Below are 144,179 nucleotides of genomic sequence, written 5' to 3'. Positions count from 1 at the left end.
AAGAACCAATTCGAATAGTAGATAGGAAAGTCACCGAGTTAAGAAAGAAGTAGATTCCAATGGTATTAATAGAGTGGCGACACAGTTTAGGTTCTAACATGACGTGGGAAACCGAGGAGTTAATAAGGGCGCGCTATCCCCAGTTGTTTGACCTTGACCAGATTCCGAGGACGGAATCTTCTTAAGGGGGTAGATTTGTAACATCCTCAATCGGGCCTAGTTGTAAGATTACTAAATTGTCCTTAAGTTAGTATTGTGTTACTACATGCTTTTTTTTATTTAATATTTATTATTATTTAATGATGTGGTTAGGACCAGTTTGTGACAAGGGTCACAAAACAGGTTTGTTTATTTATTTTGGACTTCGTTTGGGCTGCCAAATGATGTACGAAAGATATCAGATAACTGATAAATACCCGTGTGTTGCACAGTGTGGGAATTTAACCCAATTAAGTGACTAGTGTGCTGGTTCCTTTCTCATTTTCCAGACTCTTCCACACACACCCGTTCTTCATCTCCCTCACCTACCAAACCCTAATCCTTGATTCTTGTTTTAGAGCTCAAATCATTTACATTTTCGTGTTCCTTTTGATTTAATAATTCTAACAAGGTAAGATTCATAGCTTTTCATGCTTTAATCATTGAGAAAATTGAGTTTTTGTGTTAGTTTTTACAAAGTGAGTAATTTGGGTCTAAGTGGTTAAATTTGATGTTGTTTGAGTTCAAATCTTGTGGGTTTACGTTTCTTAATGTATGGTGTCTTCGATTTGGTAAGTTTTGAGGTTAAAAACGAGCTCTAGATCGAGAATTGGTGAGTTTGGTGAGAAACCCGTCACTTTGGTAGCTGCTGCTGCAGATGAACTACCATCGACCGATGGTCTCTGACCACCGACCGATGGTGTGTGACGATCGGTCGATGGACTAGAATATCGACTGATGGTGGAAGTCCTTCGACCAACGGTTGTAATTTTAACGATCGGCCGATAGTGTGGTCGATCGGCCGATGGTGTAGTGACGATCGGCCGACCGTCCCTGACGATCGACCGATGGTTTATGCAGTAGAAATTTTTACTAAGTATTGAGTTTTGGCCGTTATGTTGCCCGTTTGTATTTTGATGATATTGATGTAATTTTTGAAAGTGCATAAGTGTTAAGCAAAAAATTTTAGCGGATACTTTTTCTGACAAAAATTTATATATTGTGTTATTTGATGTTAATAGACAATAACTAACTTGATTTTCCTTATGTTCAGGTGAAAAAGATAAGGAAGCCGCTCAGTAGTAAATTATCTGAGCTGGTTGCTAGTATTTGGTGAGTGGGACTAACTGGAGAATATAGTATATAGAAGCATGTTATATTATGATTGCCATGCTTGTTAGATATACTTATTGTTGTGGTTAGTTAGTTCTTGTGATGACTGCATGTTAGTTGATGCTTGTCTGCTGGAGCCCAGTGCGTCCCTATTGTGTGGTAGCCTCGGTAGGAGAGATCAACCTGCGGGTTGGGTTCCTCTGTGGTAGCCTAGACAGCCGTGGTGTATATATATGTGAATGACGTGTCCGTCGCGTGTGGATTATGTATATACATACGGTGGTGGAGGAACTTCTGGTAAGCCCCAGTCCGATCAGCTGGTGGTTAATGGTTTGGCCGAGCCGCCAGAGTCTCTGTAGACGGCACTTGGGTGATGTTTGTGTGTTAGACTATTGTGACATGATTAGTATAACACTTATGTATGCTATGGCCTGTAGTTAGTCGTACTCACTTAGCTTCGTGCTAATTCCCCTCTATCTCCTCCCTGCAGGTTGTTAGCTTTTGTAGATAGTGCTTTTGGGAGAAGACGGGCATGATGATGTTATGTTTGACATGGTTAACTCTGATGTGGTCTTTTAGAATATGAACCATGTACTTTTGAAAATAGAATGTATTTACGTCTCTTCCTGTTAATATGTAAATTGTTTTAATGACACGTGACTTCGGTTTGTACAAATGTCGATATCGTATTTAATTAATATTATGCTTCCGCCACGTATTTATTATAAAAAAAAATTAGCGGTGTCACAGCCACCATTAACAAGGACCGAAACCATTGATTTCGTGGTAGTCCGAGCAAACTTCCCACATAACATTCTGCTTGGGAGGGTAGCTATGAAAAAGATGGGTATAATCGTATCCACAGTACATCAAATGGTCAAATTCCATACCCATGAAGGAATCGGAACCCTCGCATCAACATATCACAGGAATAAGGTGATCTTGGCCATAAAAGAAACAATGAAAGAACCAACTGAGTGCATCCTAGAAGCTTCGAAGGAAGATCCAACGTAGAAAAGATATCAGTGAATCCGATGTTTCAGGATCAGGAGATCAGCATAGGAAAGAACTTGCCAGCATCCACCAAACAAAAGCTCTGGAAGTTACTACAAGCCAATGTGGATGTATTTGCTTGGGAAAACAGCGATATGACTGGGATACCACAAACCATCAATATAGAGGGGTCACCCTTCGTAACGGAGCATCGACTCAATGAGCACAAGCACCTTGAACCAGTGCATCAGAAAAAATGGAAATTGGCACCGAAAAGAGACGAAGCGGCCTGTAAGGAAATAGAAGATCTGCTAAAAGCATGAATAATTCGCGAAGCTAAATATCCTTCGTGGGCCGCTAATCCAGTAATGGTAAAGAAATCAGACGGAGAGTGGAGAATGTGCGTCGATTTCACTGACATCAACAAAGCTTGTCCCAAAGATTGTTACCCCCTACCCGAAATCGATTGGAAAGTCGAATCCCTAAACGGGTATCGATACAAAAGCTTCTTGGATGCTTACAAAGGGTATCATCAGATCAAAATGGCTAAGGAGGATGAAGAAAAAACATCTTTCTTCACCAGCAAGGGAATTTATTGCTATCAAAAGATGCCCTTCGGTTTAAAAAATGCAGGGGCAACTTATCAAAGGCTCGTCGACAAACCCTTTCATAATCAGCTAGGAAGAAATCTGGAAGCCTATGTGGATGACATGGTAATCAAAAGTCGAAAAGAAGAAAATTTAATAGAGGACGTCCAGGAAACTTTCGACAGGCTTTGGGCAATAAACATGAAGTTGACCCGAAGAAATTTTCTTTTGGAGTCGAAGAAGGAAAATTTCTTGGGTATTATATCACTAGAAAGGGAATCCAGGTGAATCTAGAAAAAATAGACAGGCTAAAACAACTCCAAACCTCCACAACCATAAAGGACATTGAGACGTCCCATTCATATCGATTATAAACATCACGTACTTATTGGTGTTATTGCGAGGTATTGACCTCTATATGTGACATTTTTCAAAATCTGCATTCGTTTTTATAATACAAACCATAACCTTTATTATAATCAAAGGTTCAAACAGCATAATAATGATTACCGTTTAGCGATAATCTTAGTTTTACAAACTTTACATTTGATAATAACAATACGATTTCCAACATATTTCACATTACAAATCTTCCGATATGCAGTTTTATTTTTGACACAAATATGCATACTCCAAATCCTGCTTAAATTCGGCATAATGCAGCGGAAGCTTTTATTTATCACCTCAGAATAAACATGCCTAAAATGTCAACATAAAGTTGGTGAGATATAGGTTTAATGCTAGCAGCGTTATAAATATAGACCACAAGATTTAATATACATAAACGTTTTAATAAAAATATTCTAAGTGGTTGAGTACTTGATAACCATACTTAACATTTAAATCAACGTCGCATATTCCCTTTATTATGAAATCTCACTACACCGTACAAGTGTAGTTACCAAAACGAAGTACTATGCAACCGTTGAATACTGGTCGTCCAGTCCGGTTGGGGTTGTCAGGCCCGATAGATCTATCAACAGGATTCGCGTTTACAATACCTCATGTAAATAGTAGTTACCAAGTTACAGGGAAGTATGCCAGTGGTACAACTCAACGTAGAATATATATTTTTAATCACTTGTGTCCATAACGTAAATCATAAAATGCATGTATTCTCATCCCAAAATATTTAGAGTTTAAAAGTGGGACTATATACTCACTTTTTCCTTGAAGATATATAACCCGACCTGGTCTCTGATAGATATCACGAACCTAACCATATATAATATATCAACATATTTTCTTTTCAAATAATCATTACATGTATACTTATAATACTTTTAATATCTAATAGTCCGTAGTTGGCAGTCCGATGTTAGTAGTCCACAATTAGTTGTTCAATAAAATAAATAAAGACCCCATCATATTCGTATTGATCGGAATTAATCTAGACCCATGGTACCGTATTGTCAAATGACGTGTTGCGTACATAAAGTACCGTGTTGTCAAATGACGTGTTGCGTACAATCATGAGGTCTTATAATTAATTTTCTCGTGTTGTTTACGGGTGGTCCTGAAATATGTAAAATCAAATCATGAGTAAATATATATAAAATATCATATTAATTAGCCAAGATATGATTAGTTTGGTTTTAGTCAAAATATTTTCCTAGCTAAACTAGCTTCGGATACCCGATTTTGTTTTAGTCGTAGTTTCTTCAATACACCTCCGTTTTTGTTGGTTCAACTTGACACTTCCTTGGATCGAGCCATTATTTATGAATATGAACTGTAAATACCTTAGTTTGCATTGAAAATCATAGGTTATAGGTCAAACTTGGGTGAATCTTATAAAATTGATCATTTCCATCATAAAAACAACATCTAGATGATCATTTTTATAAAAATACTTACACTTTGAGTTATAGCATGAGATTTTTATATATTAACATATTCATAAGAAATATCATTTTTCCAGAATATAAACTTCTAATTCATAGTTTAAGATGGTTTTTAATTATCCAACCCAAAACAGCCCCCGGTTGCACTCCGACTACGTAGATTCAGTTTTAAGGTGTTCTTTGTAAAAACAAGTTGTATCTTGTTAAGTTAGCATATCATTATGATATATTATAGGTCTTGAAGTGTTTTAAAAGTCAAGTTAGAAGGATCTATTTAGTGTGCGAACAAGTTTGAAATCATTCAAACTATGTTCTTGTTGTTATATATTCGTAGTAAGATAGTTATATATGAATTGAACAAGATGATGAACCAAGGTTATACCTCAAGTATGATGAAGAAAGTTACTGAATAAACAAGATATGAACTTGTTCTTGATGACTTGGAACATTAAGAAGTGAAATCATGAAAAGAAACAAAGGTTGTAAGTAAGTTTATATCTTGATTTAAGATAATTAACTTACATGAATTGAATCAAAGTTTAAACATAGTTTTACCTTGATTATGAAGCTAGAAACTTATGAAGACCTTGAAGAACACTTGAAGGATGAAGATGAGAGAGTTTATAAGATCATTTAGCTTGAAAGAAAGTTGTTATGAAAGTGTATGTATGTGTATGTAAAATGTGTATATGCATGTATATATAAGGATTTTTGTTTTGTTTTTTAGCTCATAAGTCTTCCTAGATGTTAACACTTGATCCCACATGTTGTTGACTAACAAAGGCTGCCAAGAACATATAATTGAGGTCTAATAATTGGTATTTATCAATAGTAAATACATCTAGAAGTTGCGTATAATACGGGTACATATACCCTAGGTATACGTGTAGAAATCTTGAGGAAACGGAACGAGCATTCAAATATAACTATCTTTTGTGAATATACTTATATTTTTTTATGTATTTAAGCCCTTTAAAAGTGATTAAATACGTATTTATATGATACTTGTATAAGCATTATAGGTTATAGGTATATATGTCAAAGAACGTTACATATAGTTACCGTTTTGAAAACTTAAGTTAGTAGTCTCAAAGTATACTTATAAATCATTGTTATTAGTACACAATGAGATGTTAAACCATCCTTAGATCATGTCAAATATGTATAAATACGTATATGTACACAATCGTATAATTATCTCATGTTATATAGTTCGTGATATCATCGGTCAAATTGGACGGTCAAACGTTGTGTAAAACTCTTTTCAAAAACACAAGACTCAACAATTTGGATTGCTTATCATGTTGGTAATGTTTAATTTATGTAAATATTAATCTCATATGTATAAAACGATCAGAAAAATCTGGGTCATTACAGTACCTACCCGTTAAATAAATTTCATCCCGAAATTTTAAAGTTGTACCTATTTTGCGTTCTCGGGAAACAAATGTGGGTACTTTTATTTCATCTGATCCTCTCATTCCCAAGTAAACTCGGGAACCCTTCGAGCATTCCAACGAACCTTAATGATTGGTATGTTGCTCTGCTTGAGCTGTTTAACTTCATGGTCCATGATTTCGACTGGTTCTTCTATGAATTGTAGTTTCTCGTCGACTTGGATTTCTTCAAGATGAATGGTGAGGTCTTCCTTTGCAAGACACTTCTTAAGGTTTGAAACGTGAAACGTATTATGTACTTCGGCGAGTTGTTGTGGTAACTCAAGTCGATAAGCTACCGGTCCAATGCGTTCGATGATCTTGAACGGGCCTACATACCTTGGGTTCAGTTTACCCCTTTTGCCAAAACGTATTACACCTTTCCAAGGTGACACCTTTAGCATAACCATGTCACCGATCTGAAACTCTAATGGTTTCCTTCGGACATCGGCGTATCTCTTTTGGTGACTACGGGCTGTTTTCAATCTCTCCTTGATTTGTACTATCTTCTCAGTAGTTTTGTGTATGATCTCGGGACCAGTTAATCGTCGATCTCCTAATTCATTCCAACAGATACGGGATCTACACTTCCTTCCATACAGTGCTTCAAATGGTGCAGCTTTAATGCTTGCATGATAACTATTATTATACGAGAATTCTGCTAATGGTAGATATTTATCCCATCCATTTCCAAAATCGATCACACATGCCCTGAGCATGTCTTTAAGAGTCTGAATTGTTCTTTCACTCTGCCCATCAGATTGCAGATGATATGCGGTGCTCATATCCAAACGAGTTCCCAGGGCCTCCTGTAGTGATTGCCAGAACTTTGATGTAAATCTACTATCACGATCGGATATAATGGAAATAGGTATTCCATGCCTTGAAACAATTTCCTTTATGTATAATCGTAATAGTTTCTCCATTCTATTCGTTTCTTTTATAGGAAAGAAATGTGCAGATTTGGTGAGACGATCAACTATTACCCAAATGGTGTCATAACCCCATGCAGTCTTGGGTAACTTCATGATAAAATCCATGGTAATACCATCCTACTTCCATTCTGAGATTTCTGGTTGTTGAAGTAACCCTGACGGCTTCTGGTGTTCTGCTTTGACTTTAGAACAAGTTAAACATTCCCCGACATATGTTGCAACGTCTGTCTTTAAATTAGGCCACCAATAATGTGTCTTAAGATCTTGATACATCTTTCCAACTCCAGGATGTATCGAGTATCTTGTCTTATGTGCCTCGGTCAATATCAACTTCCTTAATCCACCCAACTTTGGTACCCAAATATGTTTTGCAAAATATCGAATTCCATCTTCCCTTATAACGAGTTGCTTCTCATACTTCTTCATTATTTCATTTCCTAGGTTTTCTTTAGTAAGAGCTTCTCGTTGAGCCTCTTTGATTTGTGAGTTGAGATTCATGCGAATTTTTATGTTCATCGCTCGTACTCGAATTGGCTCTCGTTCCTTTCTACTTAGAGCGTCAGCCACTACATTCGCTTTCCCGGGATGATAGCGAATCTCACAATCATAGTCGTTTATCAGCTCAACCCACCTACGTTGCCTTATGTTCAGCTGTTTTTGATCAAAAATATGTTGAAGGCTTTTATGATCGGTAAACACAGTGCATTTAACCCCATATAAGTAGTGTCTCCATATCTTCAATGCAAACACTACTGCTCCCAGTTCTAGATCATGCATCGTATAATTTCGCTCGTGAATCTTCAATTGTCGGGATGCGTACGCAATAACTTTCTTTCGTTGCATAAGGACGCAACCAAAACCTTGTCGCGAAGCGTCACAATATATCTCAAAATCATCGTTCCCTTCAGGTAACGATAAAATAGGCGCCGTAGTCAACTTCTTCTTCAGTAATTGAAATGCACTCTCCTGCTCAGAAGTCCATTCGTACTTCTTCCCCTTTTGCGTTAACACTGTTAATAGTTTAACTATTCGGGAAAAATCTTGAATAAACCTTCTATAATAACCGGCTAAACCCAAAAATTGACGTATTTGTGTTGGTGTCTTAGGAGTCTCCCATTTTTCAATGGCCTCAATTTTAGCTGGATCAACCTGAATTCCTTTGCTACTAACAACGTGGCCAAGAAATTGCACTTCTTTCAACCAAAATGCACACTTAGAAAATTTGGCGTATAACTGTTCTTTTCTTAACAATTGTAATACCAACCTTAAATGCTGCTCATGCTCTTGCTTATTTTTGGAATAGATAAGAATATCGTCAATGAAAATGATAACAAACTTATCTAGATACAGACTACAAACTCGATTCATGAGGTCCATGAATACAGCTGGCGAATTCGTCAATCCAAACGGCATGACCAAAAATTCGTAATGACCGTAGCGTGTCTGAAAAGTAGTTTTTGGAATATCTTCTTCTTTGACATGTAGTTGATGATAGCCCGATCTTAGGTCGATTTTCGAGTAAACACATGATCCTTGCATTTGATCAAATAAGTCGTCTATTCTCGGTAGTGGATACCGATTCTTGATAGTTAACTTATTTAATTCACGATAATCTATACACATTCGGAAGGATCCATCTTTCTTCTTGACGAATAAAATCGGAGCTCCCCACGGTGAAGTGCTCGGTCGAATGAAACCACGGTCCAGTAATTCTTGTAACTGGCTTTGTAACTCTTTCATCTCAGATGGTGCAAGTCTGTATGGAGCACGAGCCACTGGTGCAGCTCCTAGTACTAGATCTATTTGAAATTCTACAGATCTAAATAGAGGTAATCCCGACAACTCTTCCGGAAAGACTTCAGGAAAATCTCTTGCCACAGGCACGTCGTTAATGCACTTCTCTTTTTCTTTCATTTTGACTTTATTAACATGTGCTAGGATAGCATAGCACCCTTTCTTCAAGCACTTTTGAGCTTTCAAACAGCTAATGAGTTTTAACTTTGAGTTACCCTTCTCTCCATAAATCATTACTGGCATTTTATCTTTACGAGGAATGCAAATTGCCTTCTTGGCACACACAACTTCAGCTCCTATTTTGGACATCCAGTCCATACCGACTATTACGTCAAAACTTCCTAATTCTACGGGTATCAAATCAATTTTAAACGTTTCTCCGACTAAATTTATTTTACAATCACGACAAATTTTATCGGATTTTGTAACGACCCTGGATTTTCCAACGTTTATTTATTAATAATTATTATTATTAATACTTGTGATTTAACGAATGTATGTTATTACATTTACTTGTTACCATGATTGCCCGTACTTGACTTTAAATGCCCGAAACGTCTTTGTGACACACGAAACTTACACGAATAATATTTTCAAGTATTATTTACGTTCATGATTGATTTTATTAATCATTTTAATTAACTAAGGTTATTGGTTAATAACTTGGGCTTTACTTGGATTAACTTGGGAATTACTTGAACTTGGGCTTTCATTAGTGTTAGTGGACTTAAGAAGCCTACCCTACTTCTTTAGTGGACTTATTAGCCCAATACTTCATGTAAGTATTACATTTGGAACTTAACTAGTTTGATTAAGGTATTTAGAATCTTGTTACTTGTTCATTCCCATAAAAATACACCTAATAACCAACTTTTATGACCTTTACATGCATGAGACTAGTGGTTCTTTCCCTTCCCCCTCTTGATCCCAATACCGTCGGCCATAGTGGCCTTTAGGGGAGTTTTGGTTCATTTATTTTGTTAACTTAGCTACTAGTTTCTCTCATTTTCAAACACACACTTCAACTTGCAACTTTCTTTTCTCTCATTTGCTCTCTACCTTGTAAGTAACTTGAGTTTTCTCCTCTCCTTTTCCTCCCTCAAAACCGTGACATACATACATAATCATCATCATCTTTTGTTCTTTGATGTTGTTTAATTACTTATATTTGTTAGTTGTAGTTGTTTACTTACTTGTTGTTGCTTACTTACTAGTTACAAGAATCAAACTACCTAGTTTAATTCTTCATTTTATCTTGTATTTACAAGAACAAACAAGAACAAAACTTCCTAGTTTATGTTCTACACTTATTGTTTTTAAAAGATTAAAGTTCATGTGTTGAAAGCATACTTGTGTTCATGAAGCAAACTTAAAGTTTACTTCCTTAAAGATCAAGACTTAGGCTTGAATCTTTAAAAGTATGAAACCCATGAACTTATTAACTTGTTTATTTAAGTTTATTACTTCATATTATGCACTTTAATTTCATGTTTATTGGTTTAAATGGTCAAGTATTACAAGTTAGTATTGATCTCATACTTCTTGAAACTAAAAGTTAACTTTAAGATTTCAAGAACATGGAAGTGTAACTCTTTAGTTATAACTTCATACACTTGTGTTAGATTTAACTTAATAACTTTAGATCTAGACTTTTGGGTCTTGGATCTTCAAGATCTATCTAAGAACTATGTTCTACATCTTAAGATCTTGATTAGTTAGTTTACTTTCAAGTTTGTAGTTCAATATTACTTTTATAGTTCATGTATGTGTTAAATCTAAGACTTTGATGTAACTTTGGTTCATCAAAACACTTGCAACACTTAATTAAGTTGTGCTACATATCTTAGACTTACACTTGGGTTATGATAGTCAAAACTTGGTTAAGATAATGCAAACACATCAACGAGTTGTACACTTGAAGCTACATGCATCAAGGATGAGAACCGTGATAAGCATCGAGCACCAAAAACACACCGGATCCTACTGTTTTACTGTTTCTGTGTCTGACCTGTACGACCTGGGCTACTGTAAAGATGATTTTCAGATAACTCTGTTCGAGTAGATAACTTTTCATTTAGGACTCGTCTTAATCCGAGTTACGGTTTAGGATTTATGGCCATCCGAGTGTCACTATGTCTTTTAACGTTGTGCTGAAAATTCTGACCTACTCGCACTTAAACCGTCGCCACGGTCAATCGAAGACGAGTTTGCTTCTGGAATTTTTACCACAACTAAAGGACTCATATATGGAGCCATGGCCACTGGTCTCACCTTATTTCAGTAGGTATTGAGGTCGTGGCGACTGACCGTAATCAGCCTTTGTTTTAAACTCCTTTCATAAACGAAACTTACTTTGCACCTTTTGTTTGATGATGATTGATGATGACCTTTAAGACCTTATTTACATACTTTTAAACCTATTGAGACGATTTACTGACTTAGTACTATTTGACTTAGGTTTAGGACTTTTCGGACCTACGTACTTGCTTATTTCCCGAGTCATACTTTACCGCTACTTTATCATTGTGAGTTATAGCATTCCCATTTTACTTTAACTATTTTGGGAACTGAGAATACATGTGCATTTTATGTTTTACATACTAGGCACGAGTACTTAAACTTATATATGTGTGGGTTATACAACGGCATAAACATTTCCTTTAGCTCGGTAACGTTTAGTCATTGGTTTTTGAACCGGTGAACGCGAATCTTAGATATGGATCCATAGGGTTTGACATCCCCACTCGGGCTAGTAGCGCTAGCATTTAACGGGTGTTTAATACTTCGTATACATACGCACTTGTCAAGTGTACTTTTAGGGGGTATAAACGTTAAGTTAGTTACCAAGTGCCCACGGTTAACATATACTTTATCATACTGTTTTGAAACGCTCTTCTTAGCACTAAAATCTCGTGGCCTACCTTACATAGTGTTATACTTAAACTATAGCTCACCAACCTTTGTGTCGACGTTTTTAAGCATGTTTTTCTCAAGTGCTTAAGGTTGCTTCCGCTGTGTACTAGTCTTGCTGTAGACACCCGCTGCTCTACAGTTATCACCGCATGAACTGTTTATCTGCATTCATAACTTTAATACTTTTGAACAATGATTTGTAACGACCTAAGGGTCACGTACTACTATTATTTGCTTCTGTTCATTGAGGCACACTTTTGATTGTAAAATATTTGACGTTAGTTATGACGTCACCTTTTATCTTGAATGCAAACCTGTTTTGAAAACGCATATAGTGTTTGACCTTGTAATGATCCTGTTGTTGATGATTCGTACACGATGGTTTTGTACGGGGCATCACATTTGGTATCAGAGCATTGGTTGTAGGGAATTAGGTTGCATTAGTGAGTCTAAGACTGACCCGAGTAGGATTCACTAATAGGACTAATCTACAACTTGCTAGTTTACTTGTTTCCGCTGAACTTACTGCATGCTGCTGCTTACTTTTACTGCTATATGTCGTATGCTATTACATGATTTCACTACTGCATGCTATTATCTACTTTCGATTGCATGATACTTGTCATTATTGCCATGCTACTTACTGTTACACATGATTTAGACTGTTGTAGTTACTTTGCCTAATACGTGCTTGCATTATGACTTACTGACATGGAAAATTTATTTTTCCTTGTTCAGATGTCAGATATTCCACCTGCTATCATTTTGGGCAGTTCAGACACTTCAGCCACTTCACCTGCTACTGTTGCCGATCCACCAATCCCGTTGGCGACATCCTCCAGTGACCCCAGTGCTTCGTTTTCCAGAGCTAGCAGCCATGTACCTGCCCCAGTGGTTACTACTGACAGAGCCCAGGACCCCCTGGAGATTCCAGCTCCATCTGTCCCAGGACCCTCGGGGTCACAGCCTCGCTCCGGTGATGTTGTGATTCCTGCAGAATTTGGGGAGGGTCCATTCCGTAACCAGTATCGCCATTGGTGCCGACGCGCTCCTGATGGACGTCTCGTGCCTATTCCACCCTTCAGATACCGACAGATGATGGCCGCCCGAGAGGAGCCAGTACAGCCACCTTTGCAGCCACCTCCACACGATTCAGATGATCCTTCATCCGACGACTCATCTACAGACGACTCTAGTGACGATGACTCCGACGAGGAGGACCCCGATGATGCACCTGTTCAGCCACCCTCCACCCCGCCGAAGAAGCGGTATCGCTTCGACGGTACCATTATTCCGGGGATCAACGGAGGTCGAGCTTTCACTGACGCATATGGTCGGCGTGGTAGGGTTACTGCCCGTAAGCGGCTTGTGCCGTATCCTGCTGATCCCTTCATCCGTAAGCCTTACCGCCTCGCAGCTTCTACTTCTAGAGCTGGACCGTCAGCACCGCCAGCTCCACCAGCACCACCCGTACCGACTGCACCGCCTGCCCTACCCACTCCCTCTGTCGAGGAACTGACGAGGGAGGTGGAGATCCTCCGTGCTCGGGTAACTGAGCTCGAGGACCAGATGTCTCATGTATTGGACATCCTACATCCACCATCACCGTAGGACTTTTGTATTTAGATTTCATTATGTAATCTAGTTGTAGTTTTATGTTTCACTTATGTATTGTACGAACATACGCTGATGTATGCAACTTATTATTATTAATGAATGGAACTTTGCGTTATTTAATTCTTGTACGATGTTCTATTTACATTACTATATGATTCTGTGGTATTTGTACATGGATTGCATTACTTAATAAACATGTGATGTGTTGATTCCATGTTGGTTACCATATACTGTATTATTACTATTTACATACTGAATTTTGACTTGACTCACATTTTTGTTTAGAACACCATGGCTAATGGACGATCAACATCAACACCTACCGCAGCCCAAATCGAGGAGATGATTGCCGAAAGGGTAGCCGCAGCCATTGACGAAATGCAACCCCAAGCTCCACCGCCACCTCCATCGGTTATTCAACCCATTCGTAATGGGTATACGTACAAAGAGTTACAATGCTGCAAACCCCACAACTTTAGTGGAACAGAGGGGCCGGTTGGTCTCACTAGATGGTTCGAGAAATTAGAATCTATGTTTCGAGTTAGTAACTGCTCGAAAGCGAATAAAACCAAGTTTGCTTCATGCACGCTGTCTGATGGTGCACTAACGTGGTGAAACACATTAGCTCAAGCAAAAGGTATTGATGAGGCGTTTGCTACCCCATGGGAGGAATTCAAAGGGGCCCTGATTGAGGAATATTGCCCTAGGACCGAGATCCAGAAGATGGAAATGGTATTTATGCAGTTAAAGGTCGTTGGGAACGACCTTGATAGCTACAACCGGAGATTTTTGGAACTAGCCCTGATGTGTCATACCATGGTTACACCGGAGTTCAAACGAATGGAAAGGTACTTCTGGGGACTTCCTAAGAGCATTAAGGGAAACGTCACCTCGTCCAAACCACCCAATGTCCCGAAAGCGATGCGCATGGCACATACTTTAATGAATCAAGTTATCATCGATGAACCGGAGAAGGCTAAGTCTGAAGCGGGTAGTAGTGAGAAGCGAAAATGGGATAACAACAGGGGAAGGACCTATGATCAAAACCCGGCGAAATGACATGAGGGTTTTAGAGGAAAAAACAACGGTGGAAACCCCAATCCGAACACCAACTCAAACCTGAACTACAAAGGAACCTTACCACAATGCAAGCGGTGCTACAAGCACCATACTGGGTATTGTAATGTTGTTTGCGAAAAGTGTCAACGGACTAGACATATCGGTAAAGACTGCAAGGTCACCACTTTGAATGGGAAGCCGAGCACCAATGGACCGAAAAAGTGCTACGAATGCGGACAAAAGGGCCATTTCAGAAATGCGTGCCCCAACAAAAGAAAAGATGACGGACCACCCCGTGGTAGAGCTTTCAACATTAATGCAAGGGATGCACGCGAGAATCCCGACTTGGTGACAGGTATATTCACTATCAACAATCTATTAGCTTCTGTCTTATTTGATACGGGTGCCGATAGAAGTTATGTATGTAGACACTTTTGCGATAAGATTAATTGGTCATTAGTCCCGTTAAAAGAAAGTATGCTTGTCGAGGTCGCCAATGGAAAACTTGATAAAGTTGACCATATTAGTCGAGGAGCTATTATCAACATAGCTGGTGTAGATTTCAAGATTGACTTGATACCCATTAAGTTGGGAAGCTTTGAAGTTATTATCGGTATGGACTGGTTAACCAAGATAAGGGCCGATATTATCTGTGGAGATAAAGCTCTTCGTATACTGCAAGGAGATGGTGAGCCACTAATCATTTACGGAGAGAGATGTACCTCCAAGCTGAACCTCATTAGTTGCGTGAAAGAGCAAAAGATCATGAAGAAGGGACGTCTTGCCGTGCTAGCGCATGTGAAAACGGTAGAAACTGAGGTGAAGAGTGTGAACGATGTTCGAATTGTGAACGAATTTTCCGATGTCTTCCCGGAAGAATTACCTGGATTACTGCCGCCGAGAGCAGTAGAGTTTCAAATCGATTTAGTACCAGGAGCTGCACCTGTAGCTTGCGCCCCTTATAGACTCGCACCTTCCGAGATGCAAGAATTACAGAGTCAACTACAAGAGCTGTTGGACCGTGGATTTATCCAACCAAGTTTCTCACCTTGGGGCGCACCTGTGTTGTTTGTGAAGAAGAAGGATGGATCCTTCCGTATGTGTATCGAGTACCGTGAACTCAACAAATTGACAATAAAGAATCGGTATCCTCTTCCCCGCATTGACGACCTTTTTGATCAACTTCAAGGATCGAGTGTTTACTCTAAGATCGATTTGCGGTCCGGTTATCACCAGTTGAGGGTGAAGGAAAGTGATGTGATGAAAACTGCATTCAGAACTCGTTATGGTCATTATGAGTTTCTCGTGATGCCATTCGGATTAACCAATGCACCTGCCGTGTTCATGGACCTTATGAATTGTGTCTTCAAGCTGTACCTGGATAAGTTTGTTATCGTCTTCCTAGATGATATCCTCATCTACTCTAAGAGCGAAGAAGAGCATGACCAACAACTCCGACTAGTACTTGAACTCTTGAGACAAGAGCAGCTTTATGCCAAATTCTCCAAGTGTGAATTTTGGTTGAAGGAAGTCCAATTTCTGGGTCATGTTGTGAGCGACCAGGGTATCAAAGTTGATCCCGCCAAGATTGAAGCTATCAGCAAGTGGGAGACCCCTACTACTCCAACTCATATTTGCTAATTCCTAGGTCTCACCGGTTATTACCGAAGATTTATTGAAGGTTTCTCTCTAATTGCGCATCCTTTGACCGCGCTGACTCACAAGGGGAAGAAGTTCATTTGGGAACCCGCACACGAATCAGCATTTCAAACTTTGAAGAAGAAGTTAACCACCGCACCTATCCTATCACTTCCTGAGGGCAGTGATGACTTTGTTATTTATTGTGATGCATCGAAGAGTGGTTTTGGTTGTGTACTGATGCAACGATCAAAGGTTATTGCCTATGCTTCCCGTCAACTGAAGATTTACGAATGGAACTACACTACTCACGATCTCGAAATGGGAGCCGTCGTCTTTGCGCTCAAATTATGGAGACATTATTTGTATGGGACTAAGAGCACTATCTTCACCGACCACAAGAGCCTCCAGCACATCTTCGATCAGAAGCAACTGAATATGAGACAGCGTCGATGGATCGAGATGCTGAACGACTACGATTGTAAACTTCGTTATCATCCTGGCAAGGCCAATGTTGTAGCTGACGTTTTAAGCCGAAAGGAGAGGACGGCACCTCTTCGTGTTAGGGCTCTGAACATCACCATTCATTCGAACCTCAACAGCCAGATCAGAGTAGCCCAAGATGAGGCTCTCAAGGAGGAGAATATATCTCATGAATATTTGAACATTCTTGTCTCTCAATTCGAGGTTAGGGACTTTGGACTCTGATGTTATGCCGGAAGAATTTAGGTACCTCTTTATGGAGATCTGCGGAACCTTATACTTGATGAAGCACACAAATCAAGATATTCGATTCATCTTGGAGCGGGCAAAATGTACTACGACCTTAAGGAACAGTATTGGTGGCCGAATCTTAAAAAGGACGTTGCTACATACGTTGGTAAGTGTTTGACTTGTTCGAAAGTAAAGGCCGAACATCAAAGACCTTCTGGGTTACTTCAACAACCGGAAATCCCGCAATGGAAGTGGGAAAGGATCATAATGGATTTCATCACCAAGCTACCAAAGACGGTGGGCGGATACGATACTATCTGGGTTATCGTTGACCGTCATACCAAATCTGCACACTTTTTGGCCATGAAGGAAACAGATACGATGGAAAGACTTGCTCAACTATACATCAAAGAGGTTGTATCTCGTCATGGTGTACCTTTATCGATCATCTCAGATCACGATCCCCGTTTTGCTTCTAGATTTTGGCGTTCCTTGCAAGAAGCCATGGGAACCCATCTCAATATGAGTACTGCATATCATCCACAGACCGACGGGCAAAGTGAACGAACGATTTAGACCTTGGAAGACATGTTGCGTGCATGTGTTATCGATTTCGGAAAGGCCTGGGAAAGGCATTTTCCACTTGCCGAATTTTCTTACAACAACAATTATCACTCGAGTATTAATGACGCACCTTTTGAAGCGTTGTATGGCCGCAAGTGCCGATCTCCTATTTACTGGGACGAGGTAGGCGAAAAGCAAATCACCGGACCCGAGGTAGTACACGAAACAACGGAGAAGATTGCTCAGATTCAAGCTAGACTTAAGACTGCCCGCGATCGTCAAAATAGTTATGCCGATCTTAAACGTAAAGACTTTGAATTCAACATTGGTGACCGCGTAATGTTGAAGGTTTCACCTTAGAAAGGTGTGATCCATTTTGGAAAACGTGGAAAGTTAAACCCACGATACATTGGTCCTTTTAAAATCTTAGAACGTGTTGGACCCGTTGCTTACCGTTTGGATCTTTCAGCTCAATTGAGCTCAGTTCATCCTACCGTCCACGTGTCAAACTTGAAGAAGTGTCTTGCTGCACCCGAACTTATCATACCACTTGAGGAACTTACAATTGATGACAAACTCCACTTCGTGGAAGAGCCTGTTGAAATTATGGATCGTGAGATCAAAACTTTGAAACGCAACAAGATTCCGATCATCCGAGTACGATGGAATGCCAAACGAGGACCTGAGTTTACATGGGAACGAGAGGATCAAATGATGCAGAAGTATCCTCACCTTTTCCCAGCTCCTCCATCTCCCTCAGCTTAAAATTTCGGGACAAAAATTTCTTTAACAGGTGGGTAATGTAACGACCCTGGATTTTCCAACGTTTATTTATTAATAATTGTTATTATTAATATTTGTGATTTAACTAATGTATGTTATTACATTTACTTGTTACCATGATTGCCCGTACTTAACTTTAAATACCCGAAACGTCTTTGTGACATACGAAACTTACACGAATAATATTTTCAAGTATTATTTACGTTCATGATTGACTTTATTAATCATTTTAATTAACTAAGGTTATTGGTTAATAACTTGGGCTTTACTTGGATTAACTTGGGAATTACTTGAACTTGGGCTTTCATTAGTGTTAGTGGACTTAAGAAGCCCACCCTACTTCTTTAGTGGACTTATTAGCCCAATACTTCATGTAAGTATTACATTTGGAACTTAACTAGTTTGATTAAGGTATTTAGAATCTTGTTACTTGTTCATTCCCATAAAAATACACCTAATAACCAACTTTTATGACCTTTACATGCATGAGACTAGTGGTTCTTTCCCTTCCCCCTCTTGATCCCAATACCGTCGGCCATAGTGGCCTTTAGGGGAGTTTTGGTTCATTTATTTTGTTAACTTAGCTACTAGTTTCTCTCATTTTCAAACACACACTTCAACTTGCAACTTTCTTTTCTCTCATTTGCTCTCTACCTTTTAAGTAACTTGAGTTTTCTCCTCTCCTTTTCCTCCCTCAAAACCGTGACATACATACATAATCATCAGCATCTTTTGTTCTTTGATGTTGTTTAATTATTTGTATTTGTTAGTTGTAGTTGTTTACTTACTTGTTGTTGCTTACTTACTAGTTACAAGAATCAAACTACCTAGTTTAATTCTTCATTTTATCTTGTATTTACAAGAACAAACAAGAACAAAACTTCCTAGTTTATGTTCTACACTTATTGTTTTTAAAAGATTAAAGTTCATGTGTTGAAAGCATACTTGTTTTCATGAAGCAAACTTAAAGTTTACTTCCTTAAAGATCAAGACTTAGGCTTGAATCTTTAAAAGTATGAAACCCATGAACTTATTAACTTGTTTATTTAAGTTTAATACTTCATATTATGCACTTTAATTTCATGTTTATTGGTTTCAATGGTCAAGTATTACAAGTTAGTCTTGATCTCATACTTCTTGAAACTAAAAGTTAACTTTAAGATTTCAAGAACATGGAAGTGTAACTCTTTAGTTATAACTTCATACACTTGTGTTAGATTTAACTTAATAACTTTAGATCTAGACTTTTGGGTCTTGGATCTTCAAGATCTAACTAAGAACTATGTTCTACATCTTAAGGTCTTGATTAGTTAGTTTACTTTCAAGTTTGTAGTTCAATATTACTTTTATAGTTCATGTATGTGTTAAATCTAAGACTTTGATGTAACTTTGGTTCATCAAAATACTTGCAACACTTAATTGAGTTGTGCTACATATCTTAGACTTACACTTGGGTTATGATAGTCAAAACTTGGTTAAGATAATGCAAACACATCAACGAGTTGTACACTTGAAGATACATGCATCAAGGATGAGAACCGTGATAAGCATCGAGCACCAAAAACACACCGGAACCTACTGTTTTACTGTTTCTGTGTCTTACCTGTATGACCTGGGCTACTGTAAAGATGATTTTCAGATAACTCTGTTCGATTAGATAACTTTTCATTTAGGACTCGTCTTAATCCGAGTTACGGTTTAGGATTTATGGCCCTCCGAGTTTCACTATGTCTTTTAACGTGGTGCTGAAAATTCTGACCTACTCGCACTTAAACCGTCGCCAGGGTCAATCGAAGACGATTTTGCTTCTGGAATTTTTACCACAACTAAAGGACTCATATACAGAGCCATTTCCACTGGTCTCACCTTATTTCAGTAGGTATTGAGGTCGTGACGACTGACCGAAGTCAGCCTTTGTTTTAAACTCCTTTCATAAACGAAACTTACTTTGCACCTTTTGTTTGATGATGATTGATGATGACCTTAAGACCTTATTTACATACTTTTAAACCTATTGAGACGATTTACTGACTTATTACTATTTGACTTAGGTTGAGGACATTCCGGACCTACGTACTTGCTTATTTCTCGAGTCATACTTTACCTCTACTTTATCATTGTGAGTTATAGCATTCCCTTTTTACTTTAACTATTTTGGGAAGTGAGAATACATGCGCATTTTATGTTTTACATACTAGGCACGAGTACTTAAACTTATATATGTGTGGGTTATACAACGGCATAAACATTCCCTTTAGCTCGGTAACGTTTAGTCATTGGTTTTTGAACCGGTAAACGCGAATCTTAGATATTGATCCATAGGGTTTGACATCCCCACTCGGGCTAGTAGCACTAGCATTTAACGGGTGTTTAATACTTTGTATACATACGCACTTGCCAAGTGTACTTTTAGGGGGTATAAACGTTAAGTTAGTTACCAAGTGCCCACGGTTAACATATACTTTATCATACTGTTTTGAAACGCTCTTTATAGCACTGAAATCTGGTGGCCTACCTTACATACTGTTATACTTAAACTATAGCTCACCAACCTTTGTGTTGATGTTTTTAAGCATGTTTTTCTCAGGTGCTTAAGGTTGCTTCCGTTGTGTACTAGTCTTGCTGTAGACACCCGCTGCTCTAGAGTTATCACCGCATGAACTGTTTATCTGCATTCATAACTTTAATACTTTTGAACAATGATTTGTAACAACCTAAGGGTCACGTACTACTATTATTTGCTTCTATTCATTGAAGCACACTTTTGATTGTAAAATATTTGACGTTAGTTATGACGTCACCTTTTATCTTGAATGCAAACCTGTTTTGAAAACGCATATAGTGTTTGACCTTGTAATGATCCTGTTGTTGATGATTCGTACACGATGGTTTTGTACAGGGCATCACAGCTTTAATTAGTTTACCATTAGCTAACTCAATCATGTACTTAGCATCTAGAGGTAATGATGAACAATTCAATTTAGCGTAAAAATGTCTACACACGTAACTTCTATCGGCACCAGTATCAAATATAATAGATGCTGATAAGTTATTAATGGTAAACGTACCTGTAACAAGCCCCGGGTCTTCACATGCCTCTCTAGCATTAATAATAAATGCTCTTCCACGTGCAGGTCCGTTATTCTTCTCTGGATTCGGGCACTGGCTCTTAATGTGACCCTGTTTCCCACATCCATAACAAGTAACAGTGGCCAGGGCAGTTCTATTTGCATTGGTGGCAGGATTCTTGGTGCCATTTGTATTTGTAACGGGAATCCTACAATCTTCAGCAAGATGACCCTTTCGATTACAATTATTGCACACCACATTACAATAACCAGAGTGATGTTTGTGGCATCTGTTACATAAAGGATTTCGTCCTTTGTAACCTGAGCTTGAACCACTACCCGCACCTTGCGTGGTTTCTTGTTTCTTGTTGGATTGTTGATGATTACCTTCCCACTTTCTTTTGTTTTCCGATGTCTTGACATCGGTGTTCTTATCCAGAATAATCTGGTCCATCAACTCGTTTGCCATGGTGATGGCTTCATGAATAGTCTTGGGTTTCGATGCTGTAACATTTGCCTTGACATTTTTAGGCAAACCATCTTTGTACAGTTCTATCTTCCATTCTTCGGTTGGTACCAATTCGGGACATAGCAAAGCTAATTCCATGAATCGCTTATTGTAGTTGGTGAGTTCAGTACCAACAACTTTCAGGCTTCATAATTCAGCTTCCAACTTCCTAACCTCGTTCCTTGGACGATACTCGTTGATTAGCATTGTTTTGAATTCTTCCCATGGAGTATCATAAGCTACATCTCCTCCTACGGCCTTCACATAGTTTTTCCACCACGTGAGTGCACTATCTTGTAAGGTGGACAATGCATACTTAGTCATGTCCTTCTCAATATAACCACTGATTTTAAACACAGTCTCAATCTTTTCGATCCACCGGGTTAAACCGATCGGTCCTTCTGTTCCACTGAATGATGAGGGCTTGCAACCTTGAAAAGTTTTGTAGGTGCATCCCACACAAGGATTTGGGTTAACTGCAGCACCTCTTGCAGCCTCGACCCATAACATTCTGTCGTTCACTCACTGATTGATGAGTTCCTCGATTTCTTGTTCCGTCATTCAGTTCAATCGCGCCATATTCTTCAATAAGAATGAAAAAAATAATTATTCACATAGAATATTATAGATGTAGTGTGTATTTATAGTACATCGTAGCTTATTAATAATATAAACCAGTTATTATTATAAAAGCCTTTTCTTCCTATTAGCATTTTATAATTATATCTAGGGTAGTACCTACCCGTTAAAGTTCATACTTAATAGCTTAGTACGGAAATTAGTTACTACCATCCAAATAATACTCCACCATGGAAAATTATTGCATTTCACACTTCACTATTTTACATATGCTTATCTTACATCAAACATTAAGCAAACTACACTAGTAATATTATACAAAACATTATATGATCCCATGGTTTAAAACAACAGCGCATCATTTAGCCTACATCCCAAAACGTTTATGTTCAGGGAATCGCTTAACGCTAATCCTAGCTGTCTCCCTACGTTTTGGCTGAGGGGCCGAAGAACTGGATGCCGGGATAGAACTAATAGGAATAGCGGGAATAGAGGTGGAAGTGTCTGGTAGAGTTGGTGCCACAACATCCTCACTAAACTCGGGATTTGGATTTTCCAATTCAGTAGCCTTTCGTTTCTTTTCTCGTTCGAACTTGTCTTTCGTAATTTCCTGTATTTCTTCCTCCTCAGGATCACTTTCCGGTTCCTCTTCAATTGATTTATCCGGAAATTGTGAGTCTTCCCCAAAGGTGTCATTTTCATCATCGGATAGGTTAATGACTGGAACACTATCTGAGGATTCTGGTTCGGAGTCGCTGAATGTGATAACAAGTTCTAAGCCAGACATCTATCACACAACAGCTAGCACATTAGTACCACATAATATTTACATATTAATTTTTAACCAACAAGGATAAGCAATAGTTTTTGAAATCAAACACGGTCAAAGTCCAGACTCATTAATGCATCCTAACAAACTCGATAAGACACACTAATGCAAATTTTCTGGTTCTCTAAGACCAACGCTCTGATACCACTTGAGACGTCCCGTTCATATCGATTATAAACGTCACGTACTTATTGGTGTCATTGCGAGGTATTGACCTCTATATGTGATATTTTTCAAAATCTGCATTCGTTTTTATAATACAAACCATAACCTTTATTATAATCAAAGGTTCAAACAGCATAATAATGATTATCGTTTAGCGATAATCTTAGTTTTACAAACTTTACATTTGATAATAACAATATGATTTCCAACATATTTCACATTACAAATCTTCCGATATGCAGTTTTATTTTTGACATAAATATGCATACTCCAAATCCTGCCTAAATTCGGCATAATGCAGCAGAAGCTTTTATTTATCACCTCAGAATAAACATGCCTAAAACGTCAACATAAAGCTGGTGAGATATAGGTTTAATGCTAGCAGCGTTATAAATATAGACCACAAGATTTAATATACATAAACGTTTTAATAAAAATATTCTAAGTGGTTGAGCACTTGATAACCATACTTAACATTTAAATCAACGTCGCATATTCCCTTTATTATGAAATCTCACTACACCGTACCAACTGTAGTTACCGAAATGAAGTACTGTGCAACCGTTGAATACTGGTCGTCCAGTCCGGTTAGGGTTGTCAAGCCCGATAGATCTATCAACAGGATTCACGTTTACAATACCTCATGTAAATAGTAGTTACCAAGTTACAGGGAAGTATGCCAGTGGTACAACTCAACGTAGAATATATATTTTTAATCACTTGTGTCCATAACGTAAATCATAAAATGCATGTTTTCTCATCCCAAAATATTTAGAGTTTAAAAGTGGGACTATATACTCAGTTTTGCCTTGAAGATATATAACCCGACCTGGTCTCTGATAGATATCACGAATCTAACCATATATAATATATCAACATATTTTCTTTTCAAATAATCGTTACATGTATACTTTTAATATCTAATAGTCCGTAGTTAGCAGTCCGATGTTAGTAGTCCACAATTAGTTGTTCAATAAAATAAATAAAGACCCCATCGTGTTCGTATTGATCGGAATTAATCTCGACCCATGGTATCGTGTTGTCAAATGACGTGTTGCGTACATAAAGTACCGTGTTGTCAAATGACGTGTTGCGTACAATCATGAGGTCTTATAATTAATCTTCTCGTGTTGTTTACGGGTGGTCCTGAAATATGTAAAATCAAATCATGAGTAAATATATATAAAATATCATGTTAATTAGCCAAGATATGATTAGTTTGGTTTTAGTCAAAATATTTTCGTAGCTAAACTAGCTTCGGATACCCGATTTTGTTTTAGTCGTAGTTTCTTCAATACAACTCCATTTGTGTTGGTTCAACTTGCCACTTCCTTGGATCGAGCCATTATTTATGAATATGAACTGTAAATACCTTAGTTTGCATTCAAAATCACAGGTTATAGGTCAAACTTGGGTGAATCTTATGAAAGTGATCATTTCCATCATAAAAACAACATCTAGATGATCATATTTATAAAAATACTTACACTTTGAGTTATACCATGAGATTTTTATATATTAAAATTTTCATAAGAAATATCATTTTTTCAGAATATAAACTTCCAATTCATAGTTTAAGATGGTTTTTAATTATCCAACCCAAAACAGCCCCCGGTTGCACTCCGACGACGTAGATTCAGTTTTAAGGTGTTCTTTGTAAAAACAAGTTGTATCTTGTTAAGTTAGCATATCATTATGATATATTACAGATCTTGAAGTGTTTTAAAAGTCAAGTTAGAAGGATCTATTTAGTTTGGGAACAAGTTTGAAATCATTCAAACTATGTTGTTGTTGTTATATATTCGTAGTAAGATAGTTATATATGAATTGAACAAGATGATGAACCAAGGTTATACCTCAAGTATGATGAAGAAAGTTACTAAATAAACAAGATATGAACTTTTTCTTGATGACTTGGAAGATTAAGAAGTGAAATCATGAAAAGAAACAAAGGTTGTAAGTAAGTTTATATCTTGATTTAAGATAATTAACTTACATGAATTGAATCAAAGTTTAAACATAGTTTTACCTTGATTATGAAGCTAGAAACTTATGAAGACCTTGAAGAACACTTAAAGGATGAAGATGAGAGAGTTTAGAAGATCATTTAGCTTGAAATAAAGTTGTTATGAAAGTGTATGTATGTGTATGTAAAACGTGTATATGCATGTATATATAAGGATTTTTGTTTTGATTTTTAGCTCATAAATCTTCCTAGATGTTAACACTTGATCCCACATGTTGTTGACTAACAAAGGCTGCCAAGAACATATAATTGAGGTCTAATAATTGGTATTTATCAATAGTAAATACATCTAGAAGTTGCGTACAATACGGGTACATATACACTAGGTATACGTGTAGAAATCTTGAGGAAATGGAACGAGCATTCATATATAACTATCTTTTGTGAATATACTTATATTGTTTTATGTATTTAAGCCCTTTAAAAGTGATTAAATACGTATTTATACGATACTTGTATAAGCATTATAGGTTATAGGTATATATGTCAAAGAACGTTACGTATAGTTACCGTTTTGAAAACTTAAGTTAGTAGTCTCAATGTATACTTATAACTCATTGTTATTAGTACACAATGAGATGTTAAACCATCCTTAGATCATGTAAAATATGTATAAATACGTATATGTACACAATCGTATAATTATCATATGTTATATAGTTCGTGATATCATCGGTCAAATTGGACGGTCAAACGTTGTGTAAAACTCTTTTCAAAAACACAAGACTCAACAATTTAGATTGCTTATCATGTTGGTAATGTTTAATTTATGTAAATATTAATCTCATATGTATAAAACGATCAGAAAAATCCGGGTCGTTACAGACATGCAAAGTCTGAATGGAAAATTAACATCACTTAGCATATTCGTATCAAAGGGAGCAGAAAAACAACTACCCTTCTTTAGAATCCTGAAGGGATGCTTGGGAAAAAAGAAAATTGTCTGGAACGAAGAAGCGGAGAAGGCATTCATCGAAATGAAGGAGTACATCGCCAAACTCCCTACCTTGACTTCACTCGAAGAAGGAGAAACACTCTTCATATACTTGGCTGCTTCGAAAGAGTGCATTAGCACAGTATCGATTACCGAACGAGAGAGAACGCAAGTACCAATATACTTCGTTAGACGAGTACTTCAAGGAGCGGAGCTGAATTATCCAGAACTTGAGAAACTCACCCTAGCACTCGTCCATACAGTTAGGAAACTTAGAAGATACTTCCAGGCACATCAGATAGTGGTGCTTACCAACAAACCAATCAGACAAGTACTCTTGAAACCTGAAAAAATCGGGGAGAATGGCCAAATGGGCCATTGAGTTAGGTAAACATGACATCGAGTTCCAAGTTAGGCATGCAATCAAAGGACAAGTTCTAGCAGATTTCATCGCCAAAACAGATAGTGTTAATGAAGAAGATACAAAGAACTCAACTCAAGTTATTACCCCAAAGAACGAAAGTGAAGAATGGAAGTTGTACACCGACGGTGCATCAAGTTCTGATGGATCATGTGCTGGTCTGATGTTAGTAAATCTCGAAGGAAAAGAGTTCACTTATGCACTTCGATTCGAATTTGCAACAACCAATAACGAAGCAGAGTACGAAGTTCTACTAGCAGGATTGAGAATGGCGAAGGAATTAAAAATCCTTCATCTCTGAGCCTTCGTCGACTCACAACTAGTGTCTAACCAAATCAGGGGCACTTTCGAAGCAAAGCAACCCACCATCCAACAATACTTGTCAAACGCAAAAGAACTGATCGAAAGCTTCAAAAGTTTTGATATCGAACATGTCCGAAGAAGTCAAAATAAGAAGGCAGACGCATTGAGCAAACTTGCTTCGCTGACATTTGTGCATCTTGCAAAAGAAGTCTTAGTGGAGGTGCTAGAAAAGAAATCGATCCTAGAAGAAGAAGTCAATGACCTCATACAAGAAGACGAGGTAACATGGATGACTCCACTGCAGGTATATCTTGAAACAGGAAAATTACCAGAGGATAAAAACGAAGCAAGGAAGATAAGGATAAAAGCACCTTCATATAAAATGATGAAGGAGCGCTATACAGAAGATCCTTTCTCACTCCATGGCTTCGATGTATAGGGCCAAAGCAAGTAACTGTCATAATCCAAGAGATGCACGAAGGGATATGTGGTCTTCACATAGGTCCAAGGTCAGTATTCGCAAAAATCATGAGACTAGGGTAATATTGGCCTACAATGCATCATGACACAACGACGGTACTACAAACTTGTGAGTCTTGTCAAATCCACTCAAATGTCCTAAGACTACCCAAGAAAGAACTAACCTCTGTTACAACTGCTTGGCCATTCATGAAATGGGAAATAGACATAGTTGGACCCATCAATGATACTCCCGAGAGCCCAAGATTCCTACTGGTAGCAATTGACTACTTTACCAAGTGGGCCGAATCAAAACCCTTGGTAGCAATCACTGGTAAGCAAATAGAAAAGTTTGTCTGGGAGCACATCGTATGCAGGTTCGGAGTTCCCCAAGAAATAGTCTCGAATAATGGGAAACAATTCGCAGAAGGAATATTCCCAAAATTTTGCAAGCAATTGAAAATTCAACAAAACTTCACCTCGGTATATCATCCCCAAGGTAATGTACAGGTGGAAGTAACAAACCGAGACATAATCAAAGGAATAGAGAAGCGCTTAGGTAAGTGCAGAAAGGGATGGGTCAATGAGCTTCCTTTGGTGCCGTGGGCACACAAGACAACACCAAAGCGAAGCAATGGCGAAACCCCCTACAGCCTTACATGCGGAACAGAAGCTGTCCTTACCTCAGAGATACAAGTGCTAACAGAAAGAACAGCGAACAATGAAAACAGCGAAGAAAATCTTCGAGTCAACTTGGATCTACTCGAGGAAAGAAGAGAGGCAGCTGTGATTCGGGAGGCCTCGTACAAACGAACGATTGAAGGCTATTACAACAAAAAAGTAAAGCCCTTAACCTTCAAAGTGGGAGAATATGTCCTAAGGTTAAACAGTGCAAGCAAAGTGGAATACGAAGGAAAATTATGACCAAATTGGGAAGGCCCCTATGTAATTTCACAAGTGCTGGGTAAAGGCTCCTACAAATTGGAAACGACAACCGGTAAACCAATACCAAGGGAATGGAATACAACCAAGCTCCGAAAGTTTTATCATTAGAAGTCTTTACTTTTTATTTTGTAACATGTAGTTGAAAGATGCAACATTGGTAGTTGAAGCCTATAAACTTCCTACACAAAACTTAATGAATCTCTCACAACTACTTTTGATAAACTAATGTCTTAACAAAATTAAAATTCCATATGGGGAATTATGTGAGAAAAATGACAGCCGGCACATAAAATAACCCAGTCATAATCCACACTATACTGAGCAACGAGGCAAAATATGCTTCAGACTACTCAACGTAAGGAAACAAGTTTTCCTTAAAAGTGATCACTGCACCACCATCCTGCAGGTAGAGAGTTTTTACCCATCCAAGCAGGATAAAATCCATGGTAACACATACAAAAAGCATGCTACATTAAATGAACTAGAGTTATGCCATACATGACCATTGTTCAAATAAAGAAGGGTGACAGAGCCCAGGCACCTAAGCAAAATAAAAGATGATAATTGTTTTTAAACGATTACAGACAACAGCTAATTAACAGGGGCATCAACCTTTCCCGATTCTCCCATAGCTTCAGGAACCTCCAGGTGAGTTTCTTCATCATCATCATGAACCACATGAACAACAGTAGCAAGCATCTTCAAAAGCTCACTAGTCTTGGCATCCACCTTGGCTGAGATGATCTTGACATAATCAAATTCAGCTTGCTCGAGCTCATCAAAAGCAGAGTCAACCATTGCCTTTTCCTGATCAGTATAATCGGCAAAGTCAGCAAGCTGCACAACCCCTTTAGATGCCAAACCCCCTATCACTTCACACCTAGCCTGAACTTTTGAAGGCAACACCACATTACCAAAAAGTTTCCCAAAATCTGCACTCTTTAGTAATTGGTGACAAGCATGAGGAATAACCTGAGAAACAACTTGGGAGTAATCAGACTTCAACACTTCACAACGCTTCTTGTAGTCTTTTAACTCATTAGCAATGGTCAATTTTTGAACCTCGCCTACCTTTACCTGCCTCTGCAAACCTGTTATCTCATCACGAGCAGCCTTCAATTCCTCTTCATAACTAGGAGCCATTAATATCTCTTTCTCAAGCTTCTTAACCCTCTCACTCATAGAAACATGACGCTCTCTCAAAGACTCAAGCTCTGCAGAACGCTTCTGTAAAAAGGGAAGAAGCAATATGACCCATAGAAGCAGCCTGAAAATTGATAACAGAATAGGCATCATGGAAGCTCTTCATGTCATCAGCAGAAGAATTCCCCCAGTTATCAGGAATGAGACTATCAATGAGATCAAAGCAATTGCTTGGAGCAGGAACTTCAGAATACACAGGCAGATCTGCAAACAAGCAAAGAAATAAGTAATAAATAAAAAGAAATGACTAACAAAGCGAAAAATGAAGCAAAATATACCAAACAAAGGGTTAGCAGCAACGATGTCATCACTCGCTTCGTCTTGAAGTTGGCCGAACTTTTGCTTTTTCACAGAAGAAACATCAGGATGAGCCTTTCGCTTCATCACACCTTTAGCTTTGTAGCGTTGTGCCACCCTGGCCCCAACGTCTGTCGCCAGAGAAGCAAGAGATTGGTCATCTTGGGTATCCACATCAATGGGAGCTTCCACTTGCTTCGATTTTTCCTTAGTATTAACCTTTGACGGACTCACTTCGACATGATCAGCCCTTGACTTGCTAGATATCTCCATGAAACCAGAGCACGTAGGAGATCCAACATCCTTAACAACAGTCGATTGAGCTTAGACAGCAACAGTATATTCCTTCAACCCTTGGGCCTTGACAACATTCCTCAAAGACATTTCTGTAAAAGGCACAACAGATAAGTGTAAACAGTTAGAAAGGCAACCAATTATATATAAAAACAAAAACGAAACATACCCTGCTCCCCATAAAAGAACACAGGAGTAGCAGTACCCTCTTCCCATTCAGGTGCCATCCCTAACTTAAAAAGCAATAGCATCTGGGTAAGTAGAAGGAATGATGGGGTGGTTACAAATCCTCCTAAACAAAGCATCATCTTCAGAAATGAAAGGGATAGGATCTTTGTATTCTTTAGGAACAAATGCCCTTTCAGGATCAGAAACGAAAGGATAATCTTTCAGAAACAAAAAGGATTTTTTCAAAAAGATAAAAGAACACTTCTAATTCCGAACATCATGAAATTTGAGTGCGAAGTAATAAACAGGAGAAGGAGCACCTCTCCTACTTTTTCACTTTTGAACAGTAATCCATTCACCGGTATCACCAGTGCGAAAGAAGCGACGAAATAGATCAACAGAAGGTTCACCGCCATAAGCCCTACACATTGCCTTAAAAGCCATAACCTTTTTCACGGCCAAGGGATGAAAAACAGAAATATTCACTTTAAAGAAATCTAAAACGCTGAGAAAGAAAGAAGAAAAAGGAACCCTAACATTACACTCAGTGAACAATTGGGTATACACGCCAATGTAACCCTTAGGAGGATTCAAGATGTGCTTGTCGCTAGTCGGAATAACCATATTTTTAGATTTCAAACCAAACATTTCAATCAGATACGACAGCAAAGAGGGGTTAACATCGCTAAAAGAGGCCTTAATACCACGTTTAGACATGGTAAAAATAAACAAAAAAGAAAAACATAAGAAGAAAACCGTGAGTACCTTGGTATGCGAAGAAGAAAGAATTTCAGAAGGTAAAGTTTGAATGAAAGATAAACACAAATGAGAGGGAGAAGAGGAGGCATTAAAACCTTAAGAAAAAGAGAAGGGTGGCCATCAAATCAAAATGCAGGGCACTCTCGGTAACCGCAACCCATTGGATGATCGTACCCCCAACAGCAAAACTAAAAAGATTCTCTCATTAAGGGTAAAGTATTAATTTCGGGGACAAGAATATTAAACGGTGCAGTTAATTATCAAATCACAGCATCAAAAGTAATTATTACTAAGTTTAACTTAACGAAGCTCATATGTTGATATTAATGCTTCGTAAAATTAAACTGGGGGGCTTGATAGTGTACCCCACCTCCGGCCCGTTTACCAGCTTCGCAGTTTTCTTCGGAGGATCTGGCCACAATATATAGAACGAAGGAAAACTTTAGCTACAGTGAACGAGGTCCTGGAGTCAGAGAAACAATAGTGATCTTAGAGCCCATAAAACCTCGTTCAATTACAAAGTCAAGCTAGCAAAACTATTCCTAGCTCGGTGCACGCCTGTACCATAAAGGAAAGGGACAAGCTCACTTTCCTCTGCAGGTTTACCAAAAGGGAAAGTCAACTAGTGATCCAAAATCATTGGGAACTAGCGAGCTGGTATAGGAAGCCACTCCATCCCACTTATAAATAAAATAGAATGCCGGAAACATTCCACATTCAAGAAATACATACATAATAACACAATCACGTTATATCATTTGCTTCGGTGGCGTAAAACAATCCTCTGATTGTTACCTCCGGGGAATCGCCAACGAACAAAACCAAAATCATAATCACTCAATCTCAATCTCTGTGACTTGCATATCCCCATATCAATACTAATCGCCAGTTATTGTACAAACAATAACTCTTATGCAGTCACGGAATATTCCAGTTATGAAAGCAAACCATTGAGCCCTGATTCGCGTATGTTTCACGAACTAAATTCGAATGTATACAACATAGCAATTTTGGGACTCAAATACCCCATTAACCCTGCTATAGTATACGAGAAGTTGCCACATGCCTTGCTTAAACACCCCCATTTTTGTAGCTTGCAGGTAAATATTAGTTTTTAGTTTATTGTTAATGTTAATGTTAATTTACTTTAAGATTTCAATAAGAGAATTTGATCACAAAGCCAACACATGCCTTGCTACAATGGCACCCACTCGCCAATCTCAAGCTGAATTATTTTCATGATGAGTTTCTTCGATTTTCAACATAATTGAGTACGAAAGGTTGCAATTATCCTTTTTGTTTTCACTTTGTATAATAAAACTATATTGTATTAATTAAATATAATATTGTGGGTCAATGTGAATATTACATGTACTCCCTCCGTCTAAGTTTAATTATTCTCAGACAAGAAACATACCGTCTAAGAAATGTTATTATCACACTGTACTCACTTTTTTTTAACTTTTTCAGTTTTACCCCAATCAACAATCAATTAGTTATAATATCCCCGCACTTTGTTATTTAATTAATTCATTAGGGATAATGGGGATAATATTTTAAACTTCATAAAATTTAGTTTTTATTATTTGAAAGTGAATAATTAATTTGAGATATTTAGATAAGAAATACTGGACGATTAATCGAGATGAGAGAGCAATTAAAAAATATGTGATGGTTCAGAGTAAAATGTGATATGCTAGTGATATGAAGAAAATGATGATTTGACGCATTAATTTAAAGAATGGTGTCATGATTATTGAAAGTTGTCTAATAAGTGAAACTAGTTTTCGAACCCTCGTGTAACACCCCGTTTTTCCCCGTACGTGATATATAAGAGTATTGTGCAGGTACGACTAAAGTATGAAGGATTGAGATATGTTCGTGTGTGAAGTTCATGTATGCAAAAAGTGATCAGACCAAGTTAAAGGTCATGGTGCGGAGGAGTGCGTTGCGGTGCGACATTACAAACAAATCAGGATCAGGAGGCATGGTAAGGAAGGCACCAGACCACGCCTTGAGTCGCGGCGCAACAGAAAGGGCTGCGGCGCGGCATTCAGCTGATTTCAATTCCAGGAGGCATGTTAAGACAACCACCAGAATACGTTATAGGTCGCGGCGCGACGATTAAGGCCGCGACGCTGCATTCTGGGCGAGCTGGTACCAGATTTGCGATTTTAAAGGATGTTCGAGGGCATTTTAGTCATTTCGCGTATGTGCCAGATTTGGGATCTTAAATCCCATCCATTCATTTCATTTCCTTTTTATCTTTTTCCTTTTCTTTTTCATTTTCTCTCAAAAACTCAAATACCCCAATTGATTCAAAGGGATTTTTGGAAAGGAAGAAGCGGGTTTTGATCGAAAGCGTAAGAGACAAGTTTGTTCTCCTCGTTCTTAATTACAATTTGATACTAGCGGTAAGCTCTAATTCCGAATTTCATTTTCGTGTTCATCATCTAATTTGGGGCTTTTGGCTTGTATGTTCATAGATGGAACCCATTTAGTTGTTAATGGAAGAAAATAACTAGGAATCGGGTTTATTAGTGATGAAGGCGGGTTTTGGGTTGGTTGATGATTTAGCTTTGTTTAAGGCTAGTAAATGGTGTGTAATCACTAGTGTTAGTGATTATGAAAGTGTTGGAGCTCATTTGGATGTGTTTGGCTGACAAATTTTGAAATAGGTCAAAATTAAGGTTTTGGTGTCAAATTGGGCAAGACAAGTGTTTAACACTTGTGTTCGGGTTTAATTGGCTTATTACGACCATTGTCACTATTGTTAAGTGATTATTGGTTAGTTTGGGCACGGTTTGAGCTTGGAAGTGCAATTGGGTCGAAATTGTACTAGTTGTCGATTTGGGTTGGTTTATAAATCCACCCTAATTGTGTTATTTGTCATGTGATAATGGAATAGGTACGTTCCATTGGCGTTAGCAGATTTTTGTTGGCATCCATCAAGACTTCAAGGCGAGTGTAAATTTACTATGCACATGTGTATGTGTAAAATGAGTGCTTGTGTGTAGGGTGACCCTTGTTCGGGTTTACTCTATGCTCATGTGGGAGAATGGACCTTGTGCTTTGGGTCCATTTGATATGCTTATGCGTTGTGGGTTTTTACCCTTGGTGTTGTGAATTGGCTAGCATTTTGGATAACCCTTTTAGCGATGGGTTGCTAGCATTTGTTGTTGAGGAAATGAATCTCGGTTAGTGCGGATTCATGATGAGTCGGGTTGTTTCGGTTATCTTGGTGATGAGGTGGTGAATTTCGGGTGGTGCGAATTCACTAAGGCTCGGGTAGTTCGGCCGACCTTCATGTGGTTTGGGTTAAGGGGTTAACCTTATTGTTGTTGTTGATTATATTTATTGTATACGTGTATATACTTATTGTTGTGTTGTAGCTAATCTTGTGACATTAGCTTGGCGATTACCTAGCGTGTAGCTACTTTGTGTATTGTGCTCTTTTATAGTTTATTTACCATGCGGAGACGGTATGTGTTATTTTGATGCTTGGTGATGCGTAGCCATTCTATGCATATGTATGTGTATAGTATCTTTACATTCACTAAGCATTAGCTTACCCTCTCGTTGTTGATATTTTTATAGGTTCGCGCGTTGGAGGCTCGGGTAAGCGTGGGGATTAGAAGATCTTGATTTTGTACTCGATTAGGATTTGGGTAGCATAGACCCAAATCACCATGCTCGGTTTTGTGTAAACGTAACTAGTCGGGTCATAATGATTATAACCGGTTTATAATTTAACTAGCGTATTATTGTATTAAGAAGTTTAACTTATTGTTGTACGTTTTTAAGTTCGTTGAACTTACTTTGATAAAAATACGTTTTGGAAATTGTGTATTGGGACCTAAATATTAATGTATTAAAGAAAAAATTTACAGGCCGGTTTAAATACGGGTTGGATTGTTTCAAGTGGTATCAGAGCATGGTCTAAGGGATTTAGGCGACTTGAGATAGGTGCCTAGACTTAGACTTTTGTGTGTGCTTATTTGTTGCGGGACTTGTAGGTGAACGGGTCGGAACGGGTTATAGTTAGTGCCTTGTTTGTAGGTGGACTAACTAGGATTTTTGGCTCGTGTTGTGATGCTATTTCCTTGCGTGTGTTTATATCGCGTAGATTTTTTGTTGTATTGGTTATATCATCGTGCGAGGCGGTCGTTGTACTAACGAGTTGAGATGACGTGTGTATGTAATAAGGACTTGCAAACCTTATTACGGGTGCAAATTGTGTCTAACAAGTGATGTACGACGAGTGTTTAGCAAGATGGGGCGGTGTTGTACGTGTGGTTTTATACGTTCGTGGACTAATCTTTTTGCATTCTTTAGAATGATGACGCGAAACAAGATCGAGACGAATGACAATGAGTTTAACGCTAGAGTTGCGGCCGCCGTTGCGGAGCAAATGAGTGCGTTTCGAGAAGAAATGGATAGGAAGTATTCCGAATTTCAAAGTAGTAGTGAAATGGAGCGTTGTCTTAAGAGCTTCATGAGGACTAAACCTCTGATGTATGACGGAAAACCGGATCCTTTGGTAAGCACAACTTGGATCTCGGATGTCGAAGGGTGTTTTCACAAGATTGAATGCCCTCCCAAGAAGAGGACAAGACTCGCTACTAGCTTGTTGTGGGGATGGGCAACGGATTGGTTGGTTGGTAAGATTGATCTTGTCGGTGGCGAACCGTTTATGGCGTTATCTTGGGGAGATTTTAAGAAGGAATTCTTTGAGAAGTTCCGGACTTCAGCCGATTTATCGAAAATGCTTAATGAGTTGCGAAATTTGCAACAAGGATCGATGGACTTGAATACTCTAAAGACAACCTTTATGTCGAAGGCTCGTTTTTTCCCGGAATATATTGGGAATGATCGGATGTTGATGGAAGATTTCTATCGGACTTTGAATGATGAGTTGCAGGGAAAAATTAGCGTTGGCCAAGTGAACTCGTTTGCGGAGTTATTTAACATGGCTAGGGGTTTCGAATCTTATTCGCGATCGAAGGTTAGGGAGCTTTCAAGTAAGAGAAGGGTTGATTCGTATGGTGCTCCAAGTAAGAAAACTAAGGGCGCGAGTGCGAGTATGGGTAATGTGGAGAAAGGTTCTACTAGTTCTCATGCGCCTAGATGTTTCAATTGTGGTGTTAGGGGCCACAAGTTATGGGAATGCACAATGCCGAGAAGTGATGACGGAATGTGCTACTATTGTCATAAAGAGGGACATCGCAAGCCGGATTGTCCCGAGTTAGCGGCGGCGAATGCCGCAAGGAGACGTTAAGGTACGTTTCGTTTTAATAAATATGTCCTTTGGATATTTATTATTTGTCATCGTGTGCGAATTTGTTGAATGCATTGCATTGTGCATATTATTGTTATGGGTGATGTTCCTATTGGAATTACTCTATGGTGGCGTTTTGACTGGCGGACGAAGAGCGTAAGACTTGGTGCAACCAAGCATTCCTTAGTGTTGGGAAATATTTCTACCAAGCCATGGGTATGGGCTTTGGTATTCGGTTTTTAGCACGTGTTGCTTTCGTGTTGAAGTAGTTGAACCATGAGGTTCAACGGGTGGATAAAACCCTAAAGATCGAGTGTTTGATCTCGATGTCTGTTGGTAATGGAGTCTACGTGATGCGGTGTTAGGTGCCTCTTTCATACCTACTAGCGTCGTATTTGACTTCGATGGTAGTGCGGTTACTTGTGCTTAGGGTACCGGTAAGAAACCCTTGGGTACATGGGTGACTAGGTGGAAATTTGACAAGCCATAGCAATTCGAAGATTGTGAGAGTAAAGTTGTGCAAATTGTGGCGACTTTTGCTCGAAGTGTTTAAGGATTGGTTAAAATCCTTTGCATGCTCAAGGTTGGAGCAAGAGGTGGTGATGGGTTGTGTGAACCCAATTGTTAGTAAAGTCTACCTTTGGTAGCATGGTACGGTTGTACAATAGGCGGTTATGGAAGGTAGTTCCGAGTGGGGGAGTTACACTCCCACACGAGGAGGTTTTAGTGTAAGGTTTCGGATGATGCTCTTAGTAGGTTCGAAATTTGTGGCGGGACCTAGATTTTGTCGATTTGTGGTAAAGTACGATGTCGGTTAAATTGTACTCGTGGTTTCGGATTTGAATTATCACCGAGGTGGTGATGTGGCGAATCTCGTTGAGAGATAATGGGCGTATTTGGCGAGCAAGGTGAAATCCCTCTGTTAAGGGATGTGTGTGTCGGATTTTCTTCTAGGGAATTATTGTCTTGTGCCTATCTGAGATATAGGTGGTTCTTGCTCGATTGTGGTGGCGATGTTTACACGTACGAGTGATGCGTGTACGTATATAATATATTTATTTGTGTCGTATGCATGTGGTATTGTCGCGGTGTTTAAGACACCACATTGTCATAGGAGTGGAATTGTCGCGGTGTTCAAGACACCACTCATTGTTTTGATTGACAGTGGAATCGTCACGGTGTTCAAGACGTCACATTGTCATGGGGGTGAGTTAGTCGAGGGTGTTTAAGACATCACCCGGGAGTTAGTATTATATGTCGTTGTACACTAATGGATATTTGTGCTGGAGTAATGTTATATCGGTACGGTATGACGTTATCGGAAAATTTGAGTACCGATGAGGAATGGGAGTACCATTCCTGTGCTGAGTCTTGGGACGTGAATATCGGGTTGTTCGTATGCACAATATTTCGGGTAGTACGATTGTCCCTGTTGGTTGGACTCATAGTTTGAGGTAGTGAATGTCGGGTAGTTAGGATTCACCAAGGCTCAGGTTATACGGCCATCCTCGGTTATACTATGTGGTGGAGGTAGTGAATATCGGTTTGCGCGTATTCACAATGACTCAGGTTGTGCGGTCATTTCGTTGTGGGAAAGATGGATTGGGTTGGTGAATTTCGGGTTGTTGCGAATTCACTAAGGTTCGGGTTGTTTCGACCATCCTCCATATGTGTTTAGGCTCGGGTTGTTTCGGCCATGTTGGTTGTGTGAACTATTGGTTGTTTTATACGCCAATGGTGGGGTCGTAAGGGCCATGTTGTGTGATCTATTGGTTGTTTTATACGCCAATGGTGGGGTCGTAAGGACCATTTTGGTGTTGAATAGTATGCAATAGTCGTATTTTGCTCACGTTTTTGCGGTAGTTGCGTATTAGACGTGTTTGCGCACTACAAGGGATGTTAAGTGGTAAGTGTTATCCGTTAGATTTCACTTTTATTTGGTCTTCATCGGTTAGATGGTTGACTTTAGTTTGGGACGTGTTTACTTTTAGTATTGTACTTGGTATGGTACGCCGAAGGGTTGATGTCTCGGTACGAGATTGGTGGAGTTTTTCCCGATATGAGGGATTGAGCAAGTTTTAGTGCTCGGATTTGTGGACTTGATAAATCGCGAATGACGAATTAGTTGTTAAGGGTAACTCTATGAGAAGAATTGCCTAGAGGAGTTGGAAGGATACGTGGCGGATTCTCGTATTCTAAGTGATCATTGTAGACTTTGGATATTGTGTGTATTGTACGTCTCAAAATGCGTGCAAGTATGTATTTAGTTAAGTGACTAGGATCACGAGGACGTGATCGAATCTAAGTGGGGGAGAGTTGTAACACCCCGTTTTTCCCCGTACATGATATATAAGAGTATTGTGTAGGTACGACTAAAGTATGAAGGATTGAGATATGTTCATGTGTGAAGTTCATGTATGCGAAAAGTGATCAGATCAAGTTAAAGGTCGCGGAACGGAGGAGTGGGTCGCGGCGCGACATTACAAACAAATCAGGATCAGGAGGCATGGTAAGGAAGGCACCAGACCACGCCTTGAGTCGCGGCGCGACAGAAAGGGCCGCGGCGCGGCATTCAGCTGATTTCAATTCCAGGAGGCATGTTAAGACAACCACCAGAATACGTTATAGGTCACGGCGCGACGATTAAGGCCGCGGCGCGGCATTCTGGGCGAGCTGGTACCAGATTTGCAATTTTAAAGGATGTTCAAGGGCATTTTGGTCATTTCGCGTATGTGCCAGATTTGGGATCTTAAATCTCATCCATTCATTTCATTTCCTTTTTATCTTTTTCCTTTTCTTCTTCATTTTCTCTCAAAAACTCAAATACCCCAATTGATTCAAAGGGATTTTTGGAAAGGAAGAAGCGGGTTTTGATCGGAAGCGTAAGAGACAAGTTTGTTCTCCTCGTTCTTAGCTACAATTTGATACTAGCGGTAAGCTCTAACTCCGAATTTCATTTTCGTGTTCATCATCTAATTTGGGGCTTTTGGCTTGTATGTTCATAGATGGAACCCATTTAGTTGTTAATGGAAGAAAATAACTAGGATTCGGGCTTATTAGTGATGAAGGCGGGTTTTGGGTTGGTTGATGATTTAGCCTTGTTTAAGGCTAGTAAATGGTGTGTAATCACTAGTGTTAGTGATTATGGAAGTGTTGGAGCTCATTTGGATGTGTTTGGTTGACAAATTTTGAAATAGGTCAAAATTAGGGTTTTGGTGTCAAATTGGGCAAGACAAGTGTTTAACACTTGTGTTCGGGTTTAATTGGCTTATTAGGACCATTGTCACTATTGTTAAGTGATTATTAGTTAGTTTGAGCGCGGTTTGAGCTTGGAAGTGCAATTGGGTCGAAATTGCGCTAGTTGTCGATTTGTCATGTTACCCTAATAGGTACATTCCATTGGCGTTTGCGAATTTTGGTTGGCATCCATCAAGACTTCAAGGTGAGTGTAAATTTACTATGCACATGTGTATGTGTAAAATAGGTGTGTGTGTGTGTAGGGTGACCCTTGTTCGGGTTTACTCTATGCTCGTGTGGAAGAATGGACCTTGTGCTTCGGGTCCATGTGATACGCTTATGCGTTGTAGGTTTTTATCCTTGGTGTTGTGAATTGGCTAGCATTTTGGATAACCCTTTTGGCGATGGGTTGCTAGCATTTATTGTTGAGGAAATGAATCTCGGTTAGTGCGGATTCATGATGACTCGGGTTGTTTCGGTCATCTTGGTGATGAGGTGGTGAATTTCGGGTTGTGCGAATTCACTAAGGCTCGGGTAGTTCGGCCGACCTTCATGTGGTTTGGGTTAAGGGGCTAACCTTATTGTCGTTGTTGATTATATTTATTGTATACGCGTATATACTTATTGTTGTGTTGTAGCTAATCTTGTGACGTTAGCTTGGCGATTACGTAGCGTGTAGCTACTTTGTGTATTGTGCTCTTTTATAGTTTATTTACCATGCGGAGACGGTATGTGTTATTTTGATGCTTGATGATGCGTAGCCATTTTATGCATATGTATGTGTATAGTATCTTTACATTCACTAAGCATTAGCTTACCCTCTCGTTGTTGATATTTTTATAGGTTCGCGCGTTGGAGGCTCGGGTAAGCGTGGGGATTAGAAGATCTTGCTTTTGTACTCGATTAGGATTTGGGTAGCGTAGTCCCAAATCACCATGCTCGGTTTTGTGTAAACGTAACTAGTCGGGTCATAATGATTATAACCGGTTTATGATTTAACTAGCGTATTATTGTATTAAGAAGTTTAACTTATTGTTGTACGTTTTTAAGTTCGTTGAACTTACTTTGATAAAAATACGTTTTGGAAATTGTGTATTGGGACCTAAATATTAATGTATTAAAGAAAAAATTTACGGGCCGGTTTAAATACGGGTTGGGTTGTTTCACCTCGTTTCGGGTCGGGGGTTCGGTTTTCAATGTATTTTATTGCGTTTAGTTTGTAAAATTATTTCGTGGCTAACGATGATATCGTTGAAGCGCAACTCTAGTCGAACTAAAAGGTATAACTCGTGAAAGATTTAAATGTAATTTTAAATTAACAATATACGTGCATCTCCGCGTCGCTATGAAATTGTCCACTTTTAAAAATTTGACGCAAAATCAACGTGTATGAAAAGTACCCCAAATATCTAGCGTTTTTTAATAAGCGTCCGTTTTGTGTATAGTTAGTGACATTGTGTTCCTAAAATTATTTCGAGTTTAACGATGGTGTCGGAAAAATTTAACTCGTTGCGAGCGAAAAGATGTGACCCGTTGAATATTTGGGTGGAGTTTATTTATGATTTTTTTATAAAAATGGTTATTTGACACTTTACTCCTTTGTTTGGGGGTCGATTTGAATTTGTGAAAAAAGTGTGGTGGACTTTGTTGGTGTAATGAAATTTAGTTAAAAGTAAAAAAAAAATGTGAAAGGACAAAAATGCCCCAAATTACTAGTCATGACTTTTGTCTATTAAATAATATGGTAATATATTTTAAAGATTTTATACACCCACTATGGAATTTATAGATATGTCTGCCCCTAGAGTTGAGCTCACTGATAGATAGACGAATTTATTACAATTACATATGACTTATTTCTAAATGATGATCACATTTTCCAACTAAATTCAGGTTGTAGATGACAAAAATGAAGGAGAAATGAAATGGGTTTTAACAAACGTAAACTTAGACAACCACATCATCATCCCTACTATCCCACAAATTCCTAACTCCCCTGATAAATTCCATGAAGACTGTGGCTACAATCTCAGCAAAACTTCAATCGACGCTTCGAAACCGTTGTGGGACCTACATCTTCTAAACCTCAAAACTTCCGTCGCTGAAGCAATTGCACCCTTCCGGATCCACCAATCCCTTGGTGACGGAACCTCTCTGATGTCATGGCTACTAGCATGTACACGTCAGATATCGAACCCTGATGCTGTTCCCACTATCCCAACTAATAAGGGTTCAAATTCAGGGTGGCTTTCAGGAAAAAAATTGAGTGTGCCAGGGCCGTGGTGGCAGCGGTGGTTCATGGCGGTTGGCTTGGTTTTTTGGTTGGTTTGGAATACGTTAGTTGATGTTGGCTATTTTACGGTGACTGCCCTGTTTTTGAAGGATACTGATACGCCTTTAAAAGTTAGGGAGGGAGCTTAGTTCAATCCGAGAAGATTCGTTTACCGGACGGTTAGCCTTGATGACATGAAGCTAATCAAGAATGCTATGAATTTGGTTAGTTTTAGCTTTTAGCTAATTATTACTATACAACAATTAATAAGGTATATATATTTATATTAATTTGTCTCATAATCTTGCAGACTATTAATGATGTTGCATTAGGGATCACTCAAGCTGCATTATCACTGTACCTTAACCGAAAATATGGTAATTTGTTTCTTTCCACTTTTACTGCTTGGATTCAGATAGATACTTAACTGAAAGACAGAATAATTTTGTTAATTATAAGGTGAAATGAGGAAAGAAGATGAAGGCGCAACTGAGAAGAAAAATAACCTCCCAATTAACACAATAAGTTTGCGTTCGACGCTCATAATCAACATAAGACCATCTTCAGGCATTCAAGTAAGTGTTTCAATGTTTATATTATATAATCCTTAGTACTTGTAAAAATCAATGTTATAGAGTGTACTTTTTGGAATGTTTAATTGGTTTGTTGAGTACATGTATTTTAGGCGTTTGCTGATATGATGGAGAAGAACACTGAAACGAAATGGGGGAATTTGATTGGTTACATCCTTCTTCCATTCACAATTGGTGTTAGAGATGATCCACTCGACTATATTAGAGAAGCGAAGGCAACAATTGATCGAAAGAAGCACTCTTCCGAGGCCATATATACCTAAACAATAGCCAAGTTTTGTTCATAAGTTTTTTGGCATCAAGGTACTTTTATTGTATTAATCTATTGCGACAGAAGATTTTTTTTTTTTACCACGTCAGCGACTTTCTTTTTGAGCACTTATTGTTGGTGCATAATCTCGAGTTCTATGATGTAATAAGTTCTATTTGTATTATCGTTTACATTTCAGTCGTGTATAAACATTGTCATTTATATTGTGTGCTTGAATTGATTAAGCAATGACGTAATATGGTTCGAGCTGTTTGGTTGGCAGCTCAGACCATCGACCGATGGTAGAGACCATCGGTCGAGGAACTATCACCATCGGTCGTAGGTCAGAGACCACCGGCCGATGGTCGCTGTAACTTTATATAAATACGTGTGTTGGGTTACATTGTTAGTTTACACACCCTACATCCTCTAGCCGTCGTATTTCGCTGTTACTATTGTCCCATACCATACCCCAACCGAATACAATCATCTAGGTGTCGATTATATCAACATATAGTTGGTTAGATTGATCCCAAAGTGAAACTCGTATTCGATTCATCCTAGTTTATTGTTTTCCGCCCTTATTCTAGGTTTAACGTTTAATCTAAGGTCCTAGATCGTCTACAAAGTGGTATCAGAGCGTAGGCTTGCTGATCTAAACGTTTTTTAGTCGAATTATGTGTTTTCAATTTTAGGGTTTTTGGTCAAAACGGGTTTGTGATTAAAAGTTGATATTTTTACGTTTAAATCTCGTGTTTTTGTGTTTCTTTGTGTCTCTGGGTGTATTATCTAAGTTTCTACCGGTTTGGTTTAAGTCTAGAACGTCAAAAATCGATCAAAATTGAAGTTTTAGCGAAAACCCCAGTTTTTTCTGCCCAGTATTCGTAAGAACTACCCTCGGCCGATCGTCCTTGACCATCGACCGTTCGTCCCGACCCTCGATCGTTCGTCAGACACATTCGACCGATCGTCTCATATTGAAGCGGAGGACAGTTTGTCATATCATAGAACCGTTTGTCTTTACTATTGGCCGTTCGTCTCTTGACCATCGGCCGATCGTCCTCTACCATCGACCGATAGTAGCTTCCATCGATCGAAGGTCTCAATTCTAAGATTCAGTTCCAAAGATTACACCATCGGCCGTTAGTCATAGACCTCCGACCGATTGTCATAGACCTCCGACCGATTGTCATAGACCTCCGACCGATCATCATGTCCGTCGGCCGATCCTCTTTTGAGACAGAATCTTTTAACTACATTTAATTTAATACTCAATCAGTTAAAATGTCTGACACAAACGAACAAGTGATGAATGAATACAGTGCGTTAGTAATTGCACCTGGACTACAAAAACTATTACTTAATGAAAGTGAATCTGGTTCATCAAATAAAGTACCTAGACTTGACAATCTTAAAAACTTCTTGGACTGGAAAGTTAGGTTTGTTATTTACTTAAACGGTGTCGATTCTAGACTATGGGAATGTATTGAGAATCCGTATGTATGGCCATGCGGAGCAGATGGTGAACCCAAAGAAACTTCACAGTTTAGTCCTACAGAGCGTGAAGAGTACAATCTTGAGTGTAGATGTTATGCTCAGCTAACCCAAGCTTTGTCAAAGGAGATTTTTCAGCAATTTAAGAACCGAAACAAAACATCGTATACTATATGGTTAGCTCTTCAATCTGCAACAGAAGGTACAGCTACTTATCGTGCGACTAAGGGTAAGGTTTTGAAGGATGAGTGGAGGGTGTTTGTAGCTCTTCCATCAGAATCTCTAGGACAAACTTTGGAGAGATATCGGTTATTGGTTGCAGAGATGGCAGATTATGGGATTGAGGTGCCTGATGAAAAGGCAGTAAGGGTGTTGAAAGATGGTCTTCCAGAAAAGTGGGATCATGAGATAGAAAAGATTCAGAACAGGTACAGCTCATCAGGTCGTCCGTTGACACTAACAGCTTTTACTTCGAAGTTGATGGAGAAGGACATTCAAGATGAAGCAAAGAGAAAGAGACTTGGTTCTGTAGCTGCTGCGGCGTCCTCTATTGGGACATCTTCTGGTACTCATGCTCCACTACAGACAACATACATAACAGCCAATGCTTCACAAATGTCTGCACCATCGTCTCAGTCCGGCTATTTTAATGCTAAATTACAAGCTCAGAATTCTATAATTAAGATGATTGAAGATTCTCCGACTCAGACTCAGACTCAGACTCCTGTGTTTCAAACTGAGAATATCAAGAAGAGATCTCGCGAATCTATTCAGGAAGATATGGCTTTGGCAGCCATTGTTGTTAACTCATACAACGATATGATTGGTGGACAAGTGCTTAATAGTCATCTTGAAAATGAAGCTATGATCAGATTGATAAGAACGAGCTTGAGAGAATGGATATACTCTACTGTATGGGTAGCATTGTAAGACGTGCTAGAAAGTACTTGAAGAGAACAGGACAAAGATCGTTGAGTTTAAATCGCGATTCAAAGTTTGGTTTTGATATGTCAAAGGTTAGGTACTACAATTGTGATGAATATGGTCACTTTAAGAAAACTTGCACTAAGTCGATTAATAGTTTCAATCAAACCACTTAACATCCCTTGTAGTGCGCAAACACGTCTAATACGCAACTATCGTAAAAACGTGAGCAAAATACGACTATTGCATCACTATTCAACACCAAAATGGTCCTTACGACCCCACCATTGGCGTATAAAACAACCAATAGATCACACAACATGGCCCTTACGACCCCACCATTGGCGTATAAAACAACCAATAGTTCACACAACCAACATGGCCGAAACAACCCGAGCCTAAACACATATGGAGGATGGTCAAAACAACCCGAACCTTAGTGGATTCGCAACAACCCGAAATTCACCAACCCAATCCATATTTCCCACAACGAAATGACCGCACAACCCGAGTCATTGTGAATACGCAAAAACCGATATTCACTACCTCCACCACATAGTATAACCGAGGATGGCCGTACAACCCGAGCCTTGGTGAATCCGAACTACCCGACATTCACTACCTCAAACTATGAGTCCAACCAACAGGGACAATCATACTACCCGAAATATTGTGAAAACGAACAACCCGATATTCACGTCCCAAGACTCAGCACAGGAATGGTACTCCCATTCCTCATCGGTACTCAAATTTCCCGATAACGTTATACCGTACCGATATAACACTACTCCAGCACAAATATCCGTTAGTGTACAACGACATATAACACTAACTCCCAGGTAATGTCTTAAACACCCTCGACTAACTCACCCCCAAGACAATGTGGCGTCTTGAACACCGTGACGATTTCACTGTCAATCAAAACAATGAGTGGTGTCTTGAACACCGCGACAATTCCACTCCCATGACAATGTGGTGTCCTAAACACCGCGACAATACCACATTCATACGACACAAATAAATATATTATATACGTACACGCATCACTCGTACGTGTAAACATCGCCACCACAATCGAGCAAGAACCACCTATATCGCACATAGGCACAAAACAATAACTCCCTAGAAGAAAATCCGACACACACATCCCTTAACAGAGGGATTTCACCTTGCTCGCCAAATACTCCCATTATCTCCCAACGAGATTCACCACATCACCACCTCGGTGATAATTCAAATCCGAAACCATAAGTACAATTTAACCGACATCGTACTTTACCACAAATCGAAAAAATCTAGGTCCCGCCACAAATTCCGGACCTACTAAGAGCATCATCTGAAACCTTACACTAAAACCTCCTCGTGTGGGAGTGTAACTCCCCCACTCGGAACTACGTTCCATAACCGCCTCTTGTACAATCGTACCATGCTACCAAAGGTAGACTTTACTAACAGTTGGGTTCACACGACCCATCACCACCTCTTGCTCCAACCTTGAGCATGCAAAGGATTTTAACCAATCCTTAAACACTTCGAGTAGAAGTCGCTACAATTTGCACAACTTTTAATCGACTTAGGGTTTGTTTGATTTGGGGGGGGGGGGGGGTTTGATTGATTTTGATTAACAACTAAAACGTGCACAAGTAAACAAACTTAAACTTAACAATTATAACTAGCAACAAGTAGCAAGTAACAAAATATTTAGAACTATAACAATTAAGTAAGTAATGTTCACTTACCTAATCCTCTCTATGCTTGGATTGCCCCATTTTACCCAATCTGCTATCACATTATTTGTTGAACTATTAAATGTTTAGCACCACTACCAAACCGTAATCAAATTACACTTTGCAAACTCACATAAGCATTATATTCTAAGATCAAGTCAAGTATGAGCGGTTATTGAGATTATGCTTGGGTTGAAATCACTTAAAACCCTGCAACTATCAAAAATCACTTAAGATAATCAAACACCACTATGTTGACTAAAGGCAAATTGAAAACCAAACAAAACTAAGAATACAATCACCTAAAATTCCCAATTTAGTTGTCTAGATCACTTAAAGTGTTGAAGCACAAATTGGTTCACTTCTCAAATCACTAAGAGAGCTAAACAATCTATGTAATCAAAGTAAAGCCTAAAATAATGCATAGCAATGGACCTCATAGCTAGCACAATTACACTTGCTCATGTATTTCATTCAAACAACTTCATTCAATGAATTTAGGGCAAATCCTTACACTAGATATTCATAGATAAGCAAACACAATCAAATTAACGAATCATGGCTAAGATTATGTGACAACCCGGAAATTTCCGACAAAATTTAAACTTTATCTTTATATTATTCCGAAACTATAAGTAAAGTTTGTTAAGTTAAATCTCAAGAATTTTAAACTGTGTTCATACATTCATTTAACATTGACCAAATTTTGACGATTTACGAACCATTATATATATATATATATATATATATATATATATATATATATATATATATATATATATATATATATATATATATATATATATATATATATATATATTATAACTTGAGAATGTTAACAAAGTATTAAACGTAATATACTTTACATGAACATATTTGTTCAATATATTTATCGGCCAAATTACAATATGATATCAAATGATTGAGTTACCAAGATTCATTATGATTAGGGGTCTTTGTTGTGAGGTCCACGTAGATTTGAGAAATCGTTCCTTTTTAACAATATTCAGAAAATGATAAAGTGATCTACAAGTGGGAATAAAATGTCATATAGCGAGTGTTAGACAAAAGTTAGTGGAGAACTAAATTTCATAATATTCAATTGATTTAGTTTCAAACGTGCGTAAACGTTTTTCGATATAACAATTAAAATATTTTTGGCAACGTAGTCTGGATATATACAATAAGTTAGAATATGAATTATTAGATATATATATATATATATATATATATATATATATATATATATATATATATATATATATATATATATATATATATATATATATATATATATATATATATATATATTATATATATATGATTTAGAATTTATTTAATAAACGCTCGTAGCACTCGTTTGTCATCTTGATGGTTATTAATCAAGTTAAAAATGAATTTACATGATTTTAAAAATAAACGGTGATTCGAAAATGAGTTATATAATTTATAGGATTATTAAATATGTATTTAGGAGCTATTTATTCGCTGTAACCGCCACCACCACCGTAGAACACCATAAACGGCTGACATGGATTGTTAAACCTTTGTTTCTACTATTGTTGTTTCCTGTTTCCTTTGGCAACCCAGAACCGTGAATCCACCTTAACCACCATCATATAACATTCAAAAATTTGCATCTGTTGAAACCCAAAACAAGCAAGGAAGATATCATGACGAGGAAGATGATGAAGCAGTGACCAAACTATATATATATATATATATATATATATATATATATATATATATATATATATATATATATATATCTTCTTTTCTTCCAACGAAGTAAATCACCCTAAAAACAGCCTAAACAACCCTCCATTTAACCGCTACAACTACTGCTACTTTCGCTGGGTCTGTTGAATTTTCACCACGATTAAACCAAGAGAAAACCTTAAACAATTAAAACGTCTCTCCACACATTTCCAGGAAACGACAACTTTTTTTTTTTTTTTTTTTTTTTACATTCTTGACCCAACATATACACTTCAAAACCTGTTAAAAGTTTCGAATTTCATGTTCATACACAATCTAATATACCTTACATGTTTTCTTCAACATTTAGTACTCACGACCCGTACCGACAACAAAAGTGGTAACTTTGACCCAAATTACACAATGAACGGTTTAAGACTCAACAACCCAAACCGATACCAAGAGCTTGATCCTGGGGACTATCTATCCCCAACCAAAGTCTAGTAAGTCGTGAGCAATTCCGCCATGAGCTCAAGCAACGTCTAAATATCTAGTCTTGCAACTATATATCTACGTATCATCAGACCGGTACCTATAAAAAGTAAAACAACGAGAGGAATAAGAAAAGCTTAGTGAATGCAATAATTATACATATACATATACATATATAATTCACTTACTTGCACCCACTTACACACACAACACATAATAACACATATCAACACATATACCAAGCTAGCATCACCGTTAGCATATAATTAACTAGTAATATGCTAAAACGCATAATAACGCATATCAACGCATACACCAAGCTAGCATCACCGTTAGCATATAATCAACAAGTAATATGCTAAAACATAAACACACACACAAGCAATATGGATCCATATTCACACAACCGGGGAATGGTACTCGCATTTTCCACCGGTACTCGCATTTTCCGATAACGTTATACCGCGCAAATACAACGTTACTCCCAAGGTGAAGTTAGTGGACCAATTCAACGGCCACAACCCACCCATCGCACATGTCATGACGAAGTAGTAAAACTACCAACACCATGACATACGTGTGGCCCCCATCGTACAAAAAGGTAGTGAAATCCTCACGCACGGATAACACTATAGTGTAACCTCACGCACGGATACACTAACCACACCCCACACACAAGAAAATAAATCATATACACATATATATAATTATTCCACTCACCTTGAAATCTCTAGCAACATAATATTCGAAATCCACGAGTCGCCAATGTAATCCACCTATTACATTATATCACAAATAATAAGCTAAATATTTCTATTTAGCTAACTATCACACACATAATCACAAGACTCGCTCAATAAGTCACTAGACACCAAAAGTGATTACTAGTTTTATTTCGACCCAATTAAGCTTTCAACCAATAATCGACTCAAGAGGGTCTTGAATCATTGCCTTTACAAGTGGTAATTCATACCCAATAAACTCCCTAACATTATTGACACTTACACCATGCCCAAAAATCCAAACAATAACACTTTATACAAATTTTACCCATTTTAATCATTTGGACAGCCCCTTAGTTATAGTAGATTATGGCCCATTTAGACATCTATTTAGTCAACAAAAGCTTATTCATTGGATATAATACTCAAAGACCTTTCCGAATTGTGTTCACACGCCTCAAACAGAGCTACGGTTGATTTTATATGATTTTACAAAGACGTGGTTTGTGCAAATTTTATTAGCTACGGATTTTACAATATTTACCCAATTTTCAACCAACAAACATATCCACAACACTAATTCATTAGTTCTAACTTATCCTTCCTGAAGTAGATACATTTCAACACTCTTACTAGTGTAAACTTGACCCATTTACACTTGACACCAATTGACAAATACAATTCAATTACTCATGTAAAATTTCACAATTTAGACTCAAACCTAGTTTGACCTAATCAAAGTCAACTTTCAGGTTTGACCAACAACAATAGCAATATTCATAAACACTAATTAATAGTAATAAGGATACTAATTACATCATTACTTGATCAAAATCAAGCACCCAACCCAAAAACCCACCTTCAAAGATTATATATTTAAATACTAGACTCATTTGACCCCAAACCCTAAGGTATAAGGGTTTATCATCACTATCCCCATCAAACCCTAACCCCAATTCATTAATCAGACATGAATTTCGAATTGTAGGGTTTACCTCAAGTAACAATTGAAATCTAGTAGATAGAGCAACAAAGAACAAACTTCAATTTGGGTTGTAATCACCTCCTTCTTCACCAATTTACACTTACTTCGTTTTAGGGTTTCCTCACAAGAGAGAATCTAATTTTTGGAACTTTTGAGATGATTGTGAGGTGTTCCAGACCCCAAAACTGAGTTCAACCCGTTTGTATACCTATTTACACAAATAGTCCCTGAATTTTGAAAGTTGGCAAAACAGCCCAAAGTATAAAAAAAACAACGGGTGTTACAATTCTCCCTCACTTATATTGGATCACGTCCCCGTGATCCGCGTCACTACTTAAAGTAGGTGTTGCAACGCAAATTCTTTAGCTAACCCACTAATACAACACCATTTATTTTTGTGTTTACACTTAATAAACAAGTTCTCAAACCACACTTTGAATACTTCGTATAGCGTATACTTATCATCTAACAACATACGCGTTTATTCATTCGAAAGACATTTACTCGCAAGTTATTAGTTAACTTCAACCAGTATTCTACTTCATAACTCTGGTCAGACCTAAGTGGTCCCTAAACCGGGAATCAACATTTCTCGTTAACACACACAAATTACCCTTTTCCGTGGTGAAGTCTTAAGCATTATCAAACCGTCCCTCTTGGAACATGAGACGACCCGCCCTAATCCATAAGGACGAATACATTACATTTGGTTACATCGCGAGGTATTTGACCTCTACATGATACATTTTTCAAACATTGCATTCGTTTTTAAAAGACAAACTTTCATTACATCGAAAGTTGACAGTCATGCATACCATTTCATAATATATCAAACTATCAATGACTTAATAATATTCTTGATGAACTCAACGACTCAAATGCAACGTCTTTTGAAATATGTCATGAATGACTCCAAGTAATATCTCTAAAATGAGCAAATGCACAGCGGAAGATTTCTTTCATACCTGAGAATAAACATGCTTTAAAGTGTCAACCAAAAGGTTGGTGAGTTCATTAGTTTATCATCAATATTCATTTTCATCATTTTAATAGACCACAAGATTTTCATTTCTATTTCTCATAAACATCATGCATCTGCATAAAAATCATTCATATGGATTGAACACCTAGTAACCGACATTAACCAAATGCATCTAGAATATCCCCAAACATATAACATCGAAGTACTAAAGCAGTTCAAATTCTCTGACTGGGCGTGTCAAAGCCCATAGATCTATCTTTAGGATTCGCGTCAATTAGTGGCAATTATAATAAACACCAATTCTTAGGCTACCAAGTTCAACAAGGGCGATATCCGGTATAACAATTCAACCATATAATGTAATTTCAAGTACTTGTGTCTATTTTTTAAAACATTTATAAGAGCAGCGCATGTATTCTCAGTCCCAAAAATATATATTACAAAAGCATTTAAAAAGGGAGCAAATGAAACTCACAATACTGTATTTTGTAGTAAAAATACATATGACAACATTGAACAATTGTAGGGTTGGCGTCAGATTCACGAACCCTCTTTAAGAAGTTTTTATAAAAAGAATGCTTCAAACCATAATCGAACCCGAGACCTCACGCACCCCCAACACTCTCCCAAACCAACTGAGCTGCTGCTCATTTTCTGATTAAATCTTACAACCATATTTATTTAACCCGTCACTTATTCATCCTATTTTCATCTCCTTAAACCAGTCGACAGAAATAAAGAGGACTGAATTTTTGATTAGCAGCCCAACAAAAGTAATTGAATTTCGACCCACTACAGTTTGTCAAGCCCAACATTTGCCAAGCCCATTTAAATGTGATTCAAGAAACAATTATGTGGTTCGGTTTAAAAAAAACGTAATATGGTTAATCCACTTGTAGCATCCATATACGACTCCCATTATTTTAATAGCCACAGCCATTATCATTTATCATTGTAGCAGGAACACAGAAAGAAACAGCAGGCTGGAAAACAGAAGAAAAAGAGAAATAAAGTGGCGGTTGTATAGTGATCGGAGAAAAATTGTTTTGGGTTGGGTTTTCATTTAATTATAGTGATGAACAAGGAAGGATTAATGGTCCATATAGCAGCTGCAATTATGCAGGTTTTTCTTGCGAACAGAAACAGAAGTATACAGCAATCGTAGCAGTAGCAGAAGTTCTTTGGGTGTTAATTAAAGAAAAATAATCAGGAATTAATTATTAGTAGATGTGGGGGTTTTATTTCGATCAGGAACAGGAGACTAAACAGATGTAGTATCATATGGTGATAGCTTGGTGGTAGTTTTGACGAGTTTTAAAATAGAAGTAGAAAGACATGGCGAGTGGTTGTCAATCATAACATAAACAAGACAAGAGCAAGAGCAAGAGTGCAGCGAATATAGTGATGATTTGTTTGGGTTTGTTTCGATCGTTCAACAGGAAGTAGATTATAAGTGTGGTTTTTGGTTCTTGTTTTGGGCTGTCATAACACAGATGCAGTAGCATCATATTAAAGAGGTTGATGGTTAATATTAGTAAGAAGATGATTAAACCGGAAATAGGCGAGTCGAGTGGTTCACTTATTTTTATTTTAATTGAGTAGTAAGTGGGTTTTAAATGGTGATCATGGTGGCGTTCGATTATAAGGTGGTGGTTCTTGATGAAGGTGGAGTGGTGACTAGTGGTGGGTTTCGATGGTGATAAATGGAAACAGAAAATAGTTGGGTGTGGTGTTTACAAGGATAATGGATGTTTGATCATGGTGGTGGTTGTTGATTATGTAAATGGGTGTGATCACTAGTGACTGAAATAAGTATCATGTAGGTTTGATCGAGCAAGAAACCAATAGGAACTAGTTATGGTTGTGATGACCCGGGAATTTCCGACCAAATTTAAACTTTAATCTTTAAATGATTTCGACACAATAAGCAAAGTTTGTAATGTGATTCTCTGAATTGATGAACTGTTTACATGGATAACATTTACCCTTCGATTATGTCCGATGATTCACGACCGATATTGTGTAAATAAATATATATATACATATAAATGTAAAAATAAGAGTATGTATATATTATTTGAGTAATCAAATACACATTAATCAATTAGAATTAAAAAGGATAAAATAATAAATAATATAGTTAAGTTACCATTAAAATAAATATATGTAAACATATATATGAACTATATTAATAAGCATTTGTATATATATATATATATATATATATATATATATATATATATATATATATATATATATATATATATATATATATATAACATATTAATATTAAATAAAAATTATCAGATAAAATAATATATAGTAATTGTAAAATTTATATATTAAATGTAATTACAAGATTATTTATAGTGGTATTATTAATTATTACATGCAATATTATTATTAGTATTATTCATAGATTTAGTATTATTTTTACTAGTATTACCATATCTGTATGATTACTGTTATCTATTTTGATAATTATTATTAATATAACTATTAGTGATATTATTAGTAATTCGATATTATTATCAATAATTTTATTAATTCATTACTACTATTAATATTTGATTAACAATAGCATTATCAATATCAAAATTTATGAATTTTAGATATATATATATAAACAGATATATATACATAAAAATATATATATAGTTAACTAGATTTATAAAATACCGATTTAATAATAAGCAGATATATATATATATATATATATATATATATATATATATATATATATATATATATATATATATATATATATATATATACGATTACACACATTCAGGAGACTCAATTGGGTACTCAATCAGTTCCTGGTCTCTCTCAATCTGCAGTTACAAATTTGTTTTTGTCTATAATATGTTACACATAACAATCAATCGTACAAATCAAGGAAAATGATAACCAAATTATATTTCTTTTAAAATCTGATATTATTGACTGTAAAATCGAAAGGATATATAATTGAGCAAATTACACACTTATAGGGATTGAGTCTTTTTGTTATACATCGGCATTCAATTAAAAAGAATCATTTCAACAATTATTTACTCGAATTTAATCGAAAAATTGAAGAACAAGCAGATACCGCCCTGTTCTTGGGTCGATTTTCCAAAAACCTCGATTTTCTATCAAATTTAAAATTGTGCAAATGCAGTCTTGTTAGTAACCCTTTTCTTAAACAATTTGCAAAGTATTAACTTCTAATTCCTCATAACACTTTCGAATTTTGGAGTCAAAGTATTAATTGAAAAAGTCAAACGGGTTGTTCATGGCCAAATTCGAAGTCAATCTGATGTTGTAGTTCCAATTAAGGTTATAGAAAGTTTCTAGGAGATAAATGAAACCTTTTTCATGTTAAGATCGAGGTCTATAACTGCCTTTAATGTCGAGTTTGATTTTTGAGTTCATGAAGAACTTACGAAAAATGTTACAGCCTTTTTATTTTTAATTTTTTTCTTGTATTGATAAACCAACTCATTTCCATCTGGGTTGATTACGTTTCTGTTATAAAAACATGATTCAGCCTTAAACTTATTATTATTGATACATGCTTTGATCCTGAGTCTGTTACGTTGAAGAAGAAGGAGAGGAAAAACAGAAACTGAATATATATTTATTATAAGCTAGTAGAATATCAAAAAAATGGAAACAGCATGTTGATTTAGAGTGTTTGCGGGTATACGAGGGGTCGGGGGTTCGATCCCAGGCAGTGGCATTTTTTTTAAGGGATTGTTCTTTTAAAGGTAGCCTTATCATTTTCATTATTATTATTATTATTATTGTTATTATTATTATTATTATTATTATTATTATTATTATTATTATTATTATTATTATTATTATTATTATTATTATTATTATTATTACTATTATTATTATTATTATTATTGTTATTACTATGATTATTGTTGTATTGATGTTATTCTCATTATTGTAATTATTAATATCATAGTTATAAGAATTATAAGTATTGCTAATACCATTATTATTATCATTAAAGGTTATGGATATATGACTATTATTATAATTATTATTATCATTAGACATTAGAATTATTATTAGTATTATTATTATTAAGTATTACGAACACTAGTTATTGGTATTATTATTATTACTGATGCAAGTATTAGTTACCCATTATTATTATTATCATTATTATTATTATCCTAACCCTGGTTACAATTATGATTATTATTAACAAAAGTATTTATTTAAGATTACAATTAATAATAAGATTGTTATAAATATTATTATCAAAATAAGTATTTTTTTTTAAGTAATAGGATTTTTAATGTTATCATTATTAATATCAAAAACTACCTTTTTAAAATAGATAAACATTTTTTGAACATAGAATATACATACTGTATATACAAAAATTATATTAGAATTTCACATAAATGTATATATCAAACCTATTAATATTAATTACATAAATACTTACAAATAACAAAAACTATCGATTTTTAAATATAACATTTAAACAAGTACGTATATAAATATAGATATATATTAATATAATTATATGAAGAGTAACCATTTTAATTATATACACACAAATTAAAAATACAAATTAAAGATATAATAAATAAATTCGTTCAGTTACGATTATATGTTTTAATATATATACAAATGATATAGGTTCGTGAATCTGAGGCCAACCCTGCATTGTTCAATTTCATTATATGTATTTTTACTACAAAATACATTAGGTGAGTTTCATTTGCTCCATTTTTACTCATTACATTTTTTGGGCTGAGAATACATGCAAATGCTTTATTAACTGTTTTACAATATTTATATGCGTGAGTTTCATTTGCTCCCTTTTTACTCATTACATTTTTGGGCTGAGAATACATGCAAATGCTTTATTAACTGTTTTACAATATTTATATGCGTGAGTTTCATTTACCTTTTTACCCTTTATATTTTTGGGCTGAGAATACATTCGCAATTTTTATAAATGTTTTACGAAATAGACACAAGTAAACGAAACTACATTATATGGTTGAATTATCGAAATCGAATATGCCCCTTTTTATTAAGTCTGGTAATCTAAGAATTAGGGAACAGACACCCTAATTGACGCGAATCCTAAAGATAGATCTATCGGGCCCAACATGCCCCATCCAAAGTACCGGATGCTTTAGTACTTCGAATTTATATCATGTCCGAAGGAGGATCCCGGAATGATAGGGGATATTCTATATGCATCCTGTTAAGGTCGGTTACCAGGTGTTCAATCCATATGAATGATGTTTTTGTCTCTATGCATGGGACGTAGGTTTATGAGAAATAGATATATGAAATCTTGTGGTCTATTAAAATTACGAAATGATTATTTATGTTAAACTAATGAATTCACCAACCTTTTGGTTGACAATTGAAAGCATGTTTATTCTCAGGTATGAAAGAAGTCTTTCGCTGTGCAATTGCTTATTTTAAAGATATTACTTGGAGTCATTCATGACATATTTCAAAAGACGTTGCATTCGAGTCGTTGAGTTCATCAAGATTATTATTAAGTCAATTATAGTTAGATATATTATAAAATGGTATGCACGCCGTCAACTTTCGATGTAATGAAAGATTGTCTTTTCAAAAACGAATGCAATGTTTGTAAAATGTATCATATAGAGGTCAAGTACCTCGCGACATAATCAACTGTTGTGAATCGTTTATAATCGATATGGACTTCGTCCGGATGGATTAGGACTGGTCTTCACAGTTGGTATCAGAGCGGTGGTCGTAGCGAACCAGGTCTTGCATTAGTGTGTCTAACTAGTAGTCGTTAGGATGCATTAGTGAGTCTGAACTTCGACCTGGTCTGCATGTCAAAAAGTTTTGCTTATCATTTTGTGTCGAAAATTATCTGCTTATCATTCTTAGTCTAGACACGTCTTGCTGCATTGATTACATGAATAGTGTATAGACAAGATTCATATCTTAGCGTATCTGTTACTGTAAACCTTACCTGGCGTATCCCGTAAATTCCTCCGTAATCTACGAAACCTTTTGTTCTATATATATGGATATTCTATGTAATTAAGAATACCATCCGTTAGCCAGAAAATCATTTCATATCTAAAAATTCTTTATCCAATCGTATGAAATGGAATTCATCATTAGTTCAAGTCACTCGGATTCCGAAATGGAATCCCACTCAAGCTCCGAAAGCAGTGTGACCGGAATGGATCAACCAATCAGTCATCATCTATTCTGGATGAATTGGGGATGGGTTCGTAGCCTCCTCAATCATTAGAGACAAGAAGAAGGTGATCCTTTCCATCCGCCACATTGCCCTATTGGCAAAGAACCTGAAGCACTTACCGGTGAACCTGTTCGAAACACCATCTTTTCTCTCATTTCTAGAGTATCTCGCCACGATTATATACTATACCAAATTCTAGATTATATTTATCTGCTAGTCCGAACCAAAAATCACCCCGGTGTAATAGAAGAAGTCAACGAGCTTCGCGCTTGGGTAGTGGCTTTAGAGAATATGGTGCGAAGGTTACAAACACCAGCAGCAGCACCAGCAGCATAACCAATACCACCACCAATGTCAACAGTACCATCACCACCACCGACATCAACATCCGCATCCCACACCTCAACATCTTAATCTATACCTTGAACATCAACGTCATACGCACCATGGATATCAAGGAGTACCAACAACAACAACATCATCACACGTCTCAACCTCGCAATCTATACCTCAAGCATAATCATCGTTCTACGAATCGCTTTACGAATCATTCTACATAAACTATCTTCGTCCTTCATGATGACTATGTAATCTCTAATATTTTAGAGATTATGTACTCTAGTTCTAGCCGTAAATCTGATGAGTTTAATATCACATTGACTCATTTTATCCATAATTACGTCTGAAGAAAATATATATGTATATATGTTTTCATAAAGATTGTAATTAAAATTTTTATTGTACAAACTGTTAATGGTGAAAATATTTTAACGGGTAGGTAATACCCGAGGAATATTTAGATTTCGCATTAATAAGTTACACTGTACATTCTTTGAATCTGATTCAACAGTCATTTACTATCCTACTTGCAACCACAGCTATACGAATCCATTCATCACAGAATAACCATTTTCATTCAATTTCATATTTGGATTTTGACCTGTCAGAATCCAACAAGTGGCATATTGAATAAAACATTGGACAAAATAAAATTTGTTAGAAACAAACAAATTAACTATGAGAAATTTTGTTAAGAATCCACGCTAACAAAATCCTAGCTAACTGTTCCTAGCTAACTGATTACATTTTATTTATCGCAATTTATTTTATCGCAATTTACATTCTCGCAATTTTATTTATCGTCATTAAATTTCTGTTATTTACTTTACGCACTTTGTTTATCGTTATTTAATTTTCTGTTATTTATTTTACGCACTTTAAATATCGGGACACGTATACAAGGTTTTGACATATCATATCGACGCATCTATATATATTATTTGGAATCACCATAGACACTCTATATGCAGTAATGATCAAGTTCTCTATACAGGGTTGAGGTTGATTCTACAATAATATATATAGTTTGAGTTGTGATCGAGTCTGAGACGTATACGGGTCACGACACGTATTAATTAATTCGAATATTATATATTAAACTATATATGAATTATTGGACTGTCAACCGTGGACTATCGACTGTGGACTAATAACATTGGACAATTAAAATGAATTAAAATATTGATTATAACATATGAAACTAAATAATTCTTCAAGTTGCCACTTGATTTCGTCTTAAACATCATTTGTATCTTCACGATTACATTCTGCTTTCAAACCTTTCATGATTCTTGAAAACACCTATATCGAGAGGATGAACCAACCTCAATTCATTTATGGGAGAAAAGATTGATGTATATAGTTATGCACCTGAAAACACTAGGAACCTGAGTAAACGTTTAACACGTAGCTGTGCTAATTCCTTTAGCGTTATTATTACCGAAAATAACTTTGCATCTGCTGTTCGAGATAGCCAGTTTTGTCACAGCTCCAGCAAGACAACTTCGACTTTTCGTACGAAACAACCTTATTATAACATTGATATATACGCGTGCTCTTTTATTTTTACCGGGGAACCTTTCATATTCCACCATATTACATTCAGCGTTTAATCATCTAAAAACAAAATTTTCCTGAAACCACCTCGGATTAATAACCGATGATTCAGATATCATAGCATTAATTGCAGAGGAAACAGAAAAAATGGTAGATGGTCTAAACGACCAAAAGTTTGATAATAATGAAAGGAGTGTTAGGAACGCTTAATAGAAAATTGGGTATTGAAAAACAGATTGAGCTACCCATGAAGGAGATCAAGGACAAATACAAGGACCAAACCCTATATTCAAAGGATTTAGGTAATTCTGGATCCGCTGAAATCTTTAGAGAATATCTTGCTCCGAAGTCATGTTAAAATCTTGCGGAAAATCTTTCTCCATCAACCATCGAACTTAGAAATTCCAAAATATCATCATCAATATCTTCGATATTTCTGAGGACATTTTCATAAATATTCTCGTCCGAAATTATATACCTCCTCATGCTTCCTGTGTATCATTATATTGGAAACATTCAATAGAAAATTTAGTACCGAAAAGCAGATTATGCGAAACTAGGAAGAAAGCCGTGGACAAATCACAAAGAATAAGTTTGACTTCAAAGAATCCAAATGAATCAATGTCTGCTAAAGTCTTTAGTGAATATCTTGTTCCTTACTTTAAACCCTTGCAGATAATAGTTTCTATCATCCTCTGATCTTAGATATTCCGAGATATTATCGTATCTTTCATTATAAATATCCTTCATATTTCTGGAGATATTTTTATAACTATTCTTATCTGAAATCATTAATCTCTTCGTGCTATCAGTATTACATCATATAGAAACTGTTAGTTTCTATATTCTGTAAACTTTCTAGATTAAAATATGAATGTTATTGAAGTAATGTTGGGAACTGATGCATGAGTTACTATAATATAATGACACTTGATCAACGTGATTATATTACAGTAAGTCATGCTGAGTTTCTAAATGGAACATGATGATTCACAGATTATAACGTCATCATGTGTCATGCTACATAACTCCTTCATTCTGATTAACTTCTGAACATATCAACAAAATATATTCTTGATAGTTCTATTCTCAGTGATTCAGGTAATTTGACAAAACAAATCGTGCTACTACCTTTCCTTTCTACCTTGTATATTATGATAATTCGAAACTCTATACCTATGAATTCTGGACCGTTACTTGCGAAAAGTAAACAAAAGCATGAAGCTCCGAAATAGAAAGGGAGTATAAATTGCAGCAAATAAGAGAGCGCATTAACTGTGGATGACAATAATTATAGGAGACAGAAACAGGGACATTGAAATCTAAGGGAAGATATAAAACCCAATAACAACACAGAAGTTACAAACCGTGGATATTAATACGAATAGCAATATAAAGACACGGTATAATTAAGAATAGTATTCCTCCAAGGCAATATTAGAAGTAAACAGATTTTCGGGTGGAAGATTGAAAAGAAGGATGACAGATACATAGATAGGAAAATATCAAAAATCAGAACTGGATGGAGCATTTCCACAATATTTTAGAAGTAGGAATAGAGAAGGAAAGTATAGGAATGGTGAAAGTAATGGAACGGAATAAGTTCATTTATAGTGAAAATACCAGACAAAGAAATCAAGGCAGATTTCCTCATTAATTATAGAGATCTTAATTTCCTTACTCCCCGAAGAATCAAATCTTTTAGATTTCGAAGATTTTCTTCAATTTCCTTGAATTCCGGAATTCAACCAAAACAACGTCAAAAGTTAAGACGCATCCTATTTTCAAAATTCAATCGTGACTACATCAAAAGTTAAGATAAACCTTACTTTCAAAATTCAACCAAGACAACGGCAAAAGTTAAAACGAAACTTCATTTACTCATTTCACTCTTTAGTGATAGCTTCACTCGTACTCTGCAGTTACAAATTTGTTTTTGTCTATAATCTGTTACACATAACAATCAATCGTACAAATCAAGGAAAATGATAACCAATTTATATTTCTTTTAAATTCTGATATTATTGACTGTAAAATCGAAGGGATATATAATTGAGCGAATTACACACTTACAGGGATTGAGTCTTTTTGTTATACATTGTCATTCAATTAAAAAGAATCATTTTAACAATTATTTACTCGAATTTAATCGAAAAATTGAAGAACAAGCAGATACCGCCCTGTTCTTGGGTCAATTTTCCAAAAACCTCGATTTTCTATCAAATTTAAAATTGTGCAAATGCAGTCTTGTTAGTAACCCTTTTCTCAAACTATCTTCAAAGTATTAAATTCCAATTCCTCATAACACTTTCGAATTTTGGAGTCAAAGTATTAATTGAAAAAGTCAAACGGGTTGTTCATGGCCAAATTCGAAGTCAATATGATGTTTTAGTTCCAATTAAGGTTATAGAAAGTTTCTAGGAGATAAATGAAACCTTTTTCATGTTAGGATCGAGGTCTATAACTGCCTTTATTGTCGAGTTTGATTTTTGAGTTCATGAAGAACTTACGAAAACTGTTACAGCCTTTTTATTTTTAATTTTTTTCCTGTATTGATAAACCAAATCATTTCCATCTGGGTTGATTACGTTTCTGTTATAAAAACATGATTCAACCTTAAACTTATTATTATTGATACCTGCTTTGATCCTGAGTCTGTTACGTTGAAGAAGAAGGAGAGGAAAAATAGAAAACTGAATATATATTTATTATAAGCTAGTAGAATATCAGAAAAATGGAAACAGCGTGTTGGTTTAGAGTGTTTGCGGGAAACAGCAGTGGCATTTTTTTTAAGGGATTGTTCTTTTAAAGGTAGCCTTATCATTTTCATTATTATTATTATTATTATTATTATTATTGTTATTATTATTATTATTATTATTACTATTATTATTATTATTGTTATTACTATGATTATTGTTGTATTGATATTATTAGCATTATTGTAATTATTAATATCATAGTTATAAGAATTATAAGTATTGCTAATGCCATTATTATTATCATTAAAGGTTATGGATATATGACTATTATTATAATAATTATTATCATTAGACATTAGAATTATTATTAGTATTATTATTATTAAGTATTACGAACACTAGTTATTGGTATTATTATTATTACTGATGCAAGTATTAGTTACCCATTATTATTATTATCATTATTATTATTATCCTAACCCTGGTTACAATTATGATTATTATTAACAAAAGTATTTATTTAAGATTACAATTAATAATAAGATTGTTATAAATATTATTATCAAAATAAGTATTTTTTTGAAGTAATAGGATTTTTAATGTTATCATTATTAATATTAAAAACTACCTTTTTAAAACAGATAAACATTTTTTGAACATAGAATATACATACTGTATATACAAAAATTATATTAGAATTTCACATAAATGTATATATCAAACCTATTAATATTAATTACATAAATACTTACAAATAATAAAAACTATCGATTTTTAAATATAACATTTAAACAAGTACGTATATAAATATAGATATATATTAATATAATTATATGAAGAGTAACCATTTTAATTATATACACACAAATTAAAAATACAAATTAAAGATATAATAAATAAATTCGTTCAGTTACGATTATATGTTTTAATATATATACAAATGATATAGGTTCGTGAATCCGAGGCCAACCCTGCATTGTTCAATTTCATTATATGTATTTTTACTACAAAATACATTAGGTGAGTTTCATTTTCTCCCTTTTTACTCATTACATTTTTGGGCTGAGAATACATACAAATGCTTTATTAACTGTTTTACAATATTTATATGCGTGAGTTTCATTTGCTCCCTTTTTACTCATTACATTTTTGGGCTGAGAATACATGCAAATGCTTTATTAACTGTTTTACAATATTTATATGCGTGAGTTTCATTTACCTTTTTACCCTTTATATTTTTGGGCTGAGAATACATGCGCAATTTTTATAAATGTTTTACGAAATAGACACAAGTAAACGAAACTACATTATATGGTTGAATTATCGAAATCGAATATGCCCCTTTTTATTAAGTCTGGTAATCTAAGAATTAGGGAACAGACACCCTAATTGACGCGAATCCTAAAGATAGATCTATCGGGCCCAACAAGCCCCATCCAAAGTACCGGATGCTTTAGTACTTCAAATTTATATCATGTCCGAAGGAGGATCCCGGAATGATAAGGGATATTCTATATGCATCTTGTTAAGGTCGGTTACCAGGTGTTCAATCCATATGAATGATGTTTTTGTCTCTATGCATGGGACGTAGGTTTATGAGAAATGGATATATGAAATCTTGTGGTCTATTAAAATTATGAAATGATTATTTATGTTAAACTAATGAATTCACCAACCTTTTGGTTGACACTTGAAAGCATGTTTATTCTCAGGTATGAAAGAAGTCTTCCGCTGTGCAATTGCTCATTTTAAAGATATTACTTGGAGTCATTCATGACATATTTCAAAAGACGTTGCATTCGAGTCATTGAGTTCATCAAGATTATTATTAAGTCAATTATAGTTAGATATATTATAAAATGGTATGCACGCCGTCAACATTCGATGTAATGAAAGATTGTCTTTTCAAAAACGAATGCAATGTTTGTAAAATGTATCATATAGAGGTCAAGTACCTCGCGATGTAATCAACTGTTGTGAATCGTTTATAATCGATATGGACTTCGTCCGGATGGATTAGGACAGGTCTTCACAATGGTGATGTTTGTTTATCATCCTAAAAGAAAGAAGGGTGGTGATGGTTTATGAATAAAGACTGAAAACATGAATTTGATACTTGGTAACTTGATAGTCAATAATAGAAGTGGGTGTTGGTTTAGGTTCGGTTTCGTACATACACCGGAATTAAGAACAAAAACAATAAGTGGGTTGTAGATCAAGAAGTAGGTGTTTAGTGAGGAGTAGTGGTGTTTTCCATCCCAATCTCTAGATATGTATATATATATATATATATATATATATATATATATATATATATATATATAATATTAATAAAAGTAATAATATAATATAAATCATAGAAGAGGAAACGTGATTCCCAATAGCAGCCATAATATTTGGCATCTTGTTACCGACACCTAAGTTTTCGAATATTATTTCGTGCTCCATTGTTAATCAGTGGCGAAAAAAAGTCTTCGGAAAAATCCAAAATTTTTAAATTAAATAGTTTTATTTACTTTGGTCATTATGGTATAAAATTCGAGCATCAACTATTAAATAAAAATTACATTAATTATTCACTCCCAACCCCAAGTAAAATATAAAAAATTTTAAAATTTAATAAGTAACTTCTAAATACATTTTTACTAAGCCTATAATTTATAAAACCCCTTTTCGGATCACCGTTTATTTTAAAATCACATAAGTTCGTATTTAACTTGATTAATATCCATCGAATGGCAATTGAGTGTTACTGTTGTTTACAAAATAGATTTAAAATCATAAAATATATATTTAACATTCTTATATATATATATATATATATATATATATATATATATATATATATATATGTTTTAAATAATAGTTATCATAATATTCTATTTTTATTTTATTTTACAAAGTTAATTTTAATAACAACAACATATAATATTTCAAATTATATTTCCAATTATATATATATATATATATATATATATATATATATATATATATATATATATATCTATATATTTAAAATATATATATATATATATATATATATATGTATATATATATGTATCTATTTACAAAAAGTTGTTCGTGAATCGTCGAGAACAGTCGAAGGTCAATTGAATATATGAAATAGTTCAAACTTTTTGAGACTTCAACATTACAGACTTTGCTTATCGTGTCGAACTCATATAAAGATTAAGTTTAAATTTGGTTGGAAATTTCCGGGTCGTCACAGAACATTAACGGTCTTTTTGACCTATTCGCACACGATTTTGTCTATCTTGATTTATCCGTAACAACAACGTTACACCCATGATCTTTTAACTAATCGCATCCCCAATACTTCAGGGTTCTCCCTTTTTCTCACATTGTACTCCCTATATCGCATCCCGACGATCAAAATGCCCGACCTCGAGACCTTGAGTTCCATATCACTAGCCCATCACCCTACCTCATTAAGACTTAGGGTCCAACTGAGGTCTAGAACGGTATACCTCAACATTTCTCCGAACATAACATTACTAAAACTTTTTCGGGCTGAAGTAAAAACTCCCCCACTTAGAATTCAACTTAACATCCACCTCGTCAAGATGATGACATCCTGCGAATTATACTCTTTCAACTGACTCAACCATCTCATTGATGGTCATATACACTAAATTTCTTAAAAAATTACTTCGGGCCTCTAAAGTCGGCATACTCAATAACCCTAAACATGATACTAATGAGGACATCACACCTCCATAACACGAATCACAACTACTATCTCACTATCTTTCACAAAGTAGACTCTTTAAATTTCTTACATACACCTCTAGACCTAGGCATATGCCACTTCGCTTCAATAGTCATACACGTCAGTCGAGCCTACTCAACCTTCTACTCACTTAGCCGATCAATCACTAATAATCATTTACTTACTCTCGCAGGAAATAATGACTAATCTAATTAGCAAATGCAACACCCGCAATGTCAACACCTCATCAAATTATTAAATTTAACTAACCTTCAAGTCCGATACCGACTCATCAATCAACCTTACACCCGAGTACATAAGAGCAACAAAACTTTTCCATCTCCTAAGATCACCGTACCCGTGTCAACCGTCATTGTTCCGCGGTTGTTCTTGGCAAGAACCGGAGAACTAATTCTTCTTCCTCCATCCCACGCAAGGAATTATCACAATACTTAAAAACTCGACCCTCTCAATCGTCAATTCACTAACACTAGTATCATCCACCATTAGTCTTTCAAGGGTCTCTCACAGGCAAAACCTAAACACAACAGTGATTACAACTCAACACAAGCACACCCTTACGGGTTCAGTATTGTTCGTGAAGATCACTTCACCGAACCTATCCGTTATGCTTAACACTCTGTCAATCCTTCTATCACGAAGATTACCATTACATAGAAATTTCTAGGAAGACTCCCAAGAATGCCTTAGGCTACTTTTTCACGGGCATCACCGCGGATAACCCATACTACTTACATTTTTTTAAATCATATTGGGTGTATATAAACACCACTCTTGGCTACATAGCTCACTTACACGAATAACTATTTTACCTTCATAACTCACTATTTAATGACTTATAGTCATGTTCACCCGACATACCTTACGATCCACTAGTTTAACAATCTTTCTTACAAACTTACATTCCTCACGAATTCACCAAGGCCAAGATATATAGCCTTGCTACACTTTCATATAGCACTAACAAGATTCTTGGAGACACCAAGTCTTATACCACTCCACTCACTAATAACACAAGGGAATCCTTTAAGGAAGATTACTCTATATGCCCGACTAAACACTGACTTTCATAATTCCTCGTCATACAGGTCTCACTCCCGTGAGTTTAACGACCCGATGACTCTTTGGTACTCAATCTTTTGGGTCTAATCACGATTGGAATCACTACATGATTCCTTAACCACACACTCGACAAGGTCATAACATTTATTATTATCACGAGACTTGTTACATTCCAGTACGGGATCCTAAGTCTCCGCCACACACCCGTATCGGTCATCCTTGTTATGGTAAAAGACCACAATCATACGATCTCAATCACGCACCCACTACTTAGGGTGACTACAATGCACCAATATCGCGAGTCCACTTACTCACATTAGATGTCTATATTCACCGTAACTCTCCTCGACTCACTATACACCTAAGGTGATAACAAACACAACACCTTAGACCAACGCAATCTAGCAACCATTACATGACTCCGAAATAACCACCAAATCTTTCCCAACCATATCACGCTCCTTTGCTCGGTACTCAACATGTCATGCTTGGTGTCAAGATACACGGTTGTAATGATGTTGATCAGGCATTATTATAATCACGTACTTTACCACTTTCACATGGCCATATAAGGTACTTTATCCGGACTAGCGCAACATTCACACAATACTCGATACACGACCACTCCTAGAAGACCTGAATAGTCAAAGTCCCTCTAGTGAACTTGACCATTCAAAACTGCTGAATAACTGAATTTCGCCACTAGACTCGTCCCTGCAATGCCGCATACAATATAATAATAATATAATAGTATATACATATATATATATATATATATATATATATATATATATATATATATATATATATATATATATATATATATATACACACACATCACACTCGCATGTCATCCTACTACTTAAGGATCTAGCATCGAAAGCAATCCCCTAGTCGGCCTATTTATCTTAGGAGACTATCTTTCTAAGGCATAAAAGCGAGCACTATTTACGCCTCCGATTATAACACATTTATGTGCACACAAGTTCTCCTCATGGTATACCTTAAACACGTAACATCATACAATTTCATTAACGACCTACTCATAGCAGTTAATTTCCTATAAAACATCATTGTCTAGCATCAAGCCAAGTCACACTTATGCCATAAGCACCAACCATTCCCGGTCCGACCCATATTCCTACAAGTCCCGCTTATCACACACACAAAATAGTCTAAGTCTAGGCACATATCTCGAAAGTCACCTAGATCTCTTAGACCATGCTCTGATACCACTTGAAACGTCTCTCGACACATTTCCAGGAAACGACAACTTTTTTTTTTTTTAGATTCTTGACCCAACATATACACTTCAAAACCTGTTAAAAGTTTCGAATTTCATGTTCATACACAATCTAATATACCTTACATGTTTTCTTCAACATTTAGTACTCACGACCCGTACCGACAACAAAAGTGGTAACTTTGACCCAAATTACACAATGAACGGTTTAAGACTCAACAACCCAAACCGATACCAAGAGCTTGATCCCAGGGACTATCTATCCCCAACCAAAGTCTAATAAGTCGTGATCAATCCCTCCATGAGCTCAAACAACGTCTAAATATCTAGTCTTGCAACTACATATCTACGTATCATCAGACCGGTACCTATAAAAAGTAAAACAACAAGAGGAGTAAGAAAAGCTTAGTGAAATGTCCCGTTCATATCGATTATAAACGTTTCATATTAATTGATCTCTTTGCGAGGTTTTGACCTCTATATGAGACGTTTTTCAAAGACTGCATTCGTTTTTAAAACAAACCATAACCTTTATTTTATCGAAAAGATTAAAAGGACACCACCTAGATTATCAAGAAATGATAATCTAAAAATATCACACTTACACACGACCAATACATATTGGTTTACAATATTAATATGTTACAACAAAGTAAATCTCGAATGTAGTTTTAAATAATATTATACAAGCATGCTGACACCGAATCTTGTCCATATTTTAGCATGCAACAGCGAAAGCTGAGAATAAACATGCTTTAAACGTCAACAAAAATGTTGGTAAGTTATAGGTTTAACCTATATATATATATATATATATATATTAAATCATAATAATAGACCACAAGATTTCATATTTCAATATACATCCCATACATAGAGATAAAAATCATTCATATGGTGAACACCTGGTAATCAACATTAACAAGATGCATATAAGAATATCCCCTATCATTTCGGGACATCCATCAGACATGATAAAAACAAATTCGAAGTACTAAAGAATCCGGTACTTTGGATGGGGTTTGTTAGGCCCAATAGATCTATCTTTAGGATTCGTGTCAATTAGTAGATCGGTTTACTAATTCTTAGGCTACCAAGCAAAAGGGGGCATATTCGGCTTCGATCATTCACCCATATAATGTAGTTTCAATTACTTGTGTCTATTTCGTAAAATATTTATAAAACTGCATGTATTCTCATCCCAAAAATATTAGATTTTAAAAGTGGGACTATAACTCACTTTCACAGATTTTTCCTTCGTCGGAAATAAGACTTGGCCACTGGTCGATTCACGAACCTATAACAAATATGTACATATATATCAAAGTATGATCAAAATACATTCACAACATTTTTATTACGTTTTAATGATTTAAATTTATTAAGTCAGCAGCTCTCGTTAATAACCTACAACTAGTTGTCCACAGTTAGATGTACAGAAATAAATCAATATATATATATATATATATATATATATATATATATATATATATATATATATATATATATATATATATATATATATATATATATATATATATATTATCTCGAATCAATCCACGACCCAGTGTCTACAAGTCTCAGACTCGATCACAACTCAAAGTATATATATTATTTTGGAATCAACCTCAACCCTGTATAGCTAACTCAAACATTACTGCATATAGAGTGTCTATGGTTGTTCCAAATAATATATATATATATATATATATATATATATATATATATATATATATATATATATATATATATATATATGGGTCGATATGATATGTCAAAACATTGTATACGTGTCTATGGTATCCCAAGATTACATAATATATGTTAGAATACATGTATAATACAATTTCAAGTTAGTTAAGTTATGATTTGTATAGATTTGTTACAAATTTTACGTAGCTACAACAAGCAAAATTATCCAATCTCGTTTTACCCATAACTTCTTCGTTTTAAATCCGTTTTGAGTGATTCAAGTTGCTATGGTTTCATATTGAACTTAAGTTTATGAACCTAAACAGAAAAAAGTATAAGTTTATAGTTGGAAATACAGGTTAAAGTCATTTTTGTAAAGGTAGTCATTTCAGTCGAAAGAACGACGTCTAGATGACCATTTTGGAAAACATACTTTCACTTTGAGTTTAACCATGATTTTTGGATATAGTTTCATGTTCATAAGAAAAATCATTTTTCCAGAAGAATAGCTTTTAAATCAAAGTTTATCATAGTTTTTAATTAACTAACCCAAAACAGCCCGCGGTGTTACTACGACGGCGTATGTCCGGTTTTACGGTGTTCTTCGTGTTTCCAGGTTTTAAATCATTAAGTTTGCATATCATATAAATATAGAACATTTGTTTAGTTGATTTTAAAAGTCAAGTTAGAAGGATTAACTTTTGTTTGCGAACAAGTTTAGAATTAACTAAACTATGTTCTAGTGATTACAAGTTTAAACCTTCGAATAAGATAGTTTTATATATATGAATCGAATGATGTTATGAACATCATTACTACCTAAAGTTTTGTAGATAAACCTACTGGAAATGAGAAAAAATAGATCTAGCTTTAAAGGATCCTTGGATTGCTTGAAAGTTCTTGAAGTAGAATCATGACACGAAAACAAGTTCAAGTAAGATTTCTACTCGAAATAAGATTGTTATAGATATAGAAATTGAATCAAAGTTTGAATATGAGTATTACTTTGTATTAGAAAGATATATTACTGTAAATAAGAAAGATTTCTTGAGTTTGGATGATCACTTGAAATGGATTTGCAAGATTGAAAGTAAGCTAGCAAACTTAGAAGTGTTGTTGGTGTGTTCTTGAGTAGTTGTTTTGTAACTTGGTTTATGTATGGATTTATGAACTAGATTGAGCTAGATTTTGTTGAAGATGATGAAGAACACTTAGAACAATGGAAGAACACTTGAGAGAGTTTAGTTTGATGCATAAAAATTGAAAAATGAAAGTGTTTGTGTGAGTGCTAGAAAACGTGATCTTCATGGTGTCATATAGTCTCCATTAGTTTGTTATTTTGTGTAATCATTCATGCTAGTTGCCAAATGATGGTTCCCACAAGTGTTAGGTGACTCACAAGGGCTACTAAGAGCTAATCATTGGAGTGTATATACCAATAGTAAGTACATCTAAAAGCTGTGTATTGTACGAGTACGAATACGGGTGCATACGAGTAGAATTGTTGATGAAAACGAATAAGGATGTAATTGTAAGAATTTTTGTTAAGTAGAAGTACTTTGATATATGTCTTGAAGTCTTTCAAAAGTGTATGAATACATATTAAAACACTTCATGTATATACATTTTAACAGAGTCGTTAAGTCATCGTTAGTCGTTACATGTAAGTGTTGTTTTGAAACCTTTAAGTTAACGATCTTGTTAAATGTTGTTAACCCATTGTTTATTATATCTAATGAGATGTTAAATTATTACATTATCATGATATTATGATGTATTAAATATATCTTAATATGATATATATACATTTAAATGTCGTTACAATGATAATCGTTACATATATGTCTCGTTTCGAAATTCTTAAGTTAGTAGTCTTGTTTTACATATGTAGTTCATTGTTAACTTTATTAATGATATATATAATTATCATTTTATCATGTTAAATATAGTGTAACAATATCTTAATATGATACATATGTATTTAGTAAGACGTTGTTATAACGATAATCGTTATATATACCGTTTCGTGTTTCTTAACTTAGTAATCTCGTTTTTATGTATATAACTCATTGTTAATATACTTAGTGAGATACTTACCTATCATAATATTATGTTAACTATATATATATATATATATATATATATATATATATATATATATATATATATATATATATATATATATATATATATATATATACATATATATATGTATACATATATATGTATTTACATATATATACATATCATATCGTTTTTACAAGTTTTAACGTTCGAGAATCGCCGGTCAACTTGGGTGGTCAATTTTCTACACGAAACTCATTTCAATTAATCAAGTCTTAACAAGTTGGATTGCTTAACAAGTTGGAAACATTTAATCATGCAAATATAGTTTTCATTTAATATATATAACCATGAAAAAGTTCGGGTCACTACACTTAGTGAATGCAATAATTATACATATACATATATAATTTACTTACTTGCACCCACTTACACACACAACATATAATAACGCATATCAACACATATACCAAGCTAGCATCACCGTTAGCATATAATTAACTACTAATATGCTAAAATGCATAATAACGCATATCAACGCATACACCAAGCTAGCATCACCGTTAGCATATAATCAACAAGTAATATGCTAAAACATAAACACACACACACAAGCAATATGGATCCATATTCACACAACCCGGGAATGGTACTCGCATTTCCCACCGGTACTCGCATTTCCCGATAACGTTATACCGTGCAAATACAACGTTACTCCCAAGATGAAGTTAGTGGACCGAGTCAACGGCCACAACCCACCCATCGCACATGTCATGACGAAGTAGTAAAACTTCCAACACCATGACATACGTGTGGCCCCATCGTACAAAAAGATAGTGAAATCCTCACACACGGATAACACTATAGTGTAACCTCATGCACGGATACACTAACCACACCCCACACACAAGCAAATAAATCATATACACATATATATAATTATTCCACTCACCTTGAAATCTCTAGCAACATAATATCCGAAATTCACGAGTAGCCAATGTAATCCACCTATTATATTATATCACAAATAATAAGCTAAATATTTCTATTTAGCTAACTATCACACACATAATCACAAGACTCGCCCAATAAGTCACTAGAAACCAAAAGTAATTACTAGTTTTATTTCGACCCAATTAAGCTTTCTCTGATACCATTCTGTAACACCCCAGCTTAACATGACCACAATATTATCCACTTTGTCCGTAGGCGCACGGCTTTTTCTTGGCGACCACACACGAGAAGCACTTTCCCAGGAGGTTACCTATCCTGGTAGTGCTCTCGCTCGAGCACGCTTAACTGCAGCGTACTCACACATCTGCTCTGCCTGTGGTCCCAAAACGCGTTGTGTCATTTAAGCGTGAGTATTACCTTATAATCCCATGATCACTCATGTCTGTGGGCGATGTGGGATTTGCCTGGGGTGTTATTAACTGTTTTACAATATTTATATTCGTGAGTTTCATTTGCTCCCTTTTTAATTGCATAGGTTAATTTCAAGATCTAGTAAAGCCTAATTCAGCCTTTCTATACGTAAACTTAATATAACCCTAATTAGTATATCAAATAGATAGAATCCATAAAAATAGATCGTATATATGTGCAATTGTGTTTAAAGCTAAAATAATATGCATAAATTAAAGTATTGAACGCATTAGGGCACCGCAAACTGGGAACAAAACAGTATAATCAACATGTAAAAAATGGATCTATAATAAAGGAACGATGATAACCGTCATAGCGTTCAGCTTGCTCAGCAAGCTTAGCAACATAGATGAAGTTTTCACGTTCAACTGAAGCCGCCACAGATGCCGATCTTTCAAGGCTTCAACTGCTACTAAATTTTTGTTATGTGAAAGAGAAACGCGGAAAGGTGCCTTTGTGTGTGTCATCCTTGCGCAGGGGCCATGCTAATCTTCTCTTTATCGTTCCAATTTTATCGGATGTCCCCGTAATTTAAAAAAAACTATCATTTTAAACAGATAAATAATTTGTACATAAAATATACTTATTACATATACTATAATTATTAATATTTCACATAACTTTATAAATCAAACTTACTAAAATTATTTATTTAAATTCGTACATATAACAGACTATTAAGTTTTAATATAACACTAAACAATAATGTATATAAATATATTAATATAACTATATAGATATTAATCATATTGAATATATACATAAATTAAATATATAAAATATATAACGTATGATATAATAAATGAATATGTTCGATTAAGATTATATGTTTTAATATGTATATAAATGATATAGGTTCGTGAATCCGATGCCAACCCTGCATTGTTCAAAGTCGTCATATGTATTTTTACTACAAAATACAGTATTGTGAGTTTTATTTGCCTTTTTACTCTTTATATTTTTGAGCTGAGAATACATGCGCAATTTTTATAAATGTTTTACGAAATAGACACAAGTAATTGAAACTACATTATATGGGTGAATGATTGAAATCGAATATGCCCCTTTTTATTAAGTCTGGTAATCTAAGAATTAGGGAACAGACACCCTAATTGACGCGAACTCTAAAGATAGATCTATCGGGCCCAACAAGCTGTTTAGAGCTTAACGAAACAAAGCGTGTTTGTGTTTATATTGTGGAGATCAGTCCCAGGGGGAGTGAATGTGCAAAAGAAGGTAAATTTTGAATGTGGAAACTGTTAAGTTTTAAAATTTTCCTAAGCCAAGACCACTGGCCGACTTTGATTACCCTCGGCCGAAGGACTCGAACACTCGACCGAGTGTCTAGACCATCAGGCTGAAGGATTAGACCATCGATCGATGGTCACTGACAGGGTATAAAAGGACCCAGAGTCGATCGGGTCAGTCACTTTGTGCAATTTGTGAGATTTTACCATCGATTTTCAAGTGAAAGAGAAAGGAGATTTTGACCGATAGTTTTGTGCATCTTCTCTTTGTGATTCCAGCGCCGTTAACGAGGTAATCTAACTCGATTTTATTCGTTTTAAATCGTTAATTTTAGATTCGAAGTATAAATTGCTAGTCGAGTGATTTTTGGCCATTAGATGTTAAAATTGATGATGTATTTGTGTTAATCGGCATCTTTAGACACTATTGTGACCAGGAATCGAACCTAAAACAACATATTGATCGATTTGAAAAGTTTGGGAAAACAGATCTGATGAACTACCCTCGACCGAAGGTCTTTGACCCTCGACCGATGGTTTCTTACACTCGGCCGTAGGACTCTACACTCGACCGTAGGTCCCAAGTTGATCAGTTGGTAGATTCTTAGTGGTGTGTCTAGACCAACTGCCATAGGTCTAGACCATTAGACCGATGGTCTAGTCCATCGACCGATGGTCACTTAATTGGATCGATGGTGCAGTTTTGTGTTGAATTTGAATGACTTCTTAGGTTTCTGATAATTTCTGTTATGCCTATCTAATACTAGTGCTTGTAGTTTGTATTAGAATGTCAGGTGGTTCCTTTGTTGGGCAATGGATGTTTAACATCGACCGTAGAAGAATTCTAGCTAGTGGATGACCCATCTTAGTGGAATAAAAGGTCATTGCGACTCGACAGACCTATAGCCTTTGGGAACAAATTGGATGTCAAGCTTTCTTAGACATTGGGGATTACTTTTGTCCTGATTTGTTGTGGGAATTTTATGCCAATGTTTCCTTAGAAGATAGCAAGAAGAAATTTGTCCACTCAGGCTTATTTGACCAACAGTATAAGTGGACCATGGAGGAATTCTCAAACCTGTTAAATTTTCCTTACACTGGGGTAAAAATATTGTATCCTAGCAAAGATCTACGAAATATTCCCAACAGATTCAAACTGTCTGACATAATTGCAAGGTTATGCAAGCCAGGGAAAGTAGTCAATGCTGGTAGGGTTGAGATTAGTGATGACGAGGTGTCACAACAACATGAGATACACTTGAGAATAATCAAAAGTAATGTGACCTTTAGGAGAGAAGGAGATAATCTATTGTCTGGTACTGAAGCTCTGCTTTTGTATTGCCTACTAGAGGGTATTCAAGTGAATATGGGCCACTTTATCATTCATGTAATGAAAGATTTTCTTGAGATGGAAGAACCATTTCCGTATGCAGCCTTATTGCATAATGTGTTTGAGAAACTTGGTGTGATTCAATATGAGGAAAAGCTAGTGCCAGAGAATCCCATTGTGGGATAAGTATTTCTGAGTTTATGTTTCTGTGTTTGTCTTTGTTATTATGTATTTTCAGCTTGGTATGTAATTTGATGATGCTAGTCTGTTAGCATGGATACACTATTCTATGTCTGTAATAATCATACTTCGGACATTTAATTGTGATCTTGATCTTATAGACTAAGTGATGTAATATATTCTGTTATGACCACCATGTGTTGTCTAATAAGTCATGAATACACTGTGCTGATTTGAATTGTGTTTGCAGTTATTTTCATAATGGCAGGTGTTCAAGTTGATCCACAAAACGTTGCACACGAATCTGATACTGAGTCATCAGGGGGTCCGTTTTCTATTGATCTTCCAGGGTTGAAAGCTAACAGTGGTTCCAATCTCACTGCGTGTCTAAATGATAAAGGTCCTAATACTGGTAAATACAAGGGTGTGATCGAGTTTCTGAAACGTTCAAGAGTATTTGCAGCTATCTCTATGCCCTGTACGGCATATTACTCACATCAGAGAGAGTTCTGGGAACACGCAAGGGTTGAGACTGTAGATGACGGGAAGGTTATTGTAAGTAATGTTTGTGGTCAGGAAATTAAGATATCTGAAGATAACACTTTCTTGTTCGAGGATGATGAGAACATGCCGAAGAAGTTGTCAAAGACAAAGATTACTGGATGTGTGTTAAGATGCAAATATGCTGGTGATATAACCAGAGCAACGATTAAAAGAAGTGGATTCACTCCATCGTATATATATTTATCGCTTGTTGTGCTGAGGTGTTTAAGTCTGTTACAAGGAGGGTTTGATGAACTGAGCGAAATCTATCAAGGAATGTTTATTGCGTTGGTTTTGAAGGCTGATTTCAATTTCTTGGGGGTTATCTTTGATCTACTGGTGGAGAATGTGACGAGTCATATCTGATTTATCCGAGGTTCTTACAAATTATGATCAATCGTCAAACTGTTGATTTGCCAAGATTGAGGAAAGATGTCATTGATTTGAAACATATGACAGATCTTACTTTCAATCGACTGAATCAGATGAAAAGTGCTAATGATGGCAAGCTTGTGTGTCATCTTGTGAAAGAAACTTATCATTGTCCTCCAGGGAAGAAGTGGAGAAATGAAAATAGCTTATCTGATCGAGAGCCTGATTTTGAGGTATCGAATAGTGATGATAAAATGGAACAACCAGTGAATACTCAAGCTGCTGGTGGGTCAGGTGCTGGTGGATTAGTTGATGAGATTGGTAATGTTAATCCTATTGTTGGTATTGAGGAAGCTTCAAGGGGATCAAAAAGGAGAATGGTTGAAGATGAGAGTTCTCAGGTCTCAACAAAGCTGAAGTTGAAAAGGAGGTTCAAGTTGGTTTATAAGGATGCTGGTGGATCATCAGCTGGAACTCAACCAGTGACACCGACACCGCAGACTCAAGGACAACAAACTTCACAACAGCAACATCCTTCAACACAACAGTCACCACCCGTGGTTCAACAAGTCTCCCAAGAGACTGTTTCTACTCCTACTCCGGAAGCTCCGATTCATGCTGGAACTGAAGGAGGTGTTAGTTCCTCGACTCTCCGCAATTTGAATGATTTATATGTTCAAGCTATGGCTGATAACTTGAGAATGAGGAAGGAAATGGATGAGAAGATTGAGCAGTTAAAGGAGGAGAATCGTGTTAAATCTGAGGATGTTACACGGATATCGCTGCAAGTTGACCTGTTGCAAAGAAAAGTTGGTGATCAATCGTTGTTATTAACTGATACGAAAAGAAAAGCAAAGCTAAGGAGTTGGCTGCATCAGCTCTTGCTAAGATGACTACATGGGAAGAGAAGTTTGATCTGGTTGAGATGCCTTCGGAAGAGACTGATAACCGAATGATGGAGGCTCCTGGTTCCTCTAAAGCTACAGCACTGTCAGTAATTCCTCTTAAAATTGATTTTAGTTTTAGTGATTTCTTTTCTAAACAGGATGAGCTCAAGCATTCTGTTGTTTATGATGAACTAGAAGAGGGAGAGATCCCTCACAATCTCTCTAGAGAAGAGCTGGACGAACTGGTGCGTCTAGAGCAAGAGGAAGCTAAAGTTGCTGATGCACAGTCCGATGATTCTCCATCTGAGGATGATTCTTTTGGCCCTGAGGTTACAGAGGGTTTTAGTTGAGGATGTTACTCATGAAGATTTTCCTACATATCAAAACGATAAGAATGAAGATCTTCCTGGTTTTGAGGAGTTGTTTAGAACAAATGATGAACTTTTGGATCGAAAGTGTAAAGAGAAAGAACGAACTGCAGTCCTGCCTGAAGGATTTTTGCCAGTTAAATATCATAAGGAAAGAACTGAAAAGTTGGAAGTTGATTGGAGAGATATCTTAAGGATTAGAAAGTATTGTGAGAAATCGAAGCTTGAGCCGAAGTATTTGAAGATGATTAATCTGAGAAAGAGTGCGAAAGGAAGAATTCTAGCTTGGGCTTACATTGAAAAATTCAACATGTTTACAGTTAAGCGAGAGTTTGGCTTTGATTATTTCAAACATGGTCACGAATTCAAGTCATTACCGTACTTTGAGATAATGCAGATTGCCAGGTTGAGAATGCTGTATTGTGGAATGAACGATCGATCTTCGTTGCTGGTGAAGAAGATTCGAATTGCATTTAATTCGAAGAATTGGGAAGGTTTTAGGTCACAGTTTCCTAGGATCAGTTACTAAGTTAATCCTAGAACTGGTGAATCTCGAAGAATTGTAAAGTACAAGCGGGCAAAGACTATGAAGAAGGTACCATTGAGGAAATTGCCGCAAAATTGGAGTCAGAAGTTCCGTTGGTGGTTTTACGATGATCGTTCTGAAGAAGCTGTGATTGTTTTGGATAAGGTGAATGAGAATGATATTGAGTGCATTCGTGTGTTGGATCCGATTTGGTTAAGAAACTGTACCGAGGCTGAAATTTTAACGTTGTACTATAACCGTATGCTTTATCGACGAGAGAACAAGGTGCAGGCGGAACAGTATGTGAAAGTAGCTAAGCTGTGCTACTTGAATAACATGGTAATTGATCCATACGAATGAATTGGATGACGACTGAAGACTTTTGATATAGAACTAGGTCTTAGGGGGAGTTTGTTGGTGCATAATCCCGAGTTCTATGATGTAATAAGTTCTATTTGTATTATCGTTTACATTTCAGTCGTGTATAAACATTGTCATTTATATTGTGTGTTTGAATTGATTAAGCAATGACGTAATATGGTTCGAGCTGTTTGGTTGGCAGCTTAGACCATCGACCGATGGTAGAGACCATCGGTCGAGGGACTATCACCATCGGTCGTAGGTCAGAGACCACCGGCCGATGGTCGCTGTAACTTTATATAAATACGGGTGTTGGGTTACATTGTTAGTTTACACACCCTACATCCCCTAGCCATCGTATTTCGCTGTTACTATTGTCCCAGACCATACCCCAACCGAATACAATCATCTAGGTGTCGATTATGTCAACATATAGTTGGTTAGATTGATCCCAAAGTGAAACTCGTATTCGATTCATCCTAGTTTATTGTTTTCCGCCCTTATTCTAGGTTTAACGTTTAATCTAAGGTCCTAGATCGTCTACAAAGATATTTGTTGGTCCGATTAAGGATCATTAACAACATAATACGAGCAAGATCAAAGACGGAAGAGAAAAAACATGATGAACACGAATAAATCAATATAATATAATAAACGTTGAAGTTACAATATTGATTTAAACAGAGAAACATTGGTGCCAGGGAAGATCGAGCATGATCTCCCCTTAGCAATGGATCGCCAAACACAGCTCACCAAATTAGGGTTTAGACTATTTTCTCTTAACCCTAATGAACACATAACCTGGTATTTATAGGTGTAACGACCCGGAATTTTCCGATCGTTCTATACTTATGAGATTAATATTTACATAAATTAAACCTTACCAACATGATAAGCAATCCAAACTGTTGAGACTTATATTTTTGAAAAGAGTTTTACACAACGTTTGACCGTCCAATTTGACCGATGATATCACGAACTATATAACACACGATAATTATACGATTATGTATATGTACATATCTATACATATTTAACATGATTTAAGGATGGTTTAACATTTCATTGTGAACTAACAACAATGAGTTATAAGTATACTTTGAGACCACTAACTTAAGTTTTCAAAACGATAACTATATGTAACGTTCTTTGACATATATACTTACAATCTATAATGTGTTGTGATTTATGTCACCAATATGATTTAAGTGTAATGGGATTAATTTGTAACTAAAATAATCTTGATAAATATCGAACAAGTTTGGGGAAGTGTGGAGTGCACACTTGTTTGAACTTATCTTGATTATGACGGGGGTTCGGGGGCAGCGTCCCCGATAAGCGGGGTCCAAGGGGTGGCAACCCCTGGCGGGACCCAAAATAAAATTGTCTTAAAATTTTATTTTTGGCCCGGTTGGACCCAAAATAAAAGCCCGATTTTGAGCTTCTTTTACCGTATCATACCCATCATCTATACGTATTTACTATTGGTAAATACACATCAAATCAATATCCTTATCAGCCTTAGATCTACCCTAGATAAGAGGGAATCTTATTTGTAAGCTAGCATACATTATTACTCAAAAATTCAACACAATAATTTGTCCTTGTTCCCTCAACAACCAGACTGTCCTATAAGTATCACCATCACCTTGGTTTTTCATTTCATTCTTACAACCATCTTTCTCTAACCAAAAACACACTCTTAGGAACTCTAAGTGTTCTTCACAATCTCAGCAAATACTCATGAAGAACTAGCTTCATGAACAACCTATAATCATCATAAGAAAGTTTGATCAAGATTATTTTCTATCTTTTTCAGTAGCTTTATCCAAGTAACTTGAGGTAGTAACCTTATTCATAATCTTATTCGATTCATATTTATATAGCTATCTTATTTTGTGTTATAAAATTTTTAACAACAAGAACCTAGTTTGAATGATTTCAAACCTGTTCGCAAACTAAATAGATCCTTCTAATTTGATTTTTAAAACACTTCAAAACCTGTAATATATCATATTATGACAAAATCGGATTAATCATATCTTGGCTAATTAACATAATATTTAATATATATTTACTTATGATTTGATTTTATATATTTCAGGACCACCCGTAAACAACACGAGAAGATTAATCATAAGACCTCATGATTGTACGCAACACGTCATCTGACAACACGGTACTTTACATACGCAACACGTCATTTGACAACATGGTACCATGGGTCGAGATTAATTCTGATCAATACGAATACGATGGGGTCTTTATTTATTTTATTGAGCAACTAATTGTGGACCATTAACAACAGACTGCTAACTACGGACTAAGAAAATATTAAAAGTATTATATATATATATATATATATATATATATATATATATATATATATATATATATATATATATATATATATATATATATATATATATATATATATATATATATATATATGTAACGATTACTTGAAAAGAAAATATGTTGATATATTATATATATGGTTAGGTTCGTGATATCTATCGGAGACCAAGTCGAGTTAAATACCTTCAAGGAAAAGGTGAGTATATAGTCCCACTTTTAAACTCTAAATATTTTGGGATGAGAATACATGCATTTTATGATTTACGTTATGGACACAAGTGATTAAAATTATATATTCTACCTTGAGTTGTACCACTGGCATATCTCCCTGTAACTTGGTAACTACTATTTACATGCGGTATTGTAAACGCGAATCCTGTTGATAGATCTATCGGGCCTGACAACCCCAACCGGACTGGACGACCAGTATTCAACGGTTGCACAGTACTTCGTTTCGGTGACTACACTTGGTACGGTGTAGTAAGATTTCATAATAAAGGGAATATGCGACGTTGATTAAATGTTAAGTATGGTTATCAAGTGCTCAACAACTTAGAATTTTTTATTAAAACGTTTATATATGAAATCTTGTGGTCTATATTCATAACGCTGCCGGCATTAAACCTATATCTCACCAACTTTATGTTGACGTTTTAACATGTTTATTCTCAGGTGATAACTAAAAGCTTCCGCTGCAACATGTTGAATTTAAGCAAGATCTTGAGTATGCATATTTGTGTCAAAAATAAAACTGCATATCGGAGGATTTGTAATGTAAAATATGTTGAAAGTCGTATTGTTATTATCACATGTAAAGTTTGTAACTCTAAGATTATCGCTAAACGATATCATTATTATCTTGTTTAAACCTTGTATTTGTAATAAAAGTTATGGTTTGTATTGTAAAAACGAATACAGTTTTTGAAAAACGTCGCATATAGAGGTCAATACCTCGCGATGAAATCATATGTTATTGTATTCGTCCTTATGGTTAAGGTCGGGTTATGACAATAGGCAAACTAGACAAACCTAACGGGCCTCACTCATACGAATGGGCCGCTAGACATTATGGCCCAACAGTTACATATGCTCCTGTAACTGACCAGTTTCATATCAACTAGGTGTAAAATGTAATAATAATCGTTATTCGCCCAGCGACGACCATATAAATATGCATCAACAAATTCCCCCTTGGACGTTGCTGGCGAATTATTGTGAACACCTCTTGCAATCTTCAGTCAATCTCTGCAGTAGTACCATAATCTTATATATCACAAGCTCCATCAAAAGTCTTCCTGAATACGATAAAACCCAAACTTCGAACATCAATGTTTCCGCTCATTGAAGTCGAAATGCTAATAATCATCCTGTAGTTTCTTCAAACTTCACACGTACATGTTACCAATAGTACTAATGTAACAAGATTCCCCCTAAGACTGAACTCAATCAAATTCCTAATGTTTTAGTCTTCATACAAAACAATAAGCTTGGTATCATCAACCGTCGAACTTCCCCCTCTCTAATAGCTGCATCCTAATAAACTTTATAAAGTACATATCGTCTTCATGACTCAAACATTATAGGCATATAATAGAGGCTTCCATCCCACAACTAACGATCCCAAACATATCAATAAGTACTCCAATTAGTCATCAAGAATGACAAATGTATGATCCTGTGATTGCGTAACAATAACCCAAAAGTGAGGAATATAAAATATAACATAATTGGCCCATTATAGTCACGACTACCCCACTATTTCTCAAAGTCAATTGCACCCATGTTCTTCAATTTATTCACAATCTTATGTAAGTCTAATGAACAAAGGGAGATCGTCCATTAAACTTGTATAAACGACATCTTCATGTGAATATATATAAAAATTGAAGAACACACCTTTCTTAACCCGAAAAATTCTTCCGAAAGCTGCAGAAAAATCAAAAATACACATCTAAATATGCAACGGTCCGATCATCACTAAAATTTTACCTCATCAAGAACGATATGTATATCATCTACTAAAAACATTTCACGTTGATCCTACGGTAGACGAAGCCATAATGATTTTTCTACTACAACAGCAAAACATAACCCTAAACGTTTTCCTGAGCAGCTGCTAGATTAGAAAAAATATATCTCCACATTTAACAATCCGATCGCTTTCATATTTAAACCACAGTTAGATCTATGCGTTTCAAATCTACATCCAAAAATCAAAGCGATCCGACGGTTAAATAACCCGTTATGAATTTTTCCATATATTGCTGCATAATCAAAACCCTAACGCGTTTTACTGAACAGCCTCAGCAGCTTCGATAATTCATATCTCAACATTGAACGGTCCGATCGCTATGAAATTTGAACCAACGTTAGATCTACATGTATAGATCCTACAGTCCAAAAATCAAGTAGATCTAACGGTTAACGAAACCGTTATGAATTTTCTCTCACAGCACCGCAATCAAACTTGAAGAGTTTTTCAAAACGGCTGTGAACTTCGGAAAATCATATCTCACAATAGAACGGTCTGATCGTCTTAAAATTTTAACTGCTATTAGATATTTGAGTGAAGAACGTACAGTAAAGTTGTCAAGGCAATCCAACGGTTGACGAACCTGTTACGAATTTTCTCCCGCAACAGCTCCAGAAAACTCCGAATTCTTTAACACATCTTCAATTTAACGTCTTCGATCGATCCGAATCAAGAGCTCAGTTGTTTCCAGCTCTGATACCAATTTTTTGTCCGATTAAGGATCATTAACAACATAATACGAGCAAGATCAAAGACGGAAGAGAAAAAAAATAATGAACACGAATAAATCAATATAATATAATAAACGTTGAAGTTACAATATTGATTTAAACAGAGAAACATTGGTGCCAGGGAAGATCGAGCATGATCTCCCCTTAGCAATGGATCGCCAAACACGGCTCACCAAATTAGGGTTTAGACTATTTTCTCTTAACCCTAATGAACACATAACCTGGTATATATAGGCAAACTAGACAAACCTAACGGGCCTCACTCATACGAATGGGCCGCTAGACATTATGGCCCAACAGTTACATATGCTCCTGTAACTGACCAGTTTCATATCAACTAGGTGTACAATGTAATAATAAACGTTATTCGCCCAGCGACGGCCATACAAATATGCATCAACACTTATATTTATGAATTGTTAGGATGTTTAGCAGCATGTTGTTGCCGCCTCAAGGGTAACATTAATCAAATAAGTTAAACTGGTTCCGATTTGTTGGCATTTTGATTATAGTCGAAAATAGTCGATTATATTTGGGTGACACCTTTTGGGATGACAAAGATCACATTTAATTTCAACGAGCTTTGAAATTTAAACTTTCTAACATTGTTGGTCCTTTTCGTTTATAATAGGCGGCAAGTTCACTTTCGCACAGGATCATTTCACTGACAACATTATTGTTCACAAACTTAGTTGGACCTATCGAAGAAATTGGATTTTATGGCCATGACATGGAATTCATAGCTGTCGGTTCCTACGGTCAACCACATGTAAGGGCATACTCATACGCTAATATATGTGGTTAACACTACGAGTTTATCTATATGTACTACACTAAGACAGTGTTGTCAAAAACGGCGGAGACGGCCGTTGCAATAGATTTACTGGTGTACAGTTGCAACGGATCAATAAACGGGTAAAAAATATTCAACGATTAAACAGCGGTCAACAAAGGTAAAATTACATTCAACGATGGTAAAAAAAAGTCAAAAACCTAGAAGAACGGTCAAGACGGGGTTGAGATGGAGTCGAGAAGGATGTTGATCAACGTTGACTTTTTATATATATATTTTAAACTTAAACATTTCAAACATAAAGATTTTAAATATTGTTGGTGCATGAATCCCCAGCCGTAGATTGATTCCTAGTTTGATACATTCGGTTATGTAATAATGTTTACTTGTGACTATTGATTACGTTTGTGATTGTGCGAGCTTAATTTGTTAAACAATCAATTAGTTAAACTGCACACACAGTCGGCCGAGTGTGTCCACACACTCGACCGACTGTGTTACACAGTCGACCGACTGAGAGACACAATTGACCGAGTGTGTCTGATATGCAGTATATATACGGGTTGAGACATGGTCGACTGACTATATTGATCTCACACGGCTTTGGTAATACACACAAGGTCGACTAACAAACTCGCTCGGTCGATTGAGGGACTCACACGACCGATTGTCAAGACACACACGGAAGAGTGTGTTCTTGATAGATACAGGTCGACTATTAGGGCTTTCTAGGCTAAAATCGATTTTTCGATCGATTTTTGATGAAAAGATCTAAACCGAAACGTAGAAAACAACTGCAATGACTCCATAAACACCTTTTGACAATGAAAACACAAACCATAACGTAAGAAAAAGGATTAATCGTTCAAAACACAAATAACACCAAAAAAACCAACTTTTTGACCCAAAAATGATTTAGATCAAGCAAAAACAGAGACTCCAGCTCTGATACCACTTTGTAGACGAAGATTTAAGGATCTTAGGTTGCTTGCTAACAATCCTAGAGGCGGAATACACTAGAATTTTGTTAAACTGAGATATGGGTCGTATCGGGATCGAATAGATCAAACCTAGGACATATATTAGATTAGAACGACGCCTAAAAGAAGTATTTCAGTGGTATTTGGTGTTAGGGTTAGGCAGAGACGAAAATCTGTCGATTAGGGTAAATGGGATGAGTAACCTCAACAAAGAAACTGAGTTGTGAATGCCCTAGAACTGCCTGTATATTATGTGTACCTTGCATAGTATTTAGTAGGTTATTTGCATGCTTAATTTTCGTTTGCATGATAGATTTTTATTTTCTGATAGTACTGCATGCTAGTTTATGTTTTATTTTTTTTTTATGTTTTTGTACTGATAACATTGAAAAGCCATAAAAATTATAAAACCAGAAAATCAAATAAAAAATGAAAAATTTAGAAAATGAGTTGCTTATTCTATCTGTGGGGAAGTGATTGCAAAACTGAACGGACATGTCTAGAGGATGGTTGATAGTATATCGGTAGACTTTATTGACATAACTTTAGACAGAGATGATCACAATAACAATGCGTAAATATCTCGATGAGGAAATCATGGAAAGGTTTACAGCGGTTGAGGGTAGTCACCTACTTATCACTGAATATGTACTGAGAAATGATTGTTCAGAAACTCAACAGACGATTGAGGTCTCCCCTACTACGATTTATACTCGGTAGTAAAGGATAATTTTGTGAACCCCCAAGATGAGCATACTTTGTCTAGCGTGCATACTTGTTTCTATTTACCTTTAATGCTTGGACCGAAAGTCAACAACATACATGTCGGGTATCCAAAGGGCGGTGTTCTCTCTAGATGGGTTGAGAAGTGCAATTCTGTATCACGGACATAGAATGATTTGAACAATGCAACGTCATTAGGTTATAGACTTCAACATCAGAAGATTGATTTTCTGTGCAGACACCACAAAAGTCAAAGACAATGGTGAATCATCATGTACAGTTATATTTATTTTATTTATTTTGTTTACTTTTTGTAATCTAGCTTGGAGATAATTGCAACATCAGAAAATCCAAAAAAAAAAAAAAAATCATGGATCAAGTTGTAAATACATTGATGCACCACATTATTGCAAGCGAATCATGGATCAAGAATTGAACAAGATTGATGGATTCATACAGTATTTTTGTTCGAGACATGTTTGGATGATTAAGTTATCTACATCCGAGGGGGAGAATTGGATTTATTAGATCTTCAAATTTAGAGAACTTAAATCATTCTATGATATGGGATTGTACCTATTGACATGGATAGCAGGGAATATCGTCTGTAGGATACCATAGCGTTCCATCACTCAAATATATATCACTACCATCCATCCAACATCATACATCATATGATTTCCGTTTAAGTATGGGGTTTATAGCGATCGGTATGCGTCTTTTCAAAGTATGCAATAAATTTGAGATAAAAAATGTTATTTGTAACGAAAGGTATAAGTTTAAGGTAGAAGCTCATGGCTGACAGGGTTGCTAGAAATATCGTGAGATGGTTCTATTCAATCAAATTGAAAGTACATTGAGGTGATAAGAGGACAGCGTCAATATATTTGTGCTCAATTATTCTACCTGAAACATCGTGCGATCTCAAATGAGGACTAACTTCGTGATCAAAATCTAACATTGTAAGATGTTAATGTAATTAACGTGATCATCAAAGTCTAGGGTGAAAGTTGGTGAATGTTTATTGATATATTTGAAAGTTATTCTGTTTATGCTATAAAATGAGTGAGGTTTAGTTCTGATCCCCAAATCATAAGATTAAATCAATTTGATCTATTAACTCATATAAATATGTGTTATGCTCCTCGTAGTGTGATTCATCATAAGCTGTATCACTTGTTTTCATGCTAATAACATCATTTATATGCTTACGCTATCGTGTAATGAAATTGATGTTAGAAGGTGAATTATTATAGACATGTAAGGTTAAATGTTATTTACCATGTCTGTCGTAATACTGTTGATCATGACACGCTGGATCTTGTACAGTTGTTCGCTTTATAAATTTGCATGTGTATACATATTTGAAAATCAAAAATATTTGCATTCATAAGTTAGTTGCGTGTGCATTTCTGTTTTGTTTATTAAGCTTAGCAACTCAGTTCTCGAAAAGGTTTACTGTGAAAGGAATCATATGTTTTACGTTAGACTTGAAAATAAGTTGTTTGGATCTCAAAGGAACAAAGAGTGTTTGTTTTTATACTGTAGAGATCAGTCCTAGGGAGAGTGGACAGGAAAAGTCAGTGAAGTTAAATGTTAGAGTTTTAAGTTTTAAAGCTAAAAGACAGTCGGCCGAGTGAGTAGACACACACGACCGTGTGACTTTCTCACACGACTGATTGAGTTGGTTAGATAATGTATTTTGTTTTATAAACACACACGGCCGAGTATGTATAATCACACGACCGAGTGAGTGACACACTCGACCGAGTGTCTCTGAGGGTATAAAAAGGTTTGGGTCACAAACGGCTCAGAACACTTAGTGATTTTTGAGTCGAATTTTACCTATATTTTAAGTTATTAAGGAAGAAGGTTTTGATTCAGTATTCTAGATATAACTTTCTCTTGTGATTCCAGCGCCAGTTAGAGGTAATCTAACTCGTTTTCATAGGCTCTAAATCATTGATTTTATGTTCGATGTGTAAAACTCTAATCGAGTGCTTTTTAGACTTAAACTGTTAAAATTGATGATATAAGTGTATTAATCGGCCTGTTTAGAGGCTAATATGACCAAGAATCGAACCAAAAACAACAAATTTGATCAATTTGAAAAGTTAGGTGAACACAGATATGAAGAACACACTCGACCGAGTGTGTGACACACTCGACCGAGTGAGTTCACACACTCGACCGTTTGTCTACACACATGATCGTGTGTGTATACACACTCGACCGAGTGTATAGAATCCCTAATTTTTTGAATTTTGCTGTTTTTGATTATTTTGTTGAGTTCATGCCATATTTTTCTGAATGTTCTGTATAGTATTGTGTAAGAATGTCAGGTGGTTCTTTTGTTAGACAATGGATGTTTGACATTGAGCGTAGGAGAATTCTATCTAGTAATCGACGCATTCTAGTGGAACAAAAAGTCAATGTGACTCGACTGACCTATGCTCCTTGGGAACAAATTGAGTGTTAGGCATTCCTAGATATTGGAGATTACTTTTGTCCAGTATTGGTGCGTGAATTCTATGCCAAAGTGGCATTAGAAGATGGTAAGAGGACGTTTATTCATTCCACACTGTTTGAGTAACAGTACAAATGGACCTTGGAGTAATTTTCAACTTTGTTGAATGTTCCTCACACTGGTGTCAAGATACTGTATCCTAGCAAGAACATAAGAAAGATTCCCAACAAGTTCAACCTGTCTGAGCTAATTGCAAAGATTTGTAAGCCATGGAAAAAAGTTAGTTCTGGTAGGATTGAGATTATTGACGGCGAGGTGTTACCTCAACTTGAACTTCACCTAAGGATAATCAAGCAAAATGTCACTTTTAGGAATTATGAAGACAATCTATTGAGCGGTACTGAAGCACTGCTATTGTATTGCTTACTAGAGGGTATTCAGGTGAATATGGGTCACTTTCTCGTTAATGTGATGAAAGATTTTCTTGAGATGGAAGAACCATTTCCCTATGCAGCCTTATTACATAATTTGTTTGACAAACTTGGCGTGGTGAAATATGCCACAAGGCTGGTGTCAGAGAATCCTATTGTGGGATAAGTGATTATGAGTTTCAGTTTTTATGCTTAGTTTGGTATATTGTGTAATTTGATAAGGCTAGTCTATTAGCCTTGGAACTATGGTCTGTAATAAACGATAACCTCTGGACGATGCATTTGTGCATTTCTTAGTTAATGTGCTTATTATGTTTGTTTATCAACGGATTCATGAAATTAACTTGATACCCCATGATTCATGGTGGTAAACTCTTAATATTTGTATTGTTTTGGGTTTCATACAGATTATTTGAGATGTCTCAAGAATAACAACATATGGAAGAGGAAGTAGAAGAACAACAGATCCCGCTATCATCTGAACAGCCAGGTCTAATCGGACGAGAAGATACTAATGTGCTTGCTTGTGTTGATGACACCAGAACGGAATCTCAAAGAGGAGGTTTTGGTCCAATTATCGCATTTCTGAAGCAATCCAGAATCTTTAAGGCAATTACAGCTGAGTACACTCCATACTATTCACATCAGAGAAAGTTTTGGGAAGTTGCTAGCATTGTTATTGAGAACAATCGGCAGGTGATTCTAAGATCAGTCAACAATACTATTGTTCGGATCTCTGCTCAGACTATCAGGGAAGATTTGGGGTTCCCGGATGATGATGATGATATGCCAACTTCTTTACCAGTTCTGAAGGTAAGAAGGGGTTTGAAGAGATGTGGTTATGCTGGTGATATAACCAAGGCTGTGAAACGTACTAATCTCCTAAGGCAGTACAGATACTTTACATACATTCTTCTGAGGTGTTTGAGCCTGATGCAGGGTGGTTTCCATGAGATGACTGCAAAATATAGTTCTATGTTTGTTGCATTGGTCTTGAATGCTGATTTTAACTTTTCTCAAGTTATATTTGATGGAATGGTTCTGAATGTTAAAAGGAAGGTACATCTGGTGTTTTTGAGGTTTCTTCAGATTATGCTAGAGAAGCAAGTTCAAGAGGTTAGTGAAAATTCCTCAGGATGAACTAAAGCAGAATCATCTGAATGATCAGTCTTTCAATATGTTTTTGCAGAACAGGGTTCAGGTTTCGGAGAAGAGGTTAATCGGCCATCTGGCTAATGAAAAGTACGTGTGTCCAGAAGGTTTAAGTTGCCGACATGAAAATAGTACTTCTAGAGATGAGACCGACATTACTATCGAAGGTGAGGAAGAGGTAAATCAACCTCCACCGAAGCACACTCGTCCTTGATTAGTTGATGAAGAGGATGTGACTGCGCTTGATGACAGTCAAGTTGATTTGGTTAAAAGATAGTTAGCTGAAGCTCCTAAGGTGTCAACCAGACCGAGACAGAAGCGTTTAAAGATCTTGGTTAAGGACGGAAGTTCATCTTCTACAACAAAGTCACAACCGAAGGTCGCTCCGACTGTTCAAGCTACTGGTGATGCTGGTGGTTCTACTCCAGTGCCACCCACTCAACAACAACAAACTCCATCTACTCAACAAGTCCAAACTACTCAGCGTCCTGAAGGAGTTACAGGTGATCTTACAGGAATAGTTAATCGACGATTGCTTCAGTGCACTGCTGATTTTCCTAAATTTGAAAAGGCTGCTAATGAAGATAAGCAAAAAAGAGAAACTGAAATGTCTGCGTTGAGGGAGTTAGTTGATCGACAACAATTGAAAATTGTGGAACTTGAGAAAAATGTGGGAAGTCAGGCTGGAGAAATTTTGACTCTTCAAACTCAAAATCAAGAATTGACTGAGAGGTCAAACGAATGGGAGAAGAAAATAGTGATTGAAGAAGAGGAGGAGGGTCCAGATCCTTTTGGTACCCTAGGTAATGAGGAGGACATGGCAGTTGAGATTGCTAAAGGTTACACTGAGGATCACCCACTGTATGTAACTCCACTTCAAGTAATAACAGTTTCTGACTTTTTAGCAATGCATGATCGACTTAATCACTCTACTGTTTATACTGATTTAGAAGAAGGGGAGATCCCTCCGGATCTCACTGAGACGGAACAGGAATTGATGGAGCGTCTAGAGCGACAAGCTAAGGAATCTGTTGATGTTGCATCAAAGGCCTCGACTGAAGCTTCGACTTCAGGGGCTCATAATTTTGATAATGAGTTGAGTGATATAGAAGTTGTTGATGAAAGTGATAATAGTTTTGATGAGGTGATTATTGAGAATAAGCCGACAGAGCCGTATTCACGTTATAAAGGTTTTGCTGATAATGATCTTCCAACTTTTGCTGATTACTTTCAAATGAATGATGAACTTTTGTATAGAAAGTGCAAGGAAAAAGAACAGAAAGAACAAGAAAGTGTGTTGCCGAAAGGGTTTTTGTCGGTGAAAATCAACAAAGAAAAGGTTGAAGTTTTGGAAGAAGAATGGAAGATCTTGATGCGAATTAGGCAGTATGTTATGAAGCCTAAGGTGGAGCTGCAATTTTTGAAGTTTATCGAGCACTGTGAAAGTTTACGTGCTAAGGGAAAGATAATAGCCTGGGATTATATAAAAGAGTTTGATATATATGCGATCAAGAAAGAACACGGAGTGGATTATATTAAGTATGCACACGAGTTCAAATCGTTACCTTATTTTGAGTTTATGCAGGTGGCAAGGCTTAAGATGTTGTATCAGGATTATTGTGGTATTCCTGATATTTTGGTTCATAAGATAAGAAGATCATTTCGGTCACCTAATTTTGTAGGTTTTCGACCACAATTTCCAAAGATCTCTTACAGGACGAACAGGAAAACAGGGGTAAGAAGGAAAATAGTAAAATATCAACCTGTGAAGTATATGCGAAAGGTTCCTTTGCGAAAGATACCGCAGCACTTCAGTCCTCGTTTTCGTTGGGGGTATTATGATGAACGCTCGGAGGAAGCGGTTATTTTGTTAGACAAAGATGGAGGAGATGAAAATGATAGTATAAGGGTTTTAGATCCAGTTTGGTTGAGGAACTGCTGTGAGAAAGATATGTTCACCTTATACTACAACCGGATGCTGTATCATCCAGAAAATCGTGTGCAAGCTGAACAGTACTGCAGAGTTGTGAAACTCTGCTATCTGAAGAACTGGGTGACAGATCCATTTACTGATTTATAACTGAATTTTTATGTTCTACGGCTAGGTCTTAGGGGGAGTTACACAGTCGGTCGAGTATGTAGACACACTCGGTCGAGTGTGTCTGATATGCAGTATATATACGGGTTGAGACTTCTTTGTTGAGGTTACTCATCCCATTTACCCTAATTGACAGATTTTCTTCTCTGCCGAACCCTAACACCAAATACCACCGAAATACTTCTTTTAGGCGTCGTTCTAATCTAGTATTTGTCCTAGGTTTGATCTATTCGATCCCGATACGACCCATATCTCGGATTAACACAATTCTAGTGTATTCCGCCTCTAGGATTGTTAGCAAGCGACCTAAGATCCTTAAATCTTCGTCTATAAATATAAAATCTAATTAACTTTTGATTTGAAATATTTATTTTTGAAATATATATAAAAAGCCATTGTTGGTCAACATCTGTCTCGATCCAAATTTGACCGTTGCGACGCTCCAACGTCCCGACCAACGTCCCAATTTGACTTTTTATATTTTTATTTAAAACTCATTATACGTAACTAGCATCCTTTATTTATGAAAAATCTAACTCATGATTCATTTTCCCTATCCGATTTTAGGGTTTGATGATTAATTTTCAAAGTTATGTTAACAAGATGACAATAGTCCTCTCGGTCGAGGAGAATACCATTCCAGATCCTCACATGCTATTAGATGATCTTGAAGAATCACTAAAACTCATCAAAGAAGCAGTTTATGCTAAGGGACTTGTTAAGGAGAACACATTCACATAAACTTCACATTTGGTATTTATGTGATCATCCAATTTCTGTTTTTTCCTTATGTTCAGTTTTGCATTTCATGACATAAACATGTGTAACAAATTGCGAGTGAGAAAATTGCATACGCATCTATTCAACGGCAGATCTAAGAATGGTAGTCACTGATATCACTGGTTAAAATCTAAAAAAAAAAAAATTCTACTGGATAACTTATTTTAATGGTGTCACTAAAAAATTAACATTATCAAGTAGTGTGTTGGACACTAGTCTAAATATATGACAAATCATTTAGTAGACAAAATCAAATTGACTTGTGCATGTATAAATTGCGGCTCTACCCACTTGTTTGCTTTTCACATGTATATTCCATCTAAGTCAAAAGTTGCTAGTTGCTAGTAGCTTCTACATGGAGGTAGGAGTGGAGAAAGTAAAATTGTTTTAGGATTTTGATTGATACTTGTCCAAGTTCCATGCATGCATGAATATGCTCAAGTATATATATGTGATATTGGAGATGATAGAAGGACATCCACAAAAATAAGATCACAAAGAGAAAGAAAAACATAGTTGATAGGTTTATCAACGGAGTGTGTTTATTTGTGAGGCCGAGAGTTTATTCTTGTAAGGATTGTAAAAGAGTGTACGGGAAACTTAGATTTTAAACTAAAATCTAAGGGGCTTGGGTTTGGGTTTAACTCATAGTGTACTTTTTCTTGTATCGGGTTCTTTTATATTATAAGAATAAAGGGAACTCTTGGGGTGGACGTAGGCAGGGTTTTGCCGAACCACGTTAAATCGTCGTGTTATCAGTTACTTTATTTTGCTTTCTTTTATTTCTCGCAAGTTTGTCTCAAACAATTATATCCACGCTTCCGCTAGTGTGGGTGCACTAGGCAAACTGTCATATCGAGTGGTATCAGAGCGTATCCAGGTTTATCGGATATTTTTTGGTTTGAGATGGCGGGAAATAGCGGTATGCAGTTTAAGGTGGAGCCATTTGATGGAACCAGGAATTTCACCTTGTAGCAAGAAAGGGTGAAGGATGTTCTAGTTCAACAAGGCTTGGCAAAGCCGTTGAAGGGTAAAAAGGACAGAAAGTCAGAAAAGATGACGGACGACGATTGGAATGACATCGAGGAAAGATGTGTCAGTACCATTCGCCTATCCATCAGTGATAAGATCATTAATAATGTCAGTGGCAAGACAACCGCAACGGGGTTGTGGGTGGCCCTCGAGAAGTTATATCTCGGGAAGAATATGACCACAAAGCTGAACTTGAAGCGTGATCTTTATCGGTTGAAGATGGAGGAAGGCGGGAATATCATTCAACACATGAACATGTTTAATGGTCTGGTGGATCAACTTGCAAAAGTTGAGGTTAATATTGAGGAAGAAGATAAGGCCCTTATTCTTCTTACCTCTCTTCCCAGTTCGTATGATACTTTGGTTACTACTGTTCTTTACGGAAAAGCTACTGTAAAGATGAAGGAGGTAGTAGCGGCACTCTTATCTCAGGATAAGAGACGAAGATCCGATGACTGTTTTGAGCATGAATTTGCTATGGTTGGTCATGGAAAGGGAAGGTTTTCCGGAAAAAGATCTGTTGATAAAAGTAGGTCCAGATCAAGGGACAGAATGAAGGGTGTCTAGTGCTTCAAATATCAAGAGTGGGGTCACTACAAGAAAGATTGTCCACTCTGGAAGAATGGTGAAGATAAATCTGGGGGTTCATCAGCTGCAGTAGTAGTTAATGAGTCGGTTAATTTGGGAGATGTTCTCACAATCTCCAAAAGTTCTACTTCTGCTCAAGATGAATGGATTTTAGATTCGGGTTGTACGATGCATGTGTGTTCCAAGAAAGCTTATTTTGATAAGCTAATATTAAAGAAGGCGGGGGTGCTGACTTTAGGTGATGGTTCAACATGTGAAGTTGAGGGTATTGGCATGGTGAAAATAAAATTGTTTCACGGAGCTGCTTACACACTTGGTGGCGTAGCTGTAACACCCGTTTTTCAGTTACACGTTATTTTGGACGTCATTCGAATTACGAGGCTTGTAAGCGTATATTTGGATCCCAAATAAAGTTGAAGTTGATATTCTAAACCCTTACCATTAGATGGTAAATCTCATTACGTTTCCAACGATATTTGATTCATCAAAAACGGAGCTACGGTTTGAAAGTTACAACCAAAACAAGTTCAGTTTCAGACTCAGTTCAGTGGGACTCCATCCAGATTTTGGGACGCCGTCCACCAGTGAAAGGTTGGACGCCGTCCAGCCATTTTGGACGCCGTCCAAATGGCCTGACAGGCCAACTGTTGGAATTTTAATGAATTTAAAAGGGGGATTTGTGTCTTATCACTTGAGGGTCAGTTTGGAGCCTCTAAAACTGATCCAATCTCATTTTTGAATCACATTTCACCCACCAACACTCTCATCTTCAAACTCTAGAGAGAGGAAGTGTTTTTAGTGAGAGAGAGCTCCATTTGAGGAAGAAGAAGGGTGAAACGGGTCAAGTCGCGAGAGTAAAAGTTGTTCATCTCATCCTTAGCTACGTTGTGATGGTGTTGGTAAGTTCTAACTCCGAAATCCATTATTTGATTTTGATATTCATATTAGGGTTTGAGTTTGATTTTGTTAGGAACCCTTTAATGGTTGCGAAATGAGTTTGTTGTGGTTAGTACATGGGTTTTGACCCGTTATTGGTGGTTTAGGGTTTGATGACAAATTTGGTCATGGTTTGGGTGTTTAACCACTAGATTGTAAATGTGTTAGTGTTTAGATGTTCATAAGAACATGTTTGTATGACAAAATGGGTGTTAACCTTTATTTAGTGTCAAACTAAGTTATGAGGTCAAGATTTAATGAATCAAGTATATAAATGTGTGATTCATGCGTTAATTGGTATTTTGGAAAGTTAATCACTAGCCGTTAGTGATTAAAGATGTTTTTGGGACTTATGTCAAAATGGGTTGACTTAGATGGGTCAAATTTGGTAATGACTTTAATTTTGGATTAATTGGATGTTAAGCAATTTTGTTAAGACCTAGATTGGTTTAAATGGCGTCAAGTATAATTTAGGTTAAATTGTACTTGTTGAATGGGTCGGAATTACCACCCGTAGTGGTAATTGATGAAATCCACTTTAGGTGTCTGAATGGGCGGATTGTGGATGTAGGTAAAAACCCTCGGTTAAGGGTGTTGAAGTTGAATTCTCTCGTAGAGAATGTATGTTGATTGTGTGTATATGTATATGCGTATTATAGGTAAAAGCTTGCTCGGTTGCGTTTGGAGACGACTTACATGTATGACTTATGCGGGCATCCTAAGGTGAGTGAAATGATTATACATGTGTGTATATAATGTATTTACTTGTACGAGGTTCGATGTGGGTTTAAGTTCTGGCATTCGATACCACATTGGGTCGATATATGATATGGGTTTAAGTTCGGGCGTTCGATGCCATGTCATATATGTGTGTGTGGGCGTGTAGTGTGGGTTTAAAGTTCGGGCGTTCGATACCACATTACGCGTGACGGGTGGGTTTAAAGTTCGGGCGTTCGATACCACCCAGGGGTTAGTGATATAATTCGTTGTACACTGACGGTTGTTGAGAACACCGATGGGAAATCCGAAGTACCATTCCCTTGTACGATTGGTTAACCATGGTTGTGCGTTTTAGTGTAGCATATTATATTATTCGAGTTATATATGCTATTGTTGTGCTAGCTCGTGGTCTTGAAGACTTAGAGTTATACTTTGCATTGGTGTGATATAGATATATATATATATATATATATATATATATATATATATATATATATTGCTAGCGTGTATGCGGTAATTGAGTAAGTGTTTGCAAGTAGGTATATTATATATGTATATGTATAATTATTGCATTCACTAAGCCTACGCTTACCCCTCTCGTTGTTTACCTTTTTACAGGTATTGTGGTTTGAAGCTAGCTAGTTTGTTAAGCTAGATGCTTAGGAGCGCTTGGGCTCGATGGGGTAGCTTTTGGATGTTTGGACGCGGATTGGGGATTTGGTAGTCCCCGGGATTATGCTCTTGGTATTGGGTTGGGTTATAGAGTCCTAATCCGTCTAAAGAATTAAATGGGTCGAAATTGCCATATTATTTGTAAAACTGGTCATTGTGGGCCCGGTGTTGTAAAACTTATTTTTATTGTGGAAATCTCTTATTTTTACTTAATATAATGTGCTGTGAAAGTCGTTTCGTTTTAAAAGTCTCGGGAAGCGGGTTTTCCGCTTGCGTGAAATTGAAATACTGATCAGTCCACTTTAGTTCATTTGGACGCCGTCCAAATGACTGGGACGCCGTCCTGGTCTTCGATACTGGACGCCGTCCAAATACGTGGGACGCAGTCCAGATGCACTGTACTATAATTTTTTTTAAGGCGTATTTTTGGTAAAACGATGTCGGGTTGTTACAAGTGGTATCAGAGCATAGTCTAAGGAAATTAGGTGACCTTGGAATAGGTGCCTAGTCTTAGACCTATTGGCGGTTATATATTATTTGCGGGACTTGTAGGAATACGGGTCGGATTAAGATTTGTTAGTGCCTTAGAGTAGGTAACTAACTAGGACTAGTGCTTGTCTAATGTGGGATTATGTGGGGCCTTATTTCGTGAGTAAATTAGTTCCTTAGATTGCTAGTGCCTAATGTAAGTAGTCGAACTTGGACGTTGTTTTAGTAATAGTCACCTAGGTTGTAGGTTGACTTGTTGTTGCGGTGTACTTGTGTACATTTAGTATTTATATTGTATATAGGTATATATATATACAAGTATCTATTTCGTGCGGTGTCCTAGGGACGAATCTATTGGAGAGATTCGAATACTTGGCGGTTTGAGTGATCAAGTTCGCGGTAAGGGCTTTGGTCATTCGGGTACTAGGAAATATTGCGTGTTATTTTGTGTGAATGTTGCGTCAGTCCGGATAAAGTACTTTGCGTGACCATGTGAAAATCGTAAGGTACGTATTTGTAATAGTGATCGATCACCATTATTACGAAAGTGTATCTTGACACCAAGCATGACATGACGAGTACCGAATGGAGGAAACGTTGCATGGTTGGGGTAGATTCGGGATAAATGAGGAATCTTTATTGGTTCCTAGGTGATAGTTGTCTCGGGTGATGTGCTTGTAGTCACATCGGGTTCGTTGCGAGTCGAGAAGTGTTATGGTGGATTTGCTTAGTTAAGTGAGTGAGCAAACTCACGAGTTTGGTGCGTACTTAGTCACCCTATGTAGTGGGCGCACTATTAAGATTGTCATTGGTTGTAGTTATATATCGTAACTTGGATGACTGAGTTATGTGCGTACGTGTGTCCGTCGAGGACTTGAATTCCGTAAAGGAATGCGACGAGTCTAATGATTGTAGTTGGGTTACACTCGGGAGAGTGTGTGTGGTTAGAGAATCGTGTTAGGATTCTAATTGTGAGTCGCCTTGGAATTGGCGAATCGAGGAGTCTTCGGGTCATTAAACTCATGCGAGTGGACCCATATGACGATGTTTACGATAGTGTGTTAGTGTGTTGTGGATTATAGGGTAACATTCCTAACGGAATACCCCTGTTGTTGTGATTGTGCCGATATGTGGAAGGGTGTAAGACTTGGTGTACTCAAGCATCTCATTAGTGTTAGATGAAGGGTTTCGTTAGGCTATATCATTTGGCCTTGTGGAAATTGCGGGTAGCATGTGATCGCTTGGGACTTTCGATAAGACAATAGGCCGTAAGGTTTGTCTGGTAGGTATGACTTCGGGTCATTATTGTGAAGTGGGTGACATCGGGTGTATGGAACCTAAAGATCGAGTTCTAAAATTCAGTAGGTTGTGGCGGGAGTCTGCATGACACTGCGTCAGGTGCCTTCTTATACCTGCTAGTGTGATGTTCAACTCCGATGATGGTGTGATCACTTTGTGCTTAGGGTGCCCGTGAGATACCCTTGGAAGCAGCGGAGATTATAATAGTGATCGACGGGTGATAGTAAATCGACGGTTGCGAAAGTCGAAGTTTAAGAGCATTGTGATGAATACTTCTTATGAAGTGACGGGTGAGCGAATCTTGTTGCTATTAAGTGATAGACGGGTAAAGATGACCGGTGAGCCGGTGACGGACTTAATGGTCGGTTGGTCTGAAAGGTTATGATGAAGTGTTGATATTGCAGCCGATATAATTATTGTGTCTGATTGGTCATTCTTCTCCATGAGAGTGAGCAATTGTTGATAAAGGTTCGTTGAGTGGAAGGTCGGGTGATCTCGACTGAGATGCGCAACTGATTAAGCGGAGTGGCATATGCCTAGTCGTAGAGGTGCGTGTGAGACCTTGGTGGAGTTCGCTTTGCGAACGGTAAAGGACTGTTATTTGTAATTGTGGTATGAGGGTGCGATGTTGTCGCATGTACGACGTCTCAAGTGAAGGTGTATGTCGGCTCTGAAAGCCTAAAGTGAATTCGTGGTGACTTGGAGTATATGAACAACGATGAGAATGGTCATTGTGTTTCATGGAATGATAATTCCGCAGGATGTTATCATCTTGGTGGTAAGAATGTGGAGCCAAATTCTAAGTGGGGGAGTTTTTACTACCGCCCGAGGAAGCTCCGGTGGTATTATATATAGCAAAATGTCGGAGTGTACCGTACTAAGCCTTAATAGGTATTCGGAGTTCCTAACGAGGAAGAGTGACGGGTTGTTGATGTCGACTCGAGGTCGTTCATTACGGTTGTGGGTTACAATTCCAGAGTGTTATGCGTGAAGATTGTGATGATGGGATCGAAGGAAGTGAAATTCTTCTTATGAAAGGTGGTCGTGTAGTACCATTGTGCGGTGTGATACCAAATGTGAAGTTTGAGATCTCGGGGTGAGGAAAGGAAACTGTAGTTGCAAGTGCTTTCGTGATGCAAATTTGGGCTGGTGTGAAACTTGGATAGTACTGTTAAGGGAGTACGAGTATGATATCGTGGTGAATACTGTATTTTTCCTTATCGGGAAACGTGGTCGTGGGAATTGTCAGTGGATTATTCCACTTTATGGACGATTATGAGGCAGAGAGTGTCGGTTCTGACTGTCTCCCGTAGAGACACGCGAATGTTGTTTATTTGCGAGAGTGTGTACCCTAGTGATGTGACCCGTAGGTTGCATTAAAATGTCGAGACCATCCTTAGCGGACGGTCTAGGTAGGAAGGTTCACCCGAATTTGGTGACTATTTTTATGAGTCGTGTGGCGAATTGCGGAAATTTTGTGATGATGATTCGCCGTTGATGGGATTTTAGTATACAAGTAGCTTCTATGCTAGTACTAGGAAGCCATATTGTATGGTTCAGAGGAGAAACCTTATGACGATGTGTTGATGTTCCGTCTAACTCGTGGTGTTTTATTATCATCCTGGATTAATCCAGTGATGGATAGTCATGTGCGGATCGGTCGATGGGAAAGTGTTACTTCTAAGGTGTTTATTTTGGGGTTACCAAAATTTCTTCGTTGAAGGATAACCCGGATATGGAGTCGGGGGAAGTTTGGTTCTTGGTCTAGAGACATGTGGTGTTTTCGTATTTTTCCTCAGCAGGAATTCTGGACTTCGAGTGTATGAGATATCGCTTGTTGCGATAATGCGTGCTAGTAATTATTAGCGTGTGATGAGATCTTCGGATTCGCAGAAGATGTATGGATGTCGGGCTTGGTTGTGTTTCGTAGGATCGTGAGGCGTGACAACGATGATTGTCGGTGAATTGTTCTACATAAAGGACGATTGTGAAGGGTATGGTACGAGTTTGGATACTCGGCGTAGGAGCAACGGTTACGATTGTTTTGACTCATGGGTTGATTACCCGATATGGTTGTATTATGATGCGTTAGTGTACGAAGCGAGAAATTCGAATGCGTGATTACTGTGATGACCCGGGAATTTCCGACCAAATTTAAACTTGAATCTTATTTGATTTTGATAAGATAAGCAAAGTCTGTAATGTTGAAGTCTCAAAACCTTGGAACTGTGTTCATGTATACATTTGACCTTGACTAATCCCGACGATTCACGAACAATTGTTTGTAAAATAAAATGCAAAATAATTAAGTGTAATTTAAAATGAATCTACATATATAAATATATATGATCTCTATGTATAATTATTATGATATTTATATTTGTAAAATATATAAAATTGATAAATATTAAATTTTAAATATATGTTATTGTATATATATTATTATTAAATTATTAAATGTTACATGATTAACAAATTTTAATATTAATATATTAAATGTATTTATGAGATAAAATAGTTGTTATAGTTATATTATCACTTTCATTGTTACTATTAATATTATTATTGTTATTAGTGTAACCCTAATGTTAGGTTTAGTAAAATAATAATATTAAATATAAATATTGTTATTATTAGTATTACCATGTTTATCATTATTATTATTGGTAAAATTATCATATTATCATTTATACATAATTACTAATATCATTATTAAAATTATCTTGTAATACAATTTTTTTTAAATCTAGTTAATTAATATTATTATTATATCATTAGTGTTTTTATTATTATTAATAAAATTAATAAGTATCATTATTATGTTATTATTTATTAATATTAATATTAATATTATTAATTAAACTATATTATATACATATAGATATGTGGACGTACACTGTATCCATCCCAATCAATCAATATGTTTTTTTTTATTTTTCTTTTTTCAATCTCTGTATACTCGTGTTCCATTGTCGTTGAAATCTCCCACAAAAAGAAATCGATTGTATCAAGTCTTGAGGTATATAAGTCGTTCAATCCTTTCATTACATTTACCAATTTCAAATCCTTTCACAGATTCAATTTATTTTTTTTATATATATACCGATACTATTGTTCTTGAAAATTTATACCATAATTCGATTTTGATTTTCATTTACAAATCTAAAATTGCAGTTTGGTTAGAAAGCTTGAGTCTAATCTATCTGCTAAGTTTCAAGTTCCAAATTTTGTTAACGAGCTTGAATTTTAGAGTCAAAGTGTTAATTACAAAAGTCAACTAATTTGTTCTTGAGAAAAATTGGAATTCGTTTTTATGATTTGAGTTAAATTGTTGATATAGAAAGATTTTAGGAGCAATTTGAAACAAGATTGGTGTTGTAATCTTTGGGTAAAACTTTATAAATTTCAAAATCAATTTTTTTTATGCGACGATGAACAGCAGCATATATTTTTTTTTCATTTTCGCTTTGTTTTGATTCAGTTAAACAATCAGCTAAATCTTTCTGTTTACTAATAAATCTGAAAACGTAATGGGTTTATTCATCTGTCGTGATTTAATGAGTACCAGTCGATTGAGAGATGAAGAAGAAGGAGACCATTGTAATCGAGTTATAAATTTTTAGTCAGGGTTATAAAACATAAATGTAAGGATGGATGGTTGGTTAAGGCAGGTGTCGGGTATGCGAGAGGTCGCGGGTTCGAGTCCCGGCTTGGGCAGTTTTTGTATATTTTTGGGCCTTTAAAGGTATAAACATTATATATATTTTTATTATTATTATTACTATTATTATTATTATTATTATTATTATTTAGTATTAATATTATTATTATAGTTATGAAGTATTAGTATTATTATGCTTGTTATCATTATTATTATGAATAACATTATTAGAATCAATATAATTAAAAGTTATCATCTTCACTTTTGTTATTAGTATTATCATTATATTATGATTTTGAATACGACATTGAAAATGATTAACATTAGGAAGTATTAGGATGTATGTGCTTACAGTTAAAGATAATTAAGATATAATTAAGAATATATAAAGATGGTATAATTAGATTACCAATGTAATTATTAGATCTAATGATTGAAAATCATAATGTAATTTATGATTCGAACGAAAAATTATTATTATTATCATTTTATCATTTTTAAGAGTTTCATTAGAATTAGTATCAATAAAGTTATTATCAAATGTATTTTTGTATAGAATTATCATTATCATTATTATTATTATTTTTAATATTATTATTAAAATGACTATTAGATTATATAAAAGCATATCTAAAACATATAACCTAATTCTATCATTATATTATTAGTTATTTTAAGATATATAAAATAAATAAATTTAAGATATCAATGGAACACAAAATTTATTAAAATAACAATGTCATCACTAATAATAATATATTTGTTCGATTACAATTATGTATATTAATAAATATACAAATAATATAGGTTCGTGAATCCGAGGTCAACCCTGCATTGTTCAGTTGCTTAATGTCGTTATATGTATTTTTACTACAAAATACATTAGGTGAGCTTATTTGCTCCCTTTTTAAATGCTTTTGCAATATATATTTTTGGGACTGAGAATACATGCGCTGCTTTTATAACTGTTTTACGAAATAGACACAAGTACTCAAAACTACATTCTATGGATGGATTATTAAACCGAATATGCCCCTTTTTATTAAGTCTGTTATCTAAGAATTAGGGAACAGACACCCTAATTGACGCGAACTCTAAAGATAGATCTATCGGGCCCAACAAGCCCCATCCAAAGTACCGGATGCTTTAGTACTTCGAAATTTATATCATGTCCGAAGGAGGATCCCGGAATGATGGGGATATTCTTATATACATATTGTGAATGTCGGTTACCAGGTGTGCAATCCATATGAATGATATTTTTGTCTCTATGTATGGGACGTATGTTTATGGGAAATGGAATTATGAAATCTTGTGGTCTATTAAAAATTATGAAATGATTATTTATGATAACCTAATGAACTCACCAACCTTTTGGTTGACACTTGAAAGCATGTTTATTCTCAGGTATGAAAGAAGTCTTCCGCTGTGCAATTTCTCATTTTAAAGATATTACTTGGAGTCATTCATGACATATTTGAAAAGACGTTGCATTCGAGTCGTTGAGTTCATCAAGATTAATATTAAGTCAATTATAATTATATATATTATGAAATGGTAGGCATACCGTCAACTTTCGATGTAATGAAATATTGTCTTTTCAAAAACGAATGCAATGTTTGTAAAATGTATCATATAGAGGTCAAATACCTCGCGATGTAATCAACTATTGTGAATCGTTTATAATCGATACGGATTTCATCCGGACGGATTAGGAAGGGTCCTTTCAGTTGGTATCAGAGCGGTGGTCTTAGTGAACCAGGTCTGCATTAGTGTGTCTAACTGATAAGTCGTTAGGATGCATTAGTGAGTCTGGACTTTGACCGTGTCTGCATGTCAAAAGTTTTGCTTATCATTTTGTGTCGAAAATTTCCTGCTTATCATTCTTAGAGAATCACTTGCTTATCATCCTTAGTCTAGACACATCTTATTGCATTAATTGCATGATTAGTGTATAGACAAAAATTTATATCTTAGCATACCTGCTAATTCATATCTTAACATACCTGTTATTGTTACCGATGCCTGACAGCTTCCGTAGATTCCTCCGTAACTTATGGGATTTTAGTATTATATATGCATATGTAAATTATGTACTGCAGGGTACTAATCTATATCCTATAATCTATTTCTTATTGAAAATCCTTCATCTGATCGTACGAGATGAATCCTGCAACCAGTTCGAGTCCCTCAGATTTCGATAGCTATTCCGATAGTTATTCCGACAGCTATTTCGACATGGATATTCACCTAAGCTCAGAAAGCGATGTCACCAGAATGAATCAATCAATTAGCCATTCCCAATTCATCTGATGCATTTGTAGTCGACTTAATCAATGGAGACGCGAAGAAGACGATCCCTTCCACCAACCGAATTCACCTCTTGACAATGAACCTGAAGCGTTTACCGGCGAACCTGTTCGAGACACCATTTTCAGTCTCATTTCCGGGGTAACTTAACAAGATTATATTCTATCCACAATTCTGAACCTTATTCATCCGCTCGTTCCGACAGAAAATCATCCTGGAGTAATAAGTCAACAAACTTCTCGCTCAAATAATCAATTCGGAGAATATGGTGCAAAATGTACCAGCTTCAGAAACATCACCGACACCAACAGTACAATCAATAACAGCACCAGTACCATCAACAATCCATGCCTCAACATCTCATTATGTACCTCGAGTATAATCATCGTTCTACGTTTCGTTCTACATCGATTATCTTCGTTCTTCATGACGATTAAGTAATCTCTAAATGTTTAAGAGATTATGTATTCTAGTTCTAATGGTAAACCAAATGAGTTTAATATCATATTAACTCATTAAATCCATGATTATATCTGAAGAAAATATATATGTATATATTTTTTCATAAAGATTGTAATTAAAAATTCTTTTGTACAAACTGTTAATGATGAAAATATTTTAACGGGTAGGTAATACCCGAGGAATATTTAAATTTCACATTAATAAGTTACATTGTACGTTCTTCGAATCTGTTTCAACAGTCATATACTATCCTACTTACATCCACCGATATACGTATCCGTTCACCACAGAATAACCATATTCATCTAATTACATATTTGGATTTTGACCTATCAGAATCCAACAAGTGGCATAATGAAGAAATAATGGACACAATAAAAATTGATTAGAAACGGATTAATTAACAATATGAAATTTTATTAAGAATCCACGCTAACAAAATCCTAGCTAACTGTTCCTAGCTAACTGTTCCTAGCTAACTGTTATTTCCGTATTACATTTTATTTATCGCAATTTAATTATCGCAATTTATTTTATCGCAATTTAATTCTCGCAATTTTATTTATTGTTATTTAATTTATGTTATTTACTTTACGCACTTTATTTATCGTTATTTAATTTCTGCTATTTATTTTACGCACTTTAAAGATCGGGACACGTATTCAGGGTTTTGACATATCATATCGACGCATCTATATATATTAGTTGGAATCACCATAGACACTCTATATGCAGTAATGATCGAGTTCTCTATACAGGGTTGAGGTTGATTCTACAATAATATATATAGTTTGAGTTGTGATCGAGTCTGAGACGTATACGGGTCACGACACGTATTAATTAATTCGAATATTATATATTAAATTATATATGAATTACTGGACTGTTACTGTGGACTATCAACTGTGGACTACCATCACTGGACAATTAAAATAAATTAAAATATTGAATATAACATATGAAACTAAACAATTCTTCAAGTTTGCCACTTGATTTCATTTTAAACCCCATTCGTATCATCATAATTACAATCTGCGTTCAAACCTTTCATAATTCTTGAAAACACCTCAATCGGGAGGATGAACCAACCACACTTCATCTACGGAAGGAAAGATTTATGCATATATTTATGCACCTGAGAAACTCTCGGCAACTGAGTAAAAGTTTAACACGTAGCCGCGTCAGATCCTTTGGCATTTATTAGCAAAAATAACTTTGCGATCCCTTTTCAAGGTAGCCAATTTTGTCACAGCTCCAGCAAGTCAACTTCAACTTTTCCTTCGAAGTAGCCTTACTATAATCCTGATATATACGATTACCCTTTTAATACCGGAGAATTCTTTTATATTCCACCATATTACCAGCAGACATACCAGCAACCTCGTTACTTCTTGGCTTAAATCTCTCTGACAAATCATTATATTTATTCATTGAAACCCTATCATATACTCATCCGCATCTTGTAACGAGAACTGCCATACCAATTACCGGGAATCAGCAATCAATACTTTGAAAACTCACAGCATATCTACATCAACAGTTATATGTATAACATTTATCTCTTAGAATTATGATCTTTCATTCTGAAATTCTGAAAAGCACCCAGTCTGCGAATTAATACTCTGAATGTTGAAAAAGCTGAATGAAGCAGCAGAAACTGTAGATAACCGTAAACAACCATATCATCGAAAGTTTGATGATAAAGAATAGTATGTTGGAAAAGCTCAGAAAAGTTGGAACTGGAAAACGGATTGAGCTAACCACGAAGGAGACCAAGGACAAATACAAGGACCAAACCCTATATTCAAAGGATCCAGGTAATTCTGGATCCGAAGAAACCTTCAACGAATATCTTGCTCCGTACTCATGTTAAAATCTTGCGGAAAATCTTCCTCATCAACCATCGAACTTAGAAATTTCAAAATATCATCATCAATATCTTCGATATTTCTGAGGATATTTTCATAAATATTCTTGTCCGAAATTATATACCTCCTTGTGCTTCCTATGTATCATTATATTGGAAACATTCAATAGAAAATTTAGTACCGAAAAGTAGATTATGCGAAACTAGGAAGAAAGCCGGGGACAAATCACAAAGAATAAGTTTGACTTCAAAGAATCCAAATGATTCAATACCTGCTGAAATCTTTAGCGAATACCTTGCTTCTGACTCCAAACTCTTGTGGACAAATTTTCTTCACCATCCTTCGATATTAGAAATTCCAAGATATCATCGTATCTTTCATTATAAATATCCTCCATATTTCTGAAGATATTTTCATAACTGTTCTTATCTGAAATCATTAATCTCATCGTGCTATCAGTAGAAACTGTTAGTTTCTATATTCTGTAAACTTTTGAGCTTAAAATATGAATGTTATTGAAGTAATGTGGGGAACTGATGCATGAGTTAGTATAATATAATGACACTTGATCAATGTGATTATATTACAGTAAGTCATGCTGAGTTTCTAAATGGGACATGATGATTCACAGATTATAACGTCATCATGTACCATGTTACACGACTCTTACATTTTATATGATATATAAACATATCAAAAACATATTTTCTTGATTGTTCTATCTTTCCCAGATATTCTGGTAATTTGACGAATCAAGATCGTGCTATTACCATTTCTTTCTTAGAAGATTAACTATGTTCATTTCGAAATTCATATCTATGAATTCTGGACCGTTGCTCGCTTTACTAGGAGTCGAGAGGAGAATAAAAAGGCAAAGAGCTCCAAAATATAAGAGAAAATATAAAGCCCAATAACAACACGGAGGTTACAATCCGTGAATATTAATACAAATAACAATATAAAGACACGGTATAATTAAGAATAGTATCACCCCAAGGTAATAGTAGAAGTAAACAGATTCTTCTGTTGGAAGATTAAAAAGAAGGATGACAGAAATGATAATTAGGAAAATATCAAAAAAAAAAATTAGAAGTGGATTAAGCATTTTCACAATCTTTTAGATGTACGAACTAAGAAAGAAAGTATAGAAATGGTGAGAATCATGGAACGGAAGAGCTTAATTTATAATGGAAATGTCAGACAGAGTAATCGAGGCAGATCACTGTATTTAATTATAGAGATCTTAATTTCCTTACTCACCGAAGAATCAAATCTTTTTGATTTCGAAGATTTTCTATAAATCCCTTAAATTCCGGAATTCAATCTCGACAACGTCAAAAGTTATGGAAAATCTTCATTTCTTCATCTCGATCTTTTGTGATAGCTTCATTCATACGCTTCGATTAATCGAATCATTTTATCCATATTACTCAATGATGATAAAACTCTATTTATCAACTCATAAACGTCATGAAAACATTTTTGTACTTAACCATGACCACCTCACTCAAATTTCGGGACGAAATTTCTTTAACGGGTAGGTACTGTGATGACCCGGGAATTTCAGACCAAATTTAAACTTGAATCTTATTTGATTTTGATACGATAAGCAAAGTCTGTAATGTTGAAGTCTCAAAACCTTGGAACTGTGTTCATGTATACATTTGACCTTGACTAATCCCGACGATTCACGAACGATTGTTTGTAAAATAAAATGCAAAATAATTAAGTGTAATTTAAAATGAATCTACATATATAAATATATATGATCTCTATGTATAATTATTATGATATTTATAAATTTGTAAAATATATAAAATTGATAAATATTAAATTTTAAATATATGTTATTGTATATATATTATTATTAAATTATTAAATGTTACATGATTATCAAATTTTAATATTAATATATTAAATGTATTTATGAGATAAAAATAGTTGTTATAGTTATATTATCACTTTCATTGTTACAATTAATATTATTATTGTTATTAGTGTAACCCTAATGTTAGGTTTAGTAAAATAATAATATTAAATATAAATATTGTTATTATTAGTATTATCATGTTTATCATTATTATTATTAGTAAAATTATCATATTATCATTTATACATAATTACTAATATCATTATTAAAATTATCATGTAATACAAATTTTTTTTAAATCTAGTTAATTAATATTATTATTATATCATTAGTGTTTTTATTATTATTAATAAAATTAATAAGTATCATTATTATGTTATTATTTATTAATATTAATATTAATATTATTAATTAAACTATATTATATACATATAGATATGTGGACGTACACTGTATCCATCCCAATCAATCAATATGTTTTTTTTTTATTTTTCTTCTTTCAATCTCTGTATACTCGTGTTCCATTGTCGTTGAAATCTCCCACAAAAAAAAAATCGATTGTATCAAGTCTTGAGGTATATAAGTCGTTCAATCCTTTCATTACATTTACCAATTTCAAATCCTTTCACAGATTCAATTTATTTTTTTATATATATACCGATACCACTGTTCTTGAAAATTTATACCATAATTCGATTTTGATTTTCATTTAAAAATCTAAAATTGTAGTTTGGTTAGAAAGCTTGAGTCTAATCTATCCGCTAAGTTTCAAGTTCCAAATTTTGTTAGCGAGCTTGAATTTTAGAGTCAAAGTGTTAATTACAAAAGTCAACTAATTTGTTCTTGAGAAAAATTGGAATTCGTTTTTATGATTTGAGTTAAATTGTTGATATAGAAAGATTTTAGGAGCAATTTGAAACAAGATTGGTGTTGTAATCTTTGGGTAAAACTTTATAAATTTCAAAATCAATTTTTTTATGCGACGATGAACAGCAGCATATATATATTTTTTTTCGTTTTCGCTTTGTTTTGATTCAGTTAAACAAACAGCTAAATCTTTCTGTTTACTAATAAATCTGAAAACGTAATGGGTTTATTCATCTGTCGTGATTTAATGAGTACCAGTCGATTGAGAGATGAAGAAGAAGGAGACCATTGTAATCGAGTTATAAATTTTTAGTCAGGGTTATAAAACAGAAATGTAAGGATGGATGGTTGGTTAAGGCAGGTGTCGCGTATGCGAGAGGTCGCGGGTTCGAGTCCCGGCTTGGGCAGTTTTTGTATGTTTTTGGGCCTTTAAAGGTATAAACATTATATATATTTTTATTATTATTATTATTACTATTATTATTATTATTATTTAGTATTAATATTATTATTATTGTTATGAAGTATTAGTATTATTATGCTTGTTATCATTATTATTATGAATAACATTATTAGAATCAATATAATTAAAAGTTATCATCTTCACTTTTGTTATTAGTATTATCATTATATTATGATTTTGAATACGACATTGAAAATGATTAACATTAGGAAGTATTAGGATGTATGTGCTTACAGTTAAAGATAATTAAGATATAATTAAGAATATATAAAGATGGTATAATTAGATTACCAATGTAATTATAAGATCTAATGATTGAAAATCATAATGTAATTTATGATTCGAACGAAAAATTATTATTATTATCATTTTATCATTATTAAGAGTTTCATTAGAATTAGTATCAATAAAGTTATTATCAAATGTATTTTTGTATAGAATTATCATTATCATTATTATTATTATTTTTTTAATATTATTAGTACAATGACTATTAGATTATATAAAAGCATATCTAAAACATATAACCTAATTCTATCATTATATTATTAGTTATTTAAGATATATAAAATAAATAAATTTAAGATATCAATGGAACAAAAAATTTATTAAAATAACAATGTCATCACTAATAATAATATATTTGTTCGATTACAATTATGTATATTAATAAATATACAAATGATATAGGTTCGTGAATCCGAGGTCAACCCTGCATTGTTCAGTTGCTTAATGTCGTTATATGAATTTTTGCTACAAAATACATTAGGTGAGTTTATTTGCTCCCTTTTTAAATGCTTTTGCAATATATATTTTTGGGACTGAGAATTCATGCGCTGCTTTTATAACTGTTTTACGAAATAGACACAAGTACTCAAAACTACATTCTATGGCTGGATTATTAAACCGAATATGCCCCTTTTTATTAAGTCTGGTAATCTAAGAATTAGGGAACAGACACCCTAATTGACGCGAACTCTAAAGATAGATCTATCGGGCCCAACAAGCACCATCCAAAGTACCGGATGCTTTAGTACTTCGAAATTTATATCATGTCCGAAGGAGGATCCCGGAATGATGGGGATATTCTTATATACATATTGTGGATGTTGGTTACCAGGTGTGCAATCCATATGAATGATATTTTTGTCTCTATGTATGGGACGTATGTTTATGGGAAATGGAATTATGAAATCTTGTGGTCTATTAAAAATTATGAAATGATTATTTATGATAACCTAATGAACTCACCAACCTTTTGGTTGACACTTGAAAGCATGTTTATTCTCAGGTATGAAAGAAGTCTTCCGCTGTGCAATTGCTCATTTTAAAGATATTACTTGGATTCATTCATGACATATTTCAAAAGACGTTGCATTCGAGTCGTTGAGTTCATCAAGATTAATATTAAGTCAATTATAATTATATATATTATGAAATGGTAGGCATACCTTCAACTTTCGATGTAATGAAATATTGTCTTTTCAAAAACGAATGCAATGTTTGTAAAATGTATCATATAGAGGTCAAATACCTCGCGAAGTAATCAACTATTGTAAATCGTTTATAATCGATACGGATTTCATCCGTACGGATTAGGACGGGTCCTTTCAGTTGATATCAGAGCGGTGGTCTTAGCGAACCAGGTCTGCATTAGTGTGTCTAACTGATAAGTCGTTAGGATGCATTAGTGAGTCTGGACTTTGACCGTGTCTGCATGTCAAAAGTTTTGCTTATCATTTTGTGTCGAAAATTTCCTGCTTATCATTCTTAGAGAATCACTTGCTTATCATCCTTAGTCTAGACACATCTTATTGCATTAATTGCATGATTAGTGTATAGACAAAAATTTATATCTTAGCATACCTGCTAATTCATATCTTAACATACCTGTTATTGTTACCGATGCCTGACAGCTTCCGTAGATTCCTCCGTAACTTATGGGATTTTAGTATTATATATGCATATGTAAATTATGTACTGAAGGGTACTAATCTATATCCTATAATCTATTTCTTATCGAAAATCCTTCATCTGATCGTACGAGATGAATCCTGCAACCAGTTCGAGTCCCTCAGATTTCGATAGCTATTCCGATAGTTATTCCGACAGCTATTTCGACATGGATATTCACCTAAGCTCAGAAAGCGATGTCACCAGAATGAATCAATCAATCAGCCATTCCCAATTCATCTGATGCATTTGTAGTCGACTTAATCAATGGAGACGCGAAGAAGACGATCCCTTCCACCAACCGAATTCACCTCTTGACAATGAACCTGAAGCGTTTACCGGCGAACCTGTTCGAGACACCATTTTCAGTCTCATTTCCGGGGTAACTTAACAAGATTATATTCTATCCACAATTCTGAAACTTATTCATCCGCTCGTTCCGACCGACAATCATCCTGGAGTAATAAGTCAACAAACTTCGCGCTCAAATAATCAATTCGGAGAATATGGTGCAAAATGTACCAGCTTTAGCAACATCACCGGCACCAACAGTACAATCAATAACAGCACCAGTACCATCAACAATCCTTGCCTCAACATCTCATTATGTACCTCGAGTATAATCATCGTTCTACGTTTCGTTCTACATCGATTATCTTCGTTCTTCATGACGATTAAGTAATCTCTAAATGTTTTAGAGATTATGTATTCTAGTTCTAATGGTAAACCAAATGAGTTTAATATCATATTAACTCATTAAATCCATGATTATATCTGAAGAAAATATATATGTATATATTTTTTCATAAAGATTGTAATTAAAAATTCTTTTGTATAAACTGTTAATGATGAAAATATTTTAACGGGTAGGTAATACCCGAGGAATATTTAAATTTCACATTAATAAGTTACATTGTACGTTCTTCGAATCTGTTTCAACAGTCATATACTATCCTACTTACATCCACCGATATATGTATTCGTTCACCACAGAATAACCATATTCATCTAATTACCTATTTGGATTTTGACCTATCAGAATCCAACAAGTGGCATAATGAAGAAATAATGGACACAATAAAAATTGATTAGAAACGGATTAATTAACAATATGAAATTTTATTAAGAATCCACGCTAACAAAATCCTAGCTAACTGTTCCTAGCTAACTATTCCTAGCTAACTGTTATTTCTGTATTACATTTTATTTATCGCAATTTAATTATCGCAATTTATTTTATCGCAATTTAATTCTCGCAATTTTATTTATTGTTATTTAATTTCTGTTATTTACTTTACGCACTTTATTTATCGTTATTTAATTTCTGTTATTTATTTTATGCACTTTAAATATCGGGACAAGTATTCAGGGTTTTGACATATCATATCGACGCATCTATATATATTATTTGGAATCACCATAGACACTCTATATGCAGTAATGATCGAGTTCTCTATACAGGGTTGAGGTTGATTCTACAATAATATATATAATTTGAGTTGTGATCGAGTCTGAGACGTATACGGGTCACGACACGTATTAATTAATTCGAATATTATATATTAAACTATATGTGAATTACTGGACTATTACTGTGGACTATCAACTGTGGACTACCATCACTGGACAATTAAAATAAATTAAAATATTGATTATAACATATGAAACTAAACAATTCTTCAAGTTTGCCACTTGATTTCATTTTAAACCCCATTCGTATCATCATAATTACAATCTGCGTTCAAACCTTTCATAATTCTTGAAAACACCTCAATCGGGAGGATGAACCAACCACACTTCATCTACGGAAGGAAAGATTTATGCATATAATTATGCACCTGAGAAACTCTCGGCAACTGAGTAAAAGTTTAACACGTAGCCGCGTCAGATCCTTTGGTATTTATTAGCAAAAATAACTTTGCGATCCCTTTTCAAGGTAGCCAATTTTGTCACAGCTCTAGCAAGTGAAATTCGACTTTTCATTCGAAGTAGCCTTACTATAATCCTGATATATACGATTACCCTTTTGATACCGGAGAATTCTTTTATATTCCACCATATTACCAGCAGACATACCAGCAACCTCGTTACTTCTTGGCTTAAATCTCTCTAACAAATCATTATATTTATTCATTGAAACCCTATCATATACTCATCCGCATCTTGTAACGAGAACTGCCATACCAATTACCGGGAATCAGTAATCAATACTTTGAAAACTCACAGCATATCTACATCAACAGTTATATGTATAACATTTATCTCTTAGAATTATGATCTTTCATTCTGAAATTCTGAAAAGCACCCAGTCTACGAATTAATACTCTGAATGTTGAAAAAGCTGAATGAAACAGCAAAAACTGTAGATAATCATAAACAACCATAATCATCGAAAGTTTAATGATAAAGAATAGTATGTTGGAAAAGCTCAGAAAAGTTGGAACTGGAAAACGGATTGAGCTAACTACGAAGGAGACCAAGGACAAATACAAGGACCAAACCCTATATTCAAAGGATCCAGGTAATTCTGGATTCGAAGAAACCTTCAACGAATATCTTGCTCCGTACTCATGTTAAAATCTTGCGGAAAATCTTCCTCATCAACCATCGAACTTAGAAATTCCAAAATATCATCATCAATATCTTCGATATTTCTGAGGATATTTTCATAAATATTCTTGTCCGAAATTATATACCTCCTTGTGCTTCTTGTGTATCATTATATTGGAAACATTCAATAGAAAATTTAGTACCGAAAAGCAGATTATGCGAAACTAGGAAGAAAGCCGGGGACAAATCACAAAGAATAAGTTTGACTTCAAAGAATCCAAATGATTCAATACCTGCTGAAATCTTTAGTGAATACCTTGCTTCTGACTCCAAACTCTTGCGGACAAATTTTTTTCACCATCCTTCGATATTAGAAATTCCAAGATATCATCGTATCTTTCATTATAAATATCCTCCATATTTCTGAAGATATTTTCATAACTGTTCTTATCTGAAATCATTAATCTCATCGTGCTATCAGTAGAAACTGTTAGTTTCTATATTCTGTAAAATTTTGAGCTTAAAATATGAATGTTATTGAAGTAATGTGGGGAACTGATGCATGAGTTAGTATAATATAATGACACTTGATCAATGTGATTATATTACAGTAAGTCATGCTGAGTTTCTAAATGGGACATGATGATTCACAGATTATAACATCATCATGTGCCATGTTACACGACTCTTACATTTTATATGATATATAAACATATCAAGAACATATTTTCTTTATAGTTCTATCTTTCCCGAATATTCTGGTAATTCGACGAAACAAGATCGTGCTATTACCATTTATTTCTTAGAAGATTAACTATGTTCATTTCGAAATTCATATCTATGAATTCTGGACCATTGCTCGCTTTACTAGGAGTCGAGAGGAGAATAAAAAGGTAAAGAGCTCCAAAATATAAGAGAAAATATAAAGCCCAATAACAACACGGAGGTTACAAACCGTGAATACTAATACGAATAACAATATAAAGACACGGTATAATTAAGAATAGTATCACCCCAAGGTAATAGTAGAAGTAAACAGATTCTTCTGTTGGAAGATTAAAAAGAAGGATAACAGAAATGATAATTAGGAAAATATCAAAAAAAAAAAAAAATTAGAAGTGGATTAAGCATTTTCACAATCTTTTGGATGTACGAACTAAGAAAGAAAGTATAGAAATGGTGAGAATCATGGAACGGATGAGCTTAATTTATAATGGAAATGTCAGACAGAGTAATCGAGGCAGATCACCATATTTAATTATAGAGATCTTAATTTCCTTACTCACCGAAGAATCAAATCTTTTTGATTTCGAAGATTTTTTTTTAAATCCCTTAAATTCCGAAATTCAATCGCGACAACGTCAAAAGTTATGGAAAATCTTCATTTCTTCATCTCGATCTTTTGTGATAGCTTCATTCATACGCTTCGATTAATCGAATCATTTTATCCATATTACTCAATGATGATAAAACTCTATTTATCAACTCATAAACGTCATGAAAATATTTTTGTAGTTAACCATGACCACCTCACTCAAATTTCGGGACGAAATTTCTTTAACGGGTAGGTACTGTGATGACCCGGAAATTTCCGACCAAATTTAAACTTGAATCTTATTTGATTTTGATACGATAAGCAAAGTCTGTAATGTTGAAGTCTCAAAACCTTGGAACTGTGTTCATGTATACATTTGACCTTGACTAATCCCGATGATTCACAAACAATTGTTTGTAAAATAAAATGAAAAATAATTAAGTGTAATTTAAAATGAATCTACATATATAAATATATATGATCTCTATGTATAATTATTATGATATTTATATTTGTAAAATATATAAAATTGATAAATATTAAATTTTAAATATATGTTATTGTATATATATTATTATTAAATTATTAAATGTTACATGATTATCAAATTTTAATATTAATATATTAAATGTATTTATGAGATAAAAATAGTTGTTATAGTTATATTATCACTTTCATTGTTACAATTAATATTATTATTGTTATTAGTGTAACCCTAATGTTAGGTTTAGTAAAATAATAATATTAAATATAAATATTGTTATTATTAGTATTATCATGTTTATCATTATTATTATTATTAGTAAAATTATCATATTATCATTTATACATAATTACTAATATCATTATTAAAATTATCATGTAATACAAATTTTTTTTAAATCTAGTTAATTAATATTATTATTATATCATTAGTGTTTTTATTATTATTAATAAAATTAATAAGTATCATTATTATGTTATTATGTTATTAATATTAATATTAATATTAATATTATTAATTAAACTATATTATATACATATAGATATGTGGACGTACACTGTATCCATCCCAATCAATCAATATGTTTTTTTTTATTTTTCTTCTTTCAATCTCTGTATACTCGTGTTCCATTGTCGTTGAAATCTCCCACAAAAAGAAATCGATTGTATCAAGTCTTGAGGTGTATAAGTCGTTCAATCCTTTCATTACATTTACCAATTTCAAATCCTTTCACAGATTCAATTTATTTTTTTATATATATACCGATACCACTGTTCTTGAAAATTTATACCATAATTAGATTTTGATTTTCATTTAAAAATCTAAAATTGCAGTTTGGTTAGAAAGCTTGAGTCTAATCTATCTGCTAAGTTTCAAGTTCCAAATTTTGTTAACGAGCTTGAATTTTAGAGTCAAAGTGTTAATTACAAAAGTCAACTAATTTGTTCTTGAGAAAAATTGGAATTCGTTTTTATGATTTGAGTTAAATTGTTGATATAGAAAGATTTTAGGAGAAAATTGAAACAAGATTGTTGTTGTAATCTTTGGGTAAAACTTTATAAATTTCAAAATCAATTTTTTTTATACGACGATGAACAGCAGCATATATTTTTTTTTTCATTTTCGCTTTGTTTTGATTCAGTTAAACAATCAGCTAAATCTTTCTGTTTACTAATAAATCTGAAAACGTAATGGGTTTATTCATCTGTCGTGATTTAATGAGTACCAGTCGATTGAGAGATGAAGAAGAAGGAGACCATTGTAATCGAGTTATAAATTTTTAGTCAGGGTTATAAAACAGAAATGTAAGGATGGATGGTTGGTTAAGGCAGGTGTCGGGTATGCGAGAGGTCGCGGGTTCGAGTCCCGGCTTGGGCAGTTTTTGTATATTTTTGGGCCTTTAAAGGTATAAATATTATATATATTTTTATTATTATTATTACTATTATTATTATTATTATTATTTAGTATTAATATTATTATTATTGTTATGAAGTATTAGTATTATTATGCTTGTTATCATTTTTATTATGAATAACATTATTAGAATCAATATAATTAAAAGTTATCATCTTCACTTTTGTTATTAGTATTATCATTATATTATGATTTTGAATACGACATTGAAAATGATTAACATTAGGAAGTATTAAGATGTATGTGCTTACAGTTAAAGATAATTAAGATATAATTAAGAATATATAAAGATGGTATAATTAGATTACCAATGTAATTATAAGATCTAATGATTGAAAATCATAATGTAATTTATGATTCGAACGAAAAATTATTATTATTATTATCATTTTATCATTTTTAAGAGTTTCATTAGAATTAGTATCAATAAAGTTATTATCAAATGTATTTTTTTATAGAATTATCATTATCATTATTATTATTATTATTATTATTATTATTTTAATATTATTATTAAAATGACTATTAGATTATATAAAAGCATATCTAAAACATATAACCTAATTCTATCATTATATTATTAGTTATTTAAGATATATAAAATAAATAAATTTAAGATATCAATGGAACACAAAATTTATTAAAATAACAATGTCATCACTAATAATAATATATTTGTTCGATTACAATTATGTATATTAATAAATATACAAATGATATAGGTTCGTGAATCCGAGGTCAACCCTGTATTGTTCAGTTGCTTAATGTCGTTATATGTATTTTTACTACAAAATACATTAGGTGAGTTTATTTGCTCCCTTTTTAAATGCTTTTGCAATATATATTTTTGGGACTGAGAATACATGCGCTGCTTTTATAACTGTTTTACGAAATAGACACAAGTACTCAAAACTACATTCTATGGCTGGATTATTAAACCGAATATGCCCCTTTTTATTAAGTCTGGTAATCTAAGAATTAGAGAACGGACCCCCTAATTGACGCGAACTCTAAAGATAGATCTATCGGGCCCAACAAGCCCCATCCAAAGTACCGGATGCTTTAGTACTTCGAAATTTATATCATGTCCGAAGGAGGATCCCGGAATGATGGGGATATTCTTATATACATATTGTGAATGTCGATTACCAGGTGTGCAATCCATATGAATGATATTTTTGTCTCTATGTATGGGACGTATGTTTATGGAAAATGGAATTATGAAATCTTGTGGTCTATTAAAAATTATGAAATGATTATTTATGATAACCTAATGAACTCACCAACCTTTTGGTTGACACTTGAAAGCATGTTTATTCTCAGGTATGAAAGAAGTCTTCCGCTGTGCAATTGCTCATTTTAAAGATATTACTTGGAGTCATTCATGACATATTTCAAAAGACGTTGCATTCGAGTCGTTGAGTTCATCAAGATTAATATTAAGTCAATTATAATTATATATATTATGAAATGATAGGCATACCGTCAACTTTCGATGTAATGAAATATTGTCTTTTCAAAAACGAATGCAATGTTTGTAAAATGTATCATATAGAGGTCAAATACCTCGCGATGTAATCAACTATTGTGAATCGTTTATAATCGATACGGATTTCATCCGGATGGATTAGGACGGGTCCTTTCAATTACTACTTGTGTGACTTCGCGTAGGAAGCGAAAACGTTCGAGGGAGAAGTGTTTGACTTCTAGCGTAGGTGCGGATCACGAGGAATCCAATTTAAGTGGGGGAGAGTTGTAACACCCGTTTTTCAGTTACACGTTATTTTGGACGTCATTCGAATTACGAGGCTTGTAAGCGTATATTTGGATCCCAAATAAAGTTGAAGTTGATGTTCTAAACCCTTACCATTGGATGGTAAATCTCATTACGTTTCCAACGATATTTGATTCATCAAAAACGGAGCTACGGTTTGAAAGTTACGACCAAAACAAGTTCAGTTTCAGACTCAGTTCAGTGGGACTCCGTCCAGATTTTGGGACGCCGTCCACCAGTGAAAGGTTGGACGCCGTCCAGCCATTTTGGACGCCATCCAAATGGCCTGACAGGCCAACTGTTGGAATTTTAATGAATTTAAAAGGGGTATGTGTGTCTTATCACTTGGGGGTCGGTTTGGAGCCTCTAAAACTGATCCAATCTCATTTGTGAGTCACATTTCACCCACCAACACTCTCATCTTCAAACCCTAGAGAGAGGAAGTGTTTTTAGTGAGAGAGAGCTCCATTTGAGGAAGAAGAAGGGTGAAACGGGTCAAGTTGCGAGAGTAAAAGTTGTTCATCTCATCCTTAGCTACGTTGTGATGGTGTTGGTAAGTTCTAACTCTGAAATCCATTATTTGATTTTGATATTCATATTAGGGTTTGAGTTTGATTTTGTTAGGAACCCTTTAATGGTTGCGAAATGGGTTTTTTGTGGTTAGTACATGGGTTTTGACCCGTTATTGGTGGTTTAGGGTTTGATGACGAATTTGGTCATGGTTTGGGTGTTTAACCACTAGATTGTAAATGTGTTAGTGTTTAGATGTTCATAAGAACATGTTTGTATGACAAAATGGGTGTTAACCTTTATTTAGTGTCAAACTAAGTTATGAGGTCAAGATTTAATGAATCAAGTATATAAATGTTTGATTCATGTGTTAATTGGTATTTTGGAAAGTTAATCACTAGTCGTTAGTGATTAAAGATGTTTTTGGGACTTATGTCAAAATGGGTTGACTTAGATGGGTCAAATTTGGTAATGACTTTAATTTTGGATTAATTGGATGTTAAGCAATTTTTTTAAGACCTAGATTGGTTTAAATGACGTCAAGTATAATTTCGGTTAAATTGTACTTGTTGAATGGGTCGAAATTACCACCTGTAGTGGTAATTGATGAAGTCCACTTTAGGTGTCTGAATGGGCGGATTGTGGATGTAGGTATAAACCCTCGGTTAAGGGTGTTGAAGTCGAATTCTCTCGTAGAGAATGTATGTTGATTGTGTGTATATCTATATACGTATTATAGGTAAAAGCTTGCTCGGTTGCGTTTGTAGACGACTTACATGTATGACTTATGCGGGCATCCCAAGGTGAGTGGAATTATTATACATGTGTGTATATAATGTATTTACTTGTACGAGGTTCGATGTGGGTTTAAGTTCGGGCGTCCGATAACACATCGGGTCGATATATGATATGGGTTTAAGTTCGGGCGTCCGATGCCATGTCATATATGTGTGTGTGGGCGTGTAGTGTGGGTTTAAAGTTCGGGCGTTCGATACCACATTACGCGTGACGGGTGGGTTTAAAGTTCGGGCGTTCGATACCACCCAGGGGTTAGTGATATAATTCGTTGTACACTGACGGTTGTTGGGAACACCCATGGGAAATCCGAAGTACCATTCCCTTGTACGATTGGTTAACCATGGTTGTGTGTTGTAGTGTATCATATTATATTATTCGAGTTATATATGCTATTGTTGTGCTAGCTCGTGGTCTTGAAGACTTAGCGTTATACTTTGCATTGGTGTGCTATATATATATATTGCTAGCGTGTATGCGGTAATTGAGTAAGTGTTTGCAAGTAGGTATATTATATATGTATATGTATAATTATTGCATTCACTAAGCCTAGGCTTACCCCTCTCGTTGTTTACCTTTTTACAGGTATTGTGGTTTGAAGCTAGCTAGTTTGTTAAGCTAGATGCTTAGAAGCGCTTGGGCTCGATGGGGTAGCTTTTGGATGTTTGGACGCGGATTGGGGATTTGGTAGTCCCCGGAATTATGCTCTTGGTATTGGGTTGGGTTATAGAGTCCTAATCCGTCTAAAGAGTTAAATGGGTCGAAATCGCCATATTATTTGTAAAACGGGTCATTGTGGGCCCGGTGTTGTAAAACTTATTTTTATTGTGGAAATCTCTTAGTTTTACTTAATATAATGTGCTGTGAAAGTCGTTTCATTTTAAAAGTGTCGGGAAGCGGGTTTTCCTCTTGCGTGAAATTGAAATACTGATCAGTCCACTTTAGTTCATTTGGACGCCGTCCAAATGACTGGGACGCCGTCCTGGTCTTTGATACTGGACGCCGTCCAAATACGTGGGACGCCGTCCAGATGCACTGTACTATAATTTTTTTAAGGCGTATTTTTGGTAAAACGATGTCGGGTTGTTACAGTGGCGTACGCACCAAAGATGTGCAAAAATCTAATTTCCTTAAGCCAGTTAGATTCTCAAGGATACGACTATTCGGTCGTAGGTGGAGTTATGAAAATCACACGTGGCGTGAAGGTCCTGATGATTGGAGAGAAGTATGAGGGTTTGTATCATCTGGTGGGGAGTACTAGATGTACCCGTATCTCGAAGGTTTGAAAAGTGTGCACACAGGAAATTGATCGGGAACATGTGACGACATGTTCGATCGAGTTAGATGATGGTGAGAAAAAAACCCTACTATGGGAGAGGTGATTCGAGACTCCTCTCCGGAGTCAACTATGTAAGTTGACAGAGTCAGCTGCACATGATTATTGGCCGTTTTATTTGAATCAGGTTCAGGACCGAGGTGATTCAAGGTATGTGCAGCGGTTATAAGGAGGCCAATGGTGAAAATACTAGGTGATAATATTTTCGGTGACAAATAAAGATAAATGTTTGTCAAGGTGGAGATTGTTGGACACTAGTCCAAATATATGACAAATCATTTAGTAGACAAAGTCAAATTGACTTGTGCATGTATAAATTGCGGCTCTGCCCACTTGTTTGCTTTTCACATGTATATTCCATCTAAGTCAAAAGTTGCTAGTTGCTAGTAGCTTCTACATGGAGGTAGGAGTGGACAAAGTAAAATTGTCTTAGGATTTTGGTTGATACTTGTCCAAGTTCCATGCATGCATGAATATGCTCAAGTATATGTATATATATATATATATATATATATATATATATATATATATATATATATATATATATATATATATATATATGTGATATTGGAGAGGATAGAAGGACATCCACAAAAATAAGATCACAAAGAGAAAGAAAAACATAGTTGATAGGTTTATCAACGGAGTGTGTTTATTTGTGAGGCCGAGAGTTTATTCTTGTAAGGATTGTAAAAGAGTGTACGGGAAACTTAGATTTTAAACTAAAATCTAAGGGGCTTGGGTTTAACTCATAGTGTACTTTTTCTTGTATCGGGTTCTTTTATATTATAAGAATAAAGAGAATTTTTGGGGTGGACGTAGGCAGGGTTTTGCCGAACCACGTTAAATCGTCGTGTTATCAGTTACTTTATTTTGCTTTCTTTTATTTCTCGCAAGTTTGTCTCAAACAATTATATCCTTGCTTCCGCTAGTGTGGGTGCGTTGGGCAAATTGTCATAACATAGTTTCACTAGTTAAAAACTCAAAAAAATTTCCAGTACATCGTTTATTTTAATGGTGTCCAGTACACCCACTCCTTCCATATTAGATCCGCCTTTGCATCTATTAATAAACTTAAACTGCCTAATCCCAAAACCAACACTACACTACAAGAAAAACAATGTTTCCGTCAACTTTAGGTCGTCGGGAAAGTCTAAAGTAGTTCTTTCTATATTTCTAAATTTCGATAATGTGATGTATTGTTCTTGTATTCTTTTCGCTTTGTGATTTCAAAAAGTAAGTTTTGTATTCATTTATATTAAATTTGAGTTGTGTACAATGTACTTGATCATCAATTGAAAATTACTTAACCATTTAATTTAACATGACATTGAATCACACCAAAGAGTTTATAGCCTTGTAGTATTCGAAAATCAAAAAATATAAAAATCACTAATTGTTTGTTCTAATAATCTACAACGCTCCACTTAATATCTACTCGTTTCGTCCAAAATATATTGTTCCAAGCTAAAAATACATGTTTCATTATTTTAATATTAACTTTTCAGTTTTACCTTCTACTTTTTTTTTTTTTTTTTACTTGTATCTATAAATTGAGGTCATTGTTTGTACAATAACAGGCGATTAGTATTGAAATGGGGATATACAAGTCACTGAGATTAGAGATTGAGTGGTTATAGTTTTAGTTTATTTCGCTGGCGATTCCTCGAAAGTAACAATCAGGTGATTGTTTTACGCCACCGAAGCAAATGATATAACATGATGCGTTATTATGTGTGTGTGTGTGTTGAATGTGGAATGTATCCTGCATTCTAATCTACTTATAAGTGGGATGGACCGGCTTCCTATACCAGCTTGCTAGTTCTCAATGATTTTGGAATACTAGTTGACCTTTCCCTTTTGGTAAACCTGCAGAGGAAAGTGAGCTTGTCTCTTTCCTTTGTTGTACAGGCGTGCAGCCGAGCTAGGAATAGTTTTGCTAGTTTGACTTTGTAATTGACCGAGATTTTATGGGCTCTAAAATCACTATTCTTGCTCTGATTTCAGGACCTCGTTCATTGTCGCTCAAAGCTTCCTTCGTATCACGTATTGTGGCCAGATCTTCCGAAGCAAACTGGGAAGCTGGTAATCGTGCCGAAGGTGGGGTACACTATCAAGGCCCCCAATTTAATTTTATGAAGCATTAATATCTATATTCGAGCTTCGTTAAATTAAACTCAGTAATAATTACTTTTGCTGCTGTGATTTGACAATTAACTGCACCGTTTAAGACCTTTGTCCCCGAAATTACTATTTTGCCCTTAATGAAAGAATCTTTTGTGCCTTGCTGCCAAGGTTACGATCGTCCAATTGGTTGCGGTTACCAAGAATGCTCTGCAGTTTGATTTGACGGCTACCTCTTCCTCTTTCTTAAAGGGTAAAACGCTACATCTTCTCCCTCTTATTTGTGTTCATCTTCTTTTCAAAAAACTTTCTCCACCGAATTTCTTTCTTCGCACAATCAAGGTACTTACGGTTTTTTCTCACGTGTTTCTTATTTTGTTTATCTTTATCATGTCCAAGCGTGGTATTGAGGCCTCCTTTAGCGATGTTAAATCCTCTTTGCTATCGTATTTGATCAAAATGCTTGGTTTGAAACCCGGTGATATGATTATTCCGACTAGCGACAGGCATATCTTGAAACCTCCTAAGGGTTACATTGGCGTGTATACCCAGTTGTTTACGGAGTGTAACATTAGGGTTCCCATCTCTGCTTTCTTTCTTAGTGTTTTAGATCATTTTAGGGTGAATGTTTCTGTTTTTCATCCTTTGACTGTGAAAAAGGTTATGGCTTTTGAAGTAATGTGTAGGGCTTACGGTGGTGAGCCTTCTGTTGATCTGTTTCGTCGCTTTTTTCGCACTGGGATACCGGTGATTGGGTTACTGTTCAAAAATGAAAGAGTAGGAGGGGTACTCCTTCTCCCGTTTATTGCATTGCTTCTCAATTTCCCTGACGTTCGTAACTGGAAGTGTTCTTTTGTCTTTTTGAATAAATCTTTTTTACTCCCTAAAGATTATTCCTTTGTTTCTGATCCCGCAAGGGCGTTTGTTCCTAAGGAATACAAAGATCCCATTCCTTTCATTCCTGAAGATGATGCTTTGTTTAGAAGGATTTGCAAACACCCCATCATTCCTTTTACTTACCCAGATGCTATACTTTTTAAGTTAGGGATGGCACCCAGATGGGAAGATAGTACTGCCAATCCTGTGTTCTTGTATGAGGAACAGGGTATGTTTCATTTGTGTCTTTTTATATAATTGTTTACCTCTCTAACTGCTTAAGTTTTTCTGCTATGTTTGTTTACAGAAATGTCTTTGAGAAATGTTGTCAAAGCCCAAGGGTTGAAAGAGTATACCGTTGCTGTTCAAGCTAGATCGACTGTTGTTAAGGATGTTGGATCTTCTACATGTTCTGGGTTCATGGAGATATCAAGCAAACCAAAGACTGATCATGGTGAAGTGAGTTCATCCAAGGTGAAGAGCAAGGAAAAGTCGAAGCAAGTTGAAGCTCCCATTGATGTGGATACCCAAGACGACCAGCCTATTGCTTATCTGACAACAGGTGTTGGGGCTAGAGTGGCGCAACGCTATAAAGCTAAAAGTGTGATGAAAATAAAGGTGCATCCTGACATCTCTTCTGTGAAGAAGCAAAAGTTTGGTCATCTTCGAGATGAAGAGAGTGATGACATCATTGCTGCTAACCCTTTGTTTGGTATGTTTTGCTTTGTTTACTACTCCGTCAGTTACTCCTTTTTGGTTATTATTTATTTCTCTGTTTGTTTCTTACAGACCTGCCTGTGTACTCCGAAGTTCCTGCTCCCGGCAATTGCTTTGATCTTATTGACAGTCTCGTTCCTGATAACTGGGGAAATTCTTTCGCTGATGATATGAAGAGTTTCCATGATGCTTTTTCTGTTATCAATTTCCAGGCTACTTCTATGGGGCATATTGCTTCCTCCCTTTTGCAGAAACGTAATGCCGAGCTCGATTCTTTGAGGGAGCATCATGTTTTCATGAGTGAGAGAGTTAAGAAGCTCAAGAAGGAGATATTGATGGCCCCTAGCTATGAGGAGGAGCTGAAAGCTGCTCGTGATGAGATAACAGGTTTGCAGAAGCAGGTGAAGGTAAGCGAGGTTCAAAAGTTGGCCATTGCTGATGAGTTGAAAGACTATAAGAAGCGTTGTGAGGAGTTGAAGTCTGATTACTCTCAAGTTGTTTCTCAGGCTATTCCTCATGCTTGTAACCAATTACTAAAGAGTGCAGATTTTGGACAGCTTTTTGGTGATGTGGTGTTGGCCTCAAAGGTTCAGGCTAGGTGCAATTTGATATGGGACTTGGCATCAAAGGGGGTTGTGCAGCTTGGTGACTTTACTGATTATACAGATCAAGGAAAGGCAATGGTTGATTCTGCTTTTGATGAGCTCGAGCAAGCTGAATTTGATTTTATCAAGACCATCTCTGCCAAGGTGGATGCCAAACCTGCTGACCTTTTGCAAACAAAAGATACTGTTGTTCCTGATGCTCACGATGATGAAGAAACTCTTGTGGAGGTCCCTGAAGCTATGGGGGAATCGGGGAAAGTTGATGCTCCTGTTAATTAGTTATTGTGTGTAATCGTTTAAAACAATTATCATCTTCTGTGAATTGGCTTTAGATGTCTGGGCTCTGTTGTCCTTTTGAACAATTTGGTTATGTACTTTTATAACTCCAGTTCCTTTGTTTAATTTTAGCATGCTTTTCTTATATGTTTTAGCATGGATTTTATCCTGCATAGGTGGGTAAAAACTCTCTTCCTGCAGGATAGTTATACAGTGATCACTTTTAAGGAAAACTTGTTTCCTTACATCGAGCATTGCGAAGCATATTTTTTGCTTCGTTGTTCGGTATGATGTGGATTATGACAGGGTTACTTATATTCTGGCTGTCATTTTTCTCACATGATTCCTTATATAGGATTTAATTCTGTCAAGACATTAGTTTATCATAAGTAGTTGTGAAAAATTCATTAAGTTCTGTGTAGGAAGTTTATAGGCTTCAACTACCAACATTGCATCTTTCAACTACATGTTTTTAAGGAAAAAGAAAATAGAAGACATCTAATGATAAAAACTTTCGGAGGTTGGTTCCATTCCATGCTCTGGGTATAGGTTTGCCAGCTGTTGTTTCCAACTTGTAGGAGCCTTTACCCAGCACTTGTGAGATTACATAGGGTCCTTCCCAATTTGGTCCTAATTTTCCTTCGTATTTCACCTTGCTTGCGCTATTTAACCTTAGGACATAGTCTCCCACCTTGAAGGTCGAGGGCTTTACTCTTTTGTTGTAATAGCCTTCAATTGTTCGTTTGTACGAGGCTTCATGAATCACAGCTGTGACGATCGCTCCAAATCCATATGGACGAACACGTCATTCATCGATTTCATCGCGAGGTTTTGACCTCTATGTGATACGTTTTGTAACATTGCATTCGTTTGAAAAGGTATTTCATAAATGAATATATAAATTCCAGGTTTTTAACATCTGATGATTCCTACGCATAGATAATCACCATTTAAATGGTTTACAATAATAAATCTGTTGACAATACAGTCAAAATAAGGTACATGGTGAATGCAAGTTTCTTGTATATAGCATGTATGACTCCAAGCACATATCTTGTATCACGTATAAGCAAACAGCGGAAGACTTCTAGAATCCTGAGAATAAACATGCTTCAAGTGTCAACACAAAGGTTGGTGAGTTCATAGTTTTAATATTACACATAATCCGTATATCAATGTGGATTACAAAAGTTCAGTCGTTTTATTCAAAACGTTTATCAATAGGTTTTACATAAATGGTGGATCACAAGATTTCTGTTGTTTCATCCGAAACGTTTATCAATCGGTTCTACAAAATTGAGCACCCTGGTAACTAAACTTTAACGTTTATATAATTTGTACCCTTTGTATAATCATCTTAATAATACACGCAAACCAACGTGTACGCTTCTCAAATAGCATACGTCCGTTAAAAGGCTAGTGCTCTAGCTCGGACGGGGATATCAAGCCCTATGGATCCATATACCACTATTCGCGTCCACCAGTTCTTATAACCGGCAGTTACTAGTTACCAAAGCTAAGGGATTTTCGGTTCTAACTCAGTGTAGAATTAAGTATGTACTTGTATCCATTGTGTTTAAAATATATTGCATGTATTCTCAGCCCAAAAATATATATTGCAAAAGCAATTAAAAAGGGAGCAAATGAAACTCACGCATATAAATATTGTAAATCAGTTTATAAAGCATTTGCATGTATTCTCAGCCCAAAAATGTAGAGAGTAAAAGGGATCATATGAAACTCACACAAAATCAGTTTTAGTATTTGTATCCATTTAGTAAAACAGTTTATAAAACTGCGCATGTATTCTCAGCCCAAAAATATAGTTTGAAAAAGGGATCATATGAAACTCACTGTTTAATATTGATATACAATATTGTAGGAAAGCACGTAGACGCATCGGAGATGATAAACACGAGTTTTGATTCACAAAAAAATATCCCCGAACATTACCCATAACCTCCTTGGCAATAACCCATAATTTCCTTAGCTCTATCCCGCTTGAAAACCCATTTTGAAAATTACTTGGACAGCACTCCGTCGTAATATTTTATGTACATTATTATTTTTGTATTGCAAAAATAATAACACTAATATTAATAATAATAAGATTAATAATAATAATAATCTTAATATTAATAATAATAATAATAATAATAATAGTAATAAAATAAAATATATAAATAATTACGGAGTATATATCTGCATATGTGTGTGTGAAAACTGTCAAGCAAACAAGCAATTTATAGGGTGTCAGCTGGAATTGCACCTCATGCGATCGCATGGGGTTTGTTCCTCTTATCCATGCGATCGCATGGCCTATAAAAACAGCTCATAAACTTTTTGTCCACAAGCTTGTCGACATGATTAATTAATTATAATTAATATATATAATTTAAATTAATTAAATAAATATTATATTATATTTACGTGCATAGTTGACTCGTAAATTTAATTCCGTTATTTTGTACGTTGACGTTCGGTTTAAGTCCCGGTTCCGATTTTTCAAACGTGGTTTCGTACACTGAGAAAACTAGCATTTTACGTTTTACCACCTATACCTTTGTCAATAATTAGGCTTATTCTTCACTAAATTATATTCAATGAAATATAACTTATACATTTAAGTATCGTGGTCATTTGCTTTTATAAATCATCGTCTCGCAGTATATACATATACATATATATATATATTATTTATTTATTTTGAAATAGTGTTTTACTGTAGCAAAGTTACTGTAGCAAAGTCAATTTTTACTGTAGCAAATAGTGATTTTTGAAAACACTGTAGCATTTTGGGTACTGTAGCAATTTGAAAATACTGTAACAAATTAGTGTTTTACTGGTTCATCTTAAACGTTTTAGTTAACTTATCTAAATATCAATCGAATCAATAATCGAATGTTATTATTGTTTACTAAATAACTTGAAATCATATATATTCAAATAGATATATAAACCAATAAGTTTAATGTACAGTATCATGCAATTAAAACTTTGTTACGTTTTCAAGTTATAGTATATATATGTATCTATTTACATATAATGGTTCGCGAATCGTTGAGAACAACCGAAGGGTAATTGAATAGTTCAAAATTTTGAGATTCAATTTCATAGGTTTTGCTTATCGTGTCGAAAACTTTAAAGATTAAGTTTAAATTTGGTCAGAAATTTCCGGGTCATCACAGTACCTACCCGTTAAAGAAATTTCGTCCCGAAATTTGAGTGAAGTCACCATGGCTAACAATAAAAATGTTTTCATGACAAATATTAGTTGATAAATAGAATTTTATCACCATTGAATAATACAGATAAAACATTCCGATTACTCGAAGCGTATGAGAGAAGTTATCGTAATAGAATGAAATGGAGAATAGAAATTCGTCTTATCTCTTGATGTAGTAACGATTTATTTCCGGAATTTAAGGAATAGAAAATCTTCATAATTTAAATAAGATTTGATTCTTTGGTAATTGCGGAAATTAGGATTTCCTTTGATTAAATGCGTAATCTGCCTCGATTTCTATGTCTGATATTTAGCTATAAATTGACCTCATCCGTCTCATTATTTTCACCATCCCTACTTTCTTCCCCAATTAATACATTCAAAAGATTGTGAAAATGCTCAATCCAGTTCTGGTTCTTGACCTAATATTGACGTTTGCCACAATCATCCTTCTTTTCCAGCTCCCACCAGAAGAATCTATTTATTTCTATTATGCTCTAGGGATTGTTGTATTTATCATTCTCCCGTGTCTTTATATCGCTATACGCATTGATATACACTATTTGTAAATGTATGTGTTTTTATCGGGCTTTTTATTCTCCGTTATATTTCAATGTCCCTACTTCTGTCTTCTATAATCATTGTCATTCACAGTTAATACTCCCTCCTATTTGCTGCGATTTATACTCCAATTTCTATTTCAGAGCTTTGTCCCTTCGTTTCTTCTTCTTGCGATTAGGCATCTCTTGTAATGGTCCAGCATTCGTAGGTATGGAGTTTTGGATGAACATAGTTAATGTTCCGAGAAGGTGATCATAATGGCACGATCTTGATTTGTCAAATTACCAGAATATCCGGAAAAGACCGAATCATCAAGAAAATATTTTCTTGATATGTTTAGAGGTTAAATAGAATAAAAGAGTTATGTAACATGGTTCATGATGAGGGTGTGATATGTGAACCTTTATCAAGTTCCATTAGAAACTCATCATGCCTTACTGTAATATAATCACGTTGATCAAGTGTTATTATATTAAACTAACTCATGCTTCAGTTCCCAATACTACTTCAAAACATCCATTTTTTTTTTTTGTTTTTTTTTTTTTTTTTTTGAATTTTTCAGATTTTAGAAACTAAAATAGTTTCTTTTATGATGTAATACAGATAGCGTGAAGAGATAAATAATTTCGGATGATAATAGTTATGAAGATATCTTCAGAAATATCGAAGATATTTATAATGAAAGATATGATAATATCTTAGAATTTCTAATATCAGAGGATGATGAAGAATATTGTCCGTAGGGGTTTAGTATCAGGAGCAAGGTATTCGTTAATGGCTTCAGCAGATACTTAATCATTTAGATTCTTTGAAGGCAAGTTCAGTCTTTGTGATTTATCCACAGCCTCCTTCATACTTTGCTCAATCCGTTTTCCAGTTCCAAACCTTCTATTTTTCTCAGCTTTACCACCATACTATTCTTTATCATCAAACTTTTGACTGTTAACGTTGTCTTCAGTTTTTGCTGCTTCATCAGCATTGTTCCAATTTCAGAGAACTAGTTTCATAGTTTGGGGTGTTTTTCGGAAACTTCACATTCGAAGTATGTAAGTCTAGAAGTTGGATGTTATCTATATATAACTGTTGTCGTAGAAAATGCTGCGAGATTCAAAATACTGATTGCTAATTCCCGGTGGTTTGGTATGGCAATTATTGTTACAAGATGTAGACGAGTACATGATAGGGTTTCAATGATTATAATGATTTTTCAGAGGGTCAAGGATCAATGAAGTTGTTGATAAATTTACTGTAAATGTGGTGGAACATAAAAGGTTCCCCAGTAACAAAAACGTATATGCCAAAGTTATAAGTCTGAAAGGTCGTCGTTGACTAGTTGAATGGGTGATAATACTGGATACTTTTAAAAAGGAATTGCAAGGTTATTTTCAGTAATAATAATGCCGAAGGATTTATCACAGATACGTGTTAAAGTTTTACTTAGGTTTCGAGAGCTTTCCAGATGTATGATTATAAGTACAAATCTTTCTTCTCGTAGATATCGTGTAGTTGGTTTGTCTTCTCGTTTGTTCATTAGTTGAAGTGTTTTCAAGAATTTCGATGGGTTTGAACGCAAAATGTAATCATATGATGTTCTAGTACAGTTCTGAATTCAAAGCATGGTTTTCGAAGCATGGTTTTGAAAGATGTAGGAATCTAAGAGTGATGTTTTCCGTTTAATCTTGACTTAGATTCTGATCTATCGAAACCAGAATATGAAATTGAATGAAAATGGTTATTCTGTGATTAACAGATACGTATATCTGTAGGTTTGAGCAGTATAGTTAATGATTGCTGAATCAGAATTGAAGAATGTATAGTGTAACATATTAATGTGGAATTTATATATTTCTAGGGTGTTACCTACCCGTTAAAATATTCTCAGCATTAACAGTTTGTACAAAAGGATTTTCAATTACAATCTTTATGAAAATATATGTATATATATTTCCTTCAGATGTAATATAGATTTAATGAGTTATTAAACTCATTTGGTTTTCGGTTGGGACTAGAAACGAATAGTCTCTTCTATATTAAAGATTACATAATCGTCGCAGGATATTTCTCCAATGAAGTTATGAATCAATACTTCATCGTTTATGGTTATTAGTATTCTTCGGTGCCTACGGTGCGTATGAGGTTGATACTCGTGGGACAGATTGTGAGGTTAAGGTTTACGGTGCGGATGTTGTTGTTGGTGGTACTGGTACTGTTGTTGGTTGTGCTGCTGGTTCTGGTGGTGCTACCGGTGCTGCCTGTGATGCCTGCAAATCGTGCATCATATTCTCCAAAGCCACAACTCGAGCGCGAAGCTCGTTAACTTCTTCTATTATTCCGGGATGATTGGCGGTTGGTACGAGAGGATGAATAAAGTTTAAAATTCTAGTTATCATATAATCGTTGCGAAATATCCTGGAAATGAGGGTAAAGATAGTGTTTCGAACGGGTTCGCCGGTAAGTGCCTCAGGTTCCTCACCAAGAGGTGAATTCGGTTGGTGGAAAGGATCGCCTTCCTCTTGTCTCCATTGATTAAGTTGATTACGAACCCATCCCCAATTCATCCAGAATTGGTGATGACTGATTGGTTGATTCATTCCGGTTACACTGCTTTCGGAACTCAGGTGGAAATTCATATCGGAATCCGAAGAACTCGAATTACTTGCAGAATTCATCTTACACGGTTAGATAAATAATTTTCGATGTGAAATGATTTTTGGATATCGGATGATATTCTAATTACATAGAATACCTTTATATAGTACAAAGGATCCGCAAATTACGGAGAAACTTTCGGAAACTGTCAAGTAAAGGTAACAGTAACAGATACGCTAAGATATTCATTTTGTCTATACACTAGTCATGCAATCCATGCAATAAGGTGTGTCTAGACTACAAATGATAAGCAGGTAATTTTCCACACAAGGAATGATAAGCAGGTAATTTCTAACAAAAATTATAAGCAACAACTTTTATCATGCAGACATGGTCGAAGTCCAGACTCACTAATGTATCCTAACAATAACCGGTTAGACACACTAATGCAAATTCTGGTTCGCTAAGACCAACGCTCTGATACCAACTGTGACGATCGCTCCAAATCCATATGGACGAACACGTCATTCATCGATTTCATCGCGAGGTTTTGACCTCTATGTGATACGTTTTGTAACATTGCATTCGTTTGAAAAGGTATTTCATAAATGAATATATAAATTTCAAGTTTTTAACATCTGATGATTCCTACGCATAGATAATCACCATTTAAATGGTTTACAATAATACATCTGTTGACAATACAGTCAAAATAAGGTACATGGTGAATGCAAGTTTCTTGTATATAGCATGTATGACTCCAAGCACATATCTTGTATCACGTATAAGCAAACAGCAGAAGACTTCTAGAATCCTGAGAATAAACATGCTTCAAGTGTCAACACAAAGGTTGGTGAGTTCATAGTTTTAATATTACACATAATCCGTATATCAATGTGGATTACAAAAGTTCAGTCGTTTTATTCAAAACGTTTATCAATAGGTTTTACATAAATGGTGGATCACAAGATTTCTGTTGTTTCATCCGAAACGTTTATCAATCGATTCTACAAAATTGAGCACCCTGGTAACTAAACTTTAACGTTTATATAATTTGTACCCTTTGTATAATCATCTTAATAATACACGCAAACCAACGTGTACGCTTCTCAAATAGCATACGTCCGTTAAAAGGCTAGTGCTCTAGCTCGGACGGGGATATCAAGCCCTATGGATCCATATACCACTATTCGCGTCCACCAGTTCTTATAACCGGCAGTTACTAGTTACCAAAGCTAAGGGATTTTCGGTTCAAACTCAGTGTAGAATTAAGTATGTACTTGTATCCATTGTGTTTAAAATATATTGCATGTATTCTCAGCCCAAAAATATATATTGCAAAAGCAATTAAAAAGGGAGCAAATGAAACTCACGCATATAAATATTGTAAATCAGTTTATAAAGCATTTGCATGTATTCTCAGCCCAAAAATGTAGAGAGTAAAAGGGATCATATGAAACTCACACAAAATCAGTTTTAGTATTTGTATCCATTTAGTAAAACAGTTTATAAAACTGCGCATGTATTCTCAGCCCAAAAATATAGTTTGAAAAAGGGATCATATGAAACTCACTGTTTAATATTGATATACAATATTGTAGGAAAGCACGTAGACGCATCGGAGATGATAAACACGAGTTTTGATTCACAAAAAAATATCCCCGAACATTACCCATAACCTCCTTGGCAATAACCCATAATTTCCTTAGCTCTATCCCGCTTGAAAACCCATTTTGAAAATTACTTGGACAGCACTCCGTCGTAATATTTTATGTACATTATTATTTTTGTATTGCAAAAATAATAACACTAATATTAATAATAATAAGATTAATAATAATAATAATCTTAATATTAATAATAATAATAATAATAATAGTAATAAAATAAAATATATAAATAATTACGGAGTATATATCTGCATATGTGTGTGTGAAAACTGTCAAGCAAACAAGCAATTTATAGGGTGTCAGCTGGAATTGCACCCCATGCGATCGCATGGGGTTTGTTCCTCTTATCCATGCGATCGCATGGCCTATAAAAACAGCTCATAAACTTTTTGTCCACAAGCTTGTCGACATGATTAATTAATTATAATTAATATATATAATTTAAATTAATTAAATAAATATTATATTATATTTACGTGCATAGTTGACTCGTAAATTTAATTCCGTTATTTTGTACATTGACGTTCGGTTTAAGTCCCGGTTCCGATTTTTCAAACGTGGTTTCGTACACTGAGAAAACTAGCATTTTACGTTTTACCACCTATACCTTTGTCAATAATTAGGCTTATTCTTCACTAAATTATATTCTATGAAATATAACTTATACATTTAAGTATCGTGGTCATTTTCTTTTATAAATCATCGTCTCGCAGTATATACATATACATATATATATTATTTATTTATTTTGAAATAGTGTTTTACTGTAGCAAAGTTACTGTAGCAAAGTCAATTTTTACTGTAGCGAATAGTGATTTTTGAAAACACTGTAGCATTTTGGGTACTGTAGCAATTTGAAAATACTGTAACAAATTAGTGTTTTACTGGTTCATCTTAAACGTTTTAGTTAACTTATCTAAATATCAATCGAATCAATAATCGAATGTTATTATTGTTTACTAAATAACTTGAAATCATATATATTCAAATAGATATATAAACCAATAAGTTTAATGTACAGTATCATGCAATTAAAACTTTGTTACGTTTTCAAGTTATAGTATATATATGTATCTATTTACATATAATGGTTCGCGAATCGTTGAGAACAACCGAAGGGTAATTGAATAGTTCAAAATTTTGAGATTCAATTTCATAGGTTTTGCTTATCGTGTCGAAAACTTTAAAGATTAAGTTTAAATTTGGTCAGAAATTTCCGGGTCATCACAGTACCTACCCGTTAAAGAAATTTCGTCCCGAAATTTGAGTGAAGTCGCCATGGCTAACAATAAAAATGTTTTCATGACAAATATTAGTTGATAAATAGAATTTTATCACCATTGAATAATACAGATAAAACATTCCGATTACTCGAAGCGTATGAGAGAAGTTATCGTAATAGAATGAAATGGAGAATAGAAATTCGTCTTATCTCTTGATGTAGTAACGATTTATTTCCGGAATTTAAGGAATAGAAAATCTTCATAATTTAAATAAGATTTGATTCTTTGGTAATTGCGGAAATTAGGATTTCCTTTGATTAAATGCGTAATCTGCCTCGATTTCTATGTCTGATATTTAGCTATAAATTGACCTCATCCGTCTCATTATTTTCACCATCCCTACTTTCTTCCCCAATTAATACATTCAAAAGATTGTGAAAATGCTCAATCCAGTTCTGGTTCTTGACCTAATATTGACGTTTGCCACAATCATCCTTCTTTTCCAGCTCCCACCAGAAGAATCTATTTATTTCTATTATGCTCTAGGGATTGTTGTATTTATCATTCTCCCGTGTCTTTATATCGCTATACGCATTGATATACACGGTTTGTAAATTTATGTGTTTTTATCGGGCTTTTTATTCTCCGTTATATTTCAATGTCCCTACTTCTGTCTTCTATAATCATTGTCATTCACAGTTAATACTCCCTCCTATTTGCTGCGATTTATACTCCAATTTCTATTTCAGAGCTTTGTCCCTTCGTTTCTTCTTCTTGCGATTAGGCATCTCTTGTAATGGTCCAGCATTCGTAGGTATGGAGTTTTGGATGAACATAGTTAATGTTCCGAGAAGGTGATCGTAATGGCACGATCTTGATTTGTCAAATTACCAGAATATCCGGAACATTTAAGTATCGTGGTCATTTGCTTTTATAAATCATCGTCTCGCAGTATATACATATACACATATATATATTATTTATTTATTTTGAAATAGTGTTTTACTGTAGCAAAGTTACTGTAGCAAAGTCAATTTTTACTGTAGCAAATAGTGATTTTTGAAAACACTGTAGCATTTTGGGTACTGTAGCAATTTGAAAATACTGTAACAAATTAGTGTTTTACTGGTTCATCTTAAACGTTTTAGTTAACTTATCTAAATATCAATCGAATCAATAATCGAATGTTATTATTGTTTACTAAATAACTTGAAATCATATATATTCAAATAGATATATAAACCAATAAGTTTAATGTACAGTATCATGCAATTAAAACTTTGTTACGTTTTCAAGTTATAGTATATATATGTATCTATTTACATATAATGGTTCGCGAATCGTTGAGAACAACCGAAGGGTAATTGAATAGTTCAAAATTTTGAGATTCAATTTCATAGGTTTTGCTTATCGTGTCGAAAACTTTAAAGATTAAGTTTAAATTTGGTCAGAAATTTCCGGGTCATCACAGTACCTACCCGTTAAAGAAATTTCGTCCCGAAATTTGAGTGAAGTCGCCATGGCTAACAATAAAAATGTTTTCATGACAAATATTAGTTGATAAATAGAATTTTATCACCATTGAATAATACAGATAAAACATTCCGATTACTCGAAGCGTATGAGAGAAGTTATCGTAATAGAATGAAATGGAGAATAGAAATTCGTCTTATCTCTTGATGTAGTAACGATTTATTTCCGGAATTTAAGGAATAGAAAATCTTCATAATTTAAATAAGATTTGATTCTTTGGTAATTGCGGAAATTAGGATTTCCTTTGATTAAATGCGTAATCTGCCTCGATTTCTATGTCTGATATTTAGCTATAAATTGACCTCATCTGTCTCATTATTTTCACCATCCCTACTTTCTTCCCCAATTAATACATTCAAAAGATTGTGAAAATGCTCAATCCAGTTCTGGTTCTTGACCTAATATTGACGTTTGCCACAATCATCCTTCTTTTCCAGCTCCCACCAGAAGAATCTATTTATTTCTATTATGCTCTAGGGATTGTTGTATTTATCATTCTCCCGTGTCTTTATATCGCTATACGCATTGATATACACGGTTTGTAAATTTATGTGTTTTTATCGGGCTTTTTATTCTCCGTTATATTTCAATGTCCCTACTTCTGTCTTCTATAATCATTGTCATTCACAGTTAATACTCCCTCCTATTTGCTGCGATTTATACTCCAATTTCTATTTCAGAGCTTTGTCCCTTCGTTTCTTCTTCTTGCGATTAGGCATCTCTTGTAATGGTCCAGCATTCGTAGGTATGGAGTTTTGGATGAACATAGTTAATGTTCCGAGAAGGTGATCGTAATGGCACGATCTTGATTTGTCAAATTACCAGAATATCCGGAACATTTAAGTATCGTGGTCATTTGCTTTTATAAATCATCGTCTCGCAGTATATACATATACACATATATATATTATTTATTTATTTTGAAATAGTGTTTTACTGTAGCAAAGTTACTGTAGCAAAGTCAATTTTTACTGTAGCAAATAGTGATTTTTGAAAACACTGTAGCATTTTGGGTACTGTAGCAATTTGAAAATACTGTAACAAATTAGTGTTTTACTGGTTCATCTTAAACGTTTTAGTTAACTTATCTAAATATCAATCGAATCAATAATCGAATGTTATTATTGTTTACTAAATAACTTGAAATCATATATATTCAAATAGATATATAAACCAATAAGTTTAATGTACAGTATCATGCAATTAAAATTTTGTTACGTTTTCAAGTTATAGTATATATATGTATCTATTTACATATAATGGTTCGCGAATCGTTGAGAACAACCGAAGGGTAATTGAATAGTTCAAAATTTTGAGATTCAATTTCATAGGTTTTGCTTATCGTGTCGAAAACGTTAAAGATTAAGTTTAAATTTGGTCAGAAATTTCCGGGTCATCACAACAGCTGCCTCTCTTCTTTCTTCGAGTAGATCCAAGTTGACTCGAAGATTTTCTTCGTTGTTCACGTTGTTTGCTGTTCTTTCTGTTAGCACTTGTATTTCAGCAGGAAGGACAGCTTCCGTTCCGTATGCTAGGCTGTAGGGTGTTTCTCCATTGCTTCGCTTTGGTTGTCCTGTGTGCCCATAGCACCAAGGGGAGCTCATCAACTCATCCCTTTCTGCATTTGCCTAAGCGTTTCTCAATTCCCTTGATTATGTCTCGGTTGGTTACTTCCACCTGTCCGTTTCCTTGGGGATGATATACTCGAAGTGAAGTTTTGCTGAATTTTCAATCGCTCACAGAATTTTGGAAAAATCCCTTTTGCAAACTGTTTCCCGTTATCCGAGACTATTTCTTTGGGAACTTCGAACCTGCATACGATATGCTCCCAAACAAACTTTTCTACTTGCTTACCAGTGATTGCTGCCAGAGGTTTCGCTTCGGCCCACCTTGTGAAGTAGTCAATTGCTACTAGTAGAAATCTTGGACTTCCAGGGGTGTCGTTGATAGGTCCAACTATATCTATCCCCCATTTCATGAATGGCCAGGCTGAAGTAACAGAGACTAGTTCTTGCTTGGGTAGTCTCGGGACACTCGAGTGAATTTGACAGGATTCACAAGCTTGTAGTACCATAGTCGCATCGTGGTGCATTATAGGCCAGTAGTACCCTAGCCGCATGATTTTTGCTACTACCGACCTTGGTCCTGCGTGAAAACCACATATCCCCTCGTGCATTTCTTGGATTATAATAGTAGCTTGTTTTGACCCTACACATTGAAGCCATGGAGTGAGGAAGGATCTTCTGTATAGTGCTCTGTTAATCATTTTGTAGGAGGGTGCCTTTATCCTTATCTTTATCGCTTCGTTTTTATCCTCTGGTAATTTTCCTGTTTCAAGATATACTTGCAATGGAGTCTTCCATGTTACTTCATCTTCTTGTATGAGGTCATTGACTTCTTCTTCTAGGATCGATTTCTTCTCTAGCACTTCCACCAAGACTTCCTTTGCAAGATGTTCAAATGTCAACGAAGTGAGTTTTCTCAGTGCATCTCCCTCCTTATTTTGACTTCGTCGGACATGTTCGATGTCAAAACTTTTGAAGCTTTCGATCAGTTCCTTCACTTTTGTCAAGTATTGTTGGATGGTGGGTTGCCTTGCTTCAAAAGTACCCATGATTTCGTTAGCCACTAGTTGTGAGTCGACGAAAGCATGAAGGTGGAGGATTTTTAGTTCCTTCACCATTCTCAATCCCGCAAGTAGTGCTTTGCACTCAGCTTCATTATTAGTTGTTGTGAATTCAAAACGGAGTGCGTAGGTAAACTCTTTTCCTTCAGGGTTTACTAACATCAGACCAGCACCAGATCCATCAGAACTCGACGCACCATCGGTGTACAACTTCCATTCTTCACTTTCAATCCTCGGGGTGATGACTTGAGTGGAGTTCTTTGCATCTTCTTTATCGATACTGTCTGTTTCGGTGATGAAGTCTGCTAGAACTTGTCCTTTAATTGCGTGCCTAACTCTGAACTCAATGTCATGTTCACCTAGCTCAATGGCCCATTTGTGACAACCAGGAAATTTTCGAACAAATTTAAACTTGATCTTTATATGTTTCCGACACGATAAGCAAAGTCTGTAATGTTAAATCTAAAGAAATTTAAACTGTGTTCATACATTCATTTAACATCGACCAAATTTCGACGATTCATGAACCATTATATAAATGAATATGATTATGTATGTATATGTATATATATTATAACTTGAAAACATTAACAAAGTATTAGATGAATAGTACTTTACATGAACGTATTTGTTTCAATATATTTATCGACGAAATTAGAAGATAATGTCAAATGATTGAGTTATCCGTTACATTATGATATTATTATAAGTCTTTGGGGTAAGGTCCACGTTGATTTGAGAAATCATTCATATTCAGAATAAATGGTAAAGTCATTTACAAGTAAGAACAAATGTGTCAATTGACGTGGGTTAGACAAAAGTTAGTAGAGAACTGGTTTTCATAATGTTCGACTGATCTATTTTCAAATGTATGAAAATAATTTCAAAAACTGAGTTATTGTAATCTATTATTTATAAAGGTAAATTAATTATATAGAAAGCAGAATTTAAACTTTATATTATAAAGGTATATATATAGTGTTCCTTAAACGAAAACGTTTTTCGATATAATAGACTTTTATTATTAAGAACGTATTATGACATAACAACTTCTACTATTATAACTGATAATGCTAAAAATGAACATATATTTCATAGCATTATCCCTCAAGAAAGACAAGCTTTTAGTTGCAATTGTTCTATTTACAACTGATATTCGTTTAAATAATAAAAGGTGAAGACAAAAGACAGATTCGACGATTTGAAGATGCAAACGACCAAAAAGCTAAAAAGTACAAAGTACAATCCAAGAGGTTCAATTTATTGATAAGAAACGTCTAAAAGTTACAAGAGTACGAGCAGCAAAACGCAAAGTACAAGATATTAAATAGTACGAAAGGACGTTCGAAAATCCGGAACCGGGACCAAAGTCAACTCTCAACACGCGACGCAACGGACTAAAAATTACAAGTCAACTATGCACATGAATATAATATAATATATAATTAATTCTTAAAATTATATATATTATATTATATATTAAAAACGTCGGCAAACTAGTGTACAAAGGAGTGTGAGCTGGAACAGTGATGTCGTACGAGGTGTATATAAAATAGTTATTAATTTTAGCAGAAAACACTATTAAATACGATACAATTTTACACAAGATATTTATTTATTTATAGAATAGATATACTTAAACCTTGCTACAACACTTATAGGCAGTGTACCTAATCGTACAGTAGTGTAGTTTTTAGTAAGTCCGGTTCGTTCCACAGGGAAATCTTTAAACAAAGCTCAACGCTATATTAGTTTACTTTTATAAAAATACAAATATATATATAAGTAATATTATTATTATAAAGGGGGGTTTTTACCGTTTAATGACCGGTTTGTCGATTTTAAAACTTTAGTCGCAGTTAAAACCTAATGTAAAATATTAAATAAATAAAAGACTTAAATTAAAACTTAAAGTAAATAACAATAATGAAATTGCGAATAATAAAAGTGCGATAAACTTGCAATAATTAAAAAGTACGATAATTAAAAGTGCGATTAAACAACAATAAATAAAAGTGCGATAATTAGAAGTGCAATTAAATATAAAATAAAGGAAATTAAATATGAAATAAAAGAATTATGCTTATTTAAACTTCCGTAATCATGATGTTTGACGTGTTGATTTTAGTTTTATGCACATGGGTTAATTGTCCTTTGTCCTGGATTATTTAATATGTCCGTCTGGTTTTTGTCCATAACAGTCCATCAGTCATAAATATAAATTGCAAGTGTCCTTGTCAAATTATTATTATACCCGAAGTTAAATATTCCAACTAATTGGGGATTCGAATTGTAACAAGGTTTTAATACTTTGTTTAATGAATACACCAGGTTATCGACTGCGTGTAAACCAAGGTTTTACTACTTTGTTAACAATTACACCAATTACCCTTGAATGTAATTTCACCCCTGTTTTAATTATTCTAGTGGCTATTAATCCATTCCTGTGTCCGGTTAAATGAACGATTATTCGTACATATAAATACCCCGCCCATCGTGTCCGATTGAGTGTATATGGTAATTTATAGGGACGCCCAATTGTAAATCTTTATATTAACATTAACAAACTT

The 144,179-nt window shown here is 35.2% G+C and overlaps 1 non-coding gene and 1 pseudogene across 1 annotated transcript; one reads left to right on the top strand and one right to left on the bottom strand.

The window, feature by feature from the left end:
• Window positions 1–31,102: 31,102 nt before the first annotated feature.
• Window positions 31,103–94,174, top strand: LOC139902742 (wax ester synthase/diacylglycerol acyltransferase 11-like; annotated as a pseudogene).
• On the bottom strand, window positions 74,290–74,397 carry LOC139887491 (U6 spliceosomal RNA). The gene has a single exon (XR_011773314.1). It is a non-coding gene; the product is annotated as a U6 spliceosomal RNA (small nuclear RNA).
• Window positions 94,175–144,179: the final 50,005 nt, after the last annotated feature.

The sequence above is a fragment of the Rutidosis leptorrhynchoides genome, chromosome 1 (genome assembly GCF_046630445.1).
Source record: "Rutidosis leptorrhynchoides isolate AG116_Rl617_1_P2 chromosome 1, CSIRO_AGI_Rlap_v1, whole genome shotgun sequence".
Lineage (NCBI taxonomy): Eukaryota > Viridiplantae > Streptophyta > Magnoliopsida > Asterales > Asteraceae > Rutidosis > Rutidosis leptorrhynchoides.
Note: the sequence above shows the minus strand (reverse complement) of the source record. Positions and strands in the feature narration are given on the sequence as shown.